This window comes from Zonotrichia leucophrys, chromosome 21, assembly GCF_028769735.1.
Source record: "Zonotrichia leucophrys gambelii isolate GWCS_2022_RI chromosome 21, RI_Zleu_2.0, whole genome shotgun sequence".
NCBI classification, from domain to species: Eukaryota; Metazoa; Chordata; class Aves; order Passeriformes; family Passerellidae; genus Zonotrichia; species Zonotrichia leucophrys.
This window is the reverse complement of record NC_088190.1, coordinates 224,164-361,379: the sequence shown is the minus strand read 5'-3', so window position 1 is coordinate 361,379 and position 137,216 is coordinate 224,164. Positions and strand designations below refer to the sequence as shown.

The 137,216-nt window shown below is 53.8% G+C and overlaps 3 protein-coding genes and 1 long non-coding RNA gene across 17 annotated transcripts; 3 read left to right on the top strand and 1 right to left on the bottom strand.

Annotated features, from left to right (window-relative positions):
- The first annotated feature begins 17,028 nt into the window (after positions 1-17,028).
- LOC135456696 (uncharacterized) lies at positions 17,029-20,123 on the top strand. The gene is made up of 3 exons (XR_010442595.1): positions 17,029-17,544; positions 17,708-17,916; positions 19,467-20,123. It is a non-coding gene; the product is annotated as an uncharacterized LOC135456696 (long non-coding RNA).
- Positions 20,124-34,347: 14,224 nt separating this feature from the next.
- On the top strand, positions 34,348-103,742 carry AGRN (agrin). 12 transcript variants are annotated; one of them, XM_064730758.1, is made up of 40 exons: positions 34,348-34,936; positions 41,452-41,713; positions 54,350-54,370; positions 62,966-63,013; positions 65,906-66,121; positions 66,570-66,794; positions 67,612-67,836; positions 68,688-68,894; positions 74,207-74,428; positions 76,505-76,699; positions 77,440-77,640; positions 79,944-80,089; positions 80,180-80,285; positions 80,670-80,783; positions 82,236-82,400; positions 83,275-83,418; positions 83,725-83,849; positions 84,043-84,148; positions 84,434-84,811; positions 85,388-85,522; positions 86,498-86,625; positions 87,146-87,260; positions 87,978-88,097; positions 88,731-89,075; positions 89,881-90,073; positions 90,856-91,071; positions 91,428-91,657; positions 92,163-92,297; positions 92,392-92,482; positions 92,813-92,977; positions 93,998-94,109; positions 94,999-95,010; positions 95,789-95,905; positions 96,358-96,547; positions 96,999-97,086; positions 97,687-97,710; positions 98,805-98,837; positions 99,586-99,810; positions 100,568-100,671; positions 101,300-103,742. In XM_064730758.1, exons 1-40 carry the CDS (start codon positions 34,748-34,750, stop codon positions 101,455-101,457), a joined length of 6,231 nt encoding a protein of 2,076 aa, XP_064586828.1. In that variant the 5' UTR covers positions 34,348-34,747; the 3' UTR covers positions 101,458-103,742. The 12 variants fall into 12 exon arrangements, with proteins under 12 accessions (XP_064586828.1, XP_064586827.1, XP_064586830.1 ...); XM_064730757.1 differs by having other exon boundaries at positions 92,386-92,482; XM_064730760.1 differs by lacking the exon at positions 54,350-54,370 and having other exon boundaries at positions 92,386-92,482.
- A 1,528-nt stretch (positions 103,743-105,270) lies between these two features.
- Positions 105,271-109,505, bottom strand: RNF223 (ring finger protein 223). Its single transcript, XM_064730707.1, has 3 exons — positions 109,426-109,505; positions 106,947-107,028; positions 105,271-106,184 (listed from the first exon to the last, which is right to left on the bottom strand). Exons 2-3 carry the CDS (start codon positions 106,984-106,986, stop codon positions 105,349-105,351), a joined length of 876 nt encoding a protein of 291 aa, XP_064586777.1. The 5' UTR covers positions 106,987-107,028; positions 109,426-109,505; the 3' UTR covers positions 105,271-105,348.
- Positions 109,506-112,855: 3,350 nt separating this feature from the next.
- On the top strand, positions 112,856-122,022 carry C21H1orf159 (chromosome 21 C1orf159 homolog). Of its 3 annotated transcripts, none has more exons than XM_064730797.1 (11): positions 112,856-112,906; positions 114,676-114,763; positions 117,322-117,448; positions 117,834-117,924; positions 118,428-118,503; positions 119,284-119,388; positions 119,599-119,658; positions 120,156-120,290; positions 120,612-120,637; positions 120,935-120,965; positions 121,815-122,022. In XM_064730797.1, the coding sequence occupies exons 4-11, from the start codon at positions 117,853-117,855 to the stop codon at positions 121,892-121,894; spliced, it is 585 nt and encodes a 194-aa protein (XP_064586867.1). In that variant the 5' UTR covers positions 112,856-112,906; positions 114,676-114,763; positions 117,322-117,448; positions 117,834-117,852; the 3' UTR covers positions 121,895-122,022. The 3 variants fall into 3 exon arrangements, with proteins under 3 accessions (XP_064586867.1, XP_064586866.1, XP_064586869.1); XM_064730796.1 differs by lacking the exon at positions 112,856-112,906 and adding an exon at positions 113,027-113,104; XM_064730799.1 differs by lacking the exon at positions 112,856-112,906 and adding an exon at positions 113,829-113,850.
- Positions 122,023-137,216: the final 15,194 nt, after the last annotated feature.

The window sequence follows — 137,216 nt, the reverse complement described above, 5'->3', positions numbered from 1 at the left end:
ACGTGACCGCAGGAACAGCGATTCCGGGCTGAATTATGATTTTTGCTGTGTGGGAGGTGTTGTTTTTCTGGAGGAGTCCAAGCGGCAGCAAAGTGGAGCCCATTCCTCTGCAGGAAGGGTGCAGGTTGTGTCCCTGCGGAGGAATAAATGTTATTAAAGGGCTTTTTGAGTGTCATTGCAAAGGTTCGGGGCTCAGCTTCCTTCTGAGAGCAATAAACTGCACAACAACAGCCCCTTGTGCAATCTCCCTGAAAATAAGGGAGGCTGTAAAAACCCTGGGAGGAAATAAGTCATGATAATAATAACAATAATAATAAAAAAAAAAAAGTGTCCCTCCTTCTGCAGCTCGCTCTGAACGCATTAATTACATAATTACACTAAAAAAAAAATTAAAAAAAGAGTCACGACTGGAGGATTTCAGCAGAATCCACATGCAGTGATGCAATTCCCAGGCTGGGAGCAGCCCTTGCTGGCTGTGCTGCTCTCCGCAGGGAATTCCAGGGGAAAACTCGGGGTCATTCCTGGGGCTCCGAGCCCCGGCATCGCCCCCAGCCCTCTCCTCCACCTCCCACCCCTGCCAGGATCCAAACCCCGCGGGAAATCCTCATTTCCTCCAGTGCAGATGAGGCCAGAATCCTGCACCCTCTGGCATTTGGGTTTGTTGTTTTGGTTTGGGGGTTTTTTGTTGTTTTATCCCCACCTAAACCCACATCTGGATGTGCCCAGGGTCATTTCCCATCCCGCGAGGTTTTTCACCCCTTTAGTGACGATTGATGCCGCACCGAGGGGACAGGATGGGGACACAAACACCCCTGCCACCCTCCCAGCTGTGGCCAGCTGTGCCTGCCCAACTCCCACCCCTGCAGCTGGAAAACTCCCAAAGGAGCCCGGAAATTTCCCTGTTGGCACTCTGGGAAAGGATCCCGAATGCCAGAATTTTGGGGGATATCAGGGGTGGCAGGGGGGAAGCGCTGCTGAGCACAGCCTCCCCTCCCCGAGGCTTTTCAAACCCTCTAAGCCGCTTTTCTGCAGCCCAGCCCACATTTTCCATCTCTTTTCCATCGATTTCATCCCCCCATGCGAGGTCCGCGGGGGATGCCAAGGAAATGCCAGGAGCGGCGGATCCAGGATGGCAGCGCTGATCCCGCGGCTGAATTGCAATCATTTCACCCTCCCCTCCTGCAATTCCCCCTGCTGGATTGCAATCATTTCACCCTCCCCTCCTGCAATTCCCCCTGCTGGCTGCCCCAGCTCGGGGTAATTCGCGTTTTCCAGCTCGGGCTGGCAAGGGAAAGCCTTTAAACAACCTCTGGGATTTTCCTTCTTAGGGCTTTGTGCGCAAAGTCCCTCTCTGGGCATGGCCTATATATTTAATCTTGATCCCTTAAAAAAAAAAAAAAAAAAGATAAAAACCTCTCGCGTTCACACATGTTTTTAAATAAAAACAGCTTAAAAGCTTTGAGTTCTGGTGGTGTGAGCCGGGTCATTCATGCCCATACCGGGGCTGGGGACACGAGGAGGGGACAGGGCAGGGGACAAACGCTGGTGGCCGTCCCCGCTCGTCCCTTTGATCCCAAACCCGTTTTATTGCATCCAGCCCGCTCCAAATCTGGAAGCGCCGCTGAGAAGCTTTGCGGCCCACGGGGGAAGGGGCTCATGAAAGGTGCCGGGGCTGAGCGGGTTTGTGCGGCTGCCCCAGCCCCTCCCGGCGCTGTTTGCTCGCCCATTGTTGGGCACAGCTGCGGCTCTCGGCCTCTCCAGCGCTGTTTGCCCAGGGATGGGCTCTAATCCCCCGGGATTTCCCGGCCTTGATCCCATCCATCACCCCGGGATGTGGCACAGGGAGCTCTGCGCCACAAATGAAGACATTACGGGCTGGCAGCTCGGCAGCAGCTTTTTCTTTCTTTTTTTTTTTTTTTTCTTTTTTTTTTCCTTTTTTTTTTTTGGCCGCCCATAATGGGGAACAAATTACAGCGCAGCCTCCAGCCCCGAGCATCCTCCCGTGGCCTCTTTTGTCCCCGCGGAGTTTCCAGCTCTAATCAGCTGAAATTAATTAGCAGGGGTCATGCGGCCGCCAAAATCCCCCTCCAAACAAGCCCAGGGCCAGGAAGGGGTTTGGGGAAATTGTGGGGGAAGTTTTTGTGTCCTGATCTCTGTCCCGCTCCCGTCCCAGCCCTGCTGAGCTCTGCTTCTCCAGTGCCAGCTGAAATCATTCCCAACAGCAGCAGAGCAGGGAAATTCCCCAGGGATGGCTCCAGCTCGGCCAGCTCCCAAAATCCCATCCAAAACATGGGTATTTCCAAAGCTCTGCAGTCAAGGCTGGGTCTCATGGGCCAGAGGCTCTTCCATCTTTTATTTAGATCTGATATTGGTATAAAAAGTCATGGAGAGGTGCTGTAAACATCGGGAATGGGCCCCAAAGCCCTGGAATTGTTTGGGCATCCGTGGATGCAGCTCAAGGACATCACAGGACGGTGATGGTTGGGCCTCGAGGCCTTTTCCAGCCTTTAGGACTCCAGGATTCCCTGATTCCAGGGATCCATAGCCGTGCCCCAAGGTGTGCCAAGGGCCTCCCTCATTGCTGAGTTTTTCCCTGGATTCCAGGAGCTCCCAGCTCCAAATTCCAGCAAACCCAGGAGCTCTGGGGGCTCCTCCAGCTGAGAGAGGAAATATTTCCAAGAAAATTCCTGTCTGCACCAATTAACTCCTCTTCATCCCACCCGCTCCTTTTGAGGGCTGGGAAGGAATCTCGCCCCATTAGAAATGGAGATTTTGGGGGTTTTTTTCCTCCTTTTCACGAGGAAGCAAATGGGCTTTAATTTCTTTTCTCCCCTCCTTTCCTCCTTCCCCGCCCTTGGAAATTCTCCTAAAAGGAAATTGCGGCGGCGTAGACAAAACCCCTTTTTGGGAGGTTTTGCCCCGGTTTTGTGTCTCTCGGTGCTGAGAGCTGAGGAGGAGCCGGCGCACAGAATAGCCCAGCTGATTGAGACAGATGTTCCCTTCTTCTGCAAGTGCCAGAAACTCTGCCCAGGCGCGGATCTGCTGACTTTCCCTTCCCTGGAAAACATCTTGAAAGGGCGGCGGGGATGAAAAGAGGGATTGGAGCCCGCATTTTCCACAGCTCAGGGTCCCTTTCGGGGGGTCCTGTTCCTCTGGGGACACAGAGAAGGGGCTGAGCCTCGGCCCTGGTGTGCAGGAGCAGAAAACAGAGTCACTGACAGCGCTGGGGCACAAAATCTCCTGCCACGCCTGGCACTGATATTGTTCTTGATTATCTGAGGGGTTCCAGCCCAGCACAATCCCAGCTGCTCCCCAGGCAGAGCTGAAAATCTCCCCTGGGATGTTCTGGTGGGGTTTTAAGGAAGGTTTTTGGTTGGCACTCTATAAAATGTCCCCATGAGGTGGGGTGATGGTGGCACTGCCCTTTCTGTGCCTGGCACGGCTTCCCAAGGGATTCATTCGTGATGGTTCATTCCTCCTGCTGCTTCCAGAGCTTGGAAAAGCCCCATTGTAGCTGGGAGCGGGGCAGTGGTGGCTCCTAAGGGACACGGCGGCATGGAAAACTCACAAAGCCTTTTATCCCTTGGGTTTTCCCGCAGAGCAGGTAAAGCCCACCCTGCTCTGCCATCCCCAATGCCCCAGCCCCTTCCCCTGCTCTGCCATCCCCAATCCCCCAGCCCCTTCCCTGTTCTGCCATCCCCAATCCCCCAGCCCCTTCCCTTGTTCTGCCATCCCCAATGCCCCAGCCCCTTCCCTTGTTCTGCCATCCCCAATCCCCCAGCCCCTTCCCCTAGTTCTGCCATCCCCAATGCCCCAGCCCCTTCCCTGCTCTGCCATCCCCAATCCCCCAGCCCCTTCCCTGCTCTCCCATCCCCAATCCCCCAGCCCTTCCCCTGCCCTGCCATCCCCAATCCCCCAGCCCCTTCCCTGCTCTGCCATCCCCAATGCCCCAGCCCCTTCCCTGCTCTGCCATCCCCAATCCCCCAGCCCCTTCCCTGTTCTGCCATCCCAAATGCCCCAGCCCCTTCCCTGCTCTGCCATCCTCAATCCCCCAGCCCTTCCTTGTTCTGCCATCCCCAATCCCCAGCCCTTCCCTTGTTCCTGCCATCCCAATCCCCCAGCCCCTTCCCTGCTCTGCCATCCCCAATGCCCCAGCCCCTTCCCTGCCCTGCCATCCCCAATGCCCCAGCCCCTTCCCCTGCTCCCCCAGCCCCTTCCCCTGTTCTGCCATCCCCAATCCCCCAGCCCCTTCCCTCTGAGCTCCCTCCATCCCTGTCCCCATACCTGGGCAAAAGCCACCACCTCTATTTGCTTTGCTTTGAGCAGATTTGTCATTTTGCCATCTGCAGGCGAGCGTGCTCCCCCTCAAGGGGGTTTGTTTGACTTCCCTGCTAAAAGGGTCCCTGGTTTTGGTTTTTTTTGTTGTTGTATTTTTTTTCCAGGCCCTGTCCAGGGCTTTCCCCGCCTCACTCCTTTCACTGGGGCTGTTGATGAGCTTGGCCTAATCAGATTAACTCAACCCAGACACAGCAGCGGCAGTTTATTCGCTTTTAAAAGGACTCCACGGCTTCCTACAAACTTTGTGTAAACTCTTCATCTCCGGCTCAGCTCCTTTGTCAGCTCGACCCAATGGGGCCTTTGAGAGCCGGGCAGTGAGGAGCTGTTAGAATGGGTCACTAATCCAGAAGAGGGGAGAAATTCCTTTAAAGCCGCGCACTGAGGCATCGGGAGCCCCCGCGGGAAGAGGGATGCAATTCCCGAGGAGCGGGCACATTCCATTCCAGCCTGATATCGAATTTTTGGGGAAAATTTTGGGGAAGCCCAACTTGTTTGCACACCTGGATGCATCCCTGGGGGCTGGGACACGCTTTGGGGTCTGTCCTTTGCCCCTTGCCATCAAACCACCCTCGGGAGGAGCAAGGAGAACAAAGCAACAGCTCCAGGGGTTTGGAATTTGGGGTCTTCATGATGTTCTTCTTCTGGCAGGCACCAGAAAAATCTGTGTGGGACCTCCACAGAGCAGAATTCCTGATCCAATCCAGAATTCCTGAACCAATCCAGAATCCCAACTGGGACCTTCACACACCAGAATTCCTGATCCAATCCAGATTTCCTGATCCAATCCAGAATCCCGGAATCACCAAGGTTGGAAAAGCCTCCCAAGGCCATCGAGTCCAAGCTGGGCCCAGTTTGTCCCCATCCCCAGGCAGATGTTCCTTGGGATGGGATTCCAAACCTCCTTGGATGGCACATTCCAAACTTTCAGGGCCTTTCCAGGAGGAAATTCCTTCTGATGTCCAAGAGGAATTCCTCTCATCCTGTCACTAAAACGAGGGTGGGGGCTCCTTGCTGGGATGTGTTTGGGGATGGATCCTGGAACCTGGGACAGTGGGACATGGAATGGGACATGGAATGGGACATGGAATGGGAAGAGCTTTAAGGTCCCTTCCAACCCAAATCTTTCCATTCCTCGGTTCTCCATTCCTCCACAGCCATTCCTCCTGGTAAAAACCAATCAAAATTATTAAAGTTCCTTCTCTTTGCATCATTCCAGACTTTTCCCCCCAAGATTTCCCTTCCGTGGCCGCCGTGACTTTGTGATTGGCGCCTCGGGGCGGGCTCGTCGTGGCGAGCATTTCCTGGCATTCGGGGCAGTTCCCACCTCTTTAGAGCGCACAGAGCAGATTAAGGTTGTGACTTCATCCCGCTGCCATTGTCCCCGCGGCCCGCAGCCACCCCGCGCCTTTGATAAACCCTGCCCCAGCCAGAACCCGGCAAAGAAAACCCCACAAAGCGCACAAAGGGCGCGACAACTCCCTGAAAAATCCCCCATTGTCTTGCGGCGAAGAGATGCTCATTTTTCATGGTATCAGCTCTATATGAAAAATTCAATGGGATGGCAAAGAGAGTTGTCTGGGCTGGGAGGGACGGACAGGACACCCAGCCTGGGCCACCTCCCCGTGGTGGTGACAGCGCTGTCCCTCCCTGGCTCCGGGGCTTGGCTGGGGACAATGGCACTCGGCTTCTCCTGGAGGTTTCGGTCTCCAGAGTTGGAACCTGAATGCCCCGAATGTCCTTTGAGAGGGGAAAATGTTCATCTTTATTCCTGTTTCTCTTCCTGAAGAAATGATGGGTGAAAGCTGTTGGAAAATAAAATGGGAACAAGCGAGTGGAAGGTTTGGATTTGAATTTGGATTTTGGTTTGTTCTTAAACTGAGCTTAAGGCGGCTGGTGGCTCCAAGGGACGTTGTAGAGTGTGGGATGAAGGAAAATGGGCACATCCAGAGGGAAGTGGCCAAAATCCTGACTCCGTTTAACCTGTGAGGTCCCAAAAATCTGCCCATGGAGTGGAGGCATCAACCCAGCACCCCCAAATCGTGTCCCCAGCAGGGATGGTGATTCCCATCCCCTGAAAAGGGAATTACTCCCACTGTGGAAGGGCTTCTCCAGCATGGAAAACTCAAGCAGCCCCTCTGGAGAACGCCAGGACCATTCAGCCAGCTCGAGGGCACACGGAATTCTCAATTTTCCCAATTTTCCAGGCTCTTCCCAAGTGTCTCAGCAGCTGCCTGGTCAGTCCTGGGCTGGGATGTGACCCTGGATCCACGGCCTGGTTCTTGCCCCCAGGTTTGAAGAACTGGAAACCCTTTGTTTAAAAAAAATAAAATAAAAAAACGGGGAAAGAAAGGAAATTGTGGCTTGGGAAAGCCGGGAATTGTCCCTCATTATATGCTAATTGGGATTTTAACGAGGATTGCCCAGTGCCGAGCAGGTGGCCGGTGACAATCGGTGACAACGTGGCTGTGGCCGGGGAGGGAGCGGTGACATCAGGAGAGGCCGGGGATGCTCCGGGCTCCTCCCGGCCCGGCTCTGCCTGCCCGTCTGGCGCCCCATGAATAATTAATCCATTAATGAGACACCTCCGAGCTGCACACGGGGGAGCTGGGCAAAACACGGGAGCTGGGATGGGGCCGGAGTTCGGGGGAACGTTTTGGGATTAAACACCAGAAGTGGGGTCAGGATGGATATTTGGGATGGGGATACATGGAAACCATGGCCATGGAGAGGGAAGGGAGCTGGGAGGGAAATGCTGCAGGAAATGGAGGAGAAATGCAGCAGGAGATGGAAGGGAAATGCAGCATGAATTGGACTGGAAATACAGCAGGAAATTGAAGGGAAATGCAGCAGAGATGGATGGGAAATGCAGCAGGAAATTAATGGGAAATGCAGCAGGAAATTAATGGGAAATGTAGCAGGAAATTGATGGGAAATGCAGCAGGAACTGGACTGGAAATGCAGCAGGAATTGGACTGGAAATGCAGCAGGAGACGGATGGGAAATGCAGCAGGAGATGAATGGGAAATGCAGCAGGAGCTGGACTGGAAATGCAGCAGGAGCTGGACTGGAAATGCAGCAGGAAATAGGAAATACAGCAGATGCATGGGAAATGCAGCAGGAAATGGGAAATGCAGCAGGAAATAGGAAATACAGCAGATGCATGGGAAATGCAGCAGGAAATGGGAAATGCAGCAGGAACTGGAGGGAAATGCGGAACCAGCACGTGTTCTGAGCAGAAGGAACGTCTCCTCCAGGCACCTCCATCCCCTCCGAGCTCCCTGCAGGCTCCTCCCGCCCCGGGGCCGCCCAGCACGGAGCGAATCCCGGCTCAGGCCCCGAGCTCTGGCCGAGCTCCAGCACAGACCCCCGGGCCCTCCCGGGATGCTCCCAGCGCTCCCGGAGCCGGCAGCGCTCCGAGACCCTGGAGAGGCCGCTCCGGGATGGAGAGGGCATCGGGAGCTGGGAACAGAGGCTGCGGGCTGTGTGGAATCCTCCATCCTCCCCCGGCACATCAACACCCCCCTCGCCGGGTCCCCGCTGCCTGGCAGGGGGAGAAAGGCTTTAATGAAAAATTTAAAGGCCGGCGTCTTAAAATAAATTCCAATCCCGGCTGAAATTTCACAGCGGCTGCTAAATGTCTCCGTCTCTCGCTCCAGGACTTGGAACAGGGGAGAGGAACAATTGCTGCCCTTGCAAGGGGGTGGAAATGGGCCGTGCTGGGCTGGGGGACCCGGAGCCGGCTGGGCCGGAGGGCTGGGGGTGATGGATGTAATTAAAAGCCCCGGGGGAGGCAGAAAGGGAGGAGGGACAGACGGGAGAACAATAAATGGACGCCGCTTATCTGGCGGCTGGGAGCTGATCTTCCTGGACGTGGAACATATGGGATTTTCAATAATGGATAAACACTTCCAGGGGGACCTGCAAATGTGGGCTTTTAACGAGCTGCGCCTGAATCCGCCCCGAATTCACCTTTTCCCTGCTGCCCCAGCAGTGCCCAGCTCCTGGCACGGCTGCCACAGAGCCCGAGGGCTCCGGAGGGGAAATGAAATTCCCCCAAGGTGAATTTGGGCCAGGCCAGCAGGGCCAGCTCCCCTCCTGTGCTGGGGGGTTTGATTCCCCTGGAATTCCCAAAGCCTCCCCAGGACAGAGGTTGTGGCAGCCCAGAGCTCCGGACTGTGCCTCTTTTCAGGTGATCCCTCTGGAAAATGGATGGGATTGGGAAATGGGATTGATGGGGTTGGGAAATGGGATTATCCCCCCAGCAGGGCTCAGGTTTTGCCAAGCCCCGGAGGTGACAATCGGGAGGAAATGTCCTGGAAATTGTCCTGGCAAATGTCCTGGCACTGCCCTTCTGCTGCCCCAGGATCTCCATCTCAGCTCCCAACACCCCTGGGCACCAGGGAATTCTCATCCCATTAAAAACGCGGCTCAGCCCCCCAAACCTGAGCAGCTGGAGCCCGGAATTCCATCAAAACCATCCCCAGATCCCAAACCAGGGAATGCCTGAGGAGCAGAGCGAGCCCCTGGCTCCACTGGCTCCTTCCCTGGGGCTTTTCCATGGGCGGGTTTCGCCATTGAAACCCCAGGATTTTCTCATTCCCTTCCAGAGGAAGCTGTGCCCACCCAGCAGAGCCCCCGGGAATGGGCAGAGGGGAAGGGAATTCAGGGAGGGTTTCCCTCTCTCCCCACGGGGAAAATCCCACCCAAACCCTCCATCACAGGGGATGACCCAGCTTCTTTTCTTTGGAATTACAAAAAGAAGGAGAATTTGGGGGTTTCAGCTCCAGAGGAGGAGGCAGCTGGGTGGGAGTGGGCACAGGGTGGGTTTGGGCACCTCCATCCCCAGCCCTGGCAGCTCTGGAGGAAAATCCACATTTTAATCATCTGGAGCAAGCAGCAGAATGGGGAGGCAGCAGTGCCCAGCTCCTCTGCAGAGGGTTAAAGCAAATCCACTTTGGAGCTCAGCTTTGAGCTGGCACAAATCCCCCGGAGCCCCCACGCTCCCTTTTCATGCCCTGATCCCTCCCTGTGTGCTCGTGCCTGGCATTGTTGGGCATTTGTGCCTCTCCTGCATCCCCTGGAGCCCACCTGGGCTCGCTCTGGGCTGAGTTGGGTGCTTGGGTCGGTTTTTGTGGGCTCAGCCTCATGTTTGTGGGGTCGGCCTGGTGCTTGACAGCCCCTGGGTAAGGAAAAGTGAGCTGGAGCTCATCCAGGTTTTATCTGGGGGGTTTAAAGCTGGAGAGCTCCTGAGCTGAGCTTGGGGACCTCTGCAGCTCATCTCATAAGGGTTTAAAGCTGGAGAGCTCCTGAACTCAGCTTGGAAAACTCTGGAGTTCATTCCATGTGGATTTAAAACTGGAGAGCTCCCAGACTGGACTTGGGGAACTCTGGAGCTCATCTCATGAGGATTTAAAGCTGGAGAGCTCCTGAACTCAGTTTGGGGAGCTCTGGAGCTCAACTCATGAAGATTTAAATTGGAGAGGTCCTGAGCTGAGCTTGGAAAACTCTGGAGCTTATTCCATGGGGATTTAAATCTGGAGAGCTCCTGAGCTCATCTTGGGGATCCCTGGAGCTCATCCCACATGGATTTAAATTGGAGAACTCCTGAGCTCAGCTCGGGGAACTCTGGAGCTCATCCCATGTGGGTTTAAATTGGAGAGCTTCCAAACTGAGCTTGGGGAAACTCTGGAGCTCATCCCATGAGGATTTAAAGCTGGAGAGCTCCCAGACTGGGCCTGGGGAGCTCTGGAGCTCATCCCATGAGGATTTCAATTGGAGAGGTCCCGAACCGATCAAACCCCCCATCCCCGGCCCCTCTGTCCCCCAGGACCCCCCATCCCCACCTGGGAGCCCGGGGCCGTTTGGAGCGACCCCAAAGGTGCCCGCGGGGTTGGGGGCGCAGCCCCTTTGCGGCAGCTCGTGAGGGGCCAGGGGCGGCCCCTGCCCATCTGTCAGCCCCGGGCACCGCGCTGGCACCGGCCCTGGGAAAGAGGCGCTGAGGAGCCTTAATCCGCTCGGCTCCGCCATAATTACAGCCCGGTGACAGAGGCACTGACTGGAAATTGATGAATGTAATTAAAATCCCAGGGGGAGAGAGCGCGGAGATGGGGAGGGAGGGAGGAGAGGGCTGAGGAACCGGGGGAGGTGTGGGGAGGGGAACCTGGGCTGGTTTAATTAATAAAAAACAACAAAAATCCAACTTATTTTTGAGAAATTCTTTCATAAATAGGAACTCATTGTTGGTAAATTCTTATATTTTATTATCTTAAAAATTTAAAAAATCAGGGCCTGAAGGACAAACAGACCCCTCAGCTCGGAGCTGATGCGGGAAGCCAGGATTGCTCCAGCCCTTCCCTCCACAGAATCTGGGGTGCCCAAGGAAGGGGCTGCAAACCCACGATCCTGATCTTTGGGGTGCCTCAGGCTCCTGGCTGGGATCATTCCCAGCTCTCCCACAAATCCCAGAGGATCCCATGGAAATTCTGTGAGTCCTTGGCAGGGGTGAGCTTGGATTGCACTGCCCAGGCCTGGTTGTTCTCCCTCTTCTTCCCTCTTCAAAATCCCCTTTTTTTACCCTTTCAAGGACCTTTCCCCTCCTGTGCAGCCCCTCTGCAGAGGTGGGGTGGGTTTTTTGTGGCTTTGCCGTGGATGAGGCTGGTGATGAACAGGTTTTTCCTGGAGAGAGATATCTCCAGGGGAAATCATGGAATACCCGGGAATGGGGCTGCTCTTGTGGCCCTGGAGCTGGGGTGGGAATTCCGAGGGGGATGAAGGAGCTGGCACGGAGCACTGCTGTGTCCCAAGCCCCGCATTTCAGTGCCCAGGTGGGTCTGGGTTCCATAGGGAAGGAGGGAAAGGACAGGGAAGGGTTTGTGCGCTCTCCTCCAGGAGAACTTTGCCGCCCCAAGGATCGGGACGGGGATCAGCTGCCCCCCGCCCCTGTGCCCCTCCAGAGGGAGATGCTGTCCCCATCCCCCGCGCTGGGGACGGACGGGAAATGCGAGGAATGCTCAGATTTGGCTCATTAGCCCGAGCTCCCGCTGGCCCCGGTTTAAAACAACCGGCAGGGGCTTCCCTTGATCGGTGATGGATGCGGGGCAGGGCAGACACCGAGCCCGGGGCCTCCCCTGCCCGGTACTGGCACCGTGGGGTTCCAGACATCGGGGCTGGCCCCGGAGGTCGGGCACGGGGCGCACGGGGCTCTGGCCGGGCGGCACCGAGGCTCGGCATGGGGCTGGCACTGCCGGTGCCAGCTCGGACAGTCCCGGCTGGTCCTGCTCGGGTCCCCTTTCCCTTTGCCCGGGGCTCTGGGATGGGAGGGGAGAGGATGTGCAAAGACAGGAGCATCCGAGGGAGCAGGGAGGGCATTGGGGACTTGTTTGGGCAACCCAGAGATCTGGGAGGGCAGTTGGACCTTTTTCGAGCACCCCAAAGATTTGGGAAAGCAGTGGGATCTTTCCGAGCACCCCAAGATCAGAGAGGACGCGGAGCTGGCGTTCCACGAGAGCCCCGGCGCTCGTTATTCCGCGCTCCGGCCCTTCAGTTGGTTTCGTTGGATTCCCTTTGATGCTTTTGTTCGGCGCGCACGGGGAGCCGCTCCGTGCTCCACCTCTCCGGGGCTGCCCCGCTTTGATCTCCGAGCGCCTCCTGCCCCTGCCCGGGCATCCCCTGCATGCCCTGCATGTCCTGGGCATCTCCCTGCATCCCCTGCATGCCCTGCATTTCGGTGGTTCTGTGCCCTCCAATATCCGGGATTTCTGTGGCTCTGTGCCCCCAGATCTCCAGAATTTCTGCGTTTCCCTCTCCCTGCCAGCCCTTCCTGGAGCGCAGCCAGCTCTGGATGAACACCCCCGCTCCCAGCAGGGCTGTGCGGGAGCAGAGGGAGCTCCGGAGGTGTCGCGGAGCTGCCGCGCCTTCCCCTCGGTGCCGAATGTCACCCGGGGACACGCGCGGGTGGCAGCGGCCGCGGCTGCCGGGGGCGATGCGGGCCGGGGTCCGCCAGCATCCACCGGGGAACGGCTCCGGGGTAAATCCCATTCCAGCGGGGCCGGGATCCGCCCCACAGCGGGGCTGCCGGGGCGCCGGGGCAGCGATAACGGCGCTTATCAGCTCCGGCAGCGATAACGGCGCTTATCAGCTCCGGCAGCCGCTGGGGCAGCGCCAGCATCGCCCCCCGGCCCGGCCGGGGCTGCTGGGCGGCATCCGAGACCCTTCCCGCTGATCCAGCCCCCCGGAACCCCCCGGTTCACCGGGAACCCCCGATTCCCAGGGAATTTCTCTTTTCTGCCGCCTCTCCCATTCCCACGGGAGCACTGGGAGCCGGTCCAGTTGAATCCCATTATTCCCATTGCTTTCCCATTGCTGGGAATGACCCTGGAGAGGGAGCTGGGAGGGCTCAGCGAGGCTGGGAATGCTCTGGAAGGGCTCAGGTGTCTGATTTCCCTGCAATATTTCAATATTTACTGTCCCCACCTGGCACTGCTGGATGGGGTCAGGATGCTGCTTTCCCAGGGCCTGCAGTTCCCAAATTTCAGCTCCAGTTCCCAAATTTCAGCTCCAGTTCCCATTTAAAGCTGTGACCCGCGGTGCTTTGCAGCTGAAGCAGCTCTGGAAAAGGCAGAGGTTTTGGTTTTATTGCAGAGCACAAACTCAGCTCCGTTTCCTTCCTGCTCATCTTTCAACCCTCCTCAGGTTCTCCTTCCCCAGCCAGCTTTGCTGCGAGCCTCCCCTTCCAATCCATCACAATTCCCGGGTTTAGCAATGGGATGTGAGACAGATCCAGGCAGGAAAACCCCTGGAACAGAAGAACATTCTCAGTGTCTCTGCAGCTGGGGCTGGGGGGAGCAGAGAGGGTGGAAATTTCCCAGCACGAGAAAGAAAAAAAAAAAAGAAAGAAATTTCAAATTCCCTGCTATAAAACCCAGTGGGAAAAGCAAAAAGCAGCAGCACACAGGGTGGTGAGAGGGGCTGGGGGCTCGGAGCAGCTCATTCATGCCAGGGGATCCCAGCCAGCACCTGCACATCGTTCATCTTCCTTTATTGTCCTTTTAATGCAGAGCCCGACACCCCTTTGCAAAGAGACGTTTTCCAGGCCTTCCTGAGGCTTGGGAACGCTGCTGGCCCTGTCTCCCGGCCAGACAAACGGGCCAGGACAGGGATTTGGGAGCAGGGAGGGGATTGAAGTGTTTTCCCCATCAGAATCTCCCTCGGGCTGTCCCTGGCAAAGCCTTTGTGATCCAGACCCAGATTTTCTGGAATTGCACCTTGGCACTGCCCAGCCCCGAGGAAGCACTGGAGTTTGGTCTGAAAATCGGGATTTTCTCCCACTTGCAGGGTATGTTTGTCCTCACAGCCTTCACCCTGAGCTGGGGGAGGCAGTGCTGGGACTCCTGGTCCCCAAATCCCCTTCCCAGTGGGGCCATGCTGGAATCCAGCGCCCAGCACAGGGGCAGAGCCCCATGGAGTGCAGGACTGGCTCATCCCAGAGGCTGGAAGGGCTGGGATTGGGGATAATCCTGTCCCCAGCCCTGGAGGGGGGCAGCAGGTGTGCTGTGACACGTTTGGGGCTAATCCCTTGTCCTTATTTTCTCCTCAGCATGGGAAAGCAAATCGCTGCTTTTAATCCAATTTCCAGCTCCTGCTCCAGGGGGGAGCAGCCCCAGGTGAGGAGGGGGCTCGGGGTGAACCCACAGGTGGGATTGGGGCATGCAGGGGATGGTGACAACGCTGGGGACATGGGGTGACACTGCAGGGAAGGGAAGGAACAGCCCCAGGGGGCTCCTCTGGGATGGGATGGGATGGATAGAATGGGAATGGATGGGAACGGATGGGAATGGATGGGATGGGATGGGATGGGATGGGATGGGATGGGATGGAATGGATGGGATGGGATGGGAGGGAATGGATGGGATGTTGGTTGTGGATGGGAGAATGGATGGGTGATGGACTGGCAGGTAATGGATGGGAATGGGATGATGGATGGGATGGATGGATGGATGGATGGGATGGGATGGATGGGATGGGATGGGAATGGATGGGATGGGATGGGAATGGATGGGATGAGAATGATGGGATGGGATGGGATGGGATGGGATGGGATGGGATGGGATGGGATGGGAATGGATGGGATGGGATGGGATGGGATGGGATGGGATGGGATGGGATGGGATGGGATGGGATGGGATGGGATGGGATGGGATGGGATGTAAGGCCCTTCCACCCCAAACCACTTCATGACTCCACAATACGGAATGTGGCGTGCATTTTCTCTCACCTGTGCATGCTAAACCTGAATTTTTGCACCGACAGAGGCTCCTGCACCTCTCACCCTTCCCTGACCTCGATCCCAGCAGAGCCTGGATCCCCAAAATTGCCAGAACAGGGAGAAGATAAAAGCGGGGAGCTGCCCTTTGCCCAGCTCTGCCCTCCCGTGTCCTTGTCCCCGGTGACCCCAGAGCCTCCCCCTCCCCATCCCCGTGCCCGGGACTCCTCTCCTCCCTCCGCAGCTCCCCCCGCAGCCGCGATTTGCGGCTCCAGACGCGTCCTGCGGCCGCACGCAGAGCCAATAATCACTGTGGGTCTGCCACCAGCCTGGCTGGCTCCGGGCACGGTGCGGGGCAACGCGTTCCGGGGCGGCTGGCCTGCCCGGCAAGGTCTGGGGCCGGATTGAGCAGCGGCTCGGGGCACGGGCTGGCACCAGCGGGATTGGGGAGCAGCGGGGATTGGGGAGCAGCGGGGATTGGGGAGCAGCGGGGCTCGGGGAGCAGCGGGGATTGGGGAGCAGCGGGGATTGGGGAGCAGCGGGGATTGGGGAGCAGCGGGGATTGGGGAGCAGCGGGGCTCGGGGAGCAGCGGGGATTGGGGAGCAGCGGGGCTGTGGGGCCGCGGGGATTGGGGAGCAGCGGGGATTGGGGAGCAGCGGGGATTGGGGAGCAGCGGGGATTGGGGAGCAGCGGGATTGGGAGCAGCGGGATTGGGAGCAGCGGGGATTGGGGAGCAGCGGGGATTGGGGAGCAGCGGGGATTGGGGTGCAGCGGGGCTCGGGGAGCAGCGGGGATTGGGGAGCAGCGGGGATTGGGGAGCAGCGGGGATTGGGGAGCAGCGGGGCCCCTGCAGCCCCACACGGGCTGGAACGTGACTGCGCAGGGTGGGTGGGATGGGAGCGGCACGACCCGGAGCCGGCAGAGCGTGGGCAGCATCCCGGGGATGATTAATGCGGGGGGAGGCGGAGAGAGCCCCAGCCCGAGGGAGGGATGGCAGCGACAGCGACAGCGAGGACCCGCCCGCAGTCACGGCCAGAGCTCCCCCCCTCGGGAGATGACAAATCGGGTTCGCCACCTGCTCCCACCTCTGCTGACTCACACCATGGGGTACCTGCGCTCCCACGCCGAGATTTGCCGGGGTTTGTTTATTGGGGGATCGTAATTGACAGGAGAAAATGGAAAATCTCCTGTGCTGCCTCTCCTGTCGCAGCCGAGGGGGGCTCTGGCTCCCGCAGGGCGGGATTCCCGGTGGGCTCATTCCCGGTGGGCTCTGCAGCCGCCCCCTCCCCACCGCGGCTGCGTTTGGAACAGAGGAACATCGGCGGCTCCTGAGGGTGCCAAACGGGCCCGCTGAGGGGGAGCAGCGCGGGCAGGGACGGAGCTGTCCCCGAGCTGTCCCCGAGCCATCCCCGAGCCATCCCGGAGCCGCGGCCGGGCTGCGAGTGCCCCCCGCGGGGAGTGCGGTGGGATCGGGATATGGAGCGGGATAAGGGGGGAGATGGATGGAGGGGATGGATGGGATGATGGTGGATGGTGGATGGATGGTGGGATGGATGGATGGATGGATGAGGGTGGATGGATGGATGGATGTGATGGGAGGAGGGGATGGAATGGATTGGTATGGATGGGATGGATGGGATGGGATGGAGGGATTGGATGGATGGATAGACGGATGTGGATGGATGGATGGATGGATGGATGGATGGATGGATGGATGGATGGATGGATGGATGGATGGATGGGATGGATGGATGGAGATGGGATTTTGGAGGTGTTTTCCAGCCTTCCCTCCCCCAGGCTGTTCCCACCCCTGCAGTGACAGCCAGAATTCCTGATGGGGATCCCAGCAGCTCCTGCAGGGCAGGGGGAGCCGGGAATGCCCCATTGCCCCTTCCCTGCGGGCAAACCCAGCAGTTCCACCCCAACCAGCAGGGACAGAGGGAATTCTGCAGGGAAGGGACTGGATGGAACCTGATCCTCATTAGCCTGAAACCCATTTCAATTCAGCCAGGCCGGGCTCCTCCTTTGTCTTTCCTTTAATTGGACGCTCCCGCTGCTAAATGGGCAGCGTGACCACGGCCAAGGCCCTGAGAAAAGGGATTGGGAAGTGCAGGAATAACAGAATTCCTGGTAAATAAGGGGAATAATCAGGCTCTTCCTCTTTGTGGCCACCCCCGATTCCTGGCGCTCACCTCCCATCCATTTCTCCCCCTCTGTGGGATTTCATGGGCCCGGTCCCCATTCCTGTCCCCATTCCTGTCCCCATTCCTGTCCCCATTCCCCCATCCCCTGTTCCTATTCCCTGTCCCCATCCCCTGTCCCTTCTCCTTCTTCTCCTCCCTTTGGCCTTTGTGCCCGGCCTGGAAATTCCTCCCTAAAAGGAGAATATTGGGAATTCTCTGCTCTTTATCTCATGCACTGAGATAAATGTGTGACGCAACTGGGGACCCACACATCAATTAATTAATTAATTAATTGGGCTCTCAAGCACAAATTAATTGGCCGACACCAATAAATTAATTCTGCGCCCATGCATAAATTAATTGGGCGCCCATGCACGGAATAGCTGTGATGTAATCGGGCATTCATGCATTAATTAATTGGGCGCGCGTGCATGACGTCATTGGGCGCTCATGCATATGTTAATTGGCTGTTCATGCATAAATTAATTGGGCGGCCATGCATAAATTAATTGGGCACCCAGGTGTGATGCCAAGGTGGTCCTAAGGAGTGCTCAAGTGCGGCCTAATTAAGCAATCAGACATGAATTAATTGCATGGGGCTCATCAGGTGCCGTGCCTGGGCTAATTGGGCCCTCGTGCATAAATTGGTGGGGGTGGAGCTTTGGGGTACAGGGGGGTGTGGGGATGGGAAGGGCCCAAATCCCAAATCCCACTGGGAATGGCCCAGCTGGAGCTGCTGGGAGCTGTGGTTCCCTCCCAGGGTGGGTTTGGGATCCCCCCAAATTCCCTTTTTGGGGTTTGGGCAGCAGGAATTCCCAAGAATTCCCTTCTCCAGGTGCATTCCTGAGCTGTCTGTGATGGAGAGCTCAGGGTCACCTGGAAATTTGGGAATCTTCATTAATCAATCCATAATTCTCATTTCAGGGCTCATCCACAGCCTCTGGAGCCTCCCCTGTTTTCAGGAATCTGAAAAAATCCCGCCCAGGCCTTCAAACCAACTCAGCGGCACTTGGGGAGGGAAAAGCTCAGTAAATTACACTTAATTAACATTTAATTAATGCGTTTGATGGCTTCCTGTGTTTCCATGCAGCGCCCTGGATCTGCCTGCACGAGAGGCTCCAGCAACTGTGGAGGTGGAAATTGGGAACATTTCTGTGTTTTCCAGGGGGTTGGATCCCTTTTTCACCTTTGCCATGGGCTGGGAATCCCGGGATGGTGGCGGCTGTCCCGCAAATAAATTATGAATAAAATTACGGTATAATTTATAAAATAACTTATTAAAAATTCTTATAAATTTATAAAATAATTTATAAATAAAATTCATATAAAATTTATAACATAATTTATAAAAATTATAAATAAAATTTATAAGATAATTTATAAATAAATCTGTTATAATAAACAGATATAAACATAATTTATAAATAAAAATGGTATTAAATTTATTTTTAAAATATAAATTTTATAAAATTTTAAAAATAGAATTTATAAAATAATTTCCAAATAAAATTCTTGTAAAATTTATACAATAATGTACAAATAAAATCCGTAAAAAATTTATAAATTAAATCCTGATAGAATTTAAAAACCATTCCTGTGGGAGGCCGGGATTCCACCCCAGCTCCTCCATCCTCTCTCTCCAAACGGCTCACGACCGCCGCTCCTATTTATTAATTTTTTTCCCCTTTTCCATATGGTGCCAAGCCCGCCTGGGGCCGGTCCGGGCTGCAGCCAGCTGGGAACAGAGGGGGAACGGAGGGGGAACAGAGGGAACAGGGGCGGAGCAGCCCCCGGGCCCGGCAGGGGCGCAGCGGGACGGGAGAGGGCTGAGGGCCCGGGAGCGTCTCCCTGGAAACCGCAGCGTGGGAGCCGCGGAGAGCGCGGGCCTGCCCCGGCCTCAGGCCCTGCCCCGGCCTCAGGCCCTGCCCCGGCCTCCTTCCCTCCGCGGCTCTGGAATCCCTCCCTCACCCCTGTCCCTGTCCCTGTCCCTGTCCCTGTCCCTGTCCCTGCCCTGTCTCTCTCTCTCCGCTGCTCTGGAGTTGCCGCCTCGCCTCCCGCCCCAGAGCGCGGCCTTGTGTGGGTTTGTGGCTCAGCAAAGCTCGGGTTTAACTCAGCTGGAGCTTGTGGGGCAGCCGAGGGGAGGGAGGGAGGTCATGGAAAGGGTGATGCGGGTCCCGAAGGGGATTCTCGGAAAAAGCAGAAGGGGGGGGAAAGGCCTTGCATCCCGTTTCCTTCTCCTTCTTAAAAAAACAAAAAAAAAACCAACAAAAAAAAAAAAACCCACAACCCCCTAAACCCCCCTCCCCCACAAAAAAAAAAAAAAAAAAAAAAAAACACAAAAACAAAAACCCAACCCAAGAAGTGGGAATTGCTCTGAAGGAAGGGCATCCAGGCTTTTTCCCAGTAATGGAACCATCCCTGGAGCTCCACCCTGCCCCATCCTTTATTTTGCCCTGTTCCGTTTTTTTTTTTTTTTTTTTTTTTTTTTTTTTTTTTTGTTTTTGGGTTTTTTGTTGTTTTGTTGTTTGTTTGGTTTTTTTTTTTTTTTTTAGTTATTCCAGAAATGAATTTTAAAACCCGGAATCACTTCTCCCTTCTGGCAGGATTAACCCCCTCACCATTCAGAGCAGGAAACAGAGGGGGGGTTTATTTTAATTTTCTTTTTTTATTTTTTTAATTCCAGCTCGGAGAGCCCCCGGCTCTGAATGACCCCTGAATGAGGAGCCTCTCAATTAAAAGTTTCCCATTGACGCCGCCTCAATGAGAGCGCGCTGGGGAATTCTCCGCGCCTCAATGGCCCCGGCCCTCGGCGAGTGGTGAGGGGCCGATGGACTTCCCACAATGTTTGTACACCTTCCTTTGTGGGGATTTTTCCCTCCGCTGAGCCAGAAACCTTTAACACATCCGCTCCCGGCGTGCCGCTCGTTGGGGACAGCGGGGACAGCGGTGCCACCGCCTCGGGATGATCGCACCGAGCTGGGAATTCCATGGGAAAATTGAATTTTCGCGAGCGAGAGGAGCTCTGTGTCACCCCAGGGCGAACCCCTGGGTCGGGGAAGGGCTTTGGTGGCGCTTTGGTGGCACTTTGTCACGCTTTGGTGGCACTTTGGTGGCCCCAGGGAAAGCAGAGCCTCCCCTTCCTTTCCCGCCCGCACAAAGGGGGCTCAATTCGGGGACAAAAAGCCCCCGGGACATTTCAGCACGGCCGAGGGCCCGGCTGACAGCGCTGATTGTCACGGCCTCATTAACCATGCTAATTAGCGGGCTGCCGGGGGCGGGCCCTGCATAATTTATTCGGTTTAATCTCATTAAAAGCGGGACGGGGAGTGCGGGGAGCCACGGGCGGAGCTGCTCCCGCTCCTTGGGACGGGTCCCGGTGCTCCAGGGGGGGACAGGAGGGGTGGAGGAGGGAGCTGAGGATGCTCAGGGGTTATTCCCATCATAGGTGGGAAATAAAGGAGTTATTCCCATCCTAGGAGGGAATTCAGGAATTATTCCCATCCTAGGAGGGGAATCCAGGGGTTATTCCCATCCTAGGAGGGAAATTCAGGAGTTATTCCCATGCCAGGAGGGAAATAATGGAGTTATTCCCATCCTAGGAGGGGAATCCAGGGGTTATTCCCATGCCAGGAGGGAAATCATGGAGTTATTCCCATTCTGGAGGGAGAAATCTGGAGTTATTCCCGTCCTAGGGAGGAAAATCATGGAGTTATTCCCATCCAGCCCAGTCTGAGGCTGCAAACCAGGGTTATAACCCCTGGGTTTCCCTCCTAGGATGGGAATAACTGCTTGATTCCAGCCCTAGGATGGGAATAACCCTGGATTTCTCCTCCAGGATGGGAATAACCCCTGGATTTCCCTCCTAGGATGGAAATAACCCTGAATTTCCCCCCAGACAAGCCTCTGCCCCCACTGAGTGAGGGGTGCAGGAGGTGTGCCCTGGATGAAATTTGGAGTTTAAGCTGTTCCCAGAAATATCCCAGGAAATCCAGGCCAAATCAGGGTCAGAGCAAAGCCGAGTGAGGTAAGGAAGTCCTATTTAATTTTTGGTTCATTTTTGCCTTGCTCTGAGAACCTTCCCTCTATTCCACAGGGGCATCACTCCACGAGCTCGGCACCGGCCTTGGCAGCTGGAGCGTGAAGAGGAAAGGAAAGAGCTTCTCCCAGGGGCTCTGTGGAGAGAATTTCCTGCAGAAATCCCCGGAGAAAGGCAGGGAATGAAGGGCAGGAGCAGCAGCTGCTGCCTGACACCCCCGAGGTGTCTCTGCGGTGGGTGGGAGATCTCTGAGATCCATTCCAACCCCAATTTCCCCATTATTTTATTATTTTCTCTATTTTTTTGTGCACTGCTTTTCACCTGCCATCCTTTGGGGAATGTGGGAACTGAATTTTCCCATGATTTAATGATTTTGTCTATTTTTTTTTTTTTTTGTGCACACTGTTTTTCACCTGCCCTCCTTTGGGGCTGAATTTCCCCATGATTTTATGATTTTCTCTATTTTTTTTTTCCTTTTTTTTTTGTGCTCTGCTTTTCTCTTGCCCTCCTTTGGGGAATGTGGGGACCTTTGGGGAATGTGGGACCCTTCCCAGCTGGAATTTGTGCTCCCTCTCAGGGATGAGGAGGGGTCTCAGCCACCCAGTGCCCCCTGAATTTGCCTCCAGGGCCGCGCTGGGGGCTGGCAAAGCCACATCCTGTGGAGCAGAAGGAGCAGGAAATTGGGAGCACGTTCCTGCATCAGGCTGCTCTTTTAGGGATGATCAGCCTAAAACATCTCCCCAGCCCTAACCCCGTGCTGATCCCACTGTGGGCCCCACGGATGTGGGGAGATCTGGGAATCGGCTGGTTTGGAGATGGGGAAGGAGGAATCTCAGTCTGGAGTTGGGGAGCAGAGCCAGACCAGCTCTGTTCCCACCCACAACCAGGCTGGGATAACTGGGGGGGCTCCAGGGGGATTTTGGGGCCTCTCCTTGTGTTTAAAGGTGGCCTAAAACCAGAGGGAGCCCCTTTTTCCATGGGCTGGGGGAGGCAGGACGTGGGGAAGGGGTTTGAACTAAAAGAGGAGAGGTTTAGGTGGGTTTTGGGAAGGAATTCTTCCCTGGGAGGGAGGGGAGGCCCTGGCAGAGGTGATTCCATGGATTCCCCATCCCTGGAGGTTCAAGGGGTGTTCAAGGTCCCTTCCAACCCTTTTGCCCACACACAGCTGGGATGAAGGAGCCAAACAGAGCTGGGGATGGGAGCCAGGCACAATTTCAGGCTGGGATCTGCTCAGGAGCCAACAAAAGCCTGGCAGAGCTCGGGCAGCTGGAATTCAGTGGAATTCCCTGCTCCAGGGAGCTCAGCAGGCCTGCCCTGCCCCCTGGGGAGCATCCATGTGGAATTCCCTGCTCCATGAGCTCCGCAGGCCTGCCCTGCCCTCCCTGGGGAGCATCCACACGGAATTCCCTGCTCCATGTGCTCTGCAGATGGCTGCAGCACGTGCAGGGGGGGATTCCAAAGGCAGGGGACACAAATGGAGAGAGAAATGAATTGAATTGAATTCATGCCCGTGTTGGAAAAGCTTTAATCGGCCCTCCCTCCGCCAGGCTTTGATGCTTCCCTCGGCCTTTGGAGTTTTGAGGGATGGGGTTTGGAGCGTCCCAGGGAGGTTTTGTGGAATTGGAAATCCCGGATCCTGCTGTGGGGGGAGTTGGGAAGGATGGGGAGACCCTGGAGTCTCCATCCCAGGGCGCTGTGGCACCCTCAGGGGTGGGAAGGGATCCACAGGGGTCAATCCAACCCCTGTCCCTGCACACACACCCCAAAATCCCTCCCTGGGGAGCCCCCTCAGGGGGAGAATGCCCTCAAACCCATGCCATTCTCCCTGGCACAGCTCCAGCCATTCCCTGGATCCCGTCCCGTCACGGAGAGCCGGGATCGGAGCTGTCCCGGCCCGAGGAGCCGCTCCAGGGGCACACACAGCACACAGCTGCAGCCAGGGGCTGCTGCAGCTCCCGGGATCGGGAACAATCCCGCTTTTAGTGGGAACACACGGCTGACATCTGGGGGAACATGGGCTGCTGCAGCTCCGGGGAACAATCCCGCTTTTAGTGGGAACACACGCCCACAGCTGGGAGCCAGGGGTTGCTGCAGCTCCAGGAAGGCTTCAAGGACCGGGAACAATCCCGCTTTTAATGGGAGCACACGGCTGACATCCGGGAGCCAGGGGCTGCTCCAGCTCTGGGAACAATCCCGCTTTTAGTGGGAACACACGGCTGGCAGCTGGGGGAACAGGAAACAGGAAACTTCCCGGCAACGGCGTGGCCCTGGGACATGGGGATGGCACTGGGAATGTCACCAGGATGCCATTGGGAATGGCCCAGGAATGCCACTGGTAAGGCCCTGGGAGTGACACTGGGAGTGGCACGGGAAACATCATTGGGAATGGCACAAGAAATAGCACAGGAATGTCATTGGGAATGCCACAGGGATGCCATGGAAATGTCATTGGGAGCACCATTGGGAATGCATGGGAATGCACTGGGAATGGCACTGGAATCATTGGGAATGCACAAGAAATAGCACAGGAATGTCATTGGGAATGCCACAGGGATGCCATGGAAATGTCATTGGGAGCACCATTGGGAATGGCGCTGGGAATGGCACTGGGAATGCCGCAGAGCTCGGGAATTCCAAGCCCAGGGTCGCGCTGGATGGGCCGGGCTCCGAGGGGAGGGTGGGGTCCCTCAGCGGGGAGGGGCCGGGGGCGCTCCCGTCGGTGTCGCCTCCCGGTCCGTCCCCGCGGCTCCCCCGGGCCGCTCGTGCCCTCTGCCGGTCCCTGCCCCGATGGAGCCCGCGGATCTGCGGCTGTGAAATCCCCGCAGCAGCCTGGGAGAGCTCGGGAGGGCAGGGATGGGTCGGCATGCAGGGATGGTCCATCCCGGTCGGGGCTGGGTTGGGATGCAGGGATGCAGGAGCTGTGGGAGAGCGGAGTGACAGAACCCCGGGATGGTCGGGAGGGAAGGCACCTTCCATCCCAGCCCATTCCCCGGGCAGGGACTCCTCCCACCAGCCCGGGGTGCTCCAAACCCCGTCCTCGGACACTCCCAGGGATGGGACATTTCTGGGCAGCCCCCTCCTGTGTCCCACCTTCCTTTCCCTGCTGTCCCCGTGCTGTCCCCACCCGCCTCTCTGCTGCTCCACAGCTTTCCCCCCGGTTTTCCTGCACTTTTCCTGGAGCTGCAGCGCCGTTTCCATCCACGAGAGGGCACTTTCCTCTCGCGTTTGCTGCTGCGGCCCAGGAAAGGCTGGAAGGGGAACGTGGATGTTTCTCCCGGTTCCTGGGGATGTTTCTCCCAGTTCGTGGCTTTTTGGGATTCCCTGCCCAGCTCCTTCCCAATTTTTCCTCACTTCTTCTCGCCAGGAAGAGAGGAATTGGTAAGAAGCTTCTCTGGAGTTTTTCCTTGGGCCCTGCTGAGATGGGCTCTGGGGTCCCTCCCGGGATTCTGTGGGTCCTGCAGGGCAGCAGAGGGAGGCTGGGCTGCTCTCACCCTCCTGGCTCCTTTTCCCCTCCTCTCCCCGTGCCAGCACCTTCCTCTCTCATCCCCAATCCCCCATTTCCCTCTGCACTGCGGGATCCATTGATTTTCCAGTCACTGGGAGCGACACCCACTCCCATGCTGGCTGTCCCCACTTTATGGGATTTCATCCACTCAGCCCTGCTGCTGCCAGGGGCTCCAGCCAGCCCTTCCATTAAATCTCCTGTGCTGATCTCTAATTGAACGTTCCCTGCCTGCTGCTCATCCAGCCTTGGGAGCCTTCCAGGGCTGCGGGAAGGGAAGGGAAGGGAAGGGAAGGGAAGGGAAGGGAAGGGAAGGGAAGGGAAGGGAAGGGAAGGGAAGGGAAGGGAAGGGAAGGGAAGGGAAGGGAAGGGAAGGGAAGGGAAGGGAAGGGAAGGGAAGGGAAGGGAAGGGAAGGGAAGGGAAGGGAAGGGAAGGGAAGGGAAGGGAAGGGAAGGGAAGGGAAGGGAAGGGAAGGGAAGGGAAGGATGGAGGTGGCACTGGCAGGGGGACCCGGCCTCAGTGGGGTGAGGAATCAGGTGGGAACTTTCCCTCTGCTGCTGCATCTCCTGGGGGACGGATGGAGATGGATGTGGCACGGGGAAATCCACTTGGATGGGATTGAAATGGGAATCCTCCTGGCTGGAGGAGGGCAGTGAAGGGGAAAGTCCTGAGGAAAAGGGATCTGGTGACAGTTCCTGATGGCACTGGACAGGTGTCCCAAAAATGAGAGGAATAATAATAATAATTATATATATATATATATATATATATATAATAGAGGGAAAATGGATATCCTCCTGGCTGAAGGAGGGGAATGAAGGGGAAGGTCCTGAGGAAAATGGGATCAGGTGACAGTTCCCGATGGCACTGGACAGGTTTCCCAGAAATGAGAGGAATGAAGGGGAAAGTCCTGGGGAAAATGGGGTCAGGTGTCGGTTCCTGATGGCGCTGGGCAGGTTTCCCACAAATGCTGTTTGCTTGTCCCCAGGGCAGGGCAGGCTGCAGCACCCTGGGACAGGGGGAGGTGTCCCTGGAAGGCAGGGCTGGATTGGGACAATCCTGAAGCTCTTCCACAGCCCAAACCATTCCCAAATTCCATGAAAACGAGGGAAGGGGATGTTTCATGATTCCATGGAAACGAGGGAGGGGTTTCAGCAGCAGAGAGCTCTGCCCACCCTGCTCTGGGGGCTCTGCCCTCAGACCCCTCTGGCACGTCAGGCTTGATCCCCTCTGATCGCAATCCAGCCCAGCCCTGGGATTGGGCCCATCCTGGAGCATCTCCCGGGCTCTGGCAGAGTTTTGGGAGAAGGGGAAGGGGCAGAGGTGCTGCTCCCACCCCCCTGCCCAGCTCCTGCTCTGGGCTGGGGGCCTGGACCCCCCAAACTGGGACAAAACCAGTTCAGGAGGGATGAGCCCAGCTTTAAACTGGTTTCTCACTGGGGTAGAGCAGGATATCCAAGGAGGTGAGGGCTCCAGCACCAGCCAGCCTGGTTTGGCCACGTTTGCCATAAAAAGCAGCAATTTAATGAATGTTTGTGCCCTGCCAGCCTTTCCCAGGCCCAGCATCCTCGCAGGAGCCGCCTGCCCCTTCCCGTGGAGATTCCCGGGGCACTCCGGGTCTCCAGCAGGGCTTGATTGACTCAATTACAGAGCCAGAGGAGAGAGGGAGCTGCTTGCAGCAAATCCTGCCTGACTGGACTGGGAGCCAGCCCTGGGCAAGGCCCTGGTCCCAGGCTGAGCTTTGGTTTGAGCAGATTTCCTTCCCTTTCATCAAAGCCTCTGCATTCAACCTTCTGCCTGTTCCATTTCGGGATGTTCTCCTTTGTTTGGTTCCCGTGGAGGGGATGGGATCCGGCAGCTCTGCAGGGCAGGATCCTGTTCCTGACCCCAGACCGGTTTGGGGTGGAGGGGGCTTTGAAGATCACCCCATTGCCATGGCAGGGACACCCAGCACCCCAGGGCGCTCCAGCCTGGCCGTGGGCACTCCCAGCGATGGGGCAGCCACAGCTTATCAGGAAATCTGCTCCACCCTCACCTACAGCTCCTGCAATGGGGGAAACCAGCCAGGAGCATTGCTTGGAGTGGGAGCCGGGCTGCAATCAGCTCCTGCAGCCCCAGAGCCTCCCTGCTGCCCGAATGACCCCTGTGCCAGGTGCCAGGGCACTGCCGGGCACTGCCAGGGTGCCCCCAGCCCCGGGGCCAGCGGTGCCACTGTCACTGCCTGAATCCCCCCTGTGCCAGGGCACTGCCAGGGTGCCCCCAGCCCCGGGGCCAGCGGTGCCACCGTCGCTGCCCGCAGGGCACACGGGCGGGGCTGCGGCCGCTCCGCTCCGCTCCAGCCCCGCTCTCCAGCCGGGATTATGTGTCTGGACAAGCCCTCGGCAGCTGTTTGCAGCTCTTGCCTAACAAAGAGCACTTTGATGGCTTCGGGGAAGGAGCAGCAGCGGGGTTTGCAGCTGAGCCAAGCGCGCAGGGGCTCAGGAACGCTCCCAAACGGGGGTGTGGGCACTCAGGGGCACCCAGGGGCTCTGTGCCCCTGGCACTGCCCTCCCTGCCTGCCCCCAGACACCCCCAAGCTTGGCTGGACGCTGCACCAGCCCCACTCGTGCTGCTGAAACCCAGCCCAGCCAGCCTGGGGCTGAAAATTGGGGTTTTCCTGGTGGGCTCAGCTTTTCCCCCTCTGCCCCTGCTCGTCCCCCCTTTCTCCCCCACGGAGAGCTGCTCTGGAGTGCCTGAGTCAGAGCAGCGCTAATGGATGAGGCTGCAGCTCCTGGAGAGCACTTTGGATAATTGGGAGGCCGTGCCAGGATGCGCTGCCCCGGCAGCTCCCGAGCAGCTGACACAGGAGCTGGAGGCTCCTTGGCTCCCCTCCCGCTCCCTGCAGCAAACGCGGTGGCCTTGGAGGGACCGGGCTGCACCCAGGTGGGCTCAGCTCAGATAAAGGCTTAGGGCAGCTCTGGGTCCTGCCAGAGCTCAGGGAGCTTCCCTTGGCTTCCCTTCTCCCCCACAGCCCAGCAAAGGGGTTTGGAGGGGAAAGGACCAGGGAATCATGGAAAGGGTTGGGTTGGAAGGGCCCTTTAAGGTCAGCCGGCCCCGCTGCCCTGCACTGAGATTTCCCCTGGATTTTCCCCTCCTCTCCTGCCACTTCTTGTTGGGGTTCTAAAATTCAGATTCAGGGCTTTGCAGGGGATCCAAGAGGCAGATCCAGGGAAAGGAGCAGGCTGCTCTCCATCCATCCATGGATCCATCGATCCATCCATCCATGGATCCCTCTATCCATTCATCCATGGATCCCTCTATCCATCTCTCCATGGATCCTTCTATGGATCCATCCATCCATCCATCCATCCCTCCATGGATCCTTCCACCCATCCATCTATCCATGGTTCCATCTATCCATGGATCCCTAGATCCATGAATCCATCCATCCATCCATCCATCCATCCATCCATCCATCCATCCATCCATCCATCCATCCATCCTTTCCTTGGCTCTCCCTGAGGCTGTTCCATCTTTTCCTCCCCACCCCGCTCCCTGCCAGGCCAGCAGGTGCAGAGCACCCCCAGCTCCCCTTTTCCTGCTCCCCTGTCCCTGGGCTGAGCCAGGAGTGAGGCAGGGAGTGATTCCCGTGGGGTTTGGGTGTTTCAGCCTCTCTGGGACCGCATCCCCGGCGTTGTCCCGGTTCCAAACCGGGACAAAGCGGGAGGGGAGCGCTCAGTGCGGCGGGCAGGAAGAGGTTAAAGCCGCTGCCCGCTCCGCTCGGTGTGTGTGTGTGCGGAATGACGAATGCAGAGCCGAGCTTCGGGCACATTCACATCCCAGCAGCGCTGCCTCCTCTCAGCGTGGCCCCGCAGGATGAAATATTCCCCGGTCATCCCCTCTGTGTGACTCACAAACTGATTCCGGAGAGGAGAAAGCTTTTCAATCCTCACACTTTCAATGTCTTTTTTATTCTTTTCCCCCCCACCCTTCTCTCTCTTTTATTTTTTTTTATTTTTCTTTTGCCCACGCAGCAGCTGCAGGAAGGGTTTGGGATAAAATTCCACACAAAAGCCTCCATCTCCTGGAGAGCCCGGGCCAATAAATCCTGCCTGGAGGATGCGATGGGGTCGGGGCAGTGTGAAAGCACGGTTTGGGTCCCTCTGTGCCCAGCCCTGGGCACTCCAGCCCTGCTGGGAGAGGCTCCAGCAGCTCCCCAGGGTTGCCAAGGGCCCTCGGAGGGACGGGGAAAACCTTGGCTCCTTCAATCCTCCAAAAACACAAGAGGGAGAAAGGGAAAAGCTGGATCCCTGCATGCTCTGAATGTTAATCTTTGCTCTTTCAGGTCGCTCTGCCTCCCAGCACCATCCGTGTTTCCATCAGGGAAAGCCCTGGAGCCTTTGTGGGATGGGGCAGAGGCGGCCCTGGGCACCCAGGGACCCCTGGGATCCCCCCAGAGCGCAGGGAACGTCACTGGAGGGAGCTGGGGCTGCCCTGGATGTGGCATTTCCCTGATTCCTGTGGGTTAAAGTTCGTGGCAGAAGGAAATAAGTGGGATTTGCCAGGAGGAGCTGTGGGTTCACCCCTGGAATTGTCCAAGGAGCAGCCTGGGATGGTGGGAGGTGTCCCTGGAATGCAGGGGGAGGGATGGGATCGGCTTTAGGTCCCTTCCCACCCAAACCATTCCAGGATTCCCCATTTCCCCCAGACAGGGCCGGGTTCTCACTCCTGGGGATAAATCTGAGCCAAATTTGACGTTCCAGAGAAGGTGACATCCCCCAGATGTCCCTGGCATGGCGTGGCCAGCTGGGAAATCCAGGCCCAAAGAGCTGGGAACACACCGGGACAAGGCAGGGAATCCTGGAGTTTAAAGCAGGAAAGGTTTTTGGTGTTTGACTCCAAATATTCCCAATCTCTGCATCCACAGCTCCCACATCAATCCTGGGAATTCTGGAGTGGGATGACAGGAGAGACTGGGGATGTCCAGTTCCAGCTGGACAGAATTCTCAATGCCCCGTTCCACAGAAAATGGGCTCAGAAATTCTCTGGAATTTAAAGCAGGAAAGGTTTTTGGTGTTTGATTTTAAATATTCTTCATCTCTGCATCCACAGCTCCCACACTGAATCCAGTGGGTGGGATGAGAGGAGTGATGCCCAAAACCCTGGACAAAATTCCCTTACACAGGACACAGGAATCCCTCTGGAATTTAAACCAGGAAAGGATTTTTGTGTTCCACTCCAATATTCCTCTGCCCCCCAATTCCTGCTCCACATCCCGAGGCTCTCCCCCATCCCCTGATCCTGCCAGGGCTGAATTTCCCCTCGCTGGCAGCGCAGAAATGCTGCGGCTGCACTTTCCCTGCCCAGCTAATCCCATTTGTCTCCTGGCTGCTCCCAAAACGCCTTTTAAGGGTTCCCAGCAATGCAGCACAGAAATCCATTTGCAGGCACGAGGCAGCCAGGAGGGGAATTTTGATTTCCCACTTATTAGAGGATGACAAGGTGAGGCAGCCGGGGGAAGATTGATCGCCCAGAGAAGCATTTCCACTCTCCCCAATTAATCCTGGCGTGGCTCTAATCAATCCAGGGGCGGGAGGAATCAGGTGGGAGCGCTTCCCTGCCGTGGGGGGATGGATGGAGACGTTTTCTCCTGGATGCAGCGCAGGGAAATCCACTTAGGTTGGGATTTGTGGGAGGGAAATAATGGATATCAGGGGCCGGGGCTCTGCTTTCCCCGCAGGGAGAGCAGATTGAGGCCATCAATCCACATTAGGGAGGCTCCGTGGCCACACGGAATTCCAGCAGGAGGAATTGGATTCCAGCAGCCCCCGGGGCGTTCCTGAGGATGGGGTTTGGTCCTGGGGGATCCTTTGCCCTCAAGTTCACGCTGGGTTTTCCTTCTGCTCCTCTCCCCTTTTCCCTTTTGATTGTGGTTCAAAGAACCTCTCCCATTTTCCCCTTTGATTTTGGCTCCTTGTGGTTCACTGGGTGCTTTTGCCCCTGAGCTGGGGTTGAGTTAAACCCAGCCCTAAAACACCTGTAGGGGTGTGGGGGGCTCTGATCCCCAGGATTTGGGGTAAAAATCCCAGAAATCCCAGCCCTAAAACACCTGTAGGGGTGTGGGGGGCTCTGATCCCCAGGATTTGGGGTAAAAATCCCAGAAATCCCAGCCTTGATCCCATTCCAGGCTGAATTCCTGCCACCCTGTCATTAGAGCTCAGAACCCGCCCTGCTTTGGGGTTTTCTCTTGGAGTGCCAGGAATTTGGGCACATTCAGCACAATTCCCTGCTTTTCCTGCCCGTGGGGCAAAGACTGGATCCCAGGGGCTCCAGCAGATCAGCTGGGAATTTTTAACCCTGTTTTCACCCAGTTTTTAACCCAATTCAAGGCTGCCGGCCTGATTTGGGGAGGAAAACGCCAAATTCTCGATTTTTTTTCCTCCAGGATTTGAATTTAAACCAGGGAAGGTTTAAGACAACTCAGATATCATTTCATCCTGCAATCCAGTCCCACATGCAAATCCTGGGAGTTTGAGGGGGATGAAGAGCAATGTGGATTTCATTTCCACCTGTGACAATCCCTGTGAGTTCTTTGATATTTTTGGGGAAAGGCCCAAGTTTTCCTGTGGGTTCCTCCTTGATTTTTTTGGGGGAAAAGCCCAAGTTTTCCTACGAGTTCCTTGATTTTTTTTTAGGAAAGGCCCAAGTTTTTTTGTGAATTCCTTGATTTTTTTGGGAAAAGCCCAAATTTTCCTGTCCCCCAGCAGAGCAGAGGGACAGAGTGAACCCCCTTGGGGGTGAAGCTGCTGTGGGGTGAAACCCCCGAGTGTGGGGCTGCTCCCAGCCCTCAGCCCCGCTCTAATTAACAGATTTACTAATTTGGGTCTCATTATCCCGCAGCATCCCAGGGGCTGCTTGTTCCAGCTGCTCCTCAGTGACATCCAGAGGGTTTCTAACAGCACACAAAAGGAATTTGACAGTGGCAGGAAAGCACCGGGAGGGATTAAACTTGAAAGAGAAATAAGGGGGGAAAATCACATTAAATCATTTTAGAGCTTATGGAGATGGAGCAGGGATGGAAGCAGGGATGGGGACGCTGTAAATGAGGGATGGGGACGCTGCTGTCACCTCTGGGGCTGGGTTCTCCTCACCAGGGCCTTTATTTGCTTTCCAGGCAAAGTTTTGGCTCCAAACCCTGAGGGGTTCCTGCCCGGACATGCGGGCAGTGCCAGGCCCTCCCTTCCCTTCTCTCTCTTCTCCTCCCCTTCCCTCCTCCATTTATTCCCCACTCCCTCCAAAAACACCCTTGGAATTCCCACCCCAAATCAGGCGGCAGCGCGAGGAGCAAACCCTGCCCAATTCCTCACGGTTTTTCCGAGGTATTTTGATTTTCCAGGGGCAGACCGAGCCACCTCCAAAGGCATTTCCAGAAGTTTTCCCGAGCCCTGGGTTCACAAGGGAGAGCTGGGACAAACCCCGGTGTTTTGTGTATTTTTGGGAGCTGCTGTTTGTTTGTTTTGGGCGCTGATTTGCCGAGGAATTCAGTTTTCCCACAGAAACATCCCAGGTTTTTTTCTCCTGTTTCTCCTTTTATCAGCTTGAGGCTCAGCAATTCCCTGTGGGAACGTGCTGCTCCCTGCACACTGGCCCTAAAAAAGGTGATTTTATTGTTTTCCTGCCTTTCCTTGTCCTTCTGAATGCCATGAAACCCCCACAAGCAGATTGAGCTCCTCACATCTCACCTCCACCAAAAAACCCCTCGAGGCCAAGCAATTCCACTCAAACCACACCAGATTGGGGCAAAAACATCACCAAAAAAAGCTGTGAAATCCATTTTTCTCCTCACATCCCAGCTCTGAAAACAGATGGAGGGGTGGGGCTAAAAGGAGACAAGTCAAACCCAGAAAATTGTCAAAATTCAGCAGAAATAATTCCTGCCCTTCCCTCCGCTGCCAGGTTCTGGAGCAGGGAGTCCCAGCTGGTTCCTTCCACCTCGAGCTCAGCTTCTTCCTGGGATTTCCACTCCAGCAGTGCTCGAGGAATACAATAAAAATTAATTATTAAAACAGCAGGATAAAAAAAAAATATCAGCTGCCAGGGCACTGAAATATTTTTAGCTGATTGCTGGAGTTTAGAACAACCACAGAAATGGAGTAATGGAGCTCCTCTGTCAGGAGTGGTGGGGCCTGGCCTTGGCTTTGAGGGATGGAGGCTTCCCAGTGCCCCTCAGCCAAAAAAATCCAGGGTTTTGGGGTGAGAAAATTGAGTTATGTGGATTTTCTTCAGGCCACTTCATCCTGGAACTTTTGGGGGAAGTTTTGAGTGGAAAGAGCTCTGGGATGTGAGGCCTGTGGGGCCTGGTCTTGGCTTTGAGGGACGGAGGTCTCCCAGTGCCCCTCAGCCAAAATCCAGAGGTTTTGGGGAAGTTTTTGGAGAGAAAATAAGAACTTTCTTCAGGTTACTTCATCCTGCAGCTTTTTGGTGTTTTACAGCGTAGGGAAGTCTGGTGGATTTGGAAATTATTTACTAAGAGGTTTCCTGCAGGCCTGAGCAGGCTCTGGGCTATTTTTTTTATTGACAATTATCTCCCTGAAGCCCTTTTTGATAAGGATTTTATCCCTGAGGTGATAAAACAATCCCTGCTTTGGATCAGGCAGAGTTCCCTCGGTGCTGAGCTGGGAAATTCAGATTTTCCGAGGAGAAATGGAAGTTTTGAGTGGAAAGAGAAGTGAGAGAAGCTGTGGGGTTACACTGTGGGAATGGGTTAAGATATTAAACACCCAAGGTGCTTTCCCTGCAAACCCCGCAGGATTTGGGATATTTCCAGGCAGATTTATGGGATCTCTGACACTCCATCCTCTTCAGGGACAAACTTTGGAACACTCAGCAAGATTAATTTATTTCTACATATTAAGTAAATGAGAGAAAGGGAGGAAAAGGAATGTGGCACCCACAGGGGCAAACAGCACAGAGCGCTCGGGATTTAGGGAATAAATTATTTGAGAATTTCGGGAAGGACAGGAGCACAAGGGGAGGATGCTTACGTGGTCTGAAATTTGTTCATCACAGAAGGACAGGGGACACCTCGCTTGTCACATCCTCACTGGCAGGTGGTTAAACTTCACCCTGGGACCAGGAGCTCCCTGGGTCACACCAGCAGAGTTTTTTAGGGCCATCAAGTGAAACAAGGAGAGTTTTTTAGGGCCATCAAGTGAAACGAGGGGATTTTTTAGGGCCATCAAGCGAAACGGTCTCGTAAAACGCCTCTGGGGGCCGGCTGATTTATGGAGGGCACAAACAACATCCCTCCCTCGGTGCCACTTAACTTTTCATTTTCTGCGTGCCCTAATTGCTGGGACAGGTGGGGAAATGGCCCTGCAGCCCCGGGCCACGGGGTCAGGGGGCTTGGGACAGCCTGGGACGGGAAAGGGGGGGATGAGCGGATTTTAAAGTTATTTTCCAGCCATTCCATGGCTCCACGGGTGGCTCTGTCACGGCTGGGGCACAGTGCGGTGACAGTGATGTCCCCAGTGCGGGTCACCCCTGGGCACAGGGATGGATCCCTGGGGTCCCAGCGGAGCAGGACCAGCCCTGCCTCAGTTTCCCTGTGGGAAAAACACGGGAGCATCTTTGGGGTGGAATTGGGGGTGACAGGGAGGGAAATGCCGGGGTGCCACCCGTCTCTGAGCATCTCGAGGGTGCGGGATGGAGGGGACAGGGCTGGGGGTGACAGGGAGGGAAATGCCACCCATCTTTGAGCATCTCGAGGGTGCGGGATGGAGCGGGGACAGCCCAGAACAGGGCTGGGGACAGCTGGCACTCAGAGTGGGGGTGACAGGGAGGGACAAACCCCCACTTTGGGAATCTCGGGGGTGCGGGATGGGGCGAAGAACACCCGGTGCCAGAGCTGGGGACAGCTGCCACTCACGGCGAGGGGGTGGCGGGCCCGGCTGCGGTCCCTACACCTTTAAAAGTCTCCTCACGTTGCGGCGCTGATTATCCATTAACCGCGGCTCCCTTTCCTGGGGGCGGCGTTCGCACCGAGCGCTGCCAGCAGGGCGGGCGGGCGGGCGGCCGCGCTGCCTTCCTCCCTTCCTTTCTCCCTTCCTCCCTCCTCCTCTCTCCCCCCTAACCCCCGCTCCCTCCTTATCAGCAATTCAGATTGCATGCAAATCTGCGCGCTTTCTTCCAGGGCCACGGCAGCGAGCGCCGAGCGCCTTCCAGATCTCCTCCTCCTCCTCCTCCTCCTCCTCCTCCTGGGATTTTCCTCCTTCTCCCCTCCCCTCGCCGCCTGCCTTTCCCTCCCTCCCTCCTCTTTCTTTCCTCCTTTTCACCTCCCTGGAACAAAAGTGGCCCTCTCGGCTGCGGCGCCAGCGCTGCCTGCGAGCGGGGCCGCTTTGTCTGCGGGGCTCGGGGCACGGCGGGCGGCAGCGGCGGCGGGCGGCCATGGGGACGCGGCTGGCACGGGCGCTGCTGGCGCTGCTGGCGCTGCTGGCACCGCTGGCGCTGCCCGCCCGGGCCAGCTGCCCCGAGCGGGAGCTGGAGCGCCGCGAGGAGGAGGCCAACGTGGTGCTGACGGGCACGGTGGAGGAGATCATGAACGTGGACCCGGTGCACCACACCTACTCGTGCAAGGTAGAACTTTCGCCCCGTGCGCGGTTTGGGCTGGGATCGGGGGTTTTTAAAGCTGTGGAGAGGTTGCGGCTGTTCTGTGGCCGGGGGGGTGCGGGGGGGATCTCCAGAGGTTGCTTTTTATGGGCATTTCCCTCTTTGGCTGTGGCGAGATGCGGAGCTGCCTCCCAACTTTCCGGGAGCCTCTCCTGTTGACTGGAGCAGCATCTCGAGTTGTGCTGCAGCCCGGGCTATTGTTTAACCACCAACCTGGCCTCGGGCTCCGGGGTTTTTATCTCCCCCCGAAGCGCAGAGAGTCCCGAGCAACCTGAAATCCCATCCGCCCGCTTGACAGAAAACGTGCCGGATGCCTTAACCCTTGCCGGGGCAGGAATCTCGCTTGCAAGGACACGCTCCTCCCTTGCCTTTCCCTCTTCTCCACATTCCCCTTTTCCTCTTAAAAACCCTGATTTAGCGGGGCCGGGGGCGATGCTTTGGTGGCAGAGAGGAATTGGAACTTTCCCTTTGGGGAGCTCTCCCTGCGGGGCTCTGGAGCATCCCCCGAGCATCCCCCAGCCCCTGCCCGCTGCCAGCGCCCCCCGACCCATCTGCAGCTCGCAGCCCCCCCGGCTCCGTCTGTTTGCGGAGTGTCTGGCACATCCTGGGTGCTCGGCCGAGCATTAATGAGCCGTGCCCGTGGTGGGGCACAGATGGATTGGATGTGGCCACCTGGGGCCGCAGCGCGGTGGCCTCGGGAGGCGGCCCAGTGGCGCTGGTGGCCAGGCAGAAACGCCAGGGTGAGAAATAAATGAATGCAGCGAGGTGGGGGCCTGGCAGAAAAATCATCCTGCAGCAGCAGCAGGGCAGGAGGCTGGGATGGGGGAAAGCTGGGATAAGGAAAAGCTGGGATGGGGGAAAGCTGGGATGGGGGAAAGCTGAGATAAGGAAAAGCTGGGATAAGGAAAAGGTGAGATGGAGAAAAGCTGGGTTGAGAGGAGCAGCTCTGCCTCTGCAAGGTGCAATCCAGCCCCAGCTGGAGCAGCCAGCAGTGGGATGGGGCTGCCCGTGGTGCCTTTCTGGGAAGCACAATCTGAATTCCTCACACTGGGAGTGGAATCTCCTCCCTGCCTTTCCCCGAGCAGTGCCCGGGTGAGGTTTGTGCTGCCGGCTCTGGAGTTTGGGATTTTGCTCCTGCCCGTTCCTGGTCTCCAAAGAGCACAGAAGGGCTGGGACAGGCTCCTGAGAGATCATTCCAGCCTTGGAGTGGTGTGAAAGTGAAAGCAGGAAAGCTCCCATCCCATCCCATCCCATCCCATCCCATCCCATCCCATCCCATCCCATCCCATCCCATCGTGGTAGTGCTGTGACATTCGGGAATTTTCACAGGACAGCAGTTCCCTGTCCCTTTCCCTGCCCCTCAGCCCTTCCTGTGTCATTTTTAGTGGCATTCCACGGTGTCTTTGCCGGGAAAAGCAGCTTTGGGCTGGGATTTGGGGTGTCCCAAGGAGCTGGGAGCAGATGAATCTCCTCCTGTCACTGCAGTGACTTGGGGATGTGCAGCTTTGCAGCAGCTCTTGGCTCGCTGCCCTCCTCACATCTTCCCAAGTCTTGGAATTGGAACTGTGTGCATTTGCCGTGCCTGCAGTTTGTTTTGTTTATTTTGTTTTGGTTTGTTTTTAACCTAAATTCCAGCAGCAAGCTCGGGATTAAGCCTGACCCCTGGCTCCTGCTGTCCTTGCACTGCCCTCGGGGGAGCTGGGAGAAAATCCAGGATCCTGTGCTGAGGAAATTCCTGCCCCAATTCCTCCTGTCCTGCCCTCGGAGCCCCGCGCTGTTATCTCCTGTCAGCCTCTTCCTTATCTGCAGAGGAAAGGGAGCTCTCACACCCAAAAATCCCGAGTTTTGCTGGAGCTCCCACTCCCAAAATCCCGAGTTTTGCTGGAGCTCCCACACCCAAAAATCCCGAGTTTTGTCGGAGCTCTCACACCCAAAAATCCCGAGTTTTGCTGGAGCTCCCACTCCCAAAATCCCGAGTTTTGCTGGAGCTCCCACACCCAAAACTCCCGAGTTTTGCTGGAGTTCCCACACCCAAAATCCGGAGTTTTTCTGGATCTGGGTGGTCCGGGCACGTGGGGATCCGTGAATTCCGTGCTCGGGGCATTGTTCTTCCCAAACCCTCCCAGCTGAGCGCTCCGATAGAGGCAGATAAGCACCGGGAGGAGAAATGTGAATTAATGTTAGATAAACACCCCGAAATAGCTGCCAGCCGTGCCCGGGCTGCCAGGGGAGTGGAGGAACAGCCTGACAGAATTCCCAAAAAGCGCTCTGGGCCCTTTTCCCAAGGGGTTTGGCACTCCTGGGTGCAGTTTGTGACTTCTGCCCAAAGCTGCTGCTGCTGGCATTGTCCCTTCCTGCCCCCTGAAGTGCCTTTTTCTGGGCTGTCCCCATGGTTGGGACGGCAGCTGCTATTTATAGGGCAAATCCAGGTTCTGTGAGTGCCCTAGGAAGTGTGGAAGAGGATGTGGATCCTGTCCGGGACAATGGAGCGCAGGTTTTGGGGGGGTTTTGTGGGAATTGCTGGGGAAGGGGCAGGGAAAAGGCACAGGGAGGGACAAAACAGGGGAAGGATTGGAAGCAGGGCTGAAACTGGCTTTTATCATCTCCCAAAATTTCGTGGAAGCAGAGCTGATTCTGGCCTTTATCTCCCCAAATTTCCTGGTGACCCGTTCCGGTGTTTCCCATCCCGAGTGACAGCTCCTCCAGAGGGGACTTTGCTCCAACTCCCCACCTGTCCTTACACAGCCAATCCTGCATTTCCCGCGGCCTTTTCCTGCCAGGAATGTTCTGTACAGGTGGTCCCCTTCCATATTACAGCACGCACCCCCCTGGCATGTTGAAAACCCCTTTTATTTTTGGGATTTTTACTTTTTCCCCTGCCTTTAAAGCACCCCCGCGCCTGGATAAAGTTTTGCCTCCGCGGAGCTTTAAAATCCCCTTAAACCCCAGCGTTTTGTGCTCTCCCTGGGCAAACAGCGCTCCCCAGGGCAGTGTCCTCCTGCAAACAGGTCCCAGCCCCATTTTTCCCGTCTCCCTCCCTTTCCTCGCTGCCGCCGGTGAGTCAGCGGTGACAAAGTCTTAATTGCGGCGCTGATGAATGGGATGATGCCCCGCAGGTGATTGCCGGGCTCCGCGCCTCGCACATCCATTCATTAGGCTGGGAGGAGGCCGCCGGACTGTGATGTTGCTGTGGCCGGCTCCGAGCGCCCCAGCCACGCCAATTAACGCCAATCCCCATCTGCTGCGGAGCTGGGCAGAATTCAGCCTTTCCCCACCCAAAACACACAAAAACCCAGATCCCGAGCTGTGAAAATGCCCCGCACGCCGGAGCCAGCCCCGGGCTGTGTTTTCTGCTGCTGGAGGAGGGGTGGTTGGTTTTCTTTTCTTCCCTATTTTTCCTGCTTTGTCTGGCTGGGGTTTTGCCCTGCTTTGCTGCTCACCTGCCCCGGGGCTGCGGGAGGTGCGGCTGGGGAAGGTGTCTGGGCTTGACTGCGGGGAGAGAGGCGGGAGGAGCGGCTGGGGAGGGAGCGGGGCCGGGCCCTGCACACCTTCCCAGGGCTGGCTGAGAACCGGGCTGGGCCCTGCACACCTTCCCCAGAGCTGAGAACCGGGCCGGGCCCTGCACACCTTCCCAGGGCTGGCTGAGAGCGGGGCTGGGCCCTGCACACCTTCCCCAGAGCTGAGAGCGGGGCTGGGCCCTGCACACCTTCCCCAGAGCGGGGCTGGGCCCTGCACACCTTCCCAGGGCTCACCTGGGCTGGCTGAGAACCGGGCTGGGCCCTGCACACCTTCCCCAGAGCGGGGCCGGGCCCTGCACACCTTCCCAGGGCCCACCCGGGCTGCCCCGTGGGGCTGGGGGTGCCGTGGTTCCTGTGGGGTCCCCCCTCCAGCCTCCTTCAGGGGGTCCTGGAATGGTTTTGGGGTCGGGGGAGGGACCAGCAAGGAGGAGAGTCTGACTCTTATCCATGCAGAAATCTCACCTGGGCATCCCTGGGAGCAACAGGGGAAATTCCAGTGTCCCAGCAGCCTCAGGGGGAAGGAAATGTCCTGGTCTTCATCCTAAACCTCTCCATCCTAAACCTCTCTATCCTAAACCTAAACCTCTCCATCCTGAATTTCTCCAACCTAAACCTAAACCTCTCCATCCTAATCCTGAACCTCTCCATCCTAATCCTGAACCTCTCCATCCCAAACCTGACCCTCCCTCCATCCCAAGCCTCTCCTGGCACGTTCCTCCAGGAGTTCCCCCAGGTGCTGTCCCTCCTGGGGGAGCTGGAGCCTTTCAGGCCCCTCTCATTCCCAAATAGCCGTGGAAATGCAGGTCCTGCTCCTTCCTCGCTCCGAGGGAGGATGAGGAGGAGGATGAGTGCGAGTGGGGCTTTATTGGGGTTGAACCTCAGCAAATTTCGGGGGGATTTCTGCCCTCCCTGGTGGGATTTGGGGTTTCACCACTCCTTTCACCCTGCTGGGAGCTGGGCTTGTGCTGGGGAACCAAAGAGGAGAGAAAATCCCGTGAAGACCTCGGAGCAGCAAAACTTTGTCCCTGTCCCTTCCCATCAGCTTGGATCTGGGATGTGCAGGGAGGGACACATCCCACGTGGGAATTTTTCCGTTATAATTTATTTTTATAAAAATACATTTTCATAAAAACATATTTTAATAATTCTATTTTTAATAATAATTCTATTTTTATAATTATATTTTTATAATTCTGGTTTTAAAGTCTATATTTATAATTCTATATTTATAATTCAATTTTTTATAATTCTATCTTTATATAATTCTATTTTTTATAATTCTATTTTAATTCTATATTTATACTTCTATATTTATAATTCTATTTTAAAGTTGTGTTTTTATACTTCTATTTTTAAATTCTAAATTTAATATTTTAAAATAGATTTCAAATATATTTAATTAAAATAGATTTTAAAATAGATTTTAAAATAGATTTTAAAATAGATTTTAAAATAGATTTTAAATTTTATGTTTAAAATTCTATTTTTAAGTCCTATTTTAAAATTCTACACTTATAATTCTATTTTTAAATTATATTTTTATACCTCTTTTTTAAATTCTATATTTAAAATACTAGTTTAAAATTATATTTTTAAATTCTACCTCTATAATTCTATTTTTGCCCCTCTATATTTTCCCATATTTTTAATTTCGGAGCCTTGGGGTGGCTCAGCCCCCGGGTTCCCCCACCTTTCCTGCTGAGCCGCACACCTGGGCGCAGCCGGGGCTTGCGCGGCTGCAGAGGAGCTGTCACAGCCCCGTGCGCACCTGGGCTGCTCCTGCGGCTCAGGTATGCGGCAGGGCAGGGAGGCTGCGGTGCTGGGAGGGTAATTGGGGTAATTTATTGCTTTTTTTGGATGGCTGCACCGCCTGGGAGGGATTTCAGACCCCCCAAGCCCGGGGTCCTGCTCCGAATGTTTCACCAGCAGGAGAAAGTGTGAGGAGAACAGGGAGAGATAACTCCTAAACTGGGTTCCTCACCTTGGTTTGTGCCTGCAGGGCACAGGCAGCGCTGAGTTTGTGCTGGATTTGTTCCTTTTCCTGCTTGGCAGGTGAGGCCGAGCAGGAGGCGCTGCCTGGTGGCCGCGGGGAATGCGGGAATGGCCCCGGTCCCGTCCCCCAGCCTGCCAGGGACGCGCTGGGGGAGTTTGGCTCCAGCTCTGCATGAACTTCGAGGCCTTTTCCCATCAGGGCTGAAATTCTGCAGCTCAGCCTGAAAAAAAAACCAACAAAAAAAAAAACAACAAAAAAACCACCCAAACAAACAAACAACCCCCCCAAAAAACCAAAACCAACCAAACAAAAAAAAACAAAACAACAACAAAAAACCAAACAAAACCAACCAAAAAAAAATAAACCCAAAAAAGCAAAAACAAAAAAATTTCTGGGGTAGATCAGGGATCACAGGATTTGCGTTCCCCGGGGCCCCCAGCGAGGTTTCAGCCCCTGGTTTGGACTCTGCAGCCTCAGATCCGGGAGGAATTTGGCACTGGGGGAAATCTCTGTGTCTGAACGTTCCCTGGGATCCGGGGGGACGCCTGAAGGGCCGAAGGAGCACAGGCAGAAAATTGGGAATGGTTCCTTTTGCAGGGGGATAAATCTGTCTGCCAGGGCCAGCAGGAGCCCAGGGAGGGGAAAACAGCTCAGGAAGGGAAAATGAAAGTCCAGGGAGGGAAAAATGGAAAAGAGGAGTTCAAGAAGGGCAAGAGGAGACCCGGGAGAGAAAAGAGGAGCCCGGAGAGGGGGAAAACAGGTCCGGAAGGGAAAATGAGAGCCCAGAGAGGGAAAAGAAGAGTCCAGGGAGAGAAAATTGGAGCCTAGAGAGGGGAAAGAGAAGCCCAGGGAGGGGAAAAACAGCTCAGGAAGGGAAAATGAAAGTCCAGGGAGGGAAAAAGAGGGCGCAGAGAGCAGAACAGGATCCCCCAAAGCCACCAGCGTGGTGACCTGTCCCCTCCCCGTGGCAGGTGCGGGTCTGGCGCTACCTGAAGGGCAAGGACATCGTCACCCACGAGATCCTGCTGGACGGGGGCAACAAGGTGGTGATCGGGGGCTTCGGGGACCCCCTGATCTGTGACAACCAGGTGGCCACGGGGGACACGCGCATCTTCTTCGTCAACCCCGCGCCGCAGGCGCTGTGGCCGGCGCACCGCAACGAGCTCATGCTCAACTCCAGCCTGATGCGCATCACCCTGCGCAACCTGGAGGAGGTGGAGCACTGCGTGGAAGGTGAGGACGTTCTGGAGGGTTTTTGGGGTTTTTTTTGTGGAATTTTTGTGGGGGTTTTGTGGGATTCTCAGCCCCTGAACGGGCAATTCAGCTCCCGCCTGATGCGCATCACCCTGCGCAGCCTGGAGGAGGTGGAGCACTGCGTGGAAGGTGAGGCTGTTCTGGGTGTTTTTTGGGGGTTTTTGTGGGACTCCCAGCCCCTGAATGGGCAGGGGTGGTGGTTGAGGGGTGTCGTGCTGGTTTGTGTGTGTTTGGGGTGGTGGCACCGACTTTGGGGTCAGTCGGTGATGATTTAGGATCCCTGCCCCGTCCCACCCCCGTCGCCCCCAAGCCCCAGGGTCCCTTCCCTCCCTCCCTGTGGCAGAAATGTGAAACAGCCCCGGGCTGGTGGCAGGAGCTGAGAGGCTCCGTTTGTTGAGCAAATTCCTGTGGAATTTTAATCTGGAGTGGGAGGCTGGGACATCCTGCAGCACTTCCTGCAGGATCAGCTCCCGAGGCTGCCAGGCCGTTCCTGCTGCCCAGGAGCCCTGCACTGGGGCAGGATTTACCCAGTAGCCCTGACCTGACCAGTTTCTCTCTGCCCAGTAGCCCTGACTGGTCACTCTTTGCCCAGTAGCCCTGACCAGTCTCTGCCCAGTAGCTCTGACCGGTTTCTCTCTGCCCAGGAGTTCTGGACTGGCCACTCTTTGCCCAGTAGCCCTGACCAGTCTCTGCCCAGTAGCTCTGACTGGTCACTCTCTGCCCAGTAGCCCTGACTGGTCACTCTTTGCCCAGTAGCCCTGACCAGTTTCTGCCCAGTAGCTCTGGTCTAACCAGTTTCTCTCTGCCCAGTAGACCTGGACTGGTCAGTTCTTTTCCCAGTAGCCCTGACCAGTCTCTGCCCAGTTTCCTCCTGCCCAGTAGCCCTGGACTGCCCAGTTTCTCTCTGTCCAGCATCCCTGGACTGGTCACTCTGTGCCCAGTGGCCCTGACCAGTTTCTCTCTGCCCAGGAGCTCTGGACTGGTGAATCTTTTCCCAGTAACCATGACCAGTTTCTCTTTTCCCAGTAGCTCTGGACTGCCCAGCCCCTGCCCAGTAGCTCTGCCCCGTCCATGCCCAGTCCATGCCCAGCTCCCCCTGCCCAGCTCCCCCTGCCCGAGCTGGGTTCCCATGCCCTGTCCTGGCACGGCTCCTGCCCTGCCAGCCTGGAATTCCAGCAATGCCTCCCCTTGGGGCCCTGCCAGCACCTCGGGGCACTTCCCGGGAATCGGGGCAGTGCCAGGGCTGGCAGAAGCTCCAGGGAACCTGGGCACCTTCCAGGGGTGGCAGGGGAAAACTGGGGAGCCCCACGGGCGCCTCAGTTCCGGGGAATTTCAAGGGATGCAAGAGGAATTTTGGGGAGGTGCCACTGCTGCCTGCTGCAGGGAATTTGGGCAATTTCCAGGGGTGTGAGAGGATTAATAGGATTATCACTGGTTCCTCAATTCCAGGGAATTTGGGGAGTTTCCAGGGATGTGAGGGGAATATTGGGGAGCTCCACTGGTGCCTTTTCCAGGAAATTTGGAAGATTCTGTGGGAATTTCCAGGGGTGTGAGTGGGATATTGGGGAGGCACCATTGGTACCTCATTTTCAGGGAATTTGGGGAATTTCAAGGGATGCAAGAGGAATTTTGGGGAGGTGCCACTGCTGCCTGCTGCAGGGAATTTGGGCAATTTCCAGGGGTGTGAGAGAATTATTGGGATTATAATTGGTGCCTCAGTTACAGGGAATTTGGGCATTTTCCAGGGAAGTTAGAGGATTATCAGGAAGGCACCATTGGTACCTCATTTCCAGGGAATTCAGGGCAGTTTCAAGGGGTGCAAGAGGAATTTTGGGGAGGTGCCACTGCTGCCTGCCGCAGGGAATTTGGGCACTTTCCAGGGATGCCAGGGGAATATCAGGATTCTCAATTCCAGGGAATTTGGGCAATGCCAGAGCTCACCAAGGGATACGCAGGGGAAAAAAAAATTATTATTATTATTCTACATTCTACATTATAATTATAATATATTGGGGTGCCTCCCCTATATTATATATGATAAATGATATATAATATATACTATATTGTGGAGGCACCTGCCTGCCCAGAGCAGCTTTCCCAGCTGGTTTTTCCCACCACGCTGGGTTTGGGGCCCTGCTGCCCTGCTGGGAGAGGAGAGCAGCTGTGCTGAGGTTTTTCCATGGCGCTGGCGCAGCCGTGCCCTCGGTGGCCATGGAATTTTTCCCAGCCCATGTCCCGGACGTGTCCCGTGGCGAGGTTTGTTTGGTGTTTTTATCTCCCGTGGCCCAGCTTTGTTCTGGAGCCGCTCAGTGGAACATCAAAGGCTGCATTTCCCACCCACTCACTCGGGAAAACACTGGGGGCTGGGCTGGATTTTAGGATCCAGAGCTGTTTTTTGGGGGTCCAATGCTGTTTTTTGGGGGTCCAATGCTGTTTTTATGGATGCAGGGTTGGGTTTTTGGGTCCAGGGCTTTTTTTATTTTGGTCCGGGCTGGTTTCCTTGAGTCCAGGGCTGGTTTTGTGTGTCCAAGGCTGTTTTTTGGGTCCAGATTTTTTTTTTTTTGGTGCAGGGCTATTTTTCAGTCCAGAGCTGCTTTAATCACATCCCAGTCCTGCTGCCTTCTTTTTCCTGCCTTGGACAGACAGACCCTGATCCTGCTCTGCTTCCCCAGGATTTGCTCAGGGAAAGGGGAAGGAGCTGGAATTTCCCTGCTGCTGGAGTGGCACGGAGCCTTTTTTGGGGATGCAGCACCAGGAACCTGTCAGGCTTTCATGTCCAAATGGACACAAGAGGATTGTTCCGTTTGGGAGTGATGGATAAAAACTGCTGGGAGGTTTGGGAGGGGTTTTGCTGTGCTTCACGTTGAGCATCCCTGCCAAATTCCCTTTAAACTCTGCAACTTGGGAGAGGTTTGGGGGAGTTCTGTGAAATTTGCTCTGCTTCACATTGAGCATCCCTGCCAAATTCCCTTTAAACTCTGCATCCCAGAGCTTCTCCTGCCTCCGGCTGACCCTCCCATGCTGCTGCTGTGGCCCATGGAAGCCTCAGTTGCCAGGCACTGCAATCCCAGCTGGAATGGTTTTTCTGTTTCTCCCAGCCCTGCTCAGGCCCTGCACTTGTCCTTTCTGTGCCCAAGGGAGCCTTTTCCAGCCTTTCCTGGCAGTGCCAGGCTGCCCCAGTCACATCCCTGCTGTGGTTTGGGGGTTCAGGCTCTGGGATGGGCATGGTGGGGACATTCCCAGCCCAGACCCTCCTTTTCCATGGAGGTTTGGTCCTTCAGGCTGGGCTTTTCCAAAGGAGGAGTGGAGGAGGCCTTTGGGAGGGTGAGGGACATTATCTGTGCATTATCCCTTCTGAGCCTCCCTGGGCACTGGGAGCACTGGGAGCTCTGGGCTCTGGTGTTTCCATGGCCTGTGCTGTGCTCACAGCCCTGCTCCATCCCCAGGGGGAGGATTTTGGCCATCCCAGCCGTGGGAACCCTTTGGAGCAGCTCTGGAATCCATCCCAGAGCAGGCTGAGGGTGGAAGGAAGGAGCAGAGGGGGCTGGAGCTGCTCTTTGGGGACCCTGGGGACCCTCTGGCCACCATGTCTGTCCTGATAAGAGCAGGGCCCAGCTGCAGATCCAGAATCCTGCTTTCCACACACTCACACACACACAGCCCGTGCCTTTTGCTCCATTTTCCAGCAGGGACTTTTTCCCTGCGAGCTCAGAAGGCTGACCCCGTGCCCTGGGATCTGCAGGACAGACACTTCCCAGCTGTCTGTCTGTCTGTCCGTCCGTCCGTGGGGTGGCCCTGTCAGGAAAGGGCTGGAATGTGGCCCCAGGAGCTGTGACCTGGCAATGATGGCCTGGGGGAGCTCAGGGTGCTGAGCCAGGCTGTGGGTGGGGGAAATCTCATCTCAGCTCTGGAATGGGTGGAGAATGGGTAAAACATGGATAAAAATGGATAAAAATGGATAATTGGCTCTGCTGGGTCCTTCCAGCTGCGCCATAACGAGGTCAGGCCTCAGTTCCTCAGGGAGCTCCTCGTTCCCTCCAGTGGGGAAATTCGGGTTGGACGTTGGGGAAAAGTGTTCTACAGAAAGGTGATTAAGGTTTTTACAGAAAGGGTGATGAAGTTTTTTACAGAAAGGGGATAAAGTTCTGGAATGGCTGCCCGGGGAGGGGATGCAGTCACCATCCCTGGGTGTGTTTAACAAAGCCTGGATGGGGCACTGGGTGCCAGGGGTGAGTTGAGGGGTTGGGTTGATGGTCTTGAAGGGCTCTTCCAATCTGGGGATTGTGAGAATTTGAGGGAATTTTGTGAATTTTGGGGGAATTTTTGGAATTCCCAGGAACCAGGGGGGTGCTGGAGTCACCACTGGGTGCCAGGGTTGAGTTGAGAGTTGGACTTGATGGTCTTGAAGGCCTCTTCCAACCTGGAATTCTGTGAATTCTATGGATTTTGTGATTCTGTGAGTTCTGTGGATTCTGTGAGTTCTGTGGATTCTGTGAGTTCTGTGGATTCTCTGATTCTGTGAATTCTGGGGATTCTGTGATTCTGTGAATTCTGGGGATTCTGTGATTCTGTGAATTCATTGTGTAAATTCTGTGATTCTGTGAATTCTGTGAGTTCTATGAATTCTCTGATTCTGTGAGTTCTATGATTCTGTGAGTTCTGAGAATTCTGTGGATTCTGTGAGTTCTATGAACTCATGATTCTGTAAATTCTGTGCGTTCTGTGAGTTCTGTGCATTCTGTAATTCTATGAATTCTCTGATTCTATGAGTTCTGTGAGTTCCATGAACTCAGTGGGCTCCTGCTGGCCGTGCTGCGTGTCCCTGCCCAGGGCTGTGCCCGGGATGCTCTGGGGAGCACCAGGTGCCCCTGCTGGCCCTGGGGTCCCCGTCCCCCCTCCTGGCATGGGGACATTCCTGGGCCCTGACTTCAAAGGCTGTTGGTGGATAACAGAGCCCGGCAGCCTTGGCAACCCTGGCACGGCCCTGGCACAGCTGCTGCCCCTTGGCCTCCCTGCTGTGGGACGGGAGCGCAGGAGCCCTGCCCTGCCCTCTGGGGCTGCAGCCTGGGGGTGAATCTCAGCATAAATGTAGGATTTTGGGGGGGAAATGCAGGATTTTTAGGGTTAATCTATGGGGGCTGCAGCTTTGGGGTCACCCCTGCTCTGGGGCTGCAGCTTTCGGGGGTGAAATGTAGGATTTTGGGGTGAATCTCTGTGAGGAATTGCAGCTTTTTGGGGTGACCCGCTGCTCTGGGGGCTGCAGCTTTTGGGGGTGAATCTCAGCATAAATGTAGGATTTTTGGGGGGAAATGCAGGATTTTTAGGGTTAATCTATGGGGCTGCAGCTTTTCGGGGGTCAATCTCTGCAAGGAATTGCAGGGTTTTTTTGGGTGAATTTCTGGGGGGAAGTTTAGGATTTTTGGGGCGAATCTTTCAGGGGAATTGCAGCTTTTTGGCATGAATCTGGGGGGAATTTCAGGTTTTTTTGGGGTGAATCTCTGCAAGGAATTGCAGAATTTTGGGGTGAATTTCTGGGGGAAATTTAGGTTTTTTGGGGGTGAATCTCTCAGGGGAATTGCAGGATTTTTGGAGTGAATTTTTGGGGGGAAATGCAGGGATGTTTTGGGTGAATTTTTGAGGGAAATGCAGGGTTTTTTTGTGTGAATCTTTACCCTGGGGTGCTGCAAATGTATTGGGTGACCCCTTGATCTACGACACTGCAGATTTTTGGGGTGAATCTCTGTGGGTGCAGCTTTTTTGGGGGGGAAATTTCTGCAGGGTGGGCTGGAGGCTTCTTGGGGGGAAATCTCTTCCCTGAGGTTCTGCACCTTTTTGGGGGCAATCTCTGCCCTAGAGGGAGGGGGGTCTGCAGCATTGTTGGGGTGGGGGTCCAGCTGCTGCCATGCCAGGCAGGAGCAGGGCTGGGCCCTTTTCCTGAGCAGGATTTCCCCTGTTCTGATCCAGCTGTTTTTCCCTGTTTTGTTTTTCTTTCCATGTGCTGCCCCGTCCCTGGTGGATTGTGGATTATTCATTAGGTAAGAACATCATTGCTCTTCTCTTTGGGATGGAAAGTGGGGCAGGAAAAGCCACACGAGGGTGGCTTGTGTGGTTCCTGAGGCTGTGAGATGGATTTCCCTGTTCCTTGGACAGGATAAAACCCCTCTGTCCTCATTACAGGGACGTGGATATAAAACATTCCCTGGCCAAGGGAATCTCAGGGATGCTGAGGATGGAGTCCCTGTGCTGGAAAGGGAGGTGTGAACTCCCTGGCAATTCCCTCCAGGAAAACAAACCCCACGTGGCTCTGGATTTATGGAGCCTGCTCCAAATCCTCGGGGTCACTTGGTCAAGTGGGGTGAATTGGGAGGGCTTTGCCCAGGGCTGTGACAGTTAATTAACTCCAGCTTCCCTGGGAAACCCGAGCTGCCCCGCAGCCTCTGGAAGGCTGGCAAGCAGCTGGGAAGCACAGGGTGCTCCCAGAAAAGGCTTTGGTGGCATTGGTGGCGTTTTAACAGCACTGAAAGCAGCTCTGGCCTTTATTTTTTACTGGATTTTTTAATGCTGTATGATGGTTTCCTCAGTTACTCTTCAGTTATTCTTTAGGTTATTCCTCGGTTTATTCCTTAGATTATTTCTCAGTTGTTCCTTAGGTCATTCCTTAGGTTATTCCTCAGGATGATCCTCAGGTTATTCCTCAGTTATTCCTTAGATTATTCCTTAAGTTATTCCTCAGTTGTTCCTGAGGTTGTTCCTGAGGTTATTCCTCAGTTATCCCTCAGGGTCAGGGAAGATGGGATGCACAACAGGACTAACTGGGGATGAGGGATTTTGGGAATCCCAGCCCACAATTCTTGTGAGGAAGGGGATGAGGGGCTGCAGCCCTGGATCACAGCAGGATCCCATTGTCCTGGGAATGCAGGAAAATTCAGGATCCCATTATCCTGGGAATGCAGGGAAATTCAGGATTCCATTATCCTGGGAATGCAGGATCCTCAGTGGGCAGGAGGAAGCAGAGCTGCAGGATTGCTGCTGGGATCAGGAGGGATGGGATGAGCAGGCTCATGGGGAGGGATGCAGGATGCTGCTTTGGGGAGGGATGCAGGATGCTGCTTTGGGGAGGGATGCAGGATGCTGCTTTGGGGAGGGATGATGGGGAGGGATGCAGGATGCTGTTTTGGGTCTCCATGGAACAATTCCGAGGGAATTTGCTCTGGAGGTAAATCCTGGGGAGGGAGGCAGCTGCCCTACATGGGACTCTGGCAGTGGCAATTCTCCAGAGGGGAAGGGAATGAATTTTAATGGGATCTTGAAAGAGTTTAAATTTTCATGTTCCCGTCAATTATTCAGGGCGGCGGAAAAGCGACTTTAAAGCAGAGAAGGAAAAGGAGAGGCCGGTGGGATTCCTGGGGGGAGCTGGCATTTGGGGACACTGCAGGGAAATGGGGACACTGGAGAGGCTCTGCTGCTGGGGAGGGGGGATTTGGGAAGCTGGGATGCACTGCCTGGGGTGGGCAAAGGGGCTGGGTCTGTGCTGGGAATGTGGGCTCAGAATTGCCAGTGGGAGCTGATCCTGTCCAGTTTTGGCATCGCCAGATCCGTGCCAGCAGCAGGAGGGATTTGGGGTGTCTGTGCTGGAATGGTGGGGACAGGGATGGATCCTGGCCTGGGACAGCATTCCCAGCTCCTGACCTGGGAAGGGTTTGTAGGGATCCTGGAGCCCACCCGTGCCCGTGGCCCAGCCTTTCCTCTGCCCAGGCTGGCTCGTGTCCCCAGCCTGTCCCCATCTGTGTGCAGGGCTGTCCCCGTGTCCCCAGCCTGTCCCCATCTGTGCACAGGCCATCCCGGCAGGCTGCTGTGGCCTTGCCTCCCTGCGTGGGTGCCCCAGCCGTGCTCGGGGGGCTCGGCAGCACAAGCAGGGCTTTGATTGCTCTGCTGGGAGCTGCCAGCCCTGGCTGCGTGCCCAGGGAGCAGCGCCAGCCTCCAACACAGGCGCCCTTTGTGCTGGGGACAGGGACGCCCCAGAGGAGCCCCACGGCTCTGCTGCTGGCCCCCTTGTGCCGCTGCCACCAAAATCGGGCTGCAGCTCCTCCTCTGAGCCACCATCGTGTGCCCCACCCGGGGCTGGTGACAGGCACAGGGTCCCAGCAAAGGGGACAGCAGATGGGGACACAGGGACAGGCACAGCCCTGCACACAGATGGGGACATGATGGGGACATGGGGACACAGGGACAGGCACAGCCCTGCACACAGATGGGGACATGATGGGGACATGGGGACACAGGGACAGGCACAGCCCTGCACACAGATGGGGACACAGGGACAGGCACAGCCCTGCACACAGATGGGGACACAGGGACAGGCACAGCCCTGCACACAGATGGGGACATGGGGACACAGGGACAGGCACAGCCCTGCACACAGATGGTGACGCTTCTGGTGGGGTTTGGGATGCGGGGAGCTGCTCCCTGGATTTCTGTCTGTAATTCCCCCCCAGACCCCTCAGCAGGGCTGGGCACAGCTCAGCCCCATGGAGGGGATGGATCCAGAGCTGGGGACAGCAGGGTGGCTCTGCTCTGCTCCCTGAGGGAGGAGGGATCAAACCCAGTGCTGGTGGGGAGAGCTGTGGAGAGATTCATGCCATAAACTGGGAATTGTGGTGGTTTCATGGGGAGCAGTGGGGATCCATGCCATAAACTGGGAATTGTGGTGGTTTCATGGGGATCCGTGCCATAGATTGGCAATCCTGGTGGTTTCATGGGGATCTGTGCCACAGATTGGCAATCCTGGTGGTTTCATGGGGATCCGTGGGAGTTCAGCCCAGGAACAAAGAGGTGATTTAGGGAGCAGGTGGGAGGTCACACCTGGCCTGGGAAACCTGTGCAGCACAGGGAGAGATTGGCCCTGGGTGCCACGGGGCCTTGGAAGGGCTTGGATCCCATCCAGACCCACAAACCCTGAATCCTGCCGGGGTTTGGGGGTCCCTGCTCTGTTCCCTGCCAGGACCTGCCTGCTCTGAGAGCTTGGATCAGCCCTGGGAGCCAAGGAGAAACCCAGGGATGGGCCAGGGATGCCTGGAGCTGCTGGAGTGTCCCAGGCTGTGGGGAAGGAGCTCTTGGAGCTTCTGGTGTGTCCCAAGCTTTGGGAAGGAGCTCCTGGCACGTCCTGTGCCTGTTTTCCCCCTCTGGAAGCCAGGAGGGTGCCAGGGCCTGAGCTCTGAGCCCATTTCACGGCTCATTTGGCCCTGCTGAGGCAGGAAAGTGGGATTTAGGCGGAGTTTTTCCAGCCTAATCTGCCGGGATGGTTTCAGATCCCTCAGCCTGCCGCCAGCCCCGGCTGAACAAACTTTCCCCAAACGTTTGTGCAGCACAAGCTCTGCCTCGAGGGGTTGTTTTTTCCCCTTGTCCCGCTCCTTCCGAGTGCTTTTGGTGCTGGTGGCAGAGAGGGGAAACCTCAAATCCTCCCGAAGCAATTACAGCTAATGAGACGCTTCCGACACATCTGGTTCCAATCCTGGCAGCCTTTCGGGGACTTGCAGAGCTGGGGAAGGGAGGAAGGTGGGGCAGAGCCGGCCTCTTCCTCTCCCTCTGTCCTGATGGGATGCTCCTGAGCTCCCATCCCATCTCCCAGTCCCAAAACCTCGTCTCCCAATCCCACAATCCCAGCTCTGCAGGGAGGCAGGGCCAGAGTTTGGTGCTGATGTGCTCTAACGTGCCTAATTAGTCTGTAATTAACAAAAGTGTGCCCTGGACTTCAAAAAATTCCTCAGTTCCTTGGCAGGCTCGAGGAAAGCTCTCTGAGGGATTGCAAGGTGAAATTGCTGGAGCTGTTTGTGCCTGTCCTGGCTTTCCCAGCCCCTTGTGCTGGCTCTGGCTATTCCCAGCTGCCCAATCCCATCCCTGCAAGGAGCAGCTTCCCCTCCTGGGACAGCTGGCACAGTCAGCCCTGCCCTGCCCTGCCCTGCCCGTGCTTGGGTTAAATCCAATCCAGACCCTCCTTTCCAGCTGGGATCCGTGCGGGCTTTGCCCAGCGCAGCGTGCCCGGCTGAGCTTTGCCCCTGTCTGGGTTAAAGCCCGGCGGTGACTCAGGAGCAGCCCCGGGAGCTGGCGGCTTGGCCAGGCCACACGTGGCTGCCAGCGGTGCCAGTGACTCACAGGACGGGCAGGGAAGGGCTGGGTGCCACAGGGGATGGCCCAGCACCATCCTGCCCTGCCCCGCTCCCCGTGCCCGGGGTGGCTGGGATGGTGTTCACGGGGGTTTTGGACTGGGGAAGAGATGAGGGTCTGACTCCATGCTTCAAAGGCTTGATTTATTATTTTATGGCATATATCACATTAAAACTATACTAAAAGAATAGAAGAAAATGTTTCAGAATGCTAGCTAAGCTAAGACTAAGAATAGCAAAGAATGATAACAACGCTTCTGTCTCTGACAGAGAGCCCGAGCCAGCTGACTGTGATTGCCCATCAATTACAAACATCCAACATGGGCTAATCACAGATGCACCTGTTGCATCCCACAGCAGCAGATAACCATTGTTTGCATTTTGTTCCTGAGGCCTCTCAGCTTCCCAGCAGGAAAAATCCCAAAGAAAGGATTTTCCATAAAAGTTGTCTGCAACAGGAAACTTCCCCCTGACCTTGGCAGGGAGCCTCCCGCCCTCCTCCTTTCGGGTTTGGATTTATTTAACCTGGGCCAAAACAAACTTCTCTGCCTCTCCTCGATGCTCACAGATGCCCCACAGAGCTGCAGCTCCAGCAAGGGGAAAAGCAGAAATCTGGGGGAGTTTTGGAGGGAGTGGAAGGAGAGGCAGGCTGGGCTCAATGGCACTTTTGTTCTGGAAATCAGAGGGGCTGTGGGAGCCCTGCTGGGCTGGGGAGGGGTCTGGATGGGAATTGTGTGGGAAGGGGCTGGAGTGTCTGTCTGGAGCTGTGGCTGAGCACAGGAATTGTCTGGAATCATCCTTGTCCTGTGGCTCCATGGGGTCAAGTGTCCAGTGTGGCTGAGGGGTCTCTGAAGGACAAGGGGTCCTGGAGAGGGCAGGAATTGTCTGGAAAGGGGCTGGAGTGTCCATCTGCAGCTCTGGGTGGATTTGGCTGAGCACAGGAATGGTCTGGAGTCATCCAGGAGTCATCCTTGTCCTGTGGCTCCGTGGGGTCAAGTGTCCAGTGTGGCTGTGGGGTCTCCAAAGGGACAGGGGGCTGCAGGATGGACAGGAATTGTGTGGGAAGGGGCTGGAGTGTCCATCTGGAGCTCTGGGTGGATTTGGCTGAGCACAGGAATGGTCTGGAGTCTCCAGGAGTCATCCAGGAGTCATCCTTGGCTTGTGGCTCTGTGGGGTCAAGTGTCCAGTCTGGCTCATGGTCAAGTGTCCAGTGTGGCTGTGGGGTCTCTGAAGGACAGGGGGCCGTGGAGAGGGCAGGAATTGTGTGGGATGGGGCTGGAGTGTCCATCTGCAGCTCTGGGTGGATTTGGCTGAGCACAGGAATGGCCTGGTGTCCCCATGGTGACCCTCAGCTCAAGGTCAATGTCCAGCGTGGCCAAGGGCACCCAAGGCCCTTTTAACCCTTGTGGGACCACGTTCCCCACCCTGCAGCAGCCCCAGCAGCTCTCCCAGAGCCCCCTGACCCTTTTCCCCATTTCCCCCTCTCTCCACGTGTTCTGAGGGCAGGTTTGGGGTTTGTCCCTCCTGTCCCCTCCTGTCCCCTCCTGGTGCTCAGAGCTGCTGTTCCCATTCCCTGGGGGAATTCTGGGGGCTCCTGGCCAGGCAGCTCCATCATTTCCCTGCCCTGATTTCCCTGGATCCTGGTGAGGAACATTCCCAGTTGTCCACACTAGGAGGTGGCACTGTCACTTTGTCACCAGCCCCGAGCCCTGGGGCCACCACAGCCCGGGGGGACGTGGCTGGGGAAGGTTGGGAATGCCCAGGAATAATGGGGCTGTGTCCCTGGCACTGCTCCTGCCTGCTGGCCTTGGGCACGTGTCACCTGTGCCGTGTCATTGTCCCGTGTCATTGTCCCGTGTCATTGTCCCGTGTCATTGTCCCCTGTCACCCATCCCGTGTCATTGTCCCGTGTCATTGTCCCGTGTCACCTGTCCCGGGCACATCCGGGCTGCCCTCAGGGGTGTGGTGGCGTGCCAGGGGACACCAGGGAGTGCCAGGGGTGGTGGCAGCAGCTCCTGTGCCAGGCACAGCTCCTGGAGCGTGGCTCTGATGTGGCACCGGGCACTGTGCCACTGTCCCCAGGGTGGCAGTCAGAGCTGACACCCCCCAGCAAACAGGAATGTCCCCAAAACCACAGCAGCCAGCCCTGCTGTGTCCCCTCCCTGTCCCTCTGCTGTCCCCTGGGGCAGTTCCCTGTCAGGGTTAAAGTCCCCAAAATCCCTGCTGTCCCCTCCTTGTCCCCTGGTGTCCCCTGGGGCAGTTCCCTGTCAGGGTTAATGTCCCCAAAATCCCTGTTGTCCCCTCCTTGTCCCCTGGTGTCCCCTGGTGACAGTTCCTCCCTGGCAGGTGGCAGAGGGGGCTTGGGGAGGAGCAAAGCTTGGGGGCTGCTCCTGATTTTCCTGCTTCTAACCTGATTTCTTCTCTCCTTTTTCTCCTCCTCTGCTTTCTAAAGAACATAGGAAGCTTCTGGCCGGTAAGTGGTGGGGCTAAAAAATAAAAACCCAAAATTGCCATTTTCTCCATCCACCATCAGCCTGGCTGGCCTAGTCCCTGTCATCCTCATCCCTCAGGATGTGCTGGAGCAATGGGAGCTCCTCACCTCTGCTTGCCTCATCTTCCTCTCCATCCTCACCTAGTGATTCCCTCATCTTCCTCTCCATCCTCACCTAGTGATTCCCTCATCTTCCTCTCCATCCTCACCTAGTGATTCCCTCATCTTCCTCTCCATCCTCAGCCTCTCACCTCCACCAGCGGCCTGGGAGGGCGGGCACTGGGGCAAACTGGGAGCACTGGGTGGGATTGGGCATTGCTGAGATCCAGGGAATTCCTGTCCTGCTCCTGGCTGAGCTGGGGAGCTCCAGGTGTGCAGGAATTCCTTGGGAAATTTCAGGGAAAAGGAAAGAGCGGCAGGGATGGGTTTAAGCTGGAGGAGAGATGTATTTTATTTATTCTATAGAAAAAATAGAATACATTTTAACAGTGAGGGTGGTAAATGCTGGCACTGGTGCCCAGAGGAGCTGGCACGTCCCTGGAAGTGCCCAGGGCCAGGTTGGACAAGGTTTGGGTGCCAGAGGAGCTGAGGAGAAGGGGTTGAACCAGGAGTGCCCCAAATTTAGGGTTGGAGCTGCTCCTCTTCCCTTCTCTGCTCACCCCAGGACTTTTGGGCTCACTGCGAGCCCAAAGCAGCTTTTTGGGGTGATGTCAGGAGGGACAAAGCTGTGCCAGCTCAGCTGCCCCTCGCTGCCAGAGGAGCTGAGGGGATTGATCAGCCCCAGCTGTGGAGGGAGCTGATAGATCCCGAGGGATGCGCTGGGAATGAGCCCCGCTGCCGGGGGGACACGGGGACACCGAACTTGGGGACATTGAACCCGGGGAGGAGCACAGGGACGTTTCCCGAGCCCACAGCATCCTCTGCTGGCGGCTGCTTCCCGATCCCCGCGGATCCCGGGAATCCCGGGTGCTTCCCGTGCCGTTCCCGGTGCCAGCGATGCCACAGCGGTGGGAGCGGGGCAGCAGCCGGGGCTGGCTGTCCCGAGCCGGGGCTGGCTGCTCATGGCTCTCCGGAGCCGCTGGAAAAGGAGCTGGAGTGCTGGGAATGCCGTGCTGTGCCCCGTGCAGCCCCTCTGGGTGCGATGGGCAAGGGCTGGAAGGGTCCGGTGTGTCCCCTGTGTGTCCCCCTGGTTGTCCCCTCCTCTGTGCGGGTCTGTGGAGCCGCTCCGGGCTCTGCCCCGCTCCTTCCGGAGCTCCTGGCGGCGGGACAGGCTCGGTAAGGGCAGGACAGGCTCGGTAAGGGCGGCAGGTGGCGGTGCGAGCCCGCGGAGCAGCGCAGCTTCCCCTCCGGGCGGCGCCGGGCTCCGCTGCCGGAGCATCGCGGGGGGACGGGGGACAGCATCGGGGCTGTCACTGTCACTGCTCTGTCCCTGCTTCTGTTGGGGACGGGGGACAGCATCGGGGCTGTCACCGTCACTGCTCTGTCCCTGCTTCTGTTGGGGACAGGGGACAGCACCTGGGGTGTCACGGTCACTGCTCTGCTCTGTCCCTGCTTCTGTTGGGGACAGGGGACAGCCCCTGGGGTGTCACCGTCACTGCTCTGCTCTGTCCCGGCTTCTGCTGGGGACAGGGGACAGCATCGGGGCTGTCACTGTCACTGCTCTGTCCCTGCTTCTGCTGGGGACAGGGGACAGCATCGGGGCTGTCACGGTCTCTGCTCTGTCCCGGCTTCTGTTGGGGACAGGGGACAGCATCGGGGCTGTCACCGTCACTGCTCTGTCCCTGCTTCTGTTGGGGACAGGGGACAGCATCGGGGCTGTCACCGTCACTGCTCTGTCCCTGCTTCTGCTGGGGACAGGGGACAGCATCGGGGCTGTCGCGGTCTCTGCTCTGCTCTGTCCTGGCTGCGGTGGCGCAGTGTTGGATCTGCTTGGACAAAGTTCTTCAGTGGGGTAAAAATCCTCTTTTTCAGAGGCAGCGCTTACCCAGCCCTCCAGGATGGGCAGCATTTATTAGGAATGCGTTTTGGGAATGTTTCATGGGGAAAATCCCATTTTTCTGAAGAGGCAGCACTTATCCATCTCTCCGGGAGGGGCAGCGTTTATTGGGAATGTTTCATGGGGAAAAAACCCTTTTTTTGAAGAGGCAGCGCTTACCCAGCACTGCGGGAGTGGCAGCGTTTATTGGGAGCGCGTCTTGGGAATGTTTCCTGGGAATGGTGTGAATTACAATCCCCGCACACGCCAGCCCCGCTCCCTCCTCTCCCGCCGAGAGCCTCTAAAAGATCTTTATTCCCCTAAAAGCTCTTTATTCCTTTAAAAGCTCTTTATTCCTTTAAAAGCTCTCTATTTCCAGGCGCTGCTCAGCGGGGAGTCAAGCTGGGTCCTGCCAAGTGTTAAATGAAATAATTAAAATCCCCGCTTTCCCCCCCTTTCCCCGCTCCTCTCTCCGGTAATTAGCCGGGAATAACTGCGGGCGGGGATGGGGAAAGGGAGAAGGAGCGAGCGCCTTTCGCAGGCTCCCTCCTCCTGCTCCTCCTCCTCCTCCTCCTCCTCCTCCTCCTCCTCCTCCTGCTCCTGCCTCGGGGAGGAAGCACGGAGCGCTCGGCAGGCTCTGGGCGCTGCCAGATAAATCCCAATTAGCTCCCTGCCAAACAGGATTAGCGGGAAGGCGGCCAGGTGGGGAATCAGCCTGGCAACAGCGGGAGCCGCGCCTCGGAGGGCGTGACTGACAGCTGTCAATCATCCTCCCGAGCAGCAGATCGCGGTTTTGGGAGCTGGGAGGAACGGGAGGGAATTTAAGCTCAAGCTCAGGCTGCTGCTCCCATGGAGCAGCATATATATTCGATATATAATATATATATATTATATATATATATTCCATGTATAATAAAATATATATATTCTATTATATATATAATATATAATATATGATATTATATAGCTATATATTCTATATATATCTATAATATATATTATAGATATATAGAATATATATTATAGATAATATATATTATAGATACATATTACTATGTATATATAACATTATAATATTATTATAATATCTATTATAATATTACAATAATATAATATTATATATCTATAATATTCTATATATTATATAGAATATATAATATTCTATATATTCTATTCTATATAGAATATATATAATGTATATTCCTGGCAGCTTAGGAATATATAGAATATATATTCTATTATATATATAGATAAATATAGAATCTATGTATCTATATTTCAGGAATTTTGGGATAACCCCTCCCTGCTGTCACACCTGGATTGGCTCTCTCAGCTGCCCATTCGGGAGCCAAAGGTGACTTTTACACTTTTTTTTCTTTTTGCTTTTATGGCCTCTTTTTGCTTCTATGCCTATTTTGACTTTTATGGCCATTTAGGCTTTTATGGCCATTTTGGCTTTTTTTCTTTTTTGCCTTTTTGCTCTTTTTATTTTTTTACTTTCTGGCCTTTTTTGCTCGGCCATCTCTTGCTGGGTTCTCCTTCCTGGCCAAGGTGACAGGCCAGGAACACACCTGGCCGAGGGAGCAGGTGACACTGTCCTGTCCCTGCTGCCAGTGTCACCAGAGAGGTGGCAGCTGGGTGGCTCTGGGGACAGGGACACTGATGGACCCCAAAGTCACTGCCAGTGTCACCAGAGAGGTGGCAGCTCTGGGACAGGGACACTGATGGACCCCAAAGTCACTGTCATTGTCACCAGAGAGGTGGCAGCTCTGGGACAGGGACACTGATGGACCCCAAGGTGACCCCACTGGGGTCAGAGCAGGGCAAAGGGACCCTGAGAGTGTCACATCCCATCCCAAATCCCACAGGGACACAGTGTTTGGGTTTCCCAGGAGCATGAGGAGCCAGCGTGTCCCTGCTGGGGCTGGGGACACAAAAGCTGCCCCTGAAAGTGGCCCCGCGGGGGACAGGGAGGGACGGGGCTGATTTGCATGTGAAAGCAGCTGGGGAGGAGGCAAAGCTGGGTTCCCTCTGGGAATTGTTCACAGCCAAGGCTGGGCCCTACCCTGGACTGCTGGGCTGGCTCTGGAGCCCTGCCCTGGGGCTGTGGAGGGGACAGAGTGGTGACAGCAGGGCAGCAATTGGGCACCTGTGGCACAGGAAGGGTGGAGGGGCTGGGACGGGAAGGATGGAAGGGGAAAACATGGGAAGGATGCAGGAGAAGGCACTGGAAGGATGCAGGAACAGCAGAAGGATGCAGGGAGCGAGGCAGGTTTAAAGAGGAGCAATCTCCTGGATGTGACTTCCTTTTTTCCCCCTTTTTTCTCTGATTTTTTTTCTTGGATTTGCACCTCAGGATGCTCCCAGCCCTCGGAGAGGAGCAGGGGGGTTTGTGGGGTGGCTGGGGGGCAATTTGTGCCCATCCCACAGGGAGCTCCTGCAGGGGTGCCCTGCCCTGCTGGGGGACCACCCAGTGTCCCCACGTGTCCCCGTGGGAGGGAGGGTTCTTTAATCTCTGTGTTGCTCAGGCTGCAGGTGCATTGCCAAGGTGAGGAGGGAAGGATTCTTGGGAGGGCTGGGAGCAGAGCCTGCCCCTGGCGAAGGCTTTTGTCCCGAGCTGTTCCTTTTGGGAGGAGCGGGGAGCAGGAATTCAGTGGGGAGCAGGAATTGTGAGCAGCCCCCAGAGCTGCCCCGATGGAGCCACAGCCCCCAGACCCCCAGAGGGAGAGGGGGAGGGAATGTTTGTGTTCTGCCATCCTGGCAGAGCCCCCACCCGAGGCAGGGCAGGGCAGGGCGAGCTCCTGGGTTTGTGCTGGGGCAGCAGCGATCCCTGCCCATTGTTGGACCTTCACCTTCCTCTGGCTTCCCCGCAGCCCTGCTGGCGGCACCGTCCCCATCCGAGAGGGATGCAGGAACAGCCCGCAGGGTGGGAGCACTTCCATCCATCCCTGCTCCTTTCTCCCGGCTGGTTTTGGGGAGCCTGTGCCGGTAACACCCCAAAAACAATAACCGGGTTTTCTCCTGCTGCTCTGCCGTCCCCGGGGGTCTCTCGGGGGGCGATGCCGGCAGAGGTGCGGGCAGCCGGAGGGGCTGAGCCCCCTCCCGCCCATCGCACCCCTCCGTGCTGATCCCGGGGGTCCTGGGGAGGGTCCCCCGCCCCTCCCTCGCCGTGCCCGGGTGGGGAGCGGCTCCTGCGCGCCCCCCGCCGCCCCCGCCCTTTGTGCGCGCCGCGCCCCTGCGCCCCCGCGCCCCTTTGTTGGCTCGCCGGGGTCGGGCCGAGGGGCGGGCGGAGGGAGGGAGAGGAGGGTGGGGAGGGAAGGAGGGAGGGATGCGGGGCGGGGGCAGCTCCGGGCTCGCTCCGCGCTGCCGCTCCCTTGTCTGATGCTGCGCGGCCCCTTCCCCGCGCGGGGGGCGCACGGAGACCACCGGGAATAGGATCCACCTCCCACCCATCCATCCCTCCCACCCACCCATCCCTCCCTCGCAGCCGCTCCATGCCGCCGAGCCGCGCTCCGCCCGGGAGGCACCGGCATGTCCGAGCGGCACCAGGCGGGCACTGAGCCGGGCCGAGCCGAGCCGAACCGAGCCGGGCCCGCGCCCGCCGGGCCGAGCCTCGGCTGGGTCCTGGAGAGCCGGGCTGGCCTGGGGAGGCAGCGGGGATGGAGCTGAGAGGAGCCTCGGAGGGAGAGAGGGAGCGTCTGCCTTGGGCTGAGCGCGGTGCGGCTGAGCCGCAGCCCTGAATCCTTGGGCTGAGCCCGAATCCTTGGGCTGAGCCCGGAATCCTCGGGCTGCTCCCAGAATCCTTGGGCTGTTCCCGGAATCCTCGGGCTGCTCCCAGAATCTTGGCTGCTCCCGGAATCCTTGGACTGATCCTGGAATTTTGAGCTTCTCCTGGAATCCTTGGGCTGAGCCCGAATCTTGGCTGCTCCTGGAATGCTTGGGCTGATCCTGGAATTGTGAGCTTGTCCCAGTATCCTTGGGCTGCTCCCGAATCTTGGCTGCTCCTGGAATTTTGGGTTTTCTGGGAATCCTTTGGGCTGCTCCTGGAAATTTGGCTGCTCCCAGAATTTTGGGTTTCTCCCGGAATTTTGGCTGCTCCTGGCTGTGAGGACCTGCGGAGGGTCAGAGGCTGCTGGACAGCGAGGGAGCTCTGTGTGCCCCGAGTGAGACTGGTGTGGATCTGAAAGGATATTCCAGGGGATCTGAGAGGTGATCCTGGGGGATCCCAGAGATTATCCTGAAGGATCTCAGAGGATATACCGGAGAATCTGAGAGGTTATCGTGGAGGATCTCAGCAGTTATCCTTGAGGATCCTAGAAGATATCCCAGAGGATCTCAGCGGTTATCCCAGAAGATACAGCAGAGGATCTGAGAGGTTATCCTGGAGGATCCCAAAAGATTATCCCAGAGGATCTCAGAGGTTATCCTGGAGGATCTCAGCCGTTATCCCAGAGAATATTCCCAAGCCTGGGAGCGCTCCTGTGCTGGCACTGTCCCTGTCCCAGCTCTGCTCCTGCTGTCACATCCCCACCGTTCCCACCCCGGCGTGTCCTTGTCCTGCTGGGCTCAGCCACGGCTTTGGAGCCCTCGGCGCCAGGATTCTGATTTGCTTTCCGGTCATTTTGGTTTGCTTTCTGGGCATTTTGGTTTCCTTTCTGTGGGCACCCATGGATTGACACCTCGGGGCTGGCTGAGTGTCCCTGTGCCGCCGGAGCTGTCCCCAAGCTGTCCCCAAGGCCACGCCTCTGCCATGGCACCGCCGGGCACAGAGTCCTGAAGGTGCCCCCACCCTGCTGCCAGCCGAGATGGGAACCGCTGGGAAAACCTAAACTGCCAAAAGCACGCGGGGGCAAGGACAGGGATCCCCGAGAGCCTGGGGGTGCCCAGCATGACAGCGTGCCAGTACCCCATGGCGCCGGGGGCCCTGGAGCGGGACCGGCTCTACCAGCACAAGGTGTCCCTGGTGGTGAGGTATTTCATGATCCCCTGCAACATCTGCCTCATCCTGCTGGCCACCTCCACGCTGGGATTCGCCGTGCTGCTCTTCCTCAATAACTGTAGGTGTCCCTGAGCGGGCAGGATGGATCCCAGGGCCACCAGGCTGGGCTCCTCCCGGAGCTCCTGGCTGCCCTGGGGACAATTCTGGATTGGGGCTGCCCTGGGGACAATCCTGGATTGGGGCTGCCCTGGGGACAATCCTGGATTGGGGCTGCCTTGGGGACAATCCTGGATTGCAGCTCCCTGTCCCACTTTTCGCTGGCAGGGAAGAGGGAGCAGAGCTGTGAGGGCGGCTCTGCGTGGGCCAGGACAGCTCCCACCTGCTGCTGCTGCTGCTGCTGCTGCTCCTGGCAGCTCCATCCCTAATCCGGGTGGGGATCCAGGGGATGTGAGGATTTGGGAAGGGCTGGTGATGATCCAGGGGATGTGAGGATTTGGGAAGGGCTGGTGCAGGTGATGATTTGGGGGATGTGAGGGTTTGGGAAGGGCTGGTGATGACTGGGAGATGTGAGGATCTGGAAGGGCTGGTGCAAATGATGATCTGAGGGTTGTGAGAATTTGGGAAGGGCTGGTGATGACTGGGAGATGTGAGGATTTGGAAAGGCTGGTGCAAAGGATGATTGTGGGATGTGAGGATTTGGAAAGGGCAGGAGATGATCCAGGGGAGGGCAGGGTTTATAAAAGGGCTGGTGATGATCCAGGGGATGTGAGGATTTGGAAGGGCTGGTGCAGGTGATGATTGTGGGATGTGAGTATTTGGAAAGGGCTGGTGATGATCTGGGAAATGTGAGGATTTGGGAAGGGCTGGAGATGTGAGGATTTGGAAGGGCTGGTGTAAATGATGACTGTGGGATGTGAGGATCTGGAAGGGCAGGAGATGATGCAGGGGGCTGCAGCATTCCTGCTCTGGGCTGAGCTGCTGGGTGCGTGCCCAGGGGTGTGTGTGGGGTGATCCACAGCAGGATTGGCCCCAGGGCCCCCAGGAGATGGGGTAGGACAGGCTGGGGCAGGTCCAGCCCTGCCAGGGCCAGGGGCTGCTCCCAGGGATGCTCCCCTGGTACCTGGGGCTGCCCCAAACTGGCTTTGGGGGATCCTGGCACCTCCCGGGAGCCAAACCTGCTCAAGGAGGGGTAAACACCATCCCAAGGAATTCATGACAGCTCCATCAGTACCTGGGGCTGCCCCAGACTGGCTTTGGGGGATCCTGGCACCTCCTGGGAGCCAAACCTGCTCAAGGAGGGGTAAACACCATCCCAAGGAATTCATGACAGCTCCATCAGTACCTGGGGCTGCCCCAGACTGGCTTTGGGGGATCCTGGCACCTCCTGGGAGCCAAACCTGCTCAAGGAGGGGTAAACACCATCCCAAAAATGGCTGGGGGCAGGGTTGTGCCTGAGGAACCCATGACAGCTCCATCAGTACCTGGGGCTATCCCAAACTGGGTTTGGAATGCTGCCTCCCCTTCCTGCTGTTCCCTCCTGCTTCCAGGAGCTCCTGGGAGCCAGATCTCCTCAAGGAGGGGTGAAACTCCATCCCAAAAAGGGCTGGGGCAGGATTGTGCCCGGGGAACCCATGACAGCTCCCTGGTTTTTGTTTCCTTGCAGACAAACCCAACAGTTACTTCACGCAGACGCCGCCGCCACCACGGGATGGTGAGTGCAGAGTGTCCCCAGTGTCCCCAGAGCCCTGGGGCTGAGTGTGTGAGTGCAGAGTGTCCCCAGTGTCCCCAGAGCCCTGGGGCTGAGTGTGTGAGTGCAGAGTGTCCCCAAAGCCCTGAAACCCCTGGGGCTGAGTGTCCCCAAACCCCTGGGGCCGAGTGCAGAGTGTCCCCCATCCTCTCAGTGCTCCCGTTTTCCAGGGATTTTTTTGGGATGCAGGATTTGTGTGAGGAAGGAAAGCAGGCGCCTCTCAGTGCTCCCTTTTCCCAGGGGTTTTCCTGGGAATTCAGGATTTTGGTGAGCAGGGAATGCAGGAGCCCCTCGGTGCTCTCTTTTCCCAGATATTTTCCTGGCTGGAAGCAGGGAAGGGCTGCAAAAGGGGAATTTCTGCAGCCTTGCATTTTCTCCCACCTTTCCTCTGGTTTCACAGAGAACTTTAGGTTTGGTTTTTTGGTTTTTTTTTTTTTGTTTCTTTGTGAGGTTCTTATCAGCTTCAGGAGCTGCTGGATGCAGGGCAGGCAAGCCCAGGCTGAGATAAAACCATCACAGGAGCTTTGTTCCCTTTTTAAAACCAGGCTTAAACCCCCTGCCTTTGCTGGCAGCTCTTCCCCCACCTCCACGTGCACAGATAAGAGCCCAGCAAACAGAAAACAGCAGCCAATTAATAACCTGCTTGTTGCTTTTTTTTTATTATTATTATTATTTTTTCCCTCATTTTTGCCTCCCCTGCTGGGGGTGGGGGAGAAAAGGATGTGAGATAAAATGTGATTAATCTATAATTGGCCCGGGGAAAGGCATCTCGAGCAAAAAATAAACCCCCACGTGGGTGGAACTCCTTGCTCAGGGCTCCAAAACATGAACAGCCCGGCCCAGGCAGATGCCAGACCTCCAAAAGATCCCACAGGAGATGGAGAAGGGCCCGTTCTGGGGGGTGCCAGGGTGTAGGAGGGGTTTGGGGGTCAGGGGACACAGGGAGGGGATGGGTTTGTGCTGGTTGTGTGCCTGGGGTGGGTTTGGTGTGGTTTGGGACAGGGTTTGGGCTGGGAGAATGCTGGGATTTGGATGAGGTTTGCTCAGGAGCTGGGGGATAAAGGTTGGATGAACCTGGGGGTTTGGGGAGGTCCCTTCCCCTCCCAAAGCTGGGCAGGGTCATTGTCCAGCCTAACAAAGCCAGAGCTCGGGTTTGGGGTGAAGGAAGGGGCTCCTCCTCGCTCCCCACCCTGGGTGATGTGATGAATATTTGAATATCGATGAGTGGAGCTGAATATTTGAATATTGATAGGGTGGGGCTGAATATTTGAATATTGATGCGCACGGCTGAATATTTGAATATTGGTAGGGTGAGACTGAATATTTGAATATTGATAGGGTGAGACTGAATATTTGAATATTGATTGGGTGGGGCTGAATATTTGAATATTGATTGGGCGGGGCTGAATATTTGAATATTGATGATCAGGACTGGGCTGGGGGACAGGAGCACCAGCCCAGCTGCTCTCCATGGCAAGGGGCACCTCACCCAGCCCAAATTAATTAATGCTCACCCCCAATTAATGCCCTTCCCGAATTAATTAATGCCCAGCTCTTCCATTCCCACTGCCCCTTTTGGGCACATGTTTTTTTTTTACCAATATAAGGGTTTTTTTGAGCACAGTAAATTTAACAGATTAAACAGGTTAAAACAACATATTCCATTATGTGAGTAAACTGCAAACTAAATAATTTAAACCATTCATTCAGATGAATGGGAATAATCCCATTCTCCACTTAAATCTGAAATAGATTTGTACTTTAAATTAAGAATTAACTCTGTGTCTCAGGGCATGGCCATGGCCATGGCCAAGCCAGCCCCAGCTCCATTCCCACTCCCCATTCCCTTCCCTCAGGATGAACCCCACAATTCCCATCCCCTGGAATTCTTACACCTCATCTGCATTTAAAAAAAAACCCCAAAGAAAGAGCAGCTCTGGGAAGTGCAGGAGAGACTCAGACTCTTCAGAAAATGATGAATCCCTTTAGATACCACTGGGAGAGGAGGAGAATCCTTTTCCTTTTGATTTCCCAGGATTTATGGGATTTATCTCGTGCTGGGGCAGGAGAGGAGGAGAATCCCTTTCCTTTTGATTTCCTGGGATTTATCTCTGGGTTTGCAGCTCCTGAATCTCCAGGCAGTCAAAGGCAGACGCCTGGGAATTGAAGTGTAAATGAGGAGTTTGATTTTAGGCTTCCTCCTTTCCCTTTTATGTAGGTCAGGCTCTGGTTCTGACGTGTGGGGGGCACTGGGGGGCACTGGGGCAGGGAACGCCTCAAGGAATGGATGGAGCTGTACCAGGGAAGGGGGAAATTGGATTTTAGGGAAAGGTTTGGGGTCCCCTGTGTGTGTGTCCCTGTGCCCATGGGATGTCCCTGTGCCCGCAGGGTGACGGGAGGTGCTCTGTGTGTCCCTGTGCCCCCTGTGTGTGTGTCCCCATGCCCGTGTGTGTGTCCCTGTACCCATGGGATGTCCCTGTGCCCACAGGATGCCAGGGGATGCTCTGTGTGTTGGGGGCCGTGTGCGAGCGCAGCCCCTCGGAGCCGGGCCAGGCCTCATGTGTGTGCAGGAAGGATCTGGTGTCCTGCTGGTGCCCATTGGATGTCCCATGACCTTGGGTGTCCCTGTGCCCATGGTTGTCCTGTGCCCTCAGGTGCCGGGATGCTCTGCAGTCGGGGCGTGTCGAGCGCAGCCTCGAGCCGGGCCAGCCTCGTCGTGTGCAGGAAGAGTCCCGTGCCCTGTGCCCATGTGTGTGTGTCCCTGTGCCCATGTGTGTGTCCCGTGCCCATTGGGAGTGCCCCGTGCCCAGTGTTGTGTGTCCCTGTGGCCCTCATTGGGTGTCCCTGTGCCCTCAGGGTGCCGGGGGATGCTCTGCGGGTTCGGGGCCGTGTGCGAGCGCAGCCCCTCGGAGCCAGGCCAGGCCTCGTGCGTGTGCAGGAAGGGTCCCTGTGCCCCCGTGGTGGCCCCGGTGTGCGGCTCCGACCACTCCACCTACAGCAACGAGTGCGAGCTGGACAGGGCCCAGTGCAACCAGCAGAGGAGGATCAAGGTGGTCAGCAAGGGACCCTGCGGTGAGTGAGGGGCCCTGGCTGTCCCCAGGGCGGGCAGGGACACCTTGGGGTGTGGCTGGAGGGATGGGCACAGGGCTGGGGGCATCAGAGCCGCTTTGGGTGTCAGGAGAGTGTGGTAGGGAGGAGAAATGGTGGGGAGATGATGGAGAAATGGTGGAGAAATGGTGGGGAAATGATGGAGAAATGATGGCCACGGGCTGGGCCTGGGACACCAAAGGCTGGGAAGGGAAGCTGAGGAATCACCAGCTCTGCTTTGGGGGCCAGCAAACTGTGATCAGGAGGAAAAGTGATGGAAAATTATCCATTGCTGCTGGACTGGGGCATTTAGAGGGATGGATTTGGGGGATATTGGGATATATTTGGGTTATTCCACGAGAGGAACAGAACATCCTGTGCCGTGCCCTCACCCGTTCCATGCCCTCACCGTGTCCCCTCCCGTGTCCCCCAGGCTCCAAGGACCCCTGTGCCGAGGTGACGTGCAGCTTTGGCAGCACGTGTGTCCCCTCCCCTGACGGCCAGGGCGCCAAGTGCGTGTGCCCCTCGTCGTGCAGCGGCGTCCCCGAGAGCCCCGTGTGCGGCAGCGACGGCCGCGACTACCGCAGCCAGTGCCACCTCAACAAGCACGCCTGCGACAAGCAGGAGAACGTCTTCAAGAAGTTCGATGGCCCCTGTGGTGAGCAGGGGTTCCAATGTCTCGGGGAGGAGGGGGTTAAAAAATGTGCCCACCTGGGGTGGGGGTGTTGGGGGAAGGAGAGATGGGAGAGCAGAGGAGGAGGAGGGTGGAGGGTCAGGGGGTAGGAAAGGGGTGGTTTGGGCAGGAACAGGTGGTTTGGGCAGGGAAAGGTCAGTTTGGACAGGAGAAGGTCACTCTGGGCAGTGAAAGGTCACTGTGGACAGCAAAAGGTCACTCTGGTGACAGCTGCTGAGCCAAGAACCAGGCAGTGCCTCCTTCCCTCGGGTGTTTGTGCTCCAGCCCTGCTGACTCCAGCACCGGGGTCAGCTCCTCCTGCTGCTGCCCTGGCCCTGCTTTGGGCAGGGAAATGCTGCTGCTGCTGCTGCCCGGCTTCCCAAAGAGATCCTGGAGCCGAAGCATTCCAAACAGCTCCTGGAATCAGAACATCCTGGAATTAGAGCATCCTGGACAACTTCTGGAATTAGAGCATCCTGGAGTTGCAGCATCCCAAAAGCAGCTCAGGATGGGGGAAAAGTCGGAGTTTATCCCAGTGCGGTTCCCTTTGGAAATGGGCTCAGTAAGGACTGAGTCCTTAGGAGTACAAAGGAAGATTGGGGGGCTCTTGGGGAAGGAGCAGAGCCTGGGACACCCCGGTTTGGGCAGGGAGTGACTCCCCGGAGCACAAAGGAAGATTTGGGGGCTCTTGGGGCTGTATAGGGAGGGAGCAGAGCCTGGGAAGCCGCGGTTTGCACAGGGTTTGGGCAGGGAGTGACCGGTCCAGAGGGCAGGCAGTGACCCCGCCTCCCGCCCGTGCCAGACCCGTGCCAGGCCGTGCCGAGCGAGCCGGGCCGCGTGTGCCGCGTGAACCCGCGGACGCGGCGGGCGGAGCTGCTGCCCCGGCCCGAGGGCTGCCCCCCGGGCAGGGACCCCGTGTGCGGCGACGACGGCGTCACCTACGAGAGCGAGTGCGCCATGGCCCGCTCGGGCGCCATCCGCGGCATGGACATCCAGAAGGTGCGCTCGGGGCAGTGCCAGCCGCAGGGTGAGTGCCCGCCCTCCTCATCCTCCTCCTCAGAGCATCCCTGGGTGCCCAAAGAGGCTGCCTAGAACAGCGGCTAGAGGCTGTATTCTTTTTAAAATAGTAGCAGTTCTTTGCTAAATGTATTCATGTGTTCTTTCGAATTTATTTTTTAGTTTATCAATATAAAAAAATATATTGATATAGATTATATTATTAGGTTACTATTAGGTTATTATTAGATTAAATTAGGTACTTCATATAATATATAATTAAATATAGAAAAATACAATTGTATTATAATATATAAATAAAAGAACCTATAAATACACATTATACAATGCATTAATTATATAATATAATATAATATATTAATCAAATATATAGAAATATATATAGAAATAATAATATTAAAATATAGAAATAAAAATATATATGGTACATTATATATTATATATTATATATTATATATTATATATTATATATTATATATTATATATTATATATTATATTATATTATATAATACATTATATAGATGCACATAATAAATATTATATATATAATATATTTAATATAATGCATAATTGTATAATGTATAATTATTATGCATAGTTATATATATTATGTATAATTGATATAATTTATAATAACACACTATATATTAATATAAAAGCCTAAACTTAAGGCTTTTATATTAATATAAGAAAAACATAAAAGTTTAAACTTAAAGCATCAGTACAGAACCTTAAAAGTATTGAAGAAACAATACTTAAGCATCAGTACGGAACCTGAAAAATATATTAAAAAAATCAGTAGTGAACCTGAAAGCTATTTTTAAAACCCCCACTAACTGCCCCCGTGCCCTGTCGCACAGACCAGTGCCCGGAGCCGTGCCGGCTGGGCGCCGTGTGCCTGAACCGGCGCGGGGCCGCGCGCTGCTCCTGCGAGCGCATCGCCTGCGACGGCGCCTTCCGGCCCCTGTGCGCGCGCGACGGCCGCACCTACGGCAGCGACTGCCAGCGGCGCCGCGCCGAGTGCCTGCAGCAGCAGCACATCCCCACGCGCCACAGCGGGCCCTGCGGTGAGCACCGGGCACGGGGATGGGGGGACGGGGAGGGGGGCATGTGGGCGTGGTGGGCCCCGAGTTGTCCTGGAGACGTGGCATCATGTGGGGATGGTGGTCCCCAAGTTGTCGCACAGGGGTGGTGTCATGGAGGAGTGGTGGGCCCCCAGTTGTCCTGTAGACGTGGCATCATGTGGGGATGGTGGTCCCCAAGTTGTCCCACAGGGGTGGTGTCATGTAGGAGTGGTGGGCCCCCAGTTGTCTTGCAGGGATGGTGGTCCCCAAGTTGTCCCACAGGGGTGGTGTCATGGAGGAGTGGTGGGCCCCCAGTTGTCTTGCAGGGATGGTGGTCCCCAAGTTGTCCCACAGGGATCGTGGGCCCCAAGTTGTCCACTCGGGGTGATGTCATGTGCAGATGATGGTCCCCAGATTGTCCTGTAGGGGTGGTGGGCCCCAGGTTGTCCCATAGGGATGGTGGTCTCCAAGCTGTCCTGTAGGGTGTCAGACCCCAAATGTCCAATGGGGATGCTGTTCCCTCCTGTCCTATAGGGATGCTGGTCCCCAGATCATCCCACAGGGATGCTGTCCCATGGGGATGCTGATCCCCACCCGCCCCTGGCCCTTCCAGCCCTCTCCAGGCAGGGTGGCACGCTCAGGGCTGCAGTGGGTGCCCACTGAGCGGTCCCTGGGCTCAGCCTGGCCCGTCCCTGCCCGTGTTTCTGTCCTTCCAGCAGCCCTGCTGTGTGCACGTCTCCTGTCTCTGTGTGCTGTGTGACACTGGGGACACCCTTCTGTGTTTGAGCCACGCGTCTGTGACCTCCTGCTGGTTTCTGTTCCCCTCAATCCATGCCATCCATTGCTCCTCCCGGGGTAGTGCCAGTCTCCAAACTCCATCCATGCTCTCCCTTCCATGCCTGCCTGCCTCTCTCCACCAGGAGCCCTTCCCTCTGTGCCCTCTGTGCAGCTCTCACCGTGTCTTTGTCTCGTCTCTAGGAGAAGCTCCCCATGGACCTTTCTCAGGAGGATGGGGTAGGATGGGATCCTTAGGAGTGCCCAGGTGTGAGGTTCTCCCCCAGGAAGTGCAGGAGGTTGAAGCAGCCCCTGCACTCGTTTGGATGAGTTACAGGTTGTTCATTCCAGCTCAGTTTGGGTTTCTCCCACCTCTGGAACTGCGTCCTGTTCTTTTAAGCTGATGTTTGATCAGGTATCAGCTGGGCTGAGCCTCCTGAAGTGCTTGGCAATCAGGATCCCACGCTGGGGATGTGTTTTGTTGGCTTTGTGCTCCTGCTGGAGGATTTCAAGGCTGCCAGACCCAGCTGCTGGAAAAGAATTTGTCAGGCTCCCAAAATCCCACTCAGAATAATCACAGCTGTTATTTTTAAGCCTCCATTTCTCTGTGTTCCTGGTGGGGGAATGGCTGGGAGTCAATCCCCCAGGTTTTCCCTGTGGGAAGGGCTGTGATCCCATCAGGGGGGATTTTTTGCAACCCTGGCTAGGGGGTTGCATTCTAGAGGCTAGAATATTAATATGTTAATATTAACATATAGAACATTAATATGTTCTTTTAAATAGATTATTTAATATGTCAATATAAAAAGATATATTAATATAGATTATATTATTATAAATTATGCATTTTATATAATGCATAATATTATATATAGAAAAATATAATTGTATTATAATATATAAATATAAGAATATATAAATACATGTTATACAATATATTAATTATATTATATAATGTGTTATATGAATCAAATTTATAGAACCTGGAAAATATTTTAAAAAAATCCACTGAAGCCTCCCCCTCCCCTGTGCCTCCTTGAGAGGCTGAAAATTCCCAAATTTCTGGGACGAGCAGGGAATTCACGCTGCTCTGAGCATCAGCCACGCATCATTTCCACCGTGTTCCGTGGAAAAGGGCCAGGAGCAGCAGGGTGAGCTCCTGGTGCACCTGCCATTCCTCCCTGCACCTCCCTCTCCTTGGTTTCAGCTCCCCTCCCTGCTGCCCAGGGCACATCTGCTTCCAGGAGCTGCATCCTGGTGGGACACGAGCAGAAAATGGGGGAATGGATCAAACGCAGGGCTCTGCCTGCCGTGCTGGGGCTGCAGAGTGCCTGTGACAGCCCCAGGCAGCCCTGGAGCCCAGCCCCGGGAGGTGTGAGCGGGTTTTTTTAGCCCTGTCAGCTCTGGAAAGGAGCAGGAGAAGCTCAGAGCTGTGGGAATGCGGAGCTGGGGAAGGGCTCGGCAGCGCTTTAACCCCTCTTTAACGAGCACCTGCCTGACAAACCCTGAGCTCTCCCGCCTTTTCCAGCAGCCAGGCCAGCGAGGCAAAGCCAAACAAAACCATCCAAGCCATTAAAAGGGAGGAAAGTGATTGGGAGAACAATTGGAAAATACATCTCACAGGAATTTCTATTTTGTAGCTAGCTGTTAAGAGCTCGCTTGTTTGTTTGTTTTCAGCTCCGGTCTTCATTCAAAAACAAGTTTTGCAATTTCAATTGGTAAAATAATTATTCTTGATAAGCATTCACCATCAAATTTCTTGGTTTGAATCCCTCTGGGTGCTGCAGCTGAGAAAGAAGGGATGGGGTGAGGCTGGTGTGGCCAGGAGTGAAGGAAAGAAGGAAGGTGTCTGTAGTTGCATCTGTCTTTTCCTCTCTCTGCTGTCCTCTCTTTCTCTCTCTCTCTTTCCTCTTTTGTCTGTGTCTTGTGTTTTACAGTGTTGCCTGTGTGGAGGAAGGAATTCTGTCCTGGCACCACCCTCCTGCTCCCTGCCCGGACACCTCAGCTGGGAGCTGCCCCTGCTCCGTGGCCCCTCTCACTGCTCCCACCTGGCTCTAGCTGGGCCTGAGAGCCCCCAGGATGGAGAGCTTGCCCTGGGCTCTGTCCCACCCCTGGCCCCAAACCCTGCTGGAGTGGAAATTGCTCTTGCCCGGTGCCCGCTGTGCCCTCCGGGCAAAGGAGAGTGGGAGCAGAGGTGGGTGCTGGGAGCCCCCCACTCCTCAGCCAGCCCCCCCCTCAGGGCTGCTGCATCACCCTGGATGCTCCTGGTTGATTTTCCCTCTCCTTCTGCTCCCAAATGACCCCCTTGGCTTCCCCAGATCCTCCTGCCTGGAGCTGTGCCTGCCCAGGGCTGCCCCAGCTGTGCCGCCCCAGCTGTGCCGCCCCAGCTGTGCCGCCCCAGCTGTGCTGTGTGTCCTGCTTGTCCCCTGCCCCAGCCCAGGGCTCCCTCCCAGCTCCCTCTGCCAGGCTCACAGGAGCTGGTTCTGCTCCGAATTGGCTGCTCCCTGGGAATGTTCCCTGTGGAATTGGCGGCTCTGTATGGGGGACATGGTTAGGGGACAAAAAAGGGACACAAACGTGGGCACAGCAGCCCAGGGAGCAATTCCTGGTGCTTGGGGAGAGCTCAGAGCTGCAGGGAAGTTGGGGACAGAGCTGGAGTCATGTCCTTGTGCCAGAGCTGGAGCCGTGTCCTTGTGCTTGAAGTTGGGGACAGAGCTGTGTCCTTGTGCTTGAAGTTGGGGACAGAGCTGTGTCCTTGTGCCTGAGTTTGGGGACAGAGCTGTGTCCATGCCTGAGTCTGGGGACAGAGCTGGAGTCATGTCCTTGTGCCAGAGCTGGAGCCGTGTCCTTGTGCTTGAAGTTGGGGACAGAGCTGTATCCTTGTGCCTGAGCTGCAGTTGGGGACAGAGCTGTGTCCTTGTGCCTGAGCTGAGTTTGGGGACAGAGCTGTGTCCTTGTGCCTGAGCTGCAGTTGGGGACAGAGCTGGAGCTGTGTCCCTGTGCCTGAGTTTGGGGACAGAGCTGTGTACCTGTGCCTGAATTTGGGGACAGAGCTGTGTCCCTGTGCCTGAGCTGAGTTTGGGGACAGAGCTGTGTCCCTGTGCCTGAGTTTGGGGACAGAGCTGTGTCCGTGCCTGAGTTTGGGGACAGAGCTGTGTCCCTGTGCCTGAGCTGTCCCCTGTCCCTGTTCCTTCGCAGACCCTGGCCCTAGGCTGGGTTAGGTGGGCAGATCCTGCTCCAGGCCCTTCCTGCCTGGCACAGGGTGCCACAGAGGTGCCCAGGGCATGCAGAGGGACCTTGCCCAGCTCTCTGCCTGCTGCCAGGGCTGTGCTGTGTCTGCTGTCGCTCCATCTCCTCCAGGCTGTGTTGTCTGTCCCCACCTGTGTCCTTGTCCTGTGTCCTTGTCACTGTCCAGCCCGGGTGAACCCTGTGGTGTCCTTTCCTTGTCCCAGAGGGTCACAGGGCAGTGCTGGCTCTGTCCCCAGCAGCACGGCCACCCCTTCCTCAGCTCTGGGTGCTGGGGGGATTCCTGGCTGGGAGCTGGGGTGAGCCCTGGGCTGTCCCTGCCTGCAGGGAGCGGGACACGGCCTCTGCTCTGTGCTGGCACTTGGTCACCCCAGGGGAGGTGGCACTGCTGGGCTGGGGCTGTGCGTCCAGGGGGAGTCTGGGCTGAGGGAAGGACACGGGGTGTGCCCATCCTGCCCCACAGCAGCTCCCAGGGAAGAGGATGGGGTGGGGGATGAGCAGGGTGGTGGAACCAGGGGTGTCCTCCCCAGCCAGCTCCTCTTTGCAGGGAGCAGTGGATCCCAGGGAAGGGAGCAGTGTGATCCCAGGGGAGAAGGGAGCTGGTTTTCAGGGAGCAGTGGATCCCAGGGAAGGGAGCAGTGGATCCCAGGGAAGGGAGCAGTGTGATCCCAGGGGAGAAGGGAGCTGGTTTTCAGGGAGCAGTGTGATCCCAGGGGAGAAGGGAGCTGGTTTTCAGGGAGCAGTGGATCCCAGGGAGGGGAGCAGTGGGATCCCAGGGAAGGGAGCAGTGGGATCCCAGGGAGGGGAGCAGTGTGATCCCAGGGAAGGGAGCAGTGTGATCCCAGGGGAGAAGGGAGCTGGTTTTCAGGGAGCAGTGGATCCCAGGGAAGGGAGCAGTGTGATCCCAGGGGAGAAGGGAGCTGGTTTTCAGGGAGCAGTGGATCCCAGGGAAGGGAGCAGTGGGATCCCAGGGGAGAAGGGAGCTGGTTTTCAGGGAGCAGTGGATCCCAGCAGTGAGCCCTCCCCGTGGGAGCTCGCTGGAAGGTTCTGCCAGTGCTGCTGCTGCTCCCGTTTCTGGCAAGGGGACGCGGTGCCCATCCTGTCCCTGTCCCCGTGCCCATCCCTCACCTCTGCCAGGCATGAGGGCTGTGCTGAGCTGGGCACGGCAGGCTGGCAGGAGGGCGCAGAGCCCAGCAGCCCTGACACCCACCTCAGGCTCATGGGGTGGGCAGGTGCCCCATGGGACACTGTGACATCCCGCCCCGTGCCAGCCGTGCCATCCCTGTCCCCTGCAGACCTGGGCGCTCCCAGCCCCTGCCTGAGCGTGGAGTGCTCCTTCGGGGCCACGTGCGTGGTGAAGAACCAGGAGGCCGTGTGCGAGTGCCAGCAGCAGTGCCAGGGCCGCTACGACCCCGTGTGCGGCACCGACCAGCGCAGCTACGGCAGCGCCTGCGAGCTGCAGGCCATGGCCTGCCTGCTGCAGAGGGACATCGGCGTCAGGCACAAGGGGCCCTGCGGTGAGACACGGCTGGGGTGGGACTGGGGTGGGTGTATCACCAAAGGGACATTGGCATCAGGGACAAGGGGCCCTGCGGTGAGACACGGCCGGGGTGGGACTGGGGGGACATTGGTGTCAGGGACAAGGGGCCCTGCGGTGAGACACGGCCGGGGTGGGACTGGGGTGGGTGTATCATCAAAGGGACATTGGCATCAGGGACAAGGGACTCTGCGGTGAGACATGGCCAAGGGTGGGATTGGGGTGGGTGTGTCCCTTCAAAAGGGAACATTGGCATCAGGACAAGGGGCCCTTGTGGTGTAAGGACATGGCAGGCCGGTGGGCGGGGGACTGGGGGTGACATTGCCATCAGGCACAAGGGGCCCTGTGGTGAAATTTGGGCTGGGATTGTGGTGATGGTGGTGGTGGTGGTGGTGGTGTGGCTGTGTCCTCAAAGGGACATCAGCATCAAGGACAAGGAGCCCTGTGATGAGATTTGGCCTGGGATTGTTGTTGTGTTGTTGTTGTTGTTGGCCTGTGTGCATCCTTAAAAGGAACACCAGGGTGAAGGACAAAGGATGTGATGAGATTTGGTAGGGAGATTATTTTGTGGGTGTTAAAAGAAAAACCTCCAGGGCGGGATAAAACCCTCCAGGCCAGGATGAAAATATCCAGGCTGGGATGAAAATGTCCAGGCCAAGATGAAAACCTCCTGGTTGGGATAAAAACCTTCAGGCCAGAATAAAAACCTCTAGACCGGGATAAAAAACACCAGTCCAGGATAAAAACCAGAACAAAAGCCTCCAGGCCAGGATAAAAACCACCAGGCTAGGATAAAAACCAGAATAAAAAGAATAAAAACCACCAGGCTAGGATAAAAACCAGGACAAAAAACGCCAGTCCAGGATAAAAACCAGAATAAAAACCTCCAGAGCAGAATAAAAGCCTCCAGGCCAACAGCAGGAGCTGAGCAGGGGGTTGGTGCCTCCTCCTCCCCCATGCCAAGGCAGCAGCTGCTGTGTGCAGGAGAAAAGCAGGAAAAGCACCTTGGAGCCAAATTCCTGGTGAAATGACTGGCAGGGAGGGAGGGAGGTGTTGGGAGGGGAGGATGAATCAGTGAATCCCCAGGAGTCAGGGGATGTGCTTGCTGCTGTCTCCTGCAAGGAGGGAGAGCTGCTCCGAGAGGGTTTTTCTTTTTGATACAAAATCAAGGGGTTTTTGTGCCCCCAGAAAAAAACCAAATGTGAGCCTTAATGTGAAGCTCAGAACTACACACGAAAGCAGCACGGAATCTGAAAATTAGAAAAGCTGAAACCTGCGGCATCAGTGCAGAATCTGAAAAATAGAAAAGCCAAAACCTGAGGCATCATTTCCCTGCTTTAGAAGCTCGACAAGGCCTTTACCTTGTCGAGTCTCTGTCCTAAATATTTCCTAATAATAGGAAAAAAAATAGTAACACTATATATATTAATATAAAATATAAATATATAAAATATCATATTTCCTAATAATACCTAATAATAGGTATTTAGTAACAGATTGTGGGGAAGTTGCCAGAGAATCTGTGCCTGCCTCATCCCTGGGAGCATAAGGGTTGAAGAGCAGAAGGTGTCCCTCAAAAATGAGCTTTAACTCCAACCCAGACAATTTATATAAAAATATATAATATTATATAATAATATTTCCTAATACTAGCTAATAATAGGTATTTAATAACAGACAAGTGGGGAGGTTGCCAGAGAATCCGTTCCTGCCTTATCCCTGGGAGCATCCAGGTTGAAGCGCACTCAAAAATGAGCTTTTCCATCAGCCCAGAGAATTGATAAATAAATATATAAAAATAGAATACTATTTCCTAATAATAGATAATAATATTTCCTAATAGTAGGTATTTAATAACAGACAAGTGGGGAGGTTTTCAGAGAACCTATTCCTGCCTTATCCCTGGGAGAATCCGGGTCAAAGCGCGCTCAAGAATGAGCTTTACCTGCACCCCGCAATGGCCCAGCGCGGCCTCCTGAGCTTTACCTGCGCCCCGCAATGGCCCAGCGCGGCCTCCGGAGCTGCTCTGACCGTGTTTTTGCGCTGCCGTGCCCAGAGCCCTGCGGGAAGTGCCAGTTCGGTGCCATCTGCGAGGCGGAGACGGGGCGCTGCGTGTGCCCCACCGAGTGCGTGCCCTCGGCGCAGCCCGTGTGCGGCACCGACGGCAACACCTACGGCAGCGAGTGCGAGCTGCACGTCAGGGCCTGCACCCAGCAGAAGGACATCCTGGTGGCTGCCCAGGGCCCCTGCAGTGAGTGCCACCATGTCCCCTTGTCCCCTCTTTGTCCCCATCTTTGTCCCCCGTGTCACCGATGCTCGGCCCTGCGCGGCTTTGGTCGCTCTCACGCCCTGCCTGGGTGATTTTCCCTTTTACCTGGGGGATAATTTGGTATTTCCAGGCTCTCCAGCAGCTTTGGTTTGGTTTCCCCCCATCACTGGAAGTGCCCCCCGTGTTATTTGTCTGAGCCAAGCAGAGAAATTGGATTAATGTCCGTGGGGCCAGGGTAGGAATTAGGATAAAAATGTGTTAACAGCCAGCAGCAGAAGTGAGAGCAGAGCTGGGTTTGATCCCCTCCCTCCCCTCCATCCCCTGGGGTCAATTCCTCTTTGTTCCTGCTTTCCTCCCCACTCCCCAGCCCGGGGAGCTGTCTGGGCTAATTTCTTAATGAATTAAAAGCCCTGCTCAGCTCCTTCGTTATCACAAAAGCTGCAATGATGATTTCAGCCTCACACAAACCTGTCCAGCTGGGCTGAGATTCCCCAGCAATTCGGGGGAGGATGGCTGAGGGTGGCAGTGTAAATGATGAAATGGGATTTATTTCCCTCCAGAAAAGAGCTGCTGGGAATCCAAAATACTCGGGGTGGGCACCCAGTTTGCAGGGATTAAATTAGGAATAACAAATTAAATTAATAATGAATTAATAACAAGCTAATAACGGTAATGGTGCGGGAGCCGCTCGGGTGCCTGAGGGTGTCTCTCCTGTGCCCCAGAGTCGTGTGGCAGCTCCGTGTGCTCCTTCGGCAGCCGCTGCGTGGCCGGGCAGTGCCTGTGCCCGCGCTGCCAGCGCCAGCCCCCGGCGCCCGTCTGCGGCACCGACGGCGTCACCTACGGCAGCCCCTGCCAGCTGCAGGAGGCCTCGTGCCAGCTGCAGAGGAGCATCGAGGTGGCCAGGATGGGACCCTGCGAGGACGGTGCGCTGGTCCTGCTTCTGCAGGGCGTGGGGGAAAGGCAGGGAGGAGGGAGGGGAGCTTCCCTTGCTGCACACTGTGAGACCCCAGACCCCTCAGAGCATCCCCTCTGTGCCCTGTGAGACCCCAGACCCTCAGAGCCTCCCTGTGGACCCAGACCCCTCAGAGCATCCCCTCTGTGCCCTGTGAGACCCCAGACCCCTCAGAGCGTGCCCCTCTGTGCCCTGTGGGACCCCAGACCCCTCAGAGCATCCCCTCTGTGCCCTGTGGGACCCCAAACCCCTCAGAGCATCCCCTCTGTGCCCTGTGAGACCCCAAACCCCTCAGAGCATCCCCTCTGCGCACTGTGGGACCCCAGACCCTTAAGAGCATCCCCTCTGTGCCCTGTGAGACCCCAAACCCCTCAGAGCATCCCCTCTGTGCCCTGTGGGACCCCAGACCCCTCAGAGCATCCCCTCTGTGCCCTGTGAGACCCCAGACCCCTCAGAGCATCCCCTCCTGTGCCCTGTGAGACCCCAAACCCCTCAGAGCCTCCCCTCTGTGCCCTGTGAGACCCCAAACCCCTCAGAGCATCCCCTCTGTGCCCTGTGAGACCCCAAGACCCCTCAGAGCATCCCCTCTGTGCCCTGTGAGACCCAACCCCTCAGAGCATCCCCTCTGTGCCCTGTGAGACCCCAGACCCCTCAGAGCATCCCCTCTGTGCCCTGTGAGACCCCAAACCCCTCAGAGCATCCCCTCTGTGCCCTGTGAGACCCCAGACCCCTCAGAGCATCCCCTCTGTGCCCTGTGAGACCCCAGACCCCTCAGAGCATCCCCTCCTGTGCCAGCCATGCTTCCCTCACTGCCCAAAGGACCCCCAGCACCCCCAGTCCTGCACCAGCCCCCTTCTAATGCCAACCCCCATTCCACTCTCCCAGTTTTTTCCAATTCTAGCCAAACTACAAGGAGGAATCTTTTCCCTATTTCCCACCTAAACTTCCCAGTTTTCAGTCTGAAGCCATTCCCCCTTGCCCTGTCTCTACATCTCATGTAAATTTTCCCTCTTTTTCCCCCATATCCCACCTAAATTTCCTGATTTTCAGTCTGAAGCCATTCCCCCTTGTCCTGTCCCTACATCTCATGTAAATTTTCCCTCTTTTTTCCCTATTTCCCCCCCAAACGTCAGGGTTTTCAGTTGGAATCCATTCCCCCTTGTCCTGTCTCTGCATCCTCTGTAAATTCTCCCTCTCCAGGGCCATCCCTGGCCCCTGGCAGGGGTTTGATCCTGGATGATTTTTAAGCTCCCTTCCATCCCATCCCATCCCACGGCTCTGTTGCCTCAGCAGAGCTCCAGGGAAGGTTTTGGGGTCGCCTTGGTGAGCCTAAAAATAAAAGCGCGCCGAGTTTTCCCACTCAGGGGAAGCTGTGGGCTCTGCTGGCACAGGAGGGAGCCGAGGGTGCCTGGCACACGTGGGGAGGACGTCAGAGCAGGGCCCAGGGAGAGCACAGAGCCGGGTGTTTGATCACAGCCCTGCTCGGGGATTTCAGGTTGCTGTCCCTCCTCAGGCAGAGCTGAATAATTCTGTGTGTAATGCCAAAGCCCAGCCTTTGATCACGCCAGAAAAAGGGCCAGGTTCCCCTTCCCCCATCCCTGTTCCCCTTCCAGCAGCCTTTGAAATCTCAGCCACATCTCTGCTGCTGCTGCTGCTGATCCTGCAGAGCTCCAGGGGCTTCGCTCCTCTCCCACCCCACATCCCAGCCCTTGCCCAGCTCCACGTCACCCACAATCTCCCGGTGCACACTTTGGGGTGTTTATTTGGGATTTTGGGTCTTGCATAACTGAGATTTAGGGTCGTGTATAACTGGGATTTTGGGTCCTGCATAACTGGAATGTAGGTTTCTGAATAACTGGGATTTAGATTCCTGTATAACTGGGATTTTGGCTCCTGTTTATTTGGGATTTTGGCTCCTGTTTATTTGGGAGTTTGGGTCCTGTTTATTTGGGATTTTGGTACCTGTTTATTTGGGATTTTGGCCCCTGTTTATTTGGGATTTTGGTTCCTGTTTATTTGGGGTTTTGGGTCCTGCGCAGTTGGGATTTGTCCTATTTCCAGCACAACCTCCAATAATCCTACACCATCCCAAGCAGAACTGTCTCCAGTGTAACAAATTCACTTTAAATCTCAATAAACCAAGCTCAGGGGTTAAACCCCTTCCTTCCCTCCCTGTTCCCAGAGTGTGGCTCGGGGGGCTCGGGCTCGGGGGATGGCAGTGACTGTGAGCAGGAGCCAAGCTCAGGGATTAACCCATTGCATCCCTGTGCCCAGAGTGTGGCTCGGGGGGCTCGGGCTCGGGGGATGGCAGTGACTGTGAGCAGGAGCGCTGCCGCCACTTCGGGGGCTGGTGGGACGAGGACGCCGAGGACGAGCCCTGCGTCTGTGACTTCACCTGCGTGGCCGTGCCCCGCAGCCCGGTGAGCCCTGCCCTCCTCCTGTCCCCTCCCCGGGGGGCACAGCCCTGCCAGGGGCTGCCCTGAGCTGTGCCCTGGCCCTGCTGCTGGCAGGTGTGTGGCTCTGACGGCGTCACCTACGCTAACGAGTGCGAGCTGAAGAAGACGCGGTGCGAGAAGCGCCAGGAGCTCTTTGTCACCAGCCAGGGAGCCTGCCGGGGTGAGTGCCCTCCTGCCCCTGGGTGTGTCCCCTGGGTGTGTCCCTTTGTGTGTCCCTTGAGAGAAGCCATGCTTACCTGGCTGGGTGTGTCCCCAGCTATGTCCCCTAAAGGAAGCCATGCCCTCCCTGCTGGGTGTGTCCCTGGGTGTGTCCCCTGAGGGCAGCCACCCCTCTCTGCTGGCTCTGTCCCCAGCTCTGTCCCTGCTGTCCTTTCCCTGGGCATAAGCAGGAATTGCTCTCAGCGGCCACCCCACTGTCCCCATGCTCTGCTGTCCCCTGTCCCGGCCTCCCCTGCAGTTCCCAGCACCTCCAGGAGATTTATGGGAGCGCTGCCACATCCCGGGTGCCGAGGTGACCCTTGTGTCCCTGTCCCCTCCCCTGCAGCCCTGGCCACCACCCCGCCACCCCTGCTGGTCGTGCACTGCAGCCAGAGCGTCTACGGCTGCTGCCCCGACAACGTCACCCTGGCGCTGGGCGTGGGAGCTGCTGGATGTCCCAGTGAGTGCCACCCCCGGGGGGCTGCAGGGAGGGTCTGGGGGGCTGTCCCCGGGAGATGAGCCTGGACCCTCCCCAGATGTGGGATTGTGGGACATTCTGGTTGGAAAAGCCCTCCTGAGCTGCAGCACCGCTGTGGTCACCACAAAATCCTGTCCCCAAGTGCCACATGCCACCCCTGAGCCACATGCTCAGGGTTTTGAGCATTTCCAGGGTTGGTGATTCCATTGCTTCCCTGGGCAGCCCATTCCAAACCCTGACCACGCTTCCAGTGAACAAATCTTCCCAAATATCCAAGCTGAACCTCCCCTGGTGCAGCTTTTCCTCTGGTCATGTCCCTTGTCCCTGGGAGAAGGGACTGACCCCTCCTGCCCCACAACCTCTCACTGGTGATCCTCTAAAATCCCTGAGCCACCTCCCAGGCCTCAATCCCTTGGGAATGCTGGAGGGGACACTTTGGGTGTCCCCAGAGGTGCCTCCGGGGCCTTGGTTCCACTGGGCTCAGGCATTTCCACCTGCCAGAGTGACAGAATATTCCATGGAGGGGAACGTGTCACCTGGGACCTTCCAGAGGCCCAGTGACAGCTGGGTGACCCCCTGTGCAGGAAGCTGAGCTGGCCAGGGGCTCATTAATATTTATTCACTAATTATCCGAGCCAGCAGGAGCGTTTTGAAAGGCTCTCAACAGCTGAGGCTGTGGCTGCCTGGTGGGGGAAACATCAGCCCGGGGAGACACAGCTCCAGGGTGGGGTAATGCTGAGCAGGGAGAGCTGGAGAATGGGGGAAAACAGCTGAAAAATGGGGGGAAAAGCAGCTGGATAATGGGGTGAAAAGCAGCTGGATAATGGGGTGAAAAACAGCTGGATAATGGGGGGAAAACAGCTGAAAAATGGGGGGAAAAGCAGCTGGATAATGGGGGGAAAAGCAGCTGGATAATGGGGGGAAGCACAGCTGGATAATGGGGGGAGAAACAGCTGGATAATGGGATGAAAAGCAGCTGGATAATGGGGGGAAAAGCAGCTGGAGAATGGAGAAAAGCAACTGGAGAATGGGGGGAGAAACAGCTGGAGAATGGGGGAGAAACAGCTGGATAATGGGGGAAAAACAGCTGGATAATGGGGGGAGAAACAGCTGGATAATGGGATGAAAAGCAGCTGGATAATGGGGGGGAAATCAGCTGGATGATGTCCCTTTCTGTCCCCTTCCCGCTGGGACAAGGACAGCGCCTGGCTGTCTATCTTTGGCTGCCTCCCCTCCATCAAGCTGCTCGTTAATGAATTAATAATCACCCTCTAATAGCTTCCTTCCCCTTTGATGTTAATGAGAGACGAGCTCTTGATGGCATCGAGCTCCTGGTGGCAGCCTGGGGGCCGATGGCGAGAGCAGCCGGTGGCACAGGGTGGCACAGGGTGGCACAGGGCGGTGACCCGGGTGTCCCTGTGTCCCTGCCCTCAGGCACGTGCCAGTGCAACCCCTACGGCTCCTACGGCGGCTCCTGTGACCCGGGCACGGGGCAGTGCTCCTGCAAGCCCGGCGTGGGCGGCCTCAAGTGCGACCGCTGCGAGCCCGGCTTCTGGAACTTCCGCGGCATCGTCACCGACGGGCGGAGCGGCTGCACCCGTGAGTGACGGGACAGGGACGGTGAGGGGACACTGCCGGGGGACAGGGTGGCACCTGGGAGTGAGGGGACACTGCTGGGGGACAGGGTGGCACCCGTGAGTGACGGGACAGGGACAGTGAGGGGACACTGCTGGGGACAGGGTGGCATCCGGGAGTGACAGGACAGGGACAGGGACGGTGAGGGGACACTGCTGGGGGACAGGGTGGCACCCATGAGTGACGGGACAGGGACAGGGAGGGGGCACTGCTGGGGGACAGGGTGGCACCTGTGAGTGACGGGACAGGGACGGTGAGGGGACACTGCTGGGGACAGGGAGGGGACACTGCTGGGGGACAGGGTGGCACCCGTGAGTGACGGGACAGGGACGGTGAGGGGACACTGCTGGGGGACAGGGTGGCACCCGTGAGTGAGGGGACACTGCTGGGGGACAGGGTGGCACCCGTGAGTGACAGGACAGGGACAGTGAGGGGACACTGCTGGGGGACAGGGTGGCACCCGTGAGTGAGGGGACACTGCTGGGGGACAGGGTGGCACCCGTGAGTGGCCGGGACAGCGACAGTGCCCAAGGCGGACAGGGTGGCACCTGGGAGTGACAGTGAGGAGACACCCCTGAGTGACAGGGATGAGGCACCCCATGACTGGGACAGGGGTGTTACCCCCTGAGTGACAGTGAGGAGACACTGCCCAGGGGTGGGACAATGCCCTGACAGGGGTGGGACACTTCCCTGAGTGATAGGGATGTCACATCACTGTCCCACTTCCCCTATGGCTGCCAGGCCCCCCTTTCCCACCCTATAACTGCATTTTCCTCTTTCTCGCCCCATACCTGTGTTTTTCCCACCCCACACCCGTTCTCCCCCGTCCCCGCTGCAGCGTGCCACTGTGACCCCGTGGGCTCGGTGCGGGATGACTGCGAGCAGATGTCGGGGCTGTGCTCCTGCAGGACGGGCATCACGGGCATGAAGTGCACGCAGTGCCCCGACGGCAGCAGCCTGGGCACCGCCGGCTGCCACAAGGGTGAGGGGCTTCAGGGTTTGGGGTTTGGGTGCTGCTTATTTGGGGGTTTGGGTATTGCTTATTTGGGGGTTTGGGTCCTGCAGCACTGAGGGTTTCTGTCCTGTTTATTTAGGGGTTGGGGTCCTGTTTATTTGGAATTTGGGATCCTGTTTATTTGGGATTTTGGGTCCTGCATAACTGGGATTTACACTCCTGTCAATTTGGGATTTTGGCTCCTGGTTATTTGGGATTTTGGCTCCTGTCTGTCTGGGATTTTGGCTCCTGCCTAACTGGGATGTTTCCCGGCTCCCCTCTCGCCCTGCCCAGACCCCTCAGCCCCCAGGTCGTGCGAGGAGCTGAGCTGTGACTTCGGGGCCTCGTGCGTGGAGCTCAACGGCTTCGCCCACTGCGAGTGCCCGTCCCCACTGTGCCCCGAGGCCAACACCACCAAGGTTTGGGGACGCCCCTCTGGGGGGCTTTGGGGGGACACAGAGTCCTGCAGGAGCTGTTCCCTGCTGGGCAAGGGGGACACACGGGTCACAGATGTCCCCTGGCACCCCTGAGCCACCCTGGGTCCCTCTGTGCCCCAGAGGAGCCCCCAAAAACACTGCCAGCATTCAGCTCTGGTGTCCCCTGTGTCCCCAGGTGTGTGGCTCTGATGGTGTCACCTACGGGGACCAGTGCCAGCTGCGGACCATCGCCTGCAGGCAGGGCCAGCACATCACGGTCAAGCACGTGGGGCAGTGCCACGGTGAGTGTCCCCAGGGCAGTGCCACGGTGGGTGAGTGTCCCCAGGGCAGTGCCACGGTGAGTGTCCCCTGGGCAGTGCTGCACTCAGTGTCCCCTGGGCAGTGCCATGCCCAGTGCCCCCAGGACAGTACCACACTCAGTGTCCCCATGGCAGTGCCAGCCCCGAGTCCTCAGGCTGGCCCTGCCACCCCACGGGACATCCCCTGGCACAGCAGTTGCCCTTCCCAAGCTTTGTCCCCCCCCTCCCCAGTGCCACCCCCTCACCCCCGTGTCTGTGTCCCTGCAGAGTCCATCACCCACACGATCTCCCCGGTGTCCCCCACGCCGCTGCCCACGGTGCCCCCGGAGCTGCCCGCGCCCCCTCGAGCCACCCCACAGCCCCCCCTGCCCACCGGGGCGGCCACCAGCCCATCACCGCCGCCAGCCAGGCCCACGGAGCGAGGCCACCCCACCACCAGGCGTGTGACAACGGCCAGGCCGGCCACCACCACGGCCTGGGTCACCCACGGCGTGCACAAGGCCACCGTCCGCCCGCTGGCCACCGTGCCCGTGGTGGCGGCCACCAGCCAGCCCGGCTACGGCGAGTCCGGCAGCGCCGAGGGCAGCGGGGACCAGGACATGGGCACCAGCGGGGACCAGGAGGCCAGCGGGGCAGGATCTGCTGGTGAGTGCCACCCCGGGCTCTGGGGGGGCTCTGGGTGTCCCCTGGGCACTGGGTGTCCCCAGGGCAGTGCCACGCTCAGTGTCCCCTGGGCAGTGCCATGCTCAGTGTCCCCTGGGCAGTGCCACGCTCAGTGTCCCCTGGGCAGTGCCACGCTCAGTGTCCCCTGGGCACTGCGTGTCCCCTGGGCAGTGCCACGCTCCATGTCCCCTGGGCAGTGCCATGCTCAGTGTCCCCAGGGCAGTGCCATGCTCAGTGTCCCCAGGGCAATGCCACACTCCGTGTCCCCTGGGCAATGCCACGCTCAGTGTCCCCTGGGCAGTGCCACGCTCAGTGTCCCCAGGGCAATGCCACGCTCAGTGTCCCCAGGGCAGTGCCACGCTCAGTGTCCCCTGGGCAGTGCCACGCTCAGTGTCCCCTGGGCAGTGCCACGCTCCGTGTCCCCTGGGCAGTGCCATTGAGTGTCCCCAGGCCACTGGGGGCTGTCCCCTGGTGTCTTCAGCCCCTGGTGTGTCACCATGAGCAGGGCAGGTGCCACGCAGAGGTGTCACTGCTGGGTGTCTCCCGTGTGTCCCCCAGGTGAGGAGGAGCCTGACGAGGGCCAGGTGACAGCCACGCCTGCCATCGAGAGGGCCACGTGCTACAACAGCGCCCTGGGCTGCTGCTCCGACGGCAAAACCGCAGCCGCCGATGCCGAGGGCACCAACTGCCCCGGTGAGACTGGGAATGGGGTCTGGGGTCCCTGTGGGCTCCTTTGGGGTCCCTGTGGGGTCGGGAGTTTGGGATCTCTCAGGGTGGGAGGACACAGAGCTGCCCAGCTGGATTTGGGGCTGAAGGAAAGGTTTGGGATCCCTTTGGGGTCAGGAATTGGGATCTCTCAAGGGGATGACACACAGAGCTCTCCAGGTGAATTCGGGGCTGGAGGAAGGTTTGGGATCACTCTGGGGTCAGGAATCAGGGGCCGCATCACAGATTTTTCCTCACTCAAGTTCTTCCTTGTTCCTTGGGGTTTCCAATGAAACATCCCCTTTTCCTCTGGAAAAAACCCCAACACTTTCCCTTTTAACCCATAAAGGATAAAAACCCTAACCCACAAAGGATTAAAAGTCCTGTGTGAAGGGAAAGGGAGAGGGAAAAGGGAAATGAAAAGGGAAAAGGAAGAGGGAAAGTGAAAATGGAAAGGGAGAGAGAAAGGAAAAGGGAAAGGGAAAATGGAAAGGAAAAGGAGCCTCCTGTGTGGTTCCCACAGCGGGATCTCTCCATGCTCTGCATCCCCAGGGCAGGATGCAGCCCTGGCACTCTGCTGCAGCTCCAGGCTGGTTTGGCAGGGCTGTGGCTGCCCTGTGCCAGGTGTCCCCCTGGCCCCCAGCCCCGGGTGGCCCCGCTGTGCCCGTGGGTGCCCCCGGGCCCTGGCGTGTCCTCTGTCCTCTAACGTGTCTCTCTTGTCACCCAGCGGTGCAGGGGGGCTGCTCTCCGCGCCGGAGCTCGCAGGAACCCGTCTGGTAAAAGCTGCCATCTCCAGCCTGGTCCTTGCCATCTGCTCCAGCACTAATCCTCCATGGCTGTGCCCGCCCCATCCCGACTAACCCGGCACTGGCACTACCCCACACTGCCATCCCCCCCGCCAGGGACGCTCCCTCTGCGCCCCTGCCCAGCTCAAGGCTTTGTCTTGTGTTCCCTCCTCCCCAGCCACCAAGGTGTTCCAGGGAGTGCTGATCCTGGAGGAGGTGGAGGGCCAGGAGCTGTTCTACACCCCGGAGATGGCCGACCCCAAATCCGAGCTCTTCGGGGAGACGGCGCGCAGCATCGAGAGCGCGGTGAGCGCCGTGCCCCTCGTGGGGGCACAGCTGGCACCGAGGGGAGGGACACCCTGCGGTGCCAGCTGTGAGAGGAGAGGCTCACAGAGCAGAGTTACAGAGAAAAGCAGGGCTTTGTTAAAAGGGTCTCCTCAATGGATACCCTTGGGCCCACACCCAAGGTGAACCCAAAATGGTCACAAAATCGACGATGGTTCCCTGTTCCAATTGATTTATGGATCCTGTTCTTCCCTTGGCTCTAAAGAACAGCTGGAATTGTCACAGAACATCCCTGTTCCATTTTATGGATCCTGTTCTTCCCTTGGCTCTAAAGAACAGCTGGAATTGTCACAGAACATCCCTGTTCCATTTTATGGATCCTGTTGTTCCCTTGGCCCTAAAGAGCAGCAGGAATTGTCCCCTGTCCCCCCGCCCCGTCACCGGGCTGCCTTGCAAAGGCTGGGAAGCAAATCCAAGCCTGGATCTTTCCCTGGCAGGATCCCCGTGCCAGGATCTCCCCGTTAACCCTTTCCTTCCCCAGCTGGACGAGCTGTTCCGGGGTTCTGATGTCAGGAAGGATTTCAGGAGCATCCGAGTGCGGGACCTGGGCCAGAGCAGCGCCGTCAGGGTCATCGTGGAGGCCCACTTTGACCCAGGTGGGGCCATTCCCTGGCCATTCCCAGAGGGAATTCTGGCTGGGAAATCTGCCTGGGGAGGGGAAGGAAAGAACCATCCTAAAATTCACTGGGGTTGGGTCTTCTATCCTGCAAAATTTCTGTGTGAGCAGACATGGGAGGAGCTGCATGCTAAGGAAGCTGGAAGGCTTTTCCTTGGGAAGGAAGGATTATTTTCCTTGGGAATTGAGGGATTATTTTCCTTGGAAAAGGAAGATTATTTTCCTTGGAAAGGAGGATTATTTTCGTTAAGAAAGGAGGATTATTTCCTTGGGAAAGGAAGATTATTTTCCTTGGAAAGGAGGATTATTTTCGTTAAGAAAGGAGGATTATTTCCTTGGGAAAGGAGGGATTATTTTCCTTGGAAAGGAAGATTATTTTCCTTGGGAAAGGAGAGTTATTTTCCGTGGTAAAGGTGGTTTATTTTTCTTGAGAATAGAGGTTTATTTTCTTTGGAAAGGAGGGTTATTTTCTTTGGGATGGAGTATTATTTTCCTTGGGAAAGGAGAGTTAGTTTCATTGGGAAAGAATTATTTTCCTTGGGAAGGAAAATTATTTTCCTTGGAGAAGAGGATTATTTCCTTGGGAAAGGAAGGTTATTTCCTTGGGAAAGGAGGGATTTGGGGAGGTCAAGGGCAGGAAATTCCCACTGGAATGCTCACTGTTGCCTCCCTCCTTTGCCCTCCTGGCTGGGCTCAGCCACGTCCTACACGGCCGCCGATGTGCAGGGGGCCCTGCTGAAGCAGCTCCGGGCTGCCAAGAGGAAAACCATCCTGGTGAAGAGGCCCCAGCAGGAGCACATCAAATTCATGGATTTTGGTGAGTGCCCCTCGCTTGCTTTGCGGTTTCACAATGCCTGGGGGGCTCTGCTGGTCTTGCCAACCCCTTAAAAGCTTCCCTGGGTGGGTCCCGGAATGTTTGGGGTTGGGAGGGACCTTAGAGGGGGCTGGGCATGGGCAGGGATCTTCCACAGGGTGCTTGGGCACTTCCAAACCCACACCTGACCCTAAAACTGACCCACACCTGACACGAACTGTAATGCTAACTTTAACACAAATCCATCCCTGACCCTAACCCACACCTGACCTTAAACCTAACCCACACTTGTCCCTAAAACTAACCCAAACCTGACCCTAAAACTAACCCTAAACCTAACCCACACCTGACCTTAAACCTAACCCACACTTGTCCCTAAAACTAACCCAAACCTGACCTTAAACCTAACCCAAACCTGACCCTAAAACTAACCCAAACCTGACCTTAAACCTAACCCACACCTGACCCTAAAACTAACCCTAAACCTAACCCATAACTAAACCTAAACCTAACCCACACCTAACCCCAACCCAAACCCACATCTGACCCTAAAACCAACCCTCAGCTGCCCCAAACCCCCAGCTGACCCCAAACCCACACCTGCCCCCAGCCAACCCCATCCCTGCTGTGTTCCAGACTGGATCCCCCGGCTCTTCACCACCACGGTCACCACCACCACGGCCACCACCATGGCCCCTGGCACCACACGCAGGGTGCCCGCGGCCACCGCGGCCCTGGGGCAGCACGGGGAGCCCGCGGGCAGCCCCGGCCCCGTGGGCACCACCCGCAGCCCCGTGGGCACCACCCGCAGCCCTGGCAGCGGCAGCAGGAGGGGGAAGCCCACCCAGCTGCCCCCTGGCACCCCCCTGGCACGGCCCTGCGAGTCCCAGCCCTGCCTGCACGGTGGCACCTGCCAGGACGACGGGCACCGCTTCACCTGCAGCTGCCCCCCGGGCACAGGAGGGGATCTCTGTGAGAAAGGTAGGTGGTGGTGTGAGAAATCACATATTTGGGGCCTTAAAAGTCACTTCTCACCCCGTGATGTGGGTAGGTTGCCACCCGTCCTGTGCCAGGTTGTGCCAGGCTGGATTTGGGCATTTCCAGGGATGGGAAAACAGCTGAAAATCCACTCACGTGGAGCTCTGCAAGCTGTGGGTGTCCAGCCCTGCTGGTTTAATGGGATTTGACCTCCTAAATCCCATGGAAAATGACAGTGGGTGTCCAGCCCTGTTGGTTTTATGGGATTTGGAGTCCCAGATCTCCTCAAGGGAGGCACAAACAAGTTGCCCTTTTTATGAATCCAAGCTCAATAAAAGTTCCCTTTTTCCCCCTTTTTCCCCCTTTTTCCCCCTTTTTCCCCCTTTTTTTCCCCTTTTTCCCCCTTTTTTTTTTTTCTTTCCCCCTTTTTTCCCCCTTTTTCCCCCTTTTTCCCCCGCTTTCCCCCGCTTTCCCCCTTTTTCCCCCGCTTTCCCCTCCCTTTTTTCCCCCACTTTCTTTCTTCTTCCTTTCTTTCTTCTCCCATTTCTTCCCCTGTTCTTCACCCTTTTTCCACCCTTTTCCCCCTCCTTTCCCCCCATTTTTCTCCCCATTTCCCCCCCTTCCCCCTTTCCCCTCCTGTTCTCCCCTCATTTTCTCGTTCTTTCCCCCCATTCTTTGCCCTCTTTTTCCCCCCATTTCCCCCCATTCTTCCCGCCCTTTTCCCCCTCTCTTCCGCCTCCTGTTTTCCCCATTTTCCCCCCATTTCCTCCCTTTTTCCCCCCGTTCTTGCCCCATTTTTCCCGCGCAGCCCCGAGCGGGTCCATGCCCAGTTTCGGGGGCAGCTCGGTGCTGGCGTTCCGCACCATGCGCGCGTACCACACCGTCAGGATCTCCATGGAGTTCCGCGCGCTCGAGCCCCGCGGGCTGCTGCTCTACAACGCCCAGCGCCACGGCAAGGACTTCATCTCCCTGGCGCTGCTCGGCGGCTTCGTGGAGCTCAGGTCAGCCTGGCATGGGGATTGTGTCCTCAAAGGGGGAATCTGTATCCCAGCGGGGGAATTTCTATCCTAAAAGGCCTCTAAGTGGGCAAAAATCAGGATTTTTTGGGGTGTGTGTGGCTGGAATACTGAGGGAGCTCATTCCATCTTTTCAGTGAAGTGAACTAACTTTGAGTGAGTTCAGAAAGCTCTGCAGTGTGGGAGGTTGGGGTTTTTGGCAGGTTGGTTTTTTGGCAGGTTTGGGGTTTTTTTGGCAGGTTGGGTTTTTTTGAGACATCTTTTTTCAGTAGGTTTTTTTTTAACTGGGATGAGAAATGTGGAGAGGGGGATAAAAAAGGGAAGGGAGGAAAGAGCCAGAGTGGCTTTTTTTGTATTCCAGAATCTGGGAAGGGAAGGGAAGGGAAGGGAAGGGAAGGGAAGGGAAGGGAAGGGAAGGGAAGGGAAGGGAAGGGAAGGGAAGGGAAGGAAGGGAAGGGAAGGGAAGGGAAGGGAAGGAAGGGAAGGGAAGGGAAGGGAAGGGAAGGGAAGGGAAGGGAAGGAAGGGAAGGGAAGGAAGGGAAGGAAGGAAGGGAAGGAAGGGAAGGGAAGGGAAGGGAAGGGAAGGGAAGGGAAGGGAAGGGAAGGGAAGGGAAGGGAAGGGAAGGGAAGGGAAGGGAAGGGAAGGGAAGGGAAGGGAAGGGAAGGGAAGGGAAGGGAAGGGAAGGGTCCCCAAAAGCTCCCAGTGCCAGTCACACCTGGCACAGCCCAGCTGGCACCTTGAAGAACCCCAAGCCGTGTTTTGTCAGGTTTGACACGGGCTCTGGCACGGGCACAGTCACCAGCCGGGTGCCGGTGGAGCCGGGGCGCTGGCACCGGCTGCTGGTGACGCGGAACCGGCGCACGGGCACGCTGGCCGTGGACGGGGAGCCCCCGGTGAGCGGGCACAGCCCCCCGGGCACCGACGGGCTCAACCTGGACACCGAGCTCTTCATCGGGGGAGTGCCCCACGAGCACATGGCGCTGTGAGTGTGGCATGGGGACAGGGAGGGTGGCACTGGGCCTGCAAGGGTGGCACTGCTACTATGGGGGTGACACTGGGCCTAGGAGTGTGGCACTGCCCCATGAGGGGGCACTGACCCCGTGAGGGTGGCACTCTTGTGTGGCACTGATGATGGGAGGGTGGCACTGGGTATGTGAGTGTGGCACTGCCTGTGGGAGGGTGGCAGAGCACACGGGGGCCATTCTAGAACCCCCTGCCACCCCTGGGGACAAACCCTGGGTACAAACCCTGTGCCCCTGTCCCCTCAGGGTGGCCAAGCGCACAGGGGCCCTGTCACCCCCTGTGCCACCCTTGGTGACAATCCCTGTGTCCCCTCAGGGTGGCGGAGCGCACGGGTGTCACCAGCGGCCTGCGGGGCTGCGTGCGGGCCCTGGCCATCAACAACCGCGGGCACGAGCTGCACCCGGGCTCTGCCGACGTGCTGTACGCCACGGCCGTGGGCCAGTGTGGCACTGACCCCTGCCAGCCCAGCCCCTGCCACCACGGCGGCACCTGCCATGCCAGGGAGGCCGACATGTTCCACTGCCAGTGCCCCGAGGCCTACACGGGTACGGCGTGGGCACCGAGGGGGTTTGGGGTGTGGGGATTGCGGGGTCTGAGGGGCTTTTGGGGTGTGGGGATGGACATTGTGGGGTCTATGGGGGATTTTGGGTTGTGGGGATGGGCACTGTGGGGTCTGAGGGGCTCTTGGGGTGTGGGGTGGGCATTGTGGGGGTTGTGGGGTGTGCACCACAGGGGTCTAAAGGGGGGTTTGTGTGTGGAGTGGGCATGGAGGGGTGCTGAGGGGGTTTTGGGGATACAGGGATGGGCATTGTGGGGTTTTCACCCCTCTGCAGGGTCTGAGGGAGTTTTTGGGGTACAGGGATGGGTATTGTGTTTTTCACCATTTCTAGGGGGTTCTGAGGGAGGTTTTGGGGCTGTTGTGCCAGTGCCTTGATGTCTGCATGCCCATGAGGGACATTGAGGACATGAGGGACATTGGGGACATTGGATACTGGGGATATGAGGGACACTGGGGCAGTGGGGATTGGTGACAGTGTCCCTGTCCCGCAGGCCCCACGTGTGCCTTCGAGAGGAACCCGTGCGAGCCCTCTCCGTGCCACGCCTCTGCCACCTGCCTGGTGCTGCCCGCCGGGGGGGCCCTGTGCGCCTGCCCCATGGGCCGTGAGGGGGACCTGTGCGAGCGAGGTGGGCCGGCAGGGCTGTCCCCAGCCCGGTGTGACCCCTGGGACACCTGCCGTGCCCCCGTCCCTCACGCTGCCCGCTTTGTGCCCAGTGACAGAGCAGGACCAGTCCGTGCCCTTCCTGCCCGAGTTCAACGGCTTCTCCTACCTGGAGCTCAACGGGCTGCAGAGCTTCGTGCCCGACCTGCAGTGAGTGCAGGGACAGGGAGGGACAAACCCCCCCCATGGCACCCTGGGCAGGGCTGGCATGGCTGCCACACCCACGGCCTTGGGGTTAACCTGGGAGCGGCTGGATGGGAAGGAATCCATAATCCACAACCTATAATCCATAACCCATAATCCTTAATCAATAACCTATAGTCCATAACCCACAGTCCATAATCTATAACCCATAATCAATAATCCATAATCAATTATCCATAAACCATAATCAATAATCCATAACCCACAATCCAAAACCCACAGTCCACAATCCCTAACCCACAATCAATAATCAATAACCCAGCCCTGCTCTCCCAGGGACAAGATGTCCATGGAGGTGGTGTTCCTGGCCAAGAAGCCCAGCGGGATGATCTTCTACAACGGCCAGAAGACCGATGGCAAGGGGGACTTTGTGTCCCTGGCACTGCACGAGGGACACCTGGAGTACAGATACGACCTGGGCAAAGGGCCAGCCCTGCTCAGGTGAGGGCACTGGGGGCACTGCCCAGGTGAGCCCTGGCTGATGCCTTGAGAGGCTGCCTTAGAACAGAGCTAAAGAATAAAGCAGGGATTTATGAAAAGTCTCTCCTCAATGGATCCACCTTGGGCAGCACAGGAGCTCAGCCAGGGCTGCACCCAAGATCAAACAAAATGGTCCCAAAATGCATAACCAAACACGAGGTCTGTCACTTTTACAAGTTCTGCTCCATTTGCATCTTGGAGTGAATTGTCCCATTCCAGCTTTAGCCCATGCAGTCCCATCCCTGTTTTTCTCTCTCCAGCCCACGGTGTTTGTGCTCCTGGGCTGAGATTTGGATCATCTGTCCTTGGTGCCCAGCTGGAGCAGGAATTGTTTTGTCTCCCTGCTCTGTGCACAGAGCTCACCATCCCATAATATGAATCCGGACCCACCCACTAAAGCAGCACAGAATGTGAAAAATAGAAAAGCCAAAACCTGAGGCATCAGTGCAGAATGTGTAAAATAGAAAAGCCAAAACTTAAAGCATCCTCTGCTCAGGGCACCTTTCCAGGCTGGTTTTGTAGGTTCTGATGGCAGAGTTTATAACTTTGGCAGCAAATAATGACATTATTCAAACTTTCAGCAGCAAAAGCCTCACTTTGCTGTTACAGCCTGTTTGTATCCAGTTTTCCAAGTTATTGTGTTTAATTTGTAATGTCAGTTATTGTGTTTTTTCTAATTTCAACTTGCTTGCTGCTCCGTTCATTGCTTAGGAGGTGCTTGTTTGTGTATGTGCTTTATATTATTTTTATATTTTTAATACTATTTCTCTGTCTTTTAATATTTTCTTCACAGATTCTCACAGACTTTTTAATTTGCCACAGTTGCAAACCTGCTTTTCTTACCAGAACAGATCGTTCTGCAAACTGATTTTCATTCTTGCTGTTCTTTCTCGTGGGAACTTCACATGTTCACACATTCAGCTGAGCAAGGCCTGATTTTAGAAGGTTTTTTAAGCTTTATTTTCCCTTTTTCCCCCCCAGGAGCAGGGAGCCCGTGCCCCTGGACACGTGGGTCAGTGTCCTGCTGGAGAGGAGCGGCCGCAAGGGCGTCCTGAGGGTCAACAACGGCCAGAGGGTCACAGGGGAGTCCCCGGTGAGTGGGGGGACCCCAGCCCTGCCCTGCTCACCTGGGGAGGAGTTTCTGGGGCTCCCGGGCTTTAAATCGTGGATTTGAGTGGACTTCCTCAGGCTCCTGGGCTTTAAATCATGGATTGGAAGGTGGAAAACTGGAATGAAGGTGGAAAAGTGGAATTTCTCAGGTTCCTGGGCTTTAGATCATGGATTCGAGGGTGGAGAAGCGCCTGTCCCTCCCTGTCTCCCCCATCCCTGCCCAGGATCTCAGCCAGGTTTCAGGGGTGCCTTGGATGAGCCCCCCACCCTCTCCTGGAGCCCCATCCCTTGTTCCAGGTCCTCCCCTGTTGGCACAGCCACATGAGGCACCCCTGGGTCAGTAATTAATGATTAATTAAGAGCCCCCCCAGCAGTGAGAGGAGCTCAGGGGGCAGGAAAGCCCCAGGCCCTGCTGCTGCTGCTGCTGCTGCATCCCTTGGTGCTTGCTCTGCTCTCCTCCCAGCTGGGAATTCTGCAGTTCAGCCTCTCCCTGTCCCTCCCTGTGCTGTCCCTGCATTCCTGGGGTCCCTGTGCTGTCCCTGCATTCCTGGGGTCCCTTCCCTCCCTCTCCAGCAGGAAAATCCCTGCTGGCTGCAGAGCTGATCCCCAGCCCCACAGAGCCCACGCTGGCATTTCCCTGCCCTCCCTCTCCTCTTTGCCAGCTCCTCCTGAGCAGAGCAGGGCCCTGGGTGGCAGTGACCCTCCTGCCACCCCCAGAGCCACCCAGCGCTGGTGGCAGCGGGGCTGTGGCAGCCCTGCCCGTTGCAATGGCACCCCACTGATGGCCCTTTTCTCTCTTTTTTGTTTTTGTTTCTTCTCTCTCCCTTTGATTTTCCTTTGTATTCTCCCCTCCCCTGCTGTCTGGATCCCAGAAATCCCGTAAGGTACAGATAAGTATGACCCCCCACGCCTCCATCTCATCTGCCATTGGCACCTCCCTCCTTCCTTCCTTCCTATTTTTGTGTTTTTCATCTTCCCCATCTGGTTTAGGATCTCTGTAGTTTAGTCCTTCATTCCCAGCCAGTTGTCACCTTTTGTTTTTGGGACCATTTCAATTAATCTGGTCATTTATTTTGTGTTAATCCCACACAGCATTAGTTAGTGCTCCATGTCACCCCGTCCTTGCTGTGGCCCTGCCTCCATCTCAGAGAATTTCCAGCAATCCTGGGGCTGGTGACAGCAAGGAGGGGATTTTCTCCTCCAGAACCACCACGTGGGGTGCAGGAGAACCTCCTCAAGCCATGGGGTGCAGGAGGAAACCTGAGGCTGCTCCCCAAACCTTGGGGCAGCCAGGCTGGATCCCTCTGGAAGGGGCTGGGATTGAGCAGCAGCCCTGCAGGGCTCTGAGTGATGTCTGGGGGACCCCAGTTTTGGGGGGCACACCAAAGCAGAGCCCCCTCCCCAAAAAATTCAATCCAGGGGAAGCCTTCCCCAGGTGCTTGCTGGGGGTGGGACCTGGCAGTCCTTGGCATGAGGAGGTTTCCTGGAGGCTCCATCCGTGGAATCATAAATAAAATATCATCAATAAATTACCATAAAATAAATTACCATCCAGTCTCCCAAACGGAGAGAGCCACGGGGACCATCAAGGCCAGCTCCTGGCCCTGCTTGGGACACCAGGGACGAGCTGACCCCTTGTCCTTGCTGTCCCTGTTCCCCCAGGTGCCTCACATGGTGCTGAACCTGAAGGAGCCCTTCTACGTGGGGGGAGCCCCCGACTTCTCCAAGCTGGCTCGAGCAGCTGCCATCTCCAGCGGCTTCGAGGGAGCTGTGCAGAAGGTGAGGCCCTGCTGGGACAGCCCCATGTCCTGCTGGCCAGCCCAGGGTCCCACCTGTCCTGGGATGGACCTGGGAGCTGTCCTGGTGGTGGAAAAGTGGCACCAGTGGGGGACAGAAGGGGAGTTTGGGAACACTTGGATGGATTTCCCTCATCTTAGGGATGGACTCCCACCCTAGGGATGGGTTCGCATCTCCTCTTGTCCCCACTGCCTGGTGCCCCCTGGTGTCCACGGATCACCAGAGGTGGGTGGGCATGGACCTTCAGAGGATCCCAGCCTGGTTTGGGTTGGAGGAACCTTCAGGCTTCCTGTGTGCCGTGGGCAGGGACACCTTCCACCAGCCCAGCCCCATCCAGCCCAGCCTGGGACGCTGCCAGGGATGGGGATGGGAGTTCCCTGGTTTTGGGTTTCTGGCCCTGAGCAGCTCCTGGCTGACCCTTCCTGCCCCTGCAGATCACCGTGGGAGGCGTGCCCGTGCTGAAGGAGGAGAACATCCGCAGTGCCAGGGAGGTGTCCCCGTTCCGGGGGCACCCCTGCACCCAGAAACCCAACCCGTGCCAGCACGGGGGCACCTGCAGCCCCAGCCTGGGCAGCTACCAGTGCTCCTGCCACAGGGGCTTCTCGGGGGCACACTGCGAGAAAGGTGGGTGCCAGGGGGCTGGGGGTGCCACAGGGGCTGGGGGTGGCCATGGGAAGGTGGAGATGGCCCAGGGGCTTGGGGGTGGCCATGGGAGGCTGGATGGAAAACCTGGAAGATCTCCAGCAGAAGTTCAGCACATCCAGCAGGGGTTTCCTGGCCATTCCTTTCCCATCTCCCAGGCATCCCCTGCCTTTCCTGGCCATTCCTTTCCCAGGAATCCCCTGCCTTTCCTGGCCATTCCTTTCCCAGGAATCCCCTGCCTTTCCTGGCCATTCCTTTCCCAGGAATCCCCTGCCTTTCCTGGCCATTCCTTTCCCAGGAATCCCCTGCCTTTCCTGGCCATTCCTTTCCCAGGCATCCCCTGCCTTTCCTGGCCATTCCTTTCCCAGGAATCCCCTGCCTTTCCCAGGAATCCCCTGCCTTTCCTGGCCATTCTTTCCCTGTCTCTCCCCAGTGATCATCGAGAAGGCAGCAGGGGACGCCGAGGCCGTGGCCTTCGATGGCCGCACGTACCTGGAGTACCACAACAGCATCACTAAGAGGTACCTGCCCCACCAGGGCTGGTCTGGGGAGGAAAAGCTGGGATCCAGGAGCTCCACACGGGGCTGGATGTTCCTGGCTCTGCCCTCTTGGTTTCCCCCAAATTCCCAGCTCCAGGCCTGGCTGTGGGGCTGGCAGTGGGGTGGAGGTGGATCCTGATTGTCCCTCGGGGATGGGACACGTGGGATTGTCCCAACCCCATGCTGGGGAGGACCCTGGGGTGGCCATGGAGGTGCTGCTCCTTGGGAATTCCCTCTGGGAATGCGCAGAGCTCCCCCTGAGCTGGAAATTCTTCCTTGTCCTTGGGAATGCCTCCTGGAAATGAGCAGAGCTATTCCAGGCTGGAAATTCCTCCTTGTCCTTGGGAATTCTCGCTGGAATTCTGGAATTCCCTCTGGGAATGCGCAGAGCTCCCCCTGAGCTCCTCCAGGCTGGAAATTCCTCCTTCAGGAGGCTCCCATGTCCTTCTGCCTGTCCCAGTCCCGGTGTCCCAGCCCTGCTGGGGGTCTGTCCATGTGGAGCTGCTGTCTGTCCCTCTCTGGGTGTCTGTCTGTCCCTCTCTGTCTGTCCCTTCTCAATGTCACTGTTTCTCTGTTTCCAAGCCACCTGAGCAATGAGATCCCAGCGTAAGTACAGCCCTGCCACGCTCACCCCACGTCCCCATTGTCACCGCAAGCCCCGGGGCAGGGCTGGGGGGAGGGATCTGGGGCCTCTCCGGGGTTTTGGTGGAAGCTCCCCCCATTCAGGGGGAGGAGGGCCCAGGAGCTGCCAGCAGCCCGAGGGGCTGAGCAGGAGCTGCCTCACCTGTGTCACATCCAGGTGCTGTCCCCTCATCCCCTGCCAGCCCCCAGCATGCCTCAAGGGAGTTTTTAAGCATGATTTTAATAAGGATGAGCACAGGAAAGGAAAGTTCCTTGGGTTTCCTGCTCCAGCAGCAGCCTGAGGTGTTGGAGATGGAAACTGGGGGTGCTGATCCTTGATTTTTCCAGTGTGGATGTGGAACCCCTCAAAACATCTCCAGTGCGGATGAGGGGTCAGAAAAAGGGTCAGGGCACGAGGATGGGGACAAATCCCAATCCCTGGACAGCTGAGATTTGCTCTGGGTCTGTCTTGTATGGAAGGGAAGCCCTGAAAGGGATCCCAAAATTCCCTGCTCTGTGCGGGAGCGTTCTCTGCTGTGGGAAGGGGGGAATTTGGGGGGATCCCTGCCTGTCCCATCCCATCCCACCCCATCCCACCTCATTGTGTGGGGGCTGAGCTGTGCCTGTGCATGGGGGGCTGCAGAGCCACCACCTGCATGTCCACACCATTGGGAGGGGCTGCAAGGGATTTTTAGGAATTTCAGGATTATCCTGAGCATCCTCCTAGGCTGGGCAGTGCCCTCCAGCAGTGTGAGCTCAGAATTGTCCCTGTGTGCCCTCCCTGAGCCACATCCCTGCTGCTGTGTGTCCCTGCAGAGGGAATGTCACCATTCCCAGCCTTTCCCCAGGCTTTTCCCAGCCAGTTTGGGCTGTGCTGCTCCCACATCCCCTGCTGGGTCTGGATGCCCATGAAAGAGGATTTTTCCTCTTCCAGGGAAGCTCTAGGAAAGGAAAGGAAAGGGGAAAGGAGAAAGGAAAGGGAAAGGAGAAAGGAAAGGGAAAGGAGAAAGGAGAGGAAGGCAGGCAGGGTCTCCTCGCTGTCCCTCGCTTATGGCTCGCTCCCCTTTTCTCCCATCGAGTCCCGAGGCGCTGGATTTCCCCTCGGAGCCCAGGTGAGTGCCCAGGTGTGCCTGTGCCCTGCTCTGCCCGTGCCTCAGCATGTCCCTGTGTCCCTGTGTGTGTCCTCGGTGTCCCTGTCCTGGCTTTTTATCCGTGAGGGATGAGCTCTGCACAGGGGGGACGGCAAAGTGCCACCAGGCTGAGGGACCCTGCAGGGACAGCAGGACCATGTCCCACCCTCTGGATGCAGCATCCCTCAGGAATAAAAAGCTGTCTGTGGTGTCTCTGTGTGTCCACTCCAGCTGTTGCCAGGAGCCTCGTGCCTGTTCCAGAGGCAAAAATCCAGATTCCAACCTGGGGAAAATCCTATCTTTCCTTCCCTGCTCCCTTGGGAAAAGGTTTTGTTGCCTCCATGCCCTTTCTGTGACCGTCCCCGGGGTGCCACAGCTGCTGTGTCACAGCTGGCAGGGATTGATCCTTGTGCTCCATGAGGAGAAAAGCAAGGAATCTCCAAAGAATCCCCTTCCTGTGTATCCCAACCCCAGGAGTAGGATGGAGATGATCCCAAAATCTGCCACCTTGAGGGCAGCAGGTGGGCACAGACCCTTCCTGTGTATCCCAGGAGTGGGACCAAGGCTGTCCCAGCTCTGATCTGTTCAGTGGGGTGTAGATTGTCCCAAACCCGTGACCCTCCAGGCCAGCAGGTGGGGACGGGCAGGGAGTTCATCCCCCAGGGAGGAGGAAGAGGAGGATGACGAGGGGGAGGCTGCAGGAGGAGCTGCCCGTGGCGTTTCCCCGCAGTGAGAAGGCCCTGCAGTCCAACCACTTTGAGCTGAGCATCAAGACGGAGGCGACGCAGGGGCTGCTGCTGTGGAGCGGGAAGGGGCTGGAGCGCTCGGACTACATCGCCCTGGCCATCGTGGACGGGCACGTGCAGCTCAGCTACGACCTGGGCTCCAAGGCCGTCACCCTGCGCTCCAGCGTGCCCGTCAACACCAACCAGTGGGTGCACATCCGGGCCTCCAGGTCAGACACGGCGGGACCGGGAGCGGGATCGGGGTCTGGATCGGGATTAGGGTCTGGATCTCGGATCCGGGCTGGGGTCAGGATCAGAATTGGGATTGGGATCTGGACTGGGGTCAGGATGAGGATTTGGATCGAGATCTAGATTGAGATTGAGATTGGGATCTGCATTGGGATTGGGATCAGGCTCTGGATCAGGATTGGGATCTTGCTCTGGATTGGGATTGGGATCTTGCTCTGGATTGGGATTGGGATCGGGATCTGGATCTAGATTGAGATTGAGATTGGGATCTGCATTGGGATTGGGATCAGGCTCTGGATCAGGATTGGGATTGGGATTGGGATCGGGATCGGGATCAGGTTGGAAAAGCTGGGAATGAGGCAGCTTAGCCCCGTGATCCCCAAGGAGCTCTCTTTGGAAAAGAACTCTCAGAGCTTTGGGTCTGGGAGCCAAAGCATAGAATTAAACCCAGGATTTGATCTGAGACCTTGGAAAAGGCTTCCAGACTTAGGTGCCAGAAGTGAGAATGTGGATTTAGAGTTTAAAGCAGAGACACGTTAAGTAAAGGAAAGTTTTAGAGTTTAAGATATAGAAAAAATAAAGTAACTACAACTCTACTGTTGGGGATATCCCAGGAATGGGGTGGAGATTATCCCAAAATCTGCCCCCAGTGGTTCCCAGGGTCAGGACTTGCGGGGAGCAGCTCTGGGCTGGCTCTGGGGGCTGTTGCTGAACTGCTGTTGTTCCCCTCGGGAGCAGGGTGCAGAGGGAAGGCTCCCTGCAGGTTGGGAACGAGGCCCCCATCGCCGGCTCCTCTCCCCTCGGGGCCACCCAGCTGGACACGGACGGGGCGCTGTGGCTGGGTGAGTGTGGGCAGGGACATCCCCGTGTCCCCGGGGGGCTCAGGGCTGCAGCGGGCTGGGGATGCTGGGGGCGTCCCTCCCTCCCTCGCTCCCTTCAACACCCTCAGGTGGCTGAAAAATGCCCTGTCCCCTGTGCTGTCCCCTGTGTCTGTCCCCTGTGCTGTCCCCTGTGCTGTCCCCTCTGTCTGTCCCCTGTGCTGTCCCCTGTGCTGTCCCCTATCCCCTGCCCTGTTCCACAGCTGATGCTGTGCCATTGCAGGGGGGCTGTCCCCTGTGCTGTCCCCTGTCCTTATGCTGACCCTGTTCCGTTCCAGAGGGTCAGCTGGAACAAGGTTTTGTCCTGTCCCCTGTGCTGTCCCCTGCTCTGTCTCTTGTGCCCTGTGCAGTCCCCTGATTTGTCCTCAGTCCCAGCTGACCCTGTGCCATTCCCAGGGGTGCTGTCCCTGTCCCCTGTCCCTGTCCCAGCTGAGCCCTGCTCCGTTCCCAGGTGGGCTGGACAAGCTGAGCGTGCCCCAGCGCCTGCCCAAGGCCTTCAGCACGGGTTTCGTGGGACATGCCCCTGTCCCCTGTCCCCTGGGCTGTCCCCTGTCCCTGTCCCTGTCCCAGCTGAGCCCTGCTCCGTTCCCAGGTGGGCTGGACAAGCTGAGCGTGCCCCAGCGCCTGCCCAAGGCCTTCAGCACGGGTTTCGTGGGCTGCATGCGGGACGTGCTCGTGGACCGGCGGGAGCTGCACCTGCTGGAGGACGCCCTGAACCAGCCCCGGATATTGCACTGCTCGGCCAAATAGAGCCCAGGGACCTCCCTCCCGCCTCCCTCCTCCCTCCCTCCTGCCTATTGCTGTAATTATTTTCTATTTTTGTAAACTTATTGCTTTTTATATTTTTGGGGGGGACAGGGAGGGCAGGAAACCCTTTTTGCTTTCGGGCTCCGGGCCCGAGCAGCGGAACAAAGCTCGAGAAGCGACACCAGAACTCTCCCACTGCAGCGTTGATCTTCTTCATACTTGAAGCTTCTTTTGTTTTGGGGTTGTTTTCCCCCTTTTTTCCTGGTGTTTTTGGGGGGTTTGTTCCCAAAAACAACCCTGTTTTCCCGTGGGGGAAACGCTGCTGGTGCTGGCGAGGCCTTCACGGATTGGCGGGGTGGGAATTCCCGCCCTGCTCCGGGCTCTGGCTCTTCCAAACCTTCTCTGGCCCCGAGTTCACCTGATTCCTGCTGCCCCCGTTCCTCTCACTGTAATTTATGTGTGTAAGGATCTCAAGTGCTTTTCTCCTCCGAGCTCTGCTCAAATCAGGGATGCCACGCACTGGAAGGGAGAGAGCCGGGCCCAAGCTTCGCTCTGCGCTCGCCTCGGGACTCTTTGCTGGACTCAGAGGTGCTGGGGAGGCAAAAATGTGGATTTTTCCAGCGGTTCTCCTCCTCCTCCTCCTCTCGGACACGTGCAGGAGCAGCTGTGAAACCTCATTGCCACATTTTGTGTTCATCCAGACGTGTCCTGACCCCTCCCCGGCCACCGAGCCTTGGCCTCCCTCATGCTGGGGATCACTTGGAGCTCCTCTCCAAGAGCTGGGAATTCTCTGCCTCTCCCAAGAGGACCAGGAGATTCCCTGTTCCTCCTCAGAGATCTCCTGGATGTGTCCTTCCACGCCCCACAGCCTTCTCCAGCCTCTGGCTCCCAGCCTGGCAACGCAGAGCTGCCACTGGAGCCTCTCCCACCAAGAAAATTGGGAATTTTTCACCTTGGACTTGGAGTTTTTGGGTCTTCCACATCCTCTGGATGCTGCCAGCCCTGCAGGAACGGCTCCAACAGGAGCAGGAGTGGGGCTGGGGAGTATTTGGGGGAATTTGAAGCATTTTCTTCCAGGAAAGGAAAGTTCTGGGGCCAGTTGTGAAGTTTCTGGGGTGTGGCTGCAGCTCGGGGTCTGCTGGAAGTGGAGAAGAACAGAGGGATCCCAGCCCTGGAAGAAATCCCATCTTCCATTGGGATTCCTTCTCCATGGAAGGATTCCCTGCTGTTTGTGGCCTCTGGGTCCCTTTCCCACCCTCAGCTGGAATTCTCTGTGGAAAAACAACTTTGGGGATTGATCTGCAGGATCCCACCAGGTTCTGGGTGGGAGTTGTGCCTGAAGTGCCAGAATTTGGCTTTTTTTCCCCTAAATTTCTACCCCACCTTGCAGGGCACCCTTTGAAATGGGAGTTTTGGCACCAACTTTTGAGCCAGGAAAGGTCAAATTTCTTCTCTCAGGGTGAGCTCTGAACAAAGGTGGAACCAAGAGGGGAAACCAATGGAAAAACCACTTGGATCTGCTTTGATTTCATTTATTTGATTTTTTAAAAAAATAAATATTCCCAACCGGTGAGATTCCTGTGGAAAATGCAGGGTTAAACATTCCATGGGGGGCTGTGCCCTGTGTGGGATGGGGGCTCTGCTGTGCCTGGGGGTTCTGTGAGTGCCAAAATTCCCATTTTTTGGGGCTGCTGGGTCCAAACTGGGATTCCTGGTGGGATGGGAGGGAGGGGTCTGGGAGTCCCCCAGTCCCAATTTTGGGAATCTGGGATGGCATTCCCAGCTGGGCTGGTGTTCCAGCTCCAGAGGGATGGGGAAGCTGCTGATTTTCAGGATAAAGTCAAGAAAGAGGGAAAAAGAAACCCCAAGAATTGAACAAAAATAAATATAAAAACTCATTTTGCTTTTGCTGGGGCTTGGAAATGCCTTAAACCAGGATTTGTGTCCTCATGGGGGAGCATCGGGAATTTCCAGCAGCGCATTCACCCGGGCTTTATTTTTAACAACATTTCTACCACAGAACGTGCCAAAAAAAATGAACAAAAAAAAAAAGAACATCGAGGTTGGGGTTTTTTTTCTGAATTTGATTTTTTTTGGCTTTTTTTTTAATTTAAACCCCTGAGGTGTCCATGGAGAGGGTGAATTCCTGCCCTGGGGAGCTGCTGGCTGAGCTGTGGCGGGCGATGCGCAGTAGAGGAGCAGCATGATGTAACCATTACTAACTCGTGTCTTTCGTCAAATCACCCAGAAATAAAGTTTGGAAACGATTAAAGAGGTTTTTAAGGGGCCTGCTGCTTCTTTTTTTTTCCTAGGATAAAGGAGAATCCTGCTTTTCTCGGTGCTGTTTGCCGGGCAGAGGAGGGCCAAGCTCCTGCATCTCCTAAATTCAGTTGTTCCAGGAATTCCATCCCCAATCCCAGGGGTTTGCAGGATTTTTGTGTCTTTCCTTCCCCGCTGTGGTTTCAGCTCATGGGAGTCTCCACTTTTCCTTCTTTGTCTCTTTTATCCCCCTCAGCACCAGGGAACCCTCCCAGCCTCTGGAATTCTGGTGTTTCACCCTCCCAGCCTCTGGAATTCTGGTGTTTACCCTTCCCAGCCTCTGGAATTTGGGTTTCACCTTCCCAGCCTCTGGAATTCTGGTGTTTCGCCCTCCCAGCCTCTGGAATTCTGGGGTTTCACCTTCCCAGCCTCTGGAATTTGGGTTTCACCTTCCCAGCCTCTGGAATTTGGGTTTCACCCTCCCAGCCTCTGGAATTCTGGTGTTTACCCTTCCCAGCCTCTGGAATTCTGGGGTTTCCCATCTGTTCATCCAGCCCTCCCCATCCCAGCTCCTCACAGGAATAATCACGGAGCTGCTCCAGAAAAAAAAAAATCCCTTTATTCCCTCAGGAGCTGGAGGAAGGGGGAGCCTGGGGAGCTCAGGGTGCATTCCCAGCCCTGGAGTCCATGGAGAGAAGCAGCAGGACGGATGCACGGGGACATTCCAGAGGCCTGGGAAGGACATTCCAGAGGCACAAGGACATTCCAGAGGCACGGGAGCGCGGTGAGCGGGATGTGGGATCTGCCGGCAATCCCAGGAATGCAGCAGGTCCTGCTTGGCACCGGATGGAGCCGAGATCCAGGAAAGGCTTTGTCCTGTCCCTTGTCCCCATGGAGCTGAGCAGATCCAGGGGCTCTGGCTCTACTGGAATGGGGATTCTATCCCGGATTCTGTGAGGACAACAGGTTCTGTTCCTGTTCCTCATCCCTGAGCAGATCCAGTGGCTCTGGCACTACTGGAATGGGGATTTGGTCCCAAATTCTTTCAGGACATCAGGTCCCATCCTTGTCCCATCCCTGAGCAGCTCCAGGGCCCTGTCCCTATTGGAGTGGTGGCCGTGTCACTACAGGGGCCAGGACAGCAGGCCCTGTCCCTACTGGAACGGTGGCCGTGTCACTACAGGGGCCAGGACAGCAGGTCCCATCCCTGAGCAGCCCCAGAGCCCTGTCCCTAGTGGAACGGTGCCCATGTCACCGCAATGGTCAGTACAGAAGGTCCTGTCCCTACTGGAATGGTGGCCATGTCACCGCAGTGGCCAGGACAGAATGTCCCTAGTGGAACGGTGGCCGTGTCACCACAGTGGCCAGGACAGCAGGTCCTGTCCCTGAGCAGCCCCAGAGCCATGTCCCTAGTGGAACGGTGGCCGTGTCACCACAGCTGCAAGGACAGCAGGTCCTGTCCCTAGTGGAACGGTGGCTGTGTCACTACAGGGGCCAGGACATCAGGTCCCATCCCTGAGCAGCCCCAGAGCCATGTCCCTAGTGGAACAGTGGCCATGTCACCGCAGTGGCCAGGACAGAATGTCCCTAGTGGAACGGTGGCCGTGTCACCACAGTGGCCAGGACAGAATGTCCCTAGTGGAACGGTGGCCGTGTCACGGCCGCGGCGGCCGCGGTGGCTTTGGGGGGCAGCAGCTCGGGCCGGCTGACGGCCGCAGTCCGCGTGAAGCAGCGCAGGTTCCCCGTCTTGAGCGCGCACTGCACGGGCCACAGGATGATGCAGAAGAGGATGATGAGCAGCGCCGAGAGCAGCACGATGCGCTTCCAGTCGTCGCACAGCTCGCAGCGCGACAGCCGCCCCGCCAGCCCTCCCGGGGCCGCCTCGGCGCTCTCGGCCTTGCTCAGGGCCACGTCGATGGACACGCACGACTCGGGGTCCTCGGGGTCGCCGTCGGAGGCGCGGCGGCAGCAGAGCTTGGTGCCGTCCATCCAGAGCTCGCGCTCGCGCTGCAGCTCGGGCGGCAGCGTGGCCAGCAGCTCCTTGCTGGTGCGCAGGCCGGGCGCGCCCTGGCTGGGCAGGTTGGTGGGCTGGCGGCAGAAGGGGCACGGCAGCAGCTCCTGGCCCGCGCCCAGCGCCGCGCTCAGCCGCGCCACGCACTCCAGGCAGAACACGTGCGAGCACTGCAGCAGCTTGGGCGTCTTGAAGGTGTTGTCGTAGGTGTTGAAGCAGATGGAGCACTCGACGGGCGAGGCCGGCTTGGGCGAGCCGGGGCTGGCGCAGCTCGGGGAGCCCGCGGGCGAGCGGCCCTTCCTGCCCGGCGCCGGCAGCACGATGGGGCTCAGCGGCACCGGCACCGGGCCCGGCGAGGCGGGCGCCGGGCTGGCCGGGGACTCCGGCGCGCTCGAGTGCCACAGCTGCGGGAAGCAGGACATGATGGAGCCCCCCGAGGGGAACTGGGCCCAGCGGGACTCTGCAAGGGAACAGCAGCACGGGATTCACTTCATTTCATTTTTTTATCTCATTATTTCATTTTATTCTATTCTATTTTATTCTATTTGTATTTATTTTCTTATTTTATTTTACATTATTTTATTATTTATTTTCTTCTTCTATTCTGTTTATTCAGAATCACCCACTTTTTATTCCCTTTTATTTATTTTATTTTTTTAATTAATTTTATTTATTTATTCAGAATCACCTCCTTTTTATTTTATTTATCAATTTATATACTCAGAATAATCCACTTTTTATTTAGTTTCATTTATTTCATTCTCTTCCTTTTATTCTATTTATCTATTCAGAATCACCCACTTTTTATTTCCTTTTATTTATTTTATTCTATATTATTCTATTCTGTATCTATTCAGAATCACCCACTTTTTATTTTATTTTATTTATTCTATATTATTTTATTTTATTCCCTTATTTATTCAGCATCACCCACTTTCTATTTTATTTATTCTATGTTATTTTATTTTATTTTAGTATCTTATTTATTCGTAATCACCCACTTTTAATTTAATTTTATTTACTTTTTTTTTTTTCTCTTATTCTCCTACTTTTGTCTGGCCTTACCCTTAGGCAGCCCCAAAAACCCATCAAGAAAAGCCAAGAGCCCTCAGAGATCCCCCCAGACCTTTCCCAGCAGGAAATCCGCTGGAACCGCAGGGACAGGAGCCAAATTCCCACCAAATTCCTCCTTTTGGGGCAGAAAAACCAGAACTGGACCTACCCCGGGCGCTGGGAGCTGGGAGGAGAGCAGAGGATTCCATGGGGGAATCTCTGAATCCTGGGCCTATGGAGCTGAGCCCGGCCTAAGAGACAGACAACATTTTCAGTGGGGAAAGAATGGGGAAAAAAGCTTTTTTTGGGAGATTTGGGCCGCGATCCTGGCTCCTGGGAGATGGAATTTGGGGAAAAACCGAGGGAAGGGAGGAAATTCAGGATTTTCCTGTTAAAAGTGTGGAGGAAACGGCTCCTGTCCCTTCATCCCCCTCAAAATCCCCCCAAATCTGGGGTATTTTAGGCAGCATCAGCATCCAGAGCCAAATTTCAGCTCCTGTCCCTTTATTCCTCTTGGAATCACCCAAAATTTGGATTATTTTAGCTCCACCTGCATCCAGACCCAAATTTTGAGCTTCGTTCTTCCTGAAACCCCCCAAAATTCCGATTATTTTAGGGACCACCTGCACCCAGCCCCGAATTCCATCTCCTGTCCCCGAAAGCTGCAGGAAATTCCTGGTGACAGCTCCGGGCTGGATTTCCCAGAACATTTCTCTGGGATGTGTCACCGAGATTTGCAATGCTCAGCTGGTTCCTGTAATTACAGCTCGCCCCAGCAATTAAATCTGAATTTAAATTAGCAAACACCAAATATTCCTGACATTCCACAAGGTAAAAACCAAAAAAATCTCCATTATTTATATTATTTATAATTATTACAATTTATAATTTTAAATTTGTAATAATTATATTATTTTCTCATGATTTCTATTATTATCTCAATATCTATTCATTAATCTAAATTATTTATACATTTATACAGTGTGTGTATTTATATATTTATATTAAAGATATTTCTATTCATTTATATGTTATATATTTATTTATAGATACATGTATTTAAATATATTTAAATGCCTATCTAAATATTTATATATTTATAATAACAAATTTATATATTTATTTATTATGTAATTCCCCTCAGAACCACCCTTCAGAACTTCTCTTTTTTTGTGTTTCTCTCCATTTAAATATGAATTTATTTTGTTTAGGGTGCAGCTTCTCCTGAGGTTAAATTTTGTGCATTTCCAACTAATTTTAATGGGTTTTAATCTATTTTTTAAATTTTTTCCTGCTTACAGATAAATCAGAAATCCAAGCCCAAACTGGCCCAAAGATGAGGAAAATCTCTGGGAGTGTTTTCCTTTCAATTTTTTTTTTTTTTCCTAAATATTCCATTTTTCCCCATCCCCTAAATCCATTCTTTTTTTTTTTTTTTTGCAGTTCCTGGGTGTTTTTCAGGGATTTTCAGGAATTCTGAGCAGCTGAGAAAGGGAGAAGCCTTGGCTTGCCCAAGTTCTTATTGCACAATTATGAATTATGAAATTATTAATTATTAATGATGAATTATGAAATTGCAGCTGCTCTCAGGAGCTTTTTATTGGTCTGGCCTACGTCAGCTTCAACACAGCAAAAATCCTGAATTAAGCTCAAATTTACCCCAAAATTTGCTTTTAAATAAAAATCCAAACTTTGCCATTTGCTAAATGCAATTGTGGCATTACAGAAGCTTCTTGGTTTGATTGAATTGAGATTTTGCTTATTTTTATCCTTTTATTCTGCTTATTTTTTGTTTGATATTTTGATTTTTGGGGTTTGTGGATCAGTTGGAATGCAGGGATTTGGATCAAGCTGAGGATGAGACATTTTAAATTCCTTAACTTTCCCCTCCTGCATCTTTTTAACAGAATTATTCGATTTTCTGATTTTTTTTTTCAATTCAGAGCCTCTCCTTTTCCCAGGTATTCGCTGGGATTTTCCAGAAGCTTCAGGAAATAAAGAAACCATCCAGGAGAGGGACACAAAGGGAGGAATTCCAGGATTTTTGTCAATTCCAGGAATCTTTTGGCACCATAAAAGCAGAGAGAGAGGGGTCACGTTTAGGATGGGGTTTGGGATTTAGGAGTAGGATTTGCCCTGTCCCAGTGATCCCAATTCCAACAATCCCAGTTCACTTCCAACAATTCCTGTCCCAGTGATTCCAGTTCAGTTCCAACAATCCTTATTCCAGTTCCCCTGTTCCAACAGTCCCAGCGATCCCAATTCCAAAAAATCCCTGTTCCTGTTCCCCAGTTCCAACAATCCCTGTCCCAGTGATCCCAGTCCCAGTGATTCCAGTTCAGTTCCAACAATTCTTATTCCTGTTCCCCAGTTCCAACAATCCCTATGCCAGCTCTCCAGTCCCAGTTCCTCAGAGCCACTGATCCCAGTGGTCTCAGTTCCACTGATCCCAGTCCCAACAAACCCTTGTTCCACTGACCCCAGTTCTAAAAATCCCAATTCCAGTTCCCCAGTTCCTCTGATCCCCGTCCCACTGATCCCAGTTCCAACAATCCGAATTCCAGTGATTCCTGTCCCACTGATCCCAGTTCCAGTTCCCCAGTCCCAGAGACGGCTCAGCGGGATTTCGCCCCCAGCCCCATAAATACCTGTCCAGGTGCTGTTAGAGGAACCAAAGCATCTCCTGCTCCCCCGGAATCCTCCAGGAATCCCCAGGAACCCCCGGGAATCCCGCAGGAGCCCCGGGAGCGCGGGCTGGGCTCCGAGCGCCGAGCCGGCTGCGCTGCGCTGTGCCTTTCCCGAGCAGGAACCCGCAGCGCTGCCAGCCCGGTGAGCTCTGTCCCTTCCTGCCCAGGTGAGTTTGAGTTTTATCCCTTCCTGCCCAGGTGAGCTCCGTCCCTTCCTGCCCAGGTGAGCTCTATCCCTTCCTGCCCAGGTGAGTTTGAGTTTTATCCCTTCCTGCCCAGGTGACTTTTCCTGCTCCGCCTGCCCGGCCCCATCCGCTGAATCACGGCCGGGATCGCTGCTGGGATCGCGCCTGGAGTCACCCCCGGCCGGCCTGGAATGCGGGGGCCGCGGGGAAAACGCCCAGCGAGCCCTGGCTGCACCGGGAAACCCCAGTTTGGGGGCTTTGCCACATTTCCTTTCCTTTTCCGTCCATTTCCGTCTGCGGTCCCTCTTTCCCAGCCCGGGAAATTCGATTTTTGAGGTGTTTTTTTTAATTTTCCATAATTTATCCCTTTTTTCCTAGAGTCCCTGGAAGTGTCCAATGCTGGGTTATTCTAGTTTCCAGGAGTGTTCCAAATTTTCAGTTGTTTTCCATCAATTTCCATCATTGATCCCTCTTGGGATTGTCTGGCAGGAACAGAGCAGGGAAAAATAAAATAAAATATACAATACAATACAATATACAATACAATATAATAAACAATACAGTTTAAAAATATATATAATATATATATATATATATATAAAATTTATATATATAATAAAAATATATATATTTAAAAATATAATATAAAATCTAAAATAAAGTAAAATAGAAAATAATAGAAAAATAAATTTTTAAAAGTAAATTTAAAAATAAATTTAAAAATTAAATAAAATAAAATATAAGATTAAAATAGAATAAAATAGAAAAATAAAATGGAATAAAATAAAATAAAGCATCAGAATAGAATAAAATAGAAAAATAGAATAGAGTAGAATAGAATAGAATAAAATAAAATAAAATAAAATAAAATAAAATAAAATAAAATAAAATAAAATAAAATCCATGCCAGGGTCAGCTCCAGGTTGCTCTGTGACTCACCAGCTCCTTCCTGCCAGGAGCCAGCACAGCCTCTGGAATTCCCATTGGAATTTGTCATCCTGGGAACTGCAGAGCCAACCCCAGCCAGGAGGGGAAAGCCTGGGAACCGTTCCCTGCTGGGGCACCGGGAATCCCGGGAATGCTGCAGGGACAGAGAGCTGGGAATTGCTTATCTGGAGGAGAACAAGGCTGGGAGCCGTTCCCTGATGGAGCTGAGCACCTGGAATTCCCGGAGCTAGCGGAATTGGAATGCTGAAAGGATGAGCTGAGGGTGGGAACCGTTCCTGAGGAGGAGAAAAGTTTGGAATTCCTGGAGCGGAGATCGGGATTCCCGGGAATGCTGCAAGGACAGGAGCTGGGAATCTTTCTTGGATCCAGGAGAGAGCAAGTTGGGACCGTTCCTGGGTGCGAGCTGCCTGAATTCCGGGAATGCTGCAGGGACAGAGATGGGAATTGTTCTCGGATCCAGAGAGGCAGGGGAGAGCTCCAGATGTTTCCCAGGAATTCCCGTGAATTCGCTGATATTCGGATTGGATTTTCCGGCTGGAGAGGATCGAGCTGGTGTTTTCCCTGGATATTTCCTGTGTGTTTCCTGGATTCCCGGGGTTCCCAGGATATTTCCTGTGATTTATCCCTCAGTAATTCCTGTGTTCTGATTCCAGAGCGGGAGCGGAGCAAGGAACTGCTGAATAATCAGAAACAAACAATCAGAATCAATCATGAAATCAGTCAGAATCATCAGATTTAACTGATAGAATTAATACGAAGTATTTATGATATTGTTGTTTATGAACAGGATGTATCGATGATGTTTTAGCTCCTCCCAGCTCCTGCATCCCGCGCTTTTCCCAGCAGGCGCTGGGAGCTCCCTCACGGTCCCGTGCCTGTCCCGTGCCTGTCCCGGCGCGGCCCCGCCGCCCTGAGTCACTTCCCTCGGCCGGGAATGGCCCGGAATGGCCGGGAATGACTCTGGGATCGGGAATGTGCCGGCCGAGCCTGCAGGGCCCTCCCGCTGCTCCTCTCCCGCTTTTCCTGCCCCAGCCGAACCTCCGGCCCTCTGCCGGCAGGATTCCTGATTTTCCAGCCTGGATCCAGGGCATCCCACTTCCAGGGATTTTTTTTCCCCCCTTTATTCAGGGAAATAAGCCAGAAAATCCTCCATGGAATTTATTTTTTAATATTTATAATTTTTTTTATATTTTATTTTGGAGCTTCAGGAGTGATTCCCCATCTCCTTGTCTCCCTCCTTCCCTTTTATTTTAAAAAATAATATTTACAAAGCCATGGAAATGAAGCAAGATTACCTCGTTAGCTGTAATTGGGATCATTATCATATTTTATGAATATTCATGGCATTTTTCACCTCCTACCTTTACAAATATTTGCATTTTGAGGCAGTCTTGATTTAAAATAAAGAAAAATCCAATAAAACCAATCCATATTTTGCGTATAACTTGCAACTTCCAGTACTAAAAAAGTTTAGGGAAGACATCTAAAACCCCCAGGAATGTTTTCCATTATAATTTAAGCAGAAGAACAGATTTTCCTCAAAATAAAGGTGAAGGGCAGCTCCAAATTTGTCTAAATGAGGCCTTTGAGGTTTATTTACACTTTTGTCAGAAAAAAAACCCCGAGGGAATTCAGGAGCTGGCTTGGAAATGCCAAATTTAAATGGATTTGTGCTCCAAGGAATGAGGAAAATTCTGGGATTGCGGAAGGAGCTGCTCCTCATCCGTATGCAAAATAACAAGGGGTTAAAAGGGGAAATAAACCACATGAAAGGTGATTTTTAGGGGAAATAAATCACATTAAAGGAGATTTGTAGGGGGAAATAAACCACAGAAGAAGGGGATTTGTAGGGGGAAATAAGCCACAGAAGAAGGAGATTTTTAGGGAGAATAAACCACACGGTTTCCTTTATGGAATTATGGAATGGTTTGTGTGGGATCTTAAATCCCATCCAGTTCCACCCCTTTCCCTGGGCAGGGACACCTTCCCCTGTCCCAGGCTGGGCTCGGGCACTGCCAGGGATGGGGCAGCCACATCCGGCACAGCTGTTTTTCCCGATTTTTCCGAATTCCCGGGGTTTTGGGGCGCGCAGGCCTCAACCCCGCCGCCTCCTCCCTCCCGCCGCGTCAGCGTTGCCAGGCAACGCCTAAAATGGCGGCCCGCGCGCGGGGCACGCCGGGAGTTGTAGTGCGGATATCCCACCGCCCCCGCGTCCCGCCGACTGGGAGGGACTCGCTTTCCCAGCAGGCACCGCGGCGCCGCGGGAAAAAGCTGAGAGCGCGTATTTACCTGCGGGGAGTGGGGTACAGGTGGGGCGCGCCGCGGGTACTGTTGGGATTTGTAGTTTTTGGCGGAGCAGCCGCTAGGCGCAGCGGCGAGGCGGGCGTGGCCGCGGGACTACAGCTCCCAGGGTGGCGCGGGGCGCAGCGGGCTGGGCGCCGGTGGAGGGCGGGGGGTACGAACGGGAACCTCGGCGGTGGCGGGGGGATGCTCGGGGGAGCCCGCAGGTGAGGAGGAGGAGGAGGAGGAAGAGGAAGCGGGAGGGAGAACGGGCGGCGAGCCCCGGGGCGAGCGGCGAGCCCTGGGTGGGGCCCCATTGTTCGCGGTGGGCAGCGGTTCCTCATGGAGTCACCGAGTTCTGCAGGGAGATCGGCACCAGCGGGTCGGAGGGGTTTGGCTTTGGGATTAAAAAGCTTTAGGATTAAAAGGCTTTGGGAGTAAAAGTCGCTCCTTGTTCCTGCTCCTTGCCCAGCGCTTTTGGGGCCAGCTGCGTTTGGAAAGGAATTCTCTACTTATCCCCCCCCGAAACTTTTATTTCCTAATAATTTAACTCGGTTGAAGATGATTTTTTGCCGGTCTGAGCTTGTTGGGGTGATGGGTGTTTGGTGATATTATTTTGGTGTGTTTTGCCTGGCTGAGCTTCCCCAAATGCACATCCCAATAATACGGGTGTTGGTGCACCATTTAGGGGTGAAAAAACCCGAAATTTATCATAGAAACATTGGGATTGTTGAGCCTGGAGAGGGGAAGCTTTGGGGCGACCTCGCTGTGACCTTCCCGAGCTGCAGGAAGGGGAATGTCCAAGGGATGGAGTGACAGGACAAAGGAGGATTAGTTCCAAGCGGCAAGGAGCGGGTTTAGGCTGGGGTTTGGGCAGAACTCCCTCCCTGTGAGGCTGCTGGGACCCTGGCACTGGTTATCCCAGGATATCCCATCCCTGGACAGGGCCTGGAGCCGCCGGGGGCACAGCAAGGTGACACTGAAAGCCTTTAAATCCCTCCCAACCCATTCCCTTATCCCATTCCTGAAACACTTTTCCCTGTGGAATTTTCACTTCTCCTTCCCAAATCACTTTTCCTTGTATAATATGAATTTCTACTTCCCAAGCCACTTTTCCCTGTGGAACATTCACTTTTCCCTGTGGAATTTTCACTTCTCCTTCCCAAAACCACGTTTCTGTGTGGAATATGAATTTCTCCTTCCCAAACTACTTTTCCCTGTGAATATTCACTTTTCCCTGTGGAATTTTCACTTCTCCTTCCCAAAACCACTTTTCTCTGTGGAATATGAATTTCTCCTTCCCAAACTACTTTTCCCTGTGGAATATTCACTTTTCCCTGTATTATATGAATTTCGCTTTCCTGAAACCACTTTTCCCTGTATAATATGAATTTCTCCTTCCCAAAACCACTTTTCCCTGTGGAATATTCATTTCTCCTTCCCCAAACCACTTTTCCCTGTGGAATATTCGCTTTTCCCCGTGGAATATTCGCTTTTCCCTGTGGAATATTCGCTTTTCCCCGTGGAATATTCATCTCTCCTCCTGATTTTTCGTGCTGCAGCGAGTGCTGTAAGAGCAGAAGGTGTCCCGGCAGTGAATATGAATGAATGTTTGCTCAAGGCAGGCGTGGAGCAGCTTTTGCAGCAAGGCCTGGCTTAAGGTGCCTCTGATTAAACCCAGCTTTTAATTGCCGAGCGCTGTTACAAAACCGCAGCCGCGGAAAGGGCAGAGCTCAGGCCCGAGCTGGAAGAACGGGTCCTGCTGCAGGTGGGATTGATGAAAGGTTGTTTTGTGAAGCCTCTGCAGGTTCCTGGTGCGATGAGCGGCACGGCAGCGGCCTGGGGGCTTTGCTGGCAGCTGGGCAAGGTGCGCGGGGCGCCCGCAGGTGAGTGGCACTGGCAGCTCCTGAAACCTTCCACTCCCTTCTGGTTGATCATTTCAGTGTTTGTAGCCCTTCCATGCTTCTCTCAGTTTTATACTTTCATCTTTTAAAACCCTTCCCTTCTGGTTGATCATTTCAGTGTTAGTAGCCCTTCCATGCTTCTCTGGTTTATCATTTCAGTGTTTGTAGCCCTTCCATTCCCTTCTGGTTTATCATTTCAGTGTTTGTAGCCCTTCCATGCTTCTCTGGTTTATCATTTCAGTGTTTGTAGCCCTTCCATTCCCTTCTGGTTTATCATTTCAGTGTTTGTAGCCCTTCCATGCTTCTCTCAGTTTTATACTTTCATCTTTTAAAACCCTTCCCTTCCCTTCTGGTTTATCATTTCAGTGTTAGTAGCCCTTCCATGCTTCTCTGGTTTATCACTTTAGTGTTTGTAGCCCTTCCATGCTTCTCAGTTTTATCATTTAAGTGTTTAAAACCCTTCCATTCTTCTCTCAGTTTTATAATTTCATCTTTTAAAACCCTTCCATTCCTTTCTGGTTTATCATTTCAGTGCTTAAAACCCTTCCATTCTTCTCTGGTTTATCATTTCAGTGTTTAAAACCCTTCCATTCTTCTCTCAGTTTTATACTTTCATCTTTTAAAACCCTTCCATTCTTCTCAGTTTTATCATTTCATCTTTTAAAACCCTTCCATTCTTCTCAGTTTTATCATTTCAGTGTTTGGAACCCTTCCGTTCTTCTCTCAGTTTTATCATTTCATTGGCATTTTGTCACGGCCAACTTTTCTCCTCAGTTTTTTAATTTCAGCTTTTAAAACTCTTCCATTCTTCCCTCAATTTTATAATTTCAATGTCTAAAACCCTTTTATTTTTGTCCTCAGTTTTATCATTTCAGCGTTTAAAACCTGCTTTTCCAACCCTAGTTCCTCTCTCAGCTTTATAATTTCAAATTTTCTCATCAGTTTTGTAATTTCGACTTTTAAAACCTCTCTGGTTTTGTTCTGTTTTGTCATTTTAGCTTTTAAAACCTTTCATTCTTCTCAGTTTTATTATTTCAGCTTTTAAAACCTTTCCATTCTTCTCTCAGTTCTAGAATTCCAACTTTTCTCCTCAATTTTATAATTTCAGCCTTTAAAAGCTCTCTGCTTCTGCTCTCAGTTTTATAATTTCAGCTTTTCCAACCCTTTCATTCTTCACTCAGTTTTATCATTTCAACTTTTCTCCTCAGTTTTATCATCCCAGCTTTTAAAACCTCTCTGATTCTGCTCTATTTTATCATTTCAGCCTTTCCAACCCTTGATTCTTCTCTCAGCTTTATAATTTCAATGTTTAAAACCCGTTAATTCTTCTCTCAGTTTTATAATTTCAGCTTTTCTCCTCAGTTTTACCATTTCAGCTTTTCCAGCTGAGCCTCTCTGGTCCTGCCCCAGCTTTACCATCCCTTCAGGATTCAGCAGCTTTTGGGTGTGATGTGGTTCCAACCGCAGGGAATTGTGAACCCGCCCGGGTTTCAGGCACACTTTCTCTGCACTTCCATCCTTTCCCAGCTGCTGAGTAATTCCCAAGCGCCAGCCAGAAAAATGCTGATAATGCAGCAGGAAAAATGCAAACTGTGGAGATAAGGCAAACGTTTTGCTTGCAGGAGTGGGAGGGGAGCCCTCGGCGTCCCTGAGTTGTTTGTGCTGCTTTTGAGGCACAGCGAGAGCAGAATTCCCGGTGGGATTCATTCCCATGGATCCGAGCTGGCAGAGATTCGGGATTTGTTCCACGCCTGGCACCCGGGCTGTGAAATCCGTGTTGGAATCCTGAAATCTGCCTGCCCCAAACCGAGCTGGCAGGGGAATCCTGAGGGGAAAAGATCTTCCAGTTCAGGCACAGGCTTCACATTTATATTTATATTTATATTTATTTATATTTATATTTATATTTGTTTATATTTATATTTTTATTTATTTTTATATTTATATTTATATTTATATTTATATTTATATTTATATTTGTTTATATCTATATTTTTATTTATTTTTATATTTATTTTATATTTGTATTTATATTTATATTTGTATTTATATTTATATTTATATTTATATTTATATTTATATTTATATTTATATTTATTTTTATTTTTATTTTTATTTTTATTTTTATTTTTATTTTTTTCCAAATCCACATAGGAAATGCTGCCAAAAACATGGAGCAGGTTTTTGGGCAAATTTATTTTGCTGTGGGTGTTTGATCCTGAGGGAATCTGTGGGAACTTTGTCAATTTTGGGATGGCTTGGAAGGAATTAAGTAGGAATAAAGTAATTTTAAAAGTCAAGTGAAAATTAAGTAAAAATAATCCAACTATTTTAAGTGTTTAGAAGCTCTGAAGCAGATTTTGAGCTCGGCTTTGCTTCCAAAGTGGTTCAATAAAAAAGCCCAGCAGCTCCAGATCCATCAAATGTTTCCAAATTCTCTCTGTCTGATGGAAATAAAAATTATTGGCTGATGGAAATAAAAATTATTGATGAGGGGCTGGGACGGCTGCAGAAACGCTGGGTGTGCTGATGCGTTCCAGGGATGGGAATCCAGGCAGGGCTGAGCTGAGCTGAGCTGAGCTGAGGGAGCTGCGCCTTCAGCACCCGGACCCAGCGCTCCCAAACTTCCCCTTTATTATGAGCTGTTCCTCCAGCGTGTTCTTCTAGGTAAGGACAATCGATTTTTAAATAATAACTTCGTTTTAGTGTGGTTTTTACAATCAATAATCCTTCCTCAGCTGTATTTTCTTACTCTTTGAATAAGCAGGTATTGACAAAAATCTAAATAATAATTTAATTTTATTATGGTTTTGTAATCAATGATCCTTTTTCATCTGTGTTTTCTTATTCTTTGAATATTCAGATATTGACAAAAATCTAAATAATTTAATTTTATTATATTTTATAATAAATAATCCTTTTTTCATCTGTGTTTCCTTACTCTTCCCACCCCCTTTTTTTCTCCCCTTTTTTCCCTAAACTTCTTTAAAGGGAAGCAGACTTCCAGTGTCATTAACAAATAATTTGAATTTTTTTCCCAAATTTTCTCCAGATCTGTGTTTTCCCTGGGAATGGAGGTGCCCTTCGTGCTGCTCCTGACCAGGCTCGTGGCAGAAGTTGCAGGAAAATCCACAGAAAACTCAGTGGGTGCTCCAGGAATTTAATATAATTATTATTTTATTTTATTTTATTTTATTTTGTTTTGTTTTATTTTATTTTATTTTATTTTATTTTGTTTTATTTTATTTTGTTTTATTTTATTTTGTTTTATTTTGTTTTATTTTATTTTGTTTTATTTTATTTTTTATCCCAAATTTTCTATATTTTTATTTAGAAACTAAAAATCAAATGCATTTATAAAAGAAAAATAAAATTGGTCTCTAACAGCAAAATAAAATAGATTTTTAAAAATAAAAGTTATGTCTAAAATAAAAATAAAATGGATTTAGAAAAATAAAATTGATTCATAAAATAAAAATAAAATTAAAAATAAACCAAGTTTTCTCCTTCTTGCTGGAAAAAAAATTCCAGTGGGTTTTAAGTGTATTATCCCTTAATTTCTGTGGAGATTTTGAATTTATTTTTTATATTTACTATCATTTCCTCGATGGAAAAGTGGGAACTCCTTGGGAATTTCTCTCCTCAGGTGCCAGACCCAGAATGTTGTGTGGAAATGTTGGATTCCAACAGCTCCTGCCCAGTCACCCACCAGTGCAGCCCAGGTAGGAATTGTGTGGGAATTCCAAGGAATTGGGCTGGAAAAGCCCTCAAAGATCATTTATCCCATGGGCAGAGACCCAGCTGGCCCTGGGCAATCCCAGGGAACAAAAATTCCCAGATTTTCTGCACTTTAATGCCAAAATCCAGCAGCTGGGGAGGGAAAATTCATTCATTAATTAATATTGTTCCCTTCTAATTCCTCCTCCTTTTATCCCCTTGGAAATTTTATTTTTCTGGGGTAAACACTGGGAGAATTCCAGGGATCAAAATTTCCCAGACTTTTGTTATTCCCTTTTCATTTCGCTCCTTTTTTCCCCTTGGAAGTTTTATTTTTCTGGGATAATCACTGGAGCCTTGGAGAATCGCAGGGATAAAAATTTTCAGATTTTTCTGGACTTGAACACCAAAATCCAGCAGCTGGGGAGTGCTAATTAATTAATTAATTCATTCATTCATTCATTAAGTAATATTATTTCCTCATAATTCCTTCTCCTTTTATTCAGAACTGACCACTCATTGGCCCCATCCACACAGCATCCCAGAAATCCTGTTTCCGGGTCAAACCATGACACCCTGTGGGAAATTTTTGTTTTTCCTGTGATAAAAATTGGGAATAAAATTTGAGGATAAAACCTCTTTATTGTGGGAAAAGGGGAATCAGGTGCTGTTTGTAACCCCCCAAAAATGGGAATTTCTGCTTTTTTTTCCCCCTCTAAACCCTGGGAATTGCCAGAAAATCGGGAATTGTGTTGGTTTGTCCGTTTTCCGTGGTTTTTGGGCAGGATGCTACAGGAGGTGGAATGAGGATGGGAGCAGCAGCTGCATCAGGTGCAGGAACGAGACCCTGCCCAGCCCCGCTGGGCACAACCTCAGCGAGTGCAGGAACTGTGAGTTTCTGACCCATTTTTATTAATCAATTTAAATTAAATTAATTTTAATTAATTGCAATAATTTTTTCTCAATCAATTGCTATCAATTGCTGCAAAAATTCTAGCAAAAGGCAGCAAAAAAAGGAGATTTTTATTCCGCATCCTGGAATTAATTTGAATTTAATATAAGTAATTTTTGGTGTAAATTTTCTGGTTTTTTTTCCCCAGCTGGGAGCAGAGGGATGAACTCCCACGTGAACATGAGCTCTCCTTTCATCCAGAACTTTGGTGAGAACCTGGAATTTTGGGAGGATTTGGGGTCCGAAAGAAGGGATTTGATGAGTTAAATCTGTTAAAATTAGTTTTAAAAGGGATTTAAGGAGTTTGAAAGGGAATTTAATGAGTCTAAAAGCAATTGAATTTGTTAAAATTATTTTAAAAAGTGATTTATTGAGTTTAAAAAGGGATTTAATGAATTAAAAGGGATTAAATTTGTTAAAATGAGTTTCTAAAGGGATTTTATGAGTTAAAAGTGTTTGAATTTGTTAAAATTAGTTTTAAAAGTGATTCAATGTCAAAACTGATTTAATTGATTAAAATTTGTTCAAACTGATTGAATCCCTGGCAGCTGCCATTGAAACTGAAGCTCAGCTTCAGGCACTGGGATGATCCAACAGCACCTAAAATCAGAATTTGCTCTTTATTTGGATTTAATCCTTTGATAAAAAGCGATTTTTGCTCCAGACCAGATTTTCTCTCTTTTTTGATCATTTCTTCATCTCCAGGGGGCCCTGAAGTCGCCGCCTCTCTGATCCTGGGGACGTTTTTCCTCAGTTTGTTCCTGATCCTTTCTGTGGCTTCTTTCTTCTACCTCAAACGAGCCAACAAACTCCCAAAGATTTTCTACAGAAGGAACAAAGGTAAAAAATCCCTTTAATTGTCCATTAATTAATGAATTTCGCTCTGTTAATTGGCCGAAATGGAGATTTTTCCTTGAAAATTCCCCATTCTGTGGAGAAAATCCCCATTTTGTGCCAATAAATTCTCCAGTCTTGAGAGTCCTATACCAAATAAATTCTCCAAATGGGATTTTTGAATATTTTGGTTGGATTTTGAGACAAAATTCCTTTTTTTAACATGAAATTATTCCCTTCATGGCTGTATTTTTGGAAAATGAACAATTCCAGCCTTCACATTAATTAAAATAATGTTAATTAATCTTTTTTTCCCTTCTTTTTTAGCATCTGTTCTCCAGCCCAGTGAAACAGTGAGTGAATTCTGCTTTTATAAGAACATTAAAGAAATGATAATTTCCATTTTAATTAACTAAATTGGGACTTTATTAAGCAACTCCTTAATTGATGAATGAGGCTGAAATAAAATTAAAGATATTTTGGTGTTCTTTGGATCCAAACTGGGACAAAAATGGAAAAACAGAGTTATTTTTCCAAGAAAAAACTCTGTACACAGTGAAAATTATAGTAATCCTAAAAAATTCCTATATTTTTTTAAAGAAGAACTGTTAAAATTTGGGGTTTTTTGACATTGTCCTTCTGTTCCGCAGGCATCCATGATCTCTCCTCCAGCTTCTTCAGGTGAGGAAGTTTCCCCTGGAATGTGCTAAAAATAAAGGGAAAATCCCAAAAATTCCCGGGATAAGGAACAGAAATCAGTGGGATTTGATTTTTCTGATGGGATTTGTTGCTTTAATTCATGCAGGGCAAAATATTGATGGGATTTCTGGTGGGAAATCTTTTTTTGGGGTTCTGGTTGGGTTTTGTGGGGTTGGGGTTGGGTTTTGTGGGTTTTGTGGGTTTTGGGGGTTTTGTGGGTTTAGCTTTGGGTTTGGGGTTGAGTTTTGTGGGCTTAGTTTGGGGATTGGGTTTTGGGGCTTTAGGCTTGGTTTTGTGGTTGGGTTTTGTGGGTTTTTGGTTTGGGTTTTGTGGGGTTAAAAACCACAAAACACAACCCCAACCCCAAACCCTCCTGCAGCTCAATCCCCACATCCCACCCCCTCCTCCCTTTGGGATTTCCCTCCCCAATCCCATTCCCAGGGATTTTTTTGGGATATTTTGTCTCTGGCAGTGCGGAAGCCGCGCTCAAACCCAAAACCCAACCGCAATCCCAAACCCCAAACCCCAACCCCAAACCCTGCTGTGCCTCAATCCCCACATCCCACCCCTGCCCCCCTTTGGGAATTCCCTGTGGGACCCCATTCCCACAGTTTTTGGGGTGTTTTTGGGCTGTTTTGTCTCCGGCAGTGCGGAAGCTGCGCTAAAACACAAACCTATCAAACCCAAACCCAAATCCCAAACCAGAACCCAACCCCAAACCTTCCTGTGCCTCAGTCCCCACATCCCACCCCTGTCCCCCTTTGGGAATTCCCTGTGGGACCCCATTCCCACAGTTTTTGGGGTGTTTTTGGGCTGTTTTGTCTCCGGCAGTGCGGAAGCCGCGCTACGTCCGCCGCGAGCGCGCCGCGGTCCCGCCCGGCGCCGCCGACAGCCGGGTCAGCAACGTGTGAGCCCAGGCCCGGAGCGTCCCCGGGACACCCCTGGGAGCTGCTGATCCACCGGGGCCCCACGGGGTTTGTGCTGGATCCCCTGGGAGCTGCTGATCCACGGGGGCCCCACAGGGTTTGTGCTGGATCCCCTGGGAACCCAGAGGGTTTGTGCTGAATCCCCTGGGAGCCCCACAGGGTTTGTGCTGGATCCCACAGGGGCCCCACAGGGTTTGTGCTGATCCACCGGGGCCCCACGGGGTTTGTGCTGATCCCACAGGGGCCCCACGGGGTTTGTGCTGGATCCCCTGGGAGCTGCTGATCCCACGGGAGCCCCACAGGGTTTGTGCTGGATCCCACAGGGGCCCCACAGGGTTTGTGCCGATCCCACAGGGGCCCCACAGGGTTTGTGCTGATCCCACGGGAGCCCCACAGGGTTTGTGCTGGATCCCCGGGGAGCCCCACAGGGTTTGTGCTGGATCCCCTGGGAGCTGCTGATCCACCGGGGCCCCACAGGGTTTGTGCTGATCCCACAGGGGCCCCACAGGGTTTGTGCTGATCCACAGGGGCCCCAGAGGGTTTGTGCTGATCCCACAGGGGCCCCACAGGGTTTGTGCCGATCCCACAGGGGCCCCACAGGGTTTGTGCCGATCCACATGGGCCCCACAGGGTTTGTGCTGGATCCCCTGGGTGCTGCTGATCCACAGGGGCCCCACAGGGTTTGTGCTGATCCCACGGGAGCCCCACAGGGTTTGTGCCGATCCCACAGGGGCCCCACAGGGTTTGTGCTGATCCACAGGAGCCCCAGAGGGTTTGTGCTGATCCACCGGGGCCCCACAGGGTTTGTGCCAAATCCCACGGAGCCCCACAGGGTTTGTGCTGGATCCCATGGGAGCCCCAGAGGATTTGTGCTGATCCCACAGGGGCCCCACAGGGTTTGTGCTGATCCCACAGGGGCCCCAGAGGGTTTGTGCCGATCCCATGGGAGCCCCACAGGATTTGTGCTGATCCACAGGGGCCCCACAGGGTTTGTGCTGATCCACCAGGGCCCCACAGGGTTTGTGCTGATCCACAGGAGCCCCACAGGGTTTGTGCCGATCCCACAGGAACCCACGGGGTTTGTGCTGATCCCACGGGAGCCCCACAGGGTTTGTGCTGATCCCACAGGGGCCCCAGAGGGTTTGTGCCGATCCCATGGGAGCCCCACAGGATTTGTGCTGATCCCACAGGGGCCCCACAGGGTTTGTGCTGATCCCACGGGAGCCCCACAGGGTTTGTGCTGGATCCCACGGGAGCCCCACAGGGTTTGTGCCGATCCCACAGGGGCCCCACAGGGTTTGTGCTGATCCACAGGGGCCTCACGGGGTTTGTGCTGATCCCACAGAGGCCCCAGAGGGTTTGTGCTGATCCCACGGGAGCCCCACAGGGTTTGTGCTGGATCCCCTGGGAGCCCCACAGGGTTTGTGCTGATCCACCGGGGCCCCACGGGGTTTGTGCTGATCCCACAGGGGCCCCACAGGGTTTGTCCCAGATCCCACCCCCAGCTCTCAGCAGCGCTGGCCTGGGGACATTTGGTGGCTTTGGAGGGTCCTGGTGCTGCTCCGGGGGTTCCTGCCCCAGGATGGGGGAGTTCCTGAAGGATTTGGCGGATTTTTGGTGTTTGGGGAGAATTCCTGAAGGATTTGGGGACCTGTGGAGAGAATCCTTCAGGAATTTGGGGGAGTCTTCCTGCTTGGAGAGAATTCCTGAGGGATTTGGGGGATTTTTGGTGTTTGGGGAGAATTCCTGAAGGATTTGGGGACTTGTGGAGAGAATCCTTAAGGAATTTGGGGGATTTTTGGTGTTTGGAGAGAATCCTTCAGGAATTTGGGGGAGTTTTCCTGCTTAGGGAGAATTCCTGAGGGATTTGGGGGACTTTTGGTGTTTGGAGAGAATCCTTCAGGAATTTGGGGGAGTTTTCCTGCTTAGGGAGAATTCCTGAGGGGTTTGGGGACCTGTGGAGAGAATCCTTAAGGAATTTGGGGGGTTTCACTATTTGGAACAAATCCTTAAGGAATTTGGGGTGTTTTTCCTGTTGGGAGAGAATTCCTGAGGGATTTGGGGACCTGTGGAGAGAATCCTTCAGGAATTTGGGGACTTTCCTTGGGATGTGACCCCAAAACTGGAGCTGGGATTTGGGATGTGGATCCATTCCGGGCTGGACACTTGGCAAAGGGATCCTCTCAAGTGCCACTGCTTTAACCTGGGACGGCAATTAATTATGCTAATTAATTATGCTAACTAACCATGCTAATTAATTATGACAATAATTAAGATGCAGAATCCTTTGGAAGCAAATCCCAGATCCCACTGGGAGCTCTCCTGGTGCTCAATCCAGGCCTGATCCCAAATCTTGGGATTTTTTGGGGAATTTTTCCAGCTCAGTCCTTGGATTAAATGTTCTCCAAGGGATAATCCATTCCTGGAATTGGGAATTCCTGCTTTTGGGGCACTCAGGGATTTTTGGGATGAGCCACAGGGATTGGGACAACTCCTGCCAGTGGAAAAATGGGATTTTGGTGTGGGAAATCCCTGGAATTTGAGCTCCAGAGGCATTCCCCAATTGCAGGCGGCCTCAGCTTCTCCCATGGACCTCATTCCTGCCTGAGGAATTTTGGGAAGCTCAAAGAGCTGGAAAAGGATTTTTTTTCTCCTGGCTGGGTCTCCCTCCTGCAGCTTTTCCATCCAAGCCTGAGCGTCCTAAATCCATGGGGAAGTCCTAAATCCGTCCTAAATCCATAGAATTTCACTGTCACCCCCTGGAATTTCAACTATTTTCCTCCTGGCTGGGTTGGTTATGGGATCCATCCCAAACCCATCCCAAATCTATCCCAAATATCTGGAATTTCTGTGTCACCCACTGGAATTCCAGCTCTGAGCATTCCCACCGAAATCCTTTGGCTCCTCAGCATTCCCTGCCAGGGATGGGAATGGGAGCTTTGCTTCTCCCCTTTTTTCCCAAAATTTTTAATGGGAAAATGAGACCAGAACTCTTGGATCTGCCTCCCACCTGGAGAATCCACATTTCCCTGGGGTTCCAACCTTCCAAGAGGAGAATTTGGGATGGGAAGAAATCCATTTATCCCATGGAATAATCCCATTTTTTCTGGGAATTTTGGGGCAGCTGGATTTGCTTTTATCTCCTTAAAAAACAATGAGGTTTTGGTGGAATTTTTAGGGATAAAACCCAAATCACGGAGAGGCTCCTGTGCCAAAAAATTCCAAATGTTTCCTCTTTATTATGAGAAATAAAATTCTTTTCCTCCTGGCCAAGGAATTCCAGTTGAAATTCCCTTTTTTTGAGTATTTGGGAAATTCCAACTTGGAATTTTGATCATTTCCATTTTTTTGTGCTGCTGAGATTTTTTTCCCTTCCCAAGTCGGAAGGTTTTATCCTGGAATTCAGAACTCCTGAGGATTTTCCAAATTCCTGAGGATTTTCTGGATTCCAAAGGGGGAAAAAAAGGAGGAACTATGCAAATAATTCCAAGGAATTGCACCTCTGGAGCTGGGAATTCCTGTGTGTTAATTCCTGTCCTGCTTAATTGCTGAATTTTAATTTATTGAAGGATCAGCTCCTTTTTCTGTCTCTTCTCGTGTGGGATTTGCTTTAATTGTTGTCTAATAATGGGGTTTGTGACATTAAAAGTGGGATTTGTGTAAACATCTAAAAATCTAATTCTGTGTGTGATTAAAATCGAGTTTTTCTCAGTAATTTTTACCCAAAATCCTGACATTTTTACCCAGAAAATGTTAAAATCCCCAGATTTTTACTCATTTTTGAGGTGTGGTTCGGTTTTGTCATCGCTGTGAACTCCTGGTTGAGTTTGTGGGGTTTAGGTTTGGGTTTTGGGGTTGAGTTTTGTGGGTTTAGGTTTGGTTTTATGGGTTTAGTTTGGGTTTTGTGGGTTTAATTTTGGGTTTTGGGGTTTGATTTTTTGAGTTTAGGTTTGGTTGGGGGTTGAATTTTGTGGGGTTTGGGTTCTGTGGGTTTGGGTTTGTGCTTGAGTTTGGTGGGTTTAGATTTGGATTTGGGGTTAAGGTTTGGGTTTAATTTGGGGCTTTGTGGGTTTAGTTTGGCTTCATGGGTTTAGTTTTGGGTTTGGGGTTGAGCTTTGGTTCTGTGGGTTTCATTTTGAGTTTTCTGGGTTTCTCCTTCCTTTCCACCATCAAATTCCTTTTCCAAAGTGCAGCTTTGGGTTGAAAACAATAAAATTGTGCTTTAAAACTCGATTTTAACCCCCCAATATTTCCTGCATTTGTACCTTTGTAAACAGTGCCAAAATAAAGAGATTTAAACTTTTATTTTTTGGCTTTTCAGCTTTTTTGGGAGTCGATTAGAAAATCAAACAGGGAAAAAATGTTGGGAAAATCAAATTCCAAGCCTGTGCTGGCCCTCAGGGAGAGCTGAGCAGGGAAATTTCCTGAAATCCCAAAATTCCAGGAGCTGCAATTCCAGAGGCTCTGGAACTGGGAGAGCTTTAATTAGGAGCGAGCAATTAGCACGGGCTTAATTAAGATGTTTACATCGAGCAGGTAAAGCTGGGCTTTAATTCCCTTTTTCCTTCCCAATTCCCCACTGGGATTGGATTCAGGGTTTTGGGGTTGGGAAAATTCCCACTGCAATTCCCAACTCCCCTTCCCGGTGATGTCATTCCCACTGTTGATTTTTGGCTGATTTCTTTTGAATTTCATGGATTTCCTTTGAATTCCATGGATTCCTTTTGGATTTCCTTTGAATTTCATGGATTTCTTCGGAATTTCTTTTCAATTTCATGGATTTCTTTTGGATGTCCTTTAATTTCACAGATTTCCTTTAATTCCACGGATTTCCTTTTAAATTTCATGTATTTCTTTTTAGTTTCACTGATTTCTTTTTCATTCTACAGATTTCCTTTTAATTTCGTGGATTTCCTTTTTATTTCGTGGATTTCCTTTTAATTTCGTGGATTTCCTTTTAATTTCATGGATTTCCTTTTTATTTCTTTTCAATTCCACGGATTTCCTTTCATTCCATGTATTTTTTAAAATTTTATTTCGTGGATTTCTTGTTAATTCCATCAATTTCTTTTCGTTCCATCCCTGGAGCTGTGGCCACTGGGGGGAGCAGAAGGCAAAGGGAGTCCAGAGGGGTTGAGCTGGGAGCTCAGTTTTCCAATAATTCCCAGGAACAGGTGAATCCTCCCGAATCCCTGGGAAAAAACAGGTCACTAATTGCCTCTGGCTCAGCAAATCCCAGGATTTTGGCCCAGGGCATGGAGCTTTTCCCGCGCTTTTCCCGGGAATCCTCTGGATCTGCTCATCCCTGGAAAAAACCAGTTCGTTAATTGTGGCTGCCAGGCCGGGCTTTAATGAGCCGAGCCCAAGCTCTGCTATCTTATCTGGGCCCGATAAGCACCAAACGTTCCCGGGCGTTGCCAGAAATCCAATAAAAAATATTCAATTTTATGGGCGCTGATGAAAAGCTGCGCTCTGCTGGGGCTGTTTGCTCGGCCAGGACAAATCCAGCTCCAAAAAAATTCCTGGCAGGAGAAAAAAGTTTCCCCAAGGCTTAGAAAAACCTTTAAAAATATCTTTCATTTATCACAAAACTCTGAGTAAATGTTAAGAGCGGTGATAATTTGTATTTTGAGGGGGATAGTTCCCTTTTTCTCTAGATATCCTGATTATTATTTCTATTATTATTAAATTTTTATTACTCCATTATCATTATAAATATTCCATTTTTCTCTGAAATATCCTATTATTATTAAATTTTACTTATTATCCCATTATTATTATTATTACTTTTTTTTATTTATTAGTAGTATTCTTCCCTTTTTCTCTCGAATATCCTGATGATGACGATGATTATTACTATTATTACTATTATTATTGAATTTTATTTATTATTATTCCTTATTTATCATTATTATTCTTCCCTTTTTCTCTGGAATATTCTTACTTATTCTCTATTTCCAGTTCACTATTGAGGATGGACACTTCCAATTTGGTGAATTCCACATTCACCATGGCGAGCATATAAAATAAAAAGAACAAAACAGCAAAACTGACAGGAAAACAAGGAATTTTTGCTGCTTCCTCACCATGTCCAAGGCTTTTTTCCAGCTGTTTTTCCTGCTCCAACAACCCAGAGGCAATTAAAAAAGTCGGTTTTAATGAAGCTTTAATTGAGCAGGTGCTCGGCAGCTCCCAGAGTGGAAAAGGGCAGGTGCTGAGAGGGAAAAAAAAAGGGCTAAATTTGACTTTAACAAGGACAAACACCATAAAAACACCGGGATATTTGTGGTGGGGCTCAGCTGGCACTGCCAGCAAAAAAAAAAGGAGTTTTTCTACTGGGATTTGGGTAGGAATAAACAAAATAAATCAATTTCTTATCTAGGAGAGAGCGTGAGGGTAAAAAACGGGGATGGGGCACAAATTCTTCAAGTTTTGGATGGGATATTTTAATTTTTGGGGTGATTTGCTGAGAGTTCCTCACCCCGGAGGAAAACATCCCCTAGAAATCCAATTTTTTCATGGAATTCCTCACAGAATCCTGGAAAATCCCCACAAAAATCACCCAGTTCCATTTTCCTGCTGTGCTTTGTTCCAGGTCCTTCTTCAATTTCCTGTTGCCATGCGGGAACATACTGGAAAAATTCATTTTACACTGAGTTATTTCCACCTCTGTTGGTTTAAAAGTTGGTTTTTTTGAGGTGTCTGGGTGCAGTTTTGGGCCAATCCAAATTTTTAGACTTCTTTTTGACTTCCTCAGGGAGCTGAGGGGATTTGGGCCTTTTTCCTTGGCCTGGAATTTTTAAAATTTCCTTTGTGCTTTAAAGTGAATTCTCCCAGTTTGTGAGGGGAATGTGCCTGAATTTCAAACCTCAGAGAGGTAAAAATATTAAAAATAACAGTAAATTGGTGTTTTTTCCAATTTCAATGATCATATTTGTTAATTAGTTTTGTTTCAGCGCTTCTGAGGCGATTTGGCTTTTTTCCTTTGTGTTTTAAGGTGAATTCTCCCAGTTTATGTGGGGAATGTGCCTGAATTTCAACCCTCAAAGAGATAAAAATAGTGGAAATAGCAATAAATTGTAGTTTTTAACAATTTCAGTGATCAGAATTGTTGATTAGTTTCATTTCAGCACCTCTGGGGCGATTTTGGCCCTTTTTCTTGGCCTTGAGTTTTTAGAACTTCCTTTTTGTTTTAAGGTGAGTTCTCCCAGTTTGTGAGGGGAATATGTCTGAATTTCAACCCTCAGAGAGCTAAAAATAACAGTAAGTTGTTGTTTTTACCAATTTCAATTATCACATTTATTAATGAGTTTTGTCTCAGCCCTTCTGAGGAGATTTGGGCGTTTTCCTTGGCCTGATTTTTTTCTATTTATTTCCTTTGTGTTTTAAGGTGATTTCTCCCAGTTTGTGAGGGGAACGTGTCTGAATTTCAACCCTCAAAAAGGTAAAAAGAATAAAAATAACAATAAATCGGTGTTTTTACCAATTTCAGTATCACAACTGTGAATTACTTTTGCTTCAGCACCTCTGAGGGGATTGCGCTGCTTCAGCCACAGGCCAGGAAAATGATTTATATTTTAAAACAAAGCAGAAAACAAACGGAGCTCAGAGGATTAAAGTGCCTGAAGATCCTCTCTCCCAGCTCTGTTATCTCCTCATTTTTCCAGGAAAATTGTTCCAATCCTTTCCCCTCATCCCTTCCACCCCTGGAAGCTGGGAAACGATGGGAAAAAAGGAGAGTTTCCCCCATTTCCCCGCTCAATAAAAAATCCTCTCCCATGAAATAAATAACAAACCCAACCAAGCAGAGCCTTGGAGCATTTTCCTTGCCGGGAGCCGAAGTTAAAAATTATTCAAAGTAAAAATTCCTGGCCTGTGAAGCAGAGGCTCCGACTGTACCAGGCAAAGATTTCCACCAGCGTTCCCTGGAGATAACAGAGCAGGAAGAAATCCCAAATTCCATCGGCAGCTCCCATTCCCACCTCGTTTTCCCTCCTTTTTTTCCTTTTGGGATCAGGATTTGGCCTCTTCTCCTGGGTTTTGTTGGAGTTTCAAGGACAAAGAAATCTGGGCGCCACAAGTAAGTGTTGGACTTTATCCTCTCCTAAGGAAGGATTTTTTTTTTTTTTTTTTCTGAGGGATTCTTGGATCGGGATTTTTTTTTTAGGGCGTTCAGGAGCAAAATGGGTGAAAAATCCTGGATTTTGAGGTGCTTGGGGTGAATTGTAACAGGGAAACTTCTTGAGGGACAAAATGGTTAAAAGATGTATTTCCCAATTTTCTGGTGATTCCTGGAAATTCCCAGCCATGGATGCAGCTGTTTGAGAGGGAATTCCCATTGGAAAATATAAGGATATATCATTTATTTCCCAATTTTCTGGAATCCCGGGGATGTGTTGTGGTTGGTGTTGTCTGGGATCACATCTTGGGTGGCTTGTAGGGAACTTGGAATGTTGGAATATTCCTGGATTTTAGCACTCTGAGGGATCCCGGAGCTGGTGGAAAATCAGGGATTTCCACCTTGGTGGGAACCTGGAACAATCCCAAACCCCTGCTCTTCCTGTAGAGCCAAAAAAAAGTGGGAATCTTTCTTAAAATGTGGCTGGAGAGAGGGAATTTTATTGAAATCTTGGATTTTGGGGGTTTGCTGAAAGGGCTGAAAGCCCAGGGGTGAAAAATAATAATAATTATTATTGTAAGGTCTGGCACCATTGAATATCCCTAAATTCATCCAAAGGTTCCTAAAATCCTACAGAGGTTCCTTAAAATCCTCCAGAGGTCCCTAAAGCAATCCTGAGGTCCCTAAAATCCTCCAAAAGTCCCTAAAATCCTCTAAAAATCCTTAAAATAATTTTAAAAATCCTTAATGTCATCCAAAAATCTCTACAATCCTCCAAAAACCACTAAAATCCTCCAAAGATCCCTAAAATACTTTTTAAAAATCCCTGAAATCATCCAGATATTCCCTAAAATTCCTCAAATCATCCGGAGGCTCCCTTAAATACTCCAAAAATTCTTAAAATCCTAAAAAAATCCCTCAAGTAATCAGAGGTTCCCTCAAATCCTTTCAAAAATCCCTCAGATCCCCCCCGGACCCCTGAATTCGCAGCCGGGGCACAGCCCCAAGGCTGCCCCGGTTGTTCCCCCCGCAGGCCGGGTTTCTTTGGGCTCTGCAGATAAATAAAGATAAAACCCTGCAGGTTTCACGGCTCTTTGGGGTTTTTTCCCCTCAGCCCAAGCCCAAAGCGCCGGGGCCGCTCCCGAGCCCCTGAGGGAGCCGGAAAAGGCCGCGGGCTCCGGATCCGGGCCCGGTTTCCATGGGATCCCTGAGGGGAAGGGGAAGCCCGCGCTTTTATCGCTTTCCTGCTCTCTTTCAGGGGGAAAAAAATCGGGATTTTTCTCTGGTTTTCTGCTCTGCTTCAGAGGGAAAAGTCCGTGTTTTCTGCTCTTTTTCAAGAGGAAAAGAGAGAGAGAAAAAAAAAAAAAAATCAGTATTTTTCTCTATTTTTCCGGTCTCTTTCAGGGAGGAAAATCCGGACTTTTCTCTATTTTTCTGCCCTGTTTCAGGGGAGAAAATCCGGATTTTTCTCGGTTTTCTGCTCTGTTTCAGGAGGAAAAGGGGAAAAAAAAAAAATCCGCATTTTTCTCCGGTTTTCTGATCTCTTTTCAGAGGAAAAAAGGGGGGGGGGATCCGATTTTTCTCTATATTTCTGCTTGGTTCCAGGGGGAAAATCCAGGTTTTCCTCTATTCTTCTGCCCTGTTTCAGGGGAAAAAAATTCCGAACTTTTCTCTATTTTTCTGCTCTCTTTCAGAGGAAAAAAAAAAAAAAAAATCCAGATTTTTCTCTATTTTTCTGCACTGCTTCCACCCCACATTCCTGACGTTCCTTTGGGAGCCTGATCCTATAAAAACCCGGCTCCCACCTCCAGCACTTCAATGGAACTGCTGAAAATCCAGAATTTTGTCATCATTTATTAATTCCAGCCCCTGAAAATTTGGATTATTTAATGCTCTGAACACGTCCTGAGGGGTTTTTTTGGGATAAAACAAAGATGTGCCCTCGTTATTCCCCAAATTCTCCTTTCCCAGGGATATTTGGGATATGAAACACAAAGGGTTGGGGTTTTTTGTTGGGGTTTTTTTTTCCTTTGTTTGAACTCTGTGACTCAAACTTGGGGCAAATCCAAGGCAAATAAAAGGTGCAGGCACGGAGTTAACTCCTGAATTTCTGGAATTTCGGGATGGGGAAGGAGCCAAAAATCCCTCCCAGTTTTTGGGATCTGGCCTTTTCACCTTTTTTGGGGGTTGGATCCCTGTCCAGGCTGATGGGAGCTGAAAATTCCCATTTTTTTTCTTTTAAATCCTGCTGGGGTTAGGCAGCACCTGCTTCCCAAGCTTTTCTGGGAATGCTTTTTTGGGATGGGGCCGGAGGGTTGGGGGGTTTTGGGATCCATCCCAAAGCCTTGTGCCAGGTCAGGAGCTGTGGGGTGAGAATTCCTGATCCTTCCTGGGAATTCCTGATTCTTCTTGGAAATTCCTGCCACAGGAATTTAAAAGGATGGAAGAGAAAATTTGGGAATGGTTTTGGGGCCTGGGGTGAGAATTCCTGGTAATTCCTGATCATTCCAAACCCTTCCTGGAAATTCCTGGTAATTCCTGGCACAGGATGGAGTTTGAAAAGATGGAAGAAGAAATAATTCCCAAACACCACCCTAATTCCATTATTTGAAATTTAATAATGAATTTCATCTGCCTTAAAACTCCCAGGGCAGAGAAATTCCATTTTATTTCCACATTTTCTTCCTTTTCCTGGGATTTTTGAACTCACCTTTGGGAAGCAGCAGAAGCAATCAGCGGCTCCCCTAATTAACATTGGATTTTGCATAATTAAATATTAATTAGGGCAGCACGTGGCAAAAAGAAAGTGTGGCAGGTGCCAGGGATGAGCATTTTGGCAGGGAAAAATGTGGATTTGAATAATTTTGCCTGGAATTCCATCTTCCTGCTGGGATTTAAAGCTTCCCTGATTTCCTTTGCAAGTGAAACGAACTCAGGGAAATTTATTTGGGATATTCAAAACATCCAGGGAAAATAATGGGGTAAATCCTTGAGGGGTTTTAAGGATAAAGGAATGAAGAAATTGGGAAATCCGTCTGGAATTCTGGGCAGTTTTCCCTCCCTTTCCCTGTGGTTTTCCAGATCCTTCAAATTCCCAGATATTTATTTGGGATATTCAAATGATCTCATGAAATTAATGGGATAAATCCTTGAGTGGTTTAAGGAAAAAAGAACGAAGAAATTGGGAAATGCCTCTGGAATTTTGGGCAGCTTTCCCTCCCTTTCCCTGTGTTTTTCCTTTTTCCCGATCCTTCAAATTCCCAGATTTTTATTTGGCATTTTCAAACAATCCAGGGAAAACAATGGGGTAAATCCTTGAGGCATTTAAGGAAAAAGAGATTTTTAAAAAAGAGGGGAAGGAAAAGTGCTGTGGAATTCTGGTGGGTGTCACAGTGACATCGTAACGACGTCACAGTGTCACAGCAGTGCCACAATGATGTCACATCGATGTCGCAATGGCGTCATATCGGTGTCATGGTGATGTCACAGCCTGGAGACCCTGGGGACCTGCTGGCCAGTGTCACCCTGGTGTCACATCGGTGTCACATCAGTGTCACATCGGTGTCACATCAGTGTCACCCTGGTGTCACATCAGTGTCACATCAGTGTCACCGCGGTGTCCCAGCAGTGTCAGAGCCGTGTCTCTCTCTGCAGGGCTGCTGGCCGGTGTCCCCCCGGTGTCCCCCCGGTGTCCCCCCGGTGTCCCCCCGGTGTCACCGCCCTGGCACTCCCGCCCCGCCCCGCTAACCCGGGTTTCAGGAGTGCCAGCGCCACCGGGAGGGGACATCGCTGTCCGGGGCGGGGACAGCACCGCCCGCGGCCCCTCAGTTACCGACCACTGCGGGGACATCCTGCCCACCGCTCCCCGACCCCGAAAAGGGATTTTGGAGACGTTTTCCGGGGCCGTGACCTCCCTTGTGTTGTTTTTGGGCGGGTTTTTTTCACAGCTGAGTCACCAAAATGTCACCAGATTGTCACCTGATACTTCCTCCTGCAGAGGGCCCCGCCTGGGATGGGGCTGTGCCACCCCGAATCCAGGAGGTTTTGGGGGAAATTGGGGTTTCAGCCTTTCCCACCCAAATCCAGGAGGTTTCGGGGGAAATTGGGGTTTCAGCCTTTGCCGTCCCGGGTCTGAGAGGATTCAGGGGTAAATTGGGGTTTCAGCCTTTTCCACCCCAAATCTGAGAGAATTCAGAGGAAAATTGGGATTTCAGCCTTTCCCATCCCAAATCTGAGATAATTCAGGGATAAATTTGGGGTTTGAGCCTTTCCCACCCAAATCCAGGAGGACTCAGGGATAAATCAGGGCCAAAATCCCCAAAAAACCCCAACCCAGAGCTCGGAGCTGCAGCTGGAATTGGCTGCCCCCAGGAAATCTGGGAATTTGCATCAATTCTGATTTTAGTGGGATGAGACGTGGCCCAGGCCCCTCTTTTCCCTGCAATCCCAAATCCCATCCCTTGGGATTTGCATGGATCATTCCCATATTTGTTTCCAGGCAGGTGGCTCTGATCCCCTTTAATCCCGTATTTAAATAGGGATGGAAATTCAGGGGAAGGACCTTAATCCCTCAGGAAAATTCCCTGTTCCAGCAGATTTATGGGATCTGTGCCACTGGGGAGGGATTGATAAGGAAGGAGAATTCATCCTAGATTTTTGGGGTTTTATTAAAGGAAAATTCAATCAAACTCCCTGGAAAAACTTTTGGGAATTTTTCGCTCCTGCCCCAAAAACATCCCTGAGAATTCCCAGTTTAAAGCCTCCTGGATTGGGAAGGAATTGGAATTAAAAGGATGATTTTAGGATTAAAAGGATGACTTGCTTTAGGATTAAAATGATGAGTTTATGATTGAAATGATGACATTGTGATCAAAATGATGACTTTAGGATCAAAACTACCCCATGATTTTATGATTAAAATTATGGGTTTATGACTAAAAATTACGATTTCAGGATTAAAATTACAGTTTTAGGATCAAAACCATCCCGTGGTTTTAGGATTAAAAGGATCATTTTAGGATTAAAAGGATGATTTTAGGGTTAACACCATCCCATAGCTTTAGGATTAAAATGATGGATTTGGGATTAAAATGATGATTTTAGGATCAAAACTACCACGTGATTTTATGTCTAAAATGATGATTTTAGGATTAAAACCAATGATTTTATGACTAAAATCCTAATTGTATGACTAAAATCCCAACTGTATGGCTGAGCCCATACCTGTCCCCACCCACTAATCCAATTTTCCCTTTTTTTTGGGATTTCTCCCCGTTCTGCACCTGCCCTGCACCTGCTGTAACCCAACCCGAGTGCAGCCCCACCCCATTGCTGGGCTTTGGGAAGAGCGACCCCAAGGCGAGGCCTGACCCCAACAAAGAGCTCCCGGCCCCTTTATCTTCCTTTTATTGACTCCAGCTGCAATCGCTGGGGAAAGTCGAGTTTTTAACCATTTCCAGCCTCTTTTGGGGTTTTCCACGGGGTTTGGGCTGGATTTCACTGTGGGATCGGGGCTTTTTTGCCCTTGGGAGAGGAAGGGAAGGTGCTTGCTGTGAATTTTATGTTTCTTTTATTGTCTTAGTCCAGAACCGCCCACACTGGCCTGCAAGAAATTGAATTTTTAACCATTTCCTTCCTGATTCAGGGTTTTCCAGGGGACATTTGGGATTTTGGCTGTGGGGTTGTGGATTTTTTACCCTTTGGGGGAGGCAAGTGCTCAGTGTGAATTTTATGTTCCTTTTATTGATTTGATCCAGAACCTGTGAAATTGGGCTGCAAGAAATTGAATTTTTAACCATTTCCTGCCCGGTTTGGGGTATCCCAGGGGGTATTTGGGATTTTGGCCATGGGGTTGTGGATTTTTCACCCTTTGGGGGAGGAAAGTGCTCGGTGTGGATTTTACATTCCTTTTATTGATTCAATCCATAACCTCTGACACTGATCTGCAGGAAGTTGAATTTTTAACCGTTTCCTGCCCGGTTTGGGGTTTCCCAGGGGGTATTTGGGGTTTTGGCCGTGGGGTTTCAGCTGTGCTGGGTGCAGGGTTGGGGTGGGAAGGGCCGGAGCTGTCGGGGCACGCCGGGGGGCAGGGCAGGTGCCGGGAGCTCTCCCTGTGCAGGTGACTCAGAGCTGGCACACCTGGCACACCTGAGTGCCCGCTGCGCTTCCTGCTCCTCGGGCACCGCGCCCGGCCCGGCCCGGGACCTGGCACGCGAGGACGGGCAGGGCTGGGGCAGAAATCCTGCCCTGGGATGGGAGTGCAGAGGAGCCGTGGCTGGGATCAGAAATTCAGGATAAATCCTGCCCTGGGATGGGAGTGCAGAGGAACCATGGCTGGGATCAGAAATTCAGGATAAATCCTTCTCTGGGATGGGAGTGCAGAGGAACCATGGCTGGGATCGGAAATTCAGGATAAATCCTGCCCTGGGATGGGATCCCCAGAGGAACTGTGGCTGGGATCAGAAATTCAGGATAAATCCTTCTCTGGGATGGGATCCCCAGAGGAGCCGTGGCTGGGATCAGAAATTCAGGATAAATCCTGCCCTGGGATGGGATCCCCAGAGGAGCCGTGGCTGGGATCAGAAATTCAGGATAAATCCTGCCCTGGGATGGGAGTGCAGAGGAACCGTGGCTGGGATCAGAAATTCAGGATAAATCCTGCCCTGGGATGGGAGTGCAGAGGAACCGTGGCTGGGATCAGAAATTCAGGATAAATCCTGCCCTGGGATGGGAGTGCAGAGGAGCCGTGGCTGGGATCAGAAATTCAGGATAAATCCTGCCCTGGGATGGGAGTGCAGAGGAGCCGTGGCTGGGATCAGAAATTCAGGATAAATCCTGCCCTGGGATGGGAGTGCAGAGGAACCGTGGCTGGGATCAGAAATTCAGGATAAATCCTGCCCTGGGATGGGAGTGCAGAGGAGCCGTGGCTGTCCCTGCCCTTGTGACTGTTTGGGTCGGAAATTCGGGAGAAATTCTTCCCTGGGATCAGAAATTCAGGACCAATCCCTCCCTGGGATGGGATTCCCAAAGAGGCCGTGGCTGCCCCTGCCCTTCTGACTGTCTGGGTCAGAAATTCAGGATAAATCCTTCCCTGGGATGGGATTCCCAAAGAAGCTGTGACTGCCCCATGCCTGGATATCTGGGATCAGAAATTCGAGCGAAATCTTTCCTTGGGACACTGAGAAATCC

Excerpts from the sequence above, each read along its gene's own strand:
- AGRN (XM_064730757.1), top strand. The coding sequence starts at position 34,748 with ATGGGGACGCGGCTGGCACGGGCGCTGCTGGCGCTGCTGGCGCTGCTG. Across the intron at positions 67,837-68,687 it reads GGGGCAGTGCCAGCCGCAGG|ACCAGTGCCCGGAGCCGTGC; the intron begins GTGAGTGCCCGC and ends CCTGTCGCACAG. Across the intron at positions 91,072-91,427 it reads CCCCACGAGCACATGGCGCT|GGTGGCGGAGCGCACGGGTG; the intron begins GTGAGTGTGGCA and ends GTGTCCCCTCAG.
- C21H1orf159 (XM_064730797.1), top strand. The coding sequence starts at position 117,853 with ATGGAGGTGCCCTTCGTGCTGCTCCTGACCAGGCTCGTGGCAGAAGTT. Across the intron at positions 120,291-120,611 it reads TTTCTACAGAAGGAACAAAG|CATCTGTTCTCCAGCCCAGT; the intron begins GTAAAAAATCCC and ends CTTCTTTTTTAG. Across the intron at positions 120,966-121,814 it reads CTCTCCTCCAGCTTCTTCAG|TGCGGAAGCCGCGCTACGTC; the intron begins GTGAGGAAGTTT and ends TGTCTCCGGCAG.
- RNF223 (XM_064730707.1), bottom strand. The coding sequence starts at position 106,986 with ATGGAATCCTCTGCTCTCCTCCCAGCTCCCAGCGCCCGGG. Across the intron at positions 106,185-106,946 it reads CCCAGCTCCCAGCGCCCGGG|AGTCCCGCTGGGCCCAGTTC; the intron begins GTAGGTCCAGTT and ends GTTCCCTTGCAG.